This window comes from Lampris incognitus, chromosome 17 (assembly GCF_029633865.1).
Source record: "Lampris incognitus isolate fLamInc1 chromosome 17, fLamInc1.hap2, whole genome shotgun sequence".
Lineage (NCBI taxonomy): Eukaryota > Metazoa > Chordata > Actinopteri > Lampriformes > Lampridae > Lampris > Lampris incognitus.
In genome coordinates this window covers 29738759-29882937 of record NC_079227.1, presented here as the reverse complement: position 1 = coordinate 29882937, position 144179 = coordinate 29738759, and the positions used below count along the sequence as shown (strand labels likewise).

The 144179-nt window shown below is 45.4% G+C and overlaps 3 protein-coding genes and 1 long non-coding RNA gene across 5 annotated transcripts; 3 read left to right on the top strand and 1 right to left on the bottom strand.

Moving 5' to 3' along the window:
• Positions 1-22491: 22491 nt before the first annotated feature.
• On the top strand, positions 22492-61778 carry pkd1b (polycystic kidney disease 1b). The gene is made up of 40 exons (XM_056296749.1): positions 22492-22513; positions 22620-22824; positions 22964-23172; positions 23412-23530; positions 23865-24012; positions 24151-24422; positions 24567-25343; positions 25556-25687; positions 25901-26046; positions 27868-28004; positions 31505-35175; positions 39776-39916; positions 40453-40735; positions 41613-41715; positions 41876-42004; positions 42150-42300; positions 42470-42607; positions 42822-42966; positions 43107-43880; positions 45036-45189; positions 45498-45663; positions 45791-45986; positions 46140-46307; positions 49180-49320; positions 49427-49637; positions 49806-49929; positions 50199-50342; positions 50853-51291; positions 51392-51509; positions 52287-52501; positions 52964-53166; positions 53793-53990; positions 55625-55779; positions 56564-56764; positions 57012-57186; positions 57331-57513; positions 59611-59794; positions 59925-60111; positions 60684-60795; positions 60879-61778. The coding sequence occupies exons 1-40, from the start codon at positions 22492-22494 to the stop codon at positions 61776-61778; spliced, it is 12276 nt and encodes a 4091-aa protein (XP_056152724.1).
• A 2160-nt stretch (positions 61779-63938) lies between these two features.
• On the top strand, positions 63939-67942 carry LOC130127049 (pepsin A-like). Its single transcript, XM_056296595.1, has 9 exons — positions 63939-64013; positions 64839-64989; positions 65186-65303; positions 65390-65508; positions 65794-65990; positions 66888-67004; positions 67170-67311; positions 67461-67559; positions 67697-67942. The coding sequence occupies exons 1-9, from the start codon at positions 63958-63960 to the stop codon at positions 67832-67834; spliced, it is 1137 nt and encodes a 378-aa protein (XP_056152570.1). The 5' UTR covers positions 63939-63957; the 3' UTR covers positions 67835-67942.
• Positions 67943-70846: 2904 nt separating this feature from the next.
• Positions 70847-132368, top strand: spata20 (spermatogenesis associated 20). Of its 2 annotated transcripts, XR_008811805.1 has the most exons (17): positions 70847-71100; positions 71778-71915; positions 71995-72059; positions 72171-72325; positions 72894-73037; positions 73227-73428; positions 73643-73773; positions 74154-74258; positions 74797-74871; positions 76694-76906; positions 79613-79805; positions 83224-83392; positions 94410-94618; positions 105750-105949; positions 108376-108456; positions 125301-125461; positions 130937-131055. XR_008811805.1 is itself a non-coding variant. In XM_056296938.1 (16 exons), the coding sequence occupies exons 1-16, from the start codon at positions 70892-70894 to the stop codon at positions 131132-131134; spliced, it is 2487 nt and encodes an 828-aa protein (XP_056152913.1). In that variant the 5' UTR covers positions 70847-70891; the 3' UTR covers positions 131135-132368. The 2 variants fall into 2 exon arrangements, 1 of the variants encoding a protein (XP_056152913.1); XM_056296938.1 differs by lacking the exon at positions 125301-125461 and having other exon boundaries at positions 130937-132368.
• LOC130127332 (uncharacterized) lies at positions 115661-130070 on the bottom strand. Its single transcript, XR_008811806.1, has 3 exons — positions 129985-130070; positions 129299-129484; positions 115661-115695 (listed from the first exon to the last, which is right to left on the bottom strand). It is a non-coding gene; the product is annotated as an uncharacterized LOC130127332 (long non-coding RNA).
• Positions 132369-144179: the final 11811 nt, after the last annotated feature.

The window sequence follows — 144179 nt, the reverse complement described above, 5'->3', positions numbered from 1 at the left end:
ATTTTTCGGTTTAACTCGGCTACGCCCAGACGTTTTTTTTTTGTTGTTTTTTTTTTTAAGCTCTATATGCCTACTGGTTCAACACAGCACTACTTTTAGACAAACGTTAAAATTTGCGCTTTCTTCAGGCCACACACACACGCACTGACTTCACACACAGACTTCTCATTGTTCGCAGAATCCTTGTCACGGGATTTCTCTTGCCTCGCTTCTTTCTTGTTCACATGTGCATCGTATTCGGCCTTACTGATATTCCGGTGCTTGAATGAAACACAAACATCACACTGATCTTTCCACAGAATGAATACGGAATACTTTCCTTCATGGAACGCATCTGTGAAATGTCGTATCCCAACGGGCCTCACTCCAGCAGTTGCAGCTGCCTGTTTATATTCCCGATGTAGTTGGGAGATGGTTGTGCCTGGGTGAAGGAGCTTCTTGTCTTTGTAGGTCGCTGTGCTTCTGCGGTAGTACGAATCAACAGTGGGCAGGTCCTTCAACCAATCCTTAAGGAAAACCATGACGTCAGTTTCCAGCTTTGCATGCTTGCCACTCTTAGGTCCAGATTTAGTTGGCGGGGCTGCCGCTTGTTTCTCATGGTCGATGGTGTCTTCGTTCAGCCAGTGTGTAATGGTTCTTTCAGGGAGACCAAGTGTAGAAGGAAAAAAGTGCCTTGCACACTTTACGACTCATTCCATCCCGAAGTTTCAGTTGGTAGGAAAATGATGAATTGCGCCTGGATCCCTCAGCAACTTTCTTTTGCTTTATGGCAACCTTTGTGACCAAAGTGGTAACGTATAACCGACGTTCTTCCCAGGTGTCCATTGACCAAACTTTCTGAAATATACACTGCCTCTGCTCTTCTGTAATGGATTGGCAGTAGTGTTGTCATGATACCAAAATTATGACTTCGATACGATACCTGTCATAAATACATCGATACTCGATACTGAGCCGATACCACGGTGAAATTTTAAAATATCTGGAAAAGAGATGAATAATGGTCCAGCTCGGTCTCACTATGGTTTAACTTTCACCAGCTTGTTCCTGTTCTGCTTTTTGAGCAAATTACATTAATAAATTAATTCTCCAGAGCACGTATGAGCATAATCTCTTCTGTTCATTAACATATTTGCTTTTGCTTAACAAGCCACTTTTCTGTAAAATTTAAACTTTTGAACAGTGAACACATTAATGACTGACTGACACATACAATTAAAAGACTATTTTCTCCTCTTTATTTAAAAAAAACAAAACAAAACATGCCACTACATGGTACATGCCATTACACTATGGTGGACAAATGTCAGTCAGACAATTAGTCATTTGCAGTACCATTCTCAGTCCGTTTTTGCTGATTGTCAGGGCAGAATTGTGAAGTATTTAAACTTTAACACTCAGAATAAATAAATCAAAATATACTTGGCAAAATATATTTAGTTACTGAACATGTTTTAACAAAATAAAATTATTGCTTTCCACCTGCTGAGCTTTATAGCTATACTAAAAGAATATTCATGAACAATGAAATCCCAAATACACTCTCTCACCCTCTGAATTTCTGTAATATTCTCTCACTTATTTTCTTGACAATTATTTTGCTGCTTGAAGGTTCTTGGCAAGGAAAACAAGCATGTCAATGTGTTCCTCAGTCAGCCTAATGCGCCTAGGGCTGCAGATAATGCCTGATGTGCTAAACACTTGCTCTGAAGCACAGCTTGTGGCTGGAATGCACAGCTGCTGTCTGGAAAAATGTGCAAGAATTGGCAAGGTGGCTTTATGGTTCTTCCACCAGGTGAGAGGGTCTTCAGTAGCATTTGTCTCTTTCATTTGTTTGTACAAGAGATATTCACTTGAAAGTTTGTCCGAAGGCGATGTGGAAACACTAGCCCCTCCCTCAGCCCTACTTGCCTCTCCTGACTCCCTCTTTTCAAACTTAATGGTGGACAGTAGACTTTTCAAGTCAGTTTTTCTTTTTTTTTTGCCACTGTTGCTGTGCCGGTGTTGTTTGAACCTGACTCATTGATTGTACTGGAGCCTCACTAGATTTCTGCAAAAGATCTGCTTTCACCTCTTCCTCCATAGTAACAAAAGTGTCCTTAAACCTTGGATCTAGAAATGTCGCAGTGTTAAGGACAATGTCCAGCAGCCTGGTTTCATACCTTGAGGCAAAGTCTGATCTCATTTTCTCTTTCATGTCACATGCAAGAACATTATCGCCATCCTTCTCTTCCAGGCAAGAAAATAATTTCCATTTTAGAGGCAGCACAGAAGACAACATGGGCACCTTTTCTCCACTTAGTGCATCTGTGAGGCTACTTACTGGCTCAAGGACCTCTCTAATGATTTCTAAGATTGCCATATCAGAGTCTTTTGGCATCAGATGCCACTTCCTCCTATTTCTGCCAAAACAGCACAGACAGCCTGTTGCTGTTCACAGAATCTATCCACCATTTCAAAGGTGGAGTTCCAGCGAGTAGGCTCGTCATGGATGAGCTTTTGCTCAGGTAAGCTTAAGGTCTTCTGCTTGTTTTCCAGGCTCCTTAGCATTTTGCTTGATCTGGAAAAAGCAGACACGGTTGTTCGGAGCCTGGACAAGGGTTTTGATACACGGTCCGGGCTTAAAGCCTTGCCTACTGCCAGATGAAGGTTATGCCCAAAACATGGTATCCAATTGTAGTTTTGAAATGCCTTTTTATTGTTAGAGGCATTGTCAGTTGTTATCCCAACCATTTTTGAAAGGTCCAGTTCCCATTTCACCTCCACCATCTCCTCCAGGGCTTCATTGAGACAGTCTGCAGTGTGGTCTCAATACAAAGATGAACATCCTAAGCACCAGGAGTGCATTTCCCAGGTTTCAGATATGTACTGCACTGTTAACGCCATGTATGCATCAACTGCCCTGCTCGTCCATAGGTCAGTGGTACAACCAAAAAAAGGCTGACATTTAAGTTGAGTCTCAATAACCTGACTGGTCTCAGTGTATAGCTTTGGGATTTCATTGTTCATGAAATAATTTCTTCCAGGCATATCATATCTGCTGTCCAACTGCTGCACAAGATTCCGAAATCCAGGTTTATCAACTGTATATATCGGCACCTGATCAAGACAGATAAACTCGGCTACTGCCCTGTTCAATCTCTTTGCATCTTTTGAGTCTTTATCATACTTCCTGTAGCTTTCAAACACAGTTGGAAGGGAAATCTGTCTCAACTGTGTAGTTGCTGATTCTGTTGGCATCTCTTTGTGTGTCTGTAAAGGGGGTGGACAAATTAGCCTACTTCAATATTTCATGAGTTTGATTGTCATGAGTTTGATTGTCTGACTTTCAGAGACCATATTCTTTATAATTTTTCTTCATTAGGCTATTCATTAAATAATTATGCAATATAATTATTCCTTTGACTAAAAAACCCAGACAATATGCTCAGTAGGACGCAAACCTTCACCAGGTGTATAGAGTAGTTTGTGTTTAATTTAATACACTTTTGTAGTGTGCAGGTCAATTCTGGGCTCATCATAAAGTCCCCACGTTTGTTATTTTTATAGTCAGTAAAATAGTAGTTTGTGTGTTAAGTTTCTTATTGTTTGTTATAGTTAAATTACACGTGTTGTGTTATGACAATAAATTACCTTTAAATAGCCAAATTAGGCTAGATCAAGGTCAGTGTTAAAATTACTATGCTATTCAGTGGGCCATCTGATGGAGCCTACCCTAGGTCAAGCCTGCTGAGTTAATGGAATGTCGTTCATGGCTAGCAAACTAATTTGGACTCAATACATTCTGGTGGTAGGCTATGGGTTCTACTGAGTGCATTTCAGGTAGCCTATCTTATATCTAAGAAATAATTATTGAAAAAAAGGCAGACTACATGCCATGATAAATATTACCAGAACTGATTGAATATTAAATAGATCGTTTGCAAGTTATGCTAAAGTCAACTTTACTAGTGTGAACATTGCCCTTCCATAAGCTAACTACAGTATGATCACTGTCGCTATGCCTCGTCAAAATTCAGTGTTGAAAAAAAGGTCGCCTATCATAGAATACACCACACTCGTTTCACTTATATAGCCTATAGTTAGTGGATAAGATTGGGGCTGATCACGTAATGGTGTTTTCAATCACATTCGCTAACCTGTCGGTCTTTGAATTCTTTGTAAAGGCTGGAATGTCTGTCAGCGAGGTGCTTTGCCAAGTTGGACGTGTTGCCTCCCTTTGTCTGAACGCCTTTGTAACATGTCTTACAGACTGGTCTCAGTGTGTGTCTGTGGGCTTGCCCTCACTATCTGCGAAGTATCCGAAATAACTCCAACCTTTTTTGTCCACAAGCTGAGGACTGTCGGCAAGCGCTTCCGAACCTGTCGCCATCTCTCGTTCCCTCTCTCACTCACTCACTCACAGTGACCTCAGCCTGCCTGCTGCTGCTTCGCTGCGTGTGAGTGAAAAGGTTAGGCACGCCCACTAGCCTCTGCGTGCAAGGAGCATGACTGAGAGTTGGAGCAGCTCGCTGCACAGACACAGAACATTATTTTAATAAAAGTATCGATACTAAAAACAAAGCGTATCGTATCTTTTTTTGCGTGAGGGTATCTTGATACTTTTCTAGTATCAGTACACCGTGCAACACTAATTGGCAGTCTCAAGTTGTGACTCGTTGACAAAACTTCGAATTGCAGGGAGGACCCATAGCCTTCGCAGTTATTTCATTTGCACCTTTGGCCTTGTATGGCATTCCTTTGAGACGTTTCTCCTTGGATTCATTTTGCCTCCATGTTTCTGGGCTGAGGTGTTTATGTCGTTTCCTTTTGACCGTATTGTTTTCATCAACATCCTCCTCCTCTAGATTAGGACCATGCTGTTCTGGAGTTGCTGCCACCATGGCTAGGTTGCAGAGGTGGTACCAAGTCATTGTTTTGCAAGTCACAAGTAAGTCTCAAGTCTTTGCCCTCAAGTCCCGAGTCAAGACCAACAAGTCTCAAGTCAAGTCCCAAGTCCTACCGTTTGTTTCGAGTCCTTTCAAGTCCTTTTAACAACAGAGAAATAATATTTACACAGATCATGTATGCTTTTAAGATCTGTATTTATTTATCAAACCTTTTTTTGCAAGAACGTTGTTCTAACACATTTGAAAGAAACAAATGCAAATGTAATTTGCAAAAAAGTGCTTGTTAATTCACTCTCTCCAGCATACCAGATTCCATTGACAAAAACAGCAATTTTACCTCGCATCACACAGAAATTGCTGGTCTACTGCTACCTCAATCATTAAGTTTATTTGTGCTATTTTATGTCTTCGGTGATAGTTCAGCTTAGTTGTGATTTACCGAAATTACATAAATGACCTCAATGAGGCAGCAGTAAACAAGCAACTCCCGTGTGCTGCAAAGTAAAATTGCTATTCTTGTCAATGGAATCTGGTGTGCTGGAGAGAGTAAGATATACTTCGCTTTCCTGTGGGAAAAACTCGTCTGGCAGCAAGCTAAAATGGTAACGTACACATATTCTTAACATAGAGTACATTTAAACTGACCTTGATTTGATTAGGTTTGCTTATGTTTTACTGCTGACAGCAGTCTACTGTGTGTGTGATACGCTGACTAAGCACCTTAACTAAGCACCTTATAACAATCCCGCTTCAAACATCCCAAACTGTCCTGTTACAATATGATGAGTATGAGTAAGGGAATGAACCCGCAGTGGATGCAGATTACCGTGTTTGCAAGGTGACGTTAACAGTGAGTGTACACTCTCATTGATTTAACTATGCAGCTAGCAATTACGTTACTTAGCCGATAAGCTAGTGTTAGCTTTCATTCAAAACTTACCGTTCTTTGTGCAACTTCAAATGTCGAACGAAGTTCGAAGTTGTTGCGTCTCCGTCCGTAATCTTCGACCCGCATGTTTTACATACTGCAATTCGTTTTTTGTTGACCACCTCGTAATTTTTATACCAAAACGAAACTATCTTTGGTATCATTTTGCCAACTGGCGCCTTGTTATCTGTTATTCTTCATTGGTTGTCCTGTAATTTGATTGGTTGGATGCTGTCGGCTCAAAACAACGTGGATCTAATTTGATTGGATGTCGTGCCGACAGCGCGCTTGCTCTCTCACACACACACACACACGCAGATGCACACGTGTATGTACAAAGAGAGCGGTCCATGTCAATATACTTTTTAATCTTTGGGTTTGGGGAAAGTAGCAAGTCTTTTCAAGTCAAAAGGGTCAAGTCCAAGTGAAGTCACGAGTTACTGATGTTAAAGTCCAAGTCGAGTTGCAAGTCTCTTTACATTTTGTCAAGTCGAGTCTAAAGTCATCAAATTCATGACTCGAGTCTGACTCGAGTCCAAGTCATGTGACTCGAGTCCTCACCTCTGCTAGGTTGTCTTCATTTTCAGGGGCAGAGGACTCGTCAGAGGACAGGTTATAGTCTGGATCTCGGATATCATAATTATCATCTGTGTCTTCTTCATGGTGTGGACACGTCTGCTTGGCATCTTCAGCAACACTCTGTGCTTCAATGGGAGTGTTTAAGGCAGGGGTGTCAAACTCATTTTAGCTCAGGGGCCACATGGAGGAAAATCTATTCCCAAGCAGGCCGGACCGGTAAAATCATGGCATAATAACTTAAAAATAACGACAACTTCAGATTGTTTTCTTTCTTTTAGTTTGGTCCAAAATAGTACAAGCACATTCTGAAAATGTACACATCACAAATAATCCTCTCTTGACAAAACACTTCAAATTAGTTGAAAATTCTGAGGAAAAAAATGGTGCAATTTCAAGAACACAATGCCTCAGTGATTGGAACTTAGACTTCGTCTCAGTGTATCTGCAAAGCCATACAACTTTAAGTCACGGCCTATCTGGGATTGAACAAAATACAAACAACTCTTCTAGGTATCAAATACTTTATTTGTCATTTCCACATATTAATCCTGTGCTAACTCACCAAACCATACAAACCGAGGTAGAAACTATTCAAGAGGGTTGAGTTACTCCCTGCCTTGTAGGCTACACTATTTATTGATTAAAAAAAAAAAACACTTTTGCAGCAAGGGCTGTCAAGTTGGGGTAACCTGGAAAGAGATACTGATAAAATGTGTCCAAGCCAGCTGTGGCAAATTTGCCCTTCAAATCTGAGTCACACTGCAAATCTATTATTTCAAGTTGGATGTTGACGGGCAGATCAGAGGCATTCACGGTGAATGGCGAGCAAAAAACTTTGAAGTCTTTCTCCAGTTCACCAAAAATCTGAAAGCGTTGCTCAAACTCCCGCAGTAGTCCCATTGTTTTGTCTTTGAACCACTTCATGTCCGCGGCATGTTGGGTCGCGCACACGTCTTTCAGACAAGGAAAGTGCGCTGCATCACCATCTGCGAGTTGTCTCCCATAATGACGGCTTCAACTTGAACACACATATGCTGTCATAATACTGCCTGACAACTTTGTTGCGCCCTTGCAGCATTTTGTTCAAGTTATTCAAATGCTCTGTAACATCCACCATAAATACAAGGTCCTGCATCCATTCTGTGGACTGAAATTCTAACACTGGTTTGCCCTTTTTTTCCCATGAACTGTTCAATTTCCTCTCGTAAATCAAAGAAACGCCTCAGCACAGCACCTCGGCTTAACCAACTTACCTTGGTGTGGTACGGCAGGCCATAGTTGTGGTCTTTCTCTCTGAGAAGGCTGTCAAACTGACGGTGATTCAGGCCTCTGGATCGGATGAAATTAACAGTTTGGACGACCACCTTCATGACGTTATCCATCTTTAATGACTTGCAACACAATGCCTCCTGATGCAAAATACAGTGAAAAGTCCAAAAATAACGTCTTCCATTTGCACTCTGCACTTTCTCTCTGAATTTTGTCACAACACCTGCTTTTTCCCCAATCATTGATGGCGCACCATCTGTAGCCAGGCTGACAGCACGAGACCAGTCCACTCTGACCCTGTCCAGCGCTCCGACGAGTGCGGTGAAAATATCCGCTGCTGTTGTGGTATCCGTCATTGGCACCAACTCCACGAACTCCTCGGTGACAGTCAAAGTGTCATCAACTCCGCGGATGAATATGGCCAGTTGCGCAACATCTGTAATGTCCGTGCTTTCATCAACTGCTTACAATTGGTCATTGTAAGCAGTGAGAATTTGTAAATGGCAGTGTCCCTGAAGATTGCTATGTCATCTGCGTTTTGTGCCTCTCTGATGTATTTTGTGAGGACTTTGGACCTACTCTTCAGTGTTCTTAGGTCAAATAAGTCACCATCATAACAGAACCTGACTTTAATGCTGTGAGTGTGTTCGATCTTCTTGTATGCAAGCCAGAGTAGACCAGCTGCATATATGCCATAAAGTGTGGGTGCTAGTTTGCAACCTTGTTTAACGCCGCTGTTGTAACCAAAAGGTTCTGTAAGTTCACCGTCGATGATAAGTCTTGCATGTACATTCGTATATAATTTCTTAATAATTCTGATGAATTTCTTTGGACAACCAAGCCTGCCCAAGATGGTATAGAGGAGGTTCTGGTTCACAGTGTCGAAGGCTTTAGTGAAGTCCACAAAAGCTATGTACATGTTTCTTCGCTGCTCTCATTATTTCTCCATTAGTTGTCTAAGAGTGAAGATGCCATCAGTAGTGCTTATGCCACTACGACATCCAGATTGAGATTGTGGAAAGATATTTTCTGCCAGATTTTTAAGTCTCTGCAAAATAATACCAGCGAACACCTTTCCAACAGCAGTTAAAAGACCGATCCCTCTGTAATTACCACACTGTCTTCTATCGCCTTTTTCTGTGTGAAGAGTATTGTTATATTTAGATCAGTCAAGTCAGATGGAATGTTTGTTGTTGTCCAGAAGATGTTAAGGATTGTGAATAGAAAGGCTCTTAAATGGTCACCTCCATTCACAAGGACTTTAAGTAGTACTCCACCTGGACCAGGACTTTTCCCTAGTTTGGTATTTTCCAGCTCATCCTGGGTGATCAGGTCATCTAATGAATCATTTATTGGATGTTGTTCGATATCCTCCGCAATGTTAAAATCTACTTCTGTAGGTTGATTTAGAAGTTCACTAAAGTTTACTAAAGACACATAAATAATTCAATAAAAATGAACAACTTTCAGTAAAGTTTTAGGAGCAGCAAAAAGGTAACGGACTTTGAAGCCTGTTGTGAATTTAAACATTACAGCCAGCTGGCCTACCACGTCAAATTACAAATCATCCATATGGGGACAATGTTTTTGGAGGTGAATACTTTACCCTAACCACTTGCGAGTATGTAGCTTACCTTACACATTGAATACGGGTCAAAGATGTCTTCTGACTTGCAAACTTCACACACAATGAAAGTTAGTGTGCAGTGATGGAACTCGGCTAACTTAAGTAAACTCATCACATCCACAGCCCATTACGTGGACGGCGGATGCGTCCATTGGTCAGTTTCGTCCCATGGGTTTGCTCGATTTAATTTGTTACAGGAGTTAAAAAAAAAAACCTGACCATATCTCTGCCGTCTATTCTTCTCTATACTGGGTCAGTATTATCCCTGACATACCTGCATTCTCATATGGTAAGAACAGAGTATAACACTAGTTGATGGTAAAAGGGTCTCTAAAAATATTAAAGCTGGATCAGAGGATGACATTAAAAAAAAAACCTTACAGGAAATTCTTGCAACTTTGTTATCGAATAAAAAATAGATAAGAGGTACAGCAATTAACTAATTAAAAAACAACCCATCGTGTTTCATTACTGGTTCATTACTTCCTGTTTGCTCAAAATATGCACTTTGAGTGGCTGTTGCAGCTAGAAAAGCGCTAGAAAAATGCAACTTGATTGATTGATTGATTGATAGCTGGATTCAAAATTAATGAGACTAAAAAATGGTCAGTTAAGGGGGCCTGTGTGATGGAAGAATTAAATGTAGATCTCATCACTGCCTCTGTGCCCAGCCAAAAACCAATTCTTGACTTGCTTTTTACATTAGGTTTAATGCAAGAGAACTTAACATGCGGATTTAAATTTCTCCAAATATCAAGTAAATGGTTATCAATGTTAAATTGTAAAATATCTGGATTATAGTGAAAGTTAGCATATTTTGATGGCCACCTATCAGGCCACTCATCAGGTGTTAATTAAAGCCCCCCCTACTAACACATAGTCAGTAGGGAAGGAAGATTTCAATTCGACTAATCACCTCTGTGATTTTTGAAAGAAGCTTATTGTTTTCTTTGTAATTATTATACCCATATAAACTAAAATAAAAAATAAATTGTCTGTATCCAACACTACAGCCAACCAGTGTCCATTAGTATCAGCGCTATGTGTGACAACTTTACATGGAAAATTATTAAAACGGATTGCAACTCCTCCACAACGGTTGGATCCATGACTGAATAAGAGTCACCCCATTGATTTTTCCAGTAGGTGGCATCAGGACACGTGTGAGTCTCTTGAAGAAAGTAACAGTGAAACCTTAGCCCTTTGCAGAAAAGAAATAGGACTTTTCTTTTAACATTGTCTTTTAAACCCCCGGTATTTAAGGAACAAACTGAATTAAGTATTTAAAGATAACATTTAACGTCTACTGAATGAAAGTAGCTATAACAACAAACGGATTTTAGAGTATTGTGTGAAAAAAGTAGAAAGATGAAACGCCCAAAACAATTAGGTAGTGACATCCAGTGTAAATCTGATTATTTAATAACGTATAGTAGGTGCATTTCATGCTGTAAACCTGCGTTCTTCCATGAGAAGGGGCTTCTGGTGTGAGAAGATCTCTTTTCTTCTCTCATTACACATGATGAGCAGAATGATGAATTGGCGTCTTGGCGATGATTATCGTGATTTATTCTTCCAACTCTTCTTTTATGCTGTAATCCTGTGACCTTCAATGTAGGCAAAGGGGCCTCTGAAGTATGCAGCTTTATTGGCCTGTCTTGCTTTCTTGATCTGGAGCCAGAGAAGTTGTCTCTCCATCAAGAAAAACAAAAAAAACATTATTTGCAATAATATATAACACAGAGTCAATAAAAACAATCAATCAAAACACAATCAATAAAAACACACCACAGTCAAAAATCATTAAAAGTATAGATACCCCCAGTATTTTAAAAACAATCATACTGCATTGCTTCCGGTATCAGATTGAATGATATCTCCAAAAGGGGCTTTGTTGATGGCGGTCTTATCCCACGTTCACCTCTCACTGAAGTCATTGTGCTGCGAAGTATTGAGAACCGTATTCTGGTTCTGATATGGCTCATAACTTTTGCGTACTCCTCATTGCGTTTCTTCGATAGGAGTTCTGCCAGTTGGTTATGGTACTTAGTAGCTTGAGGACCCCGTCCGCCAAATGTGCTATATATAAGGGGCGTAAAAGATCCCTTTTCTACTCTCAGTACCTGATTGTTGTACTTTGTCATCTTATCCCTCTCTGCCTTTACATAGAGTTCTTTCTCCATCAAGTCCTCGCAGGTTAGATCCTCTGCAAAACGCACTCCTGCCTCCTTACACACGGGAGAGTCTTTAGTGCGTTTCCAAATCTCATCTCTCACATTGCGCATGGCAAGCAGGATGATGATTTGGCGATGTTTGCCATTTTCTTTCCTTCCAACGTGGCGCACCCCATCGACTGCAACCTCCATCTTCGAATCCAAGTCGGGAGCAATTCTTTTCAGTAGCTGGATTGTCTCTGCCCTGCTAGCGAATTCAGGGGGCAGCCCGAGAACCGCCGCAGCCAGGATGCGAACCCAGATCTTCCGCACCATGGGTGACTATGTTAGCCAGTCGACTAAAGGGTCCGACCCGTTAGCCAAGGGCCAGCGAGTCTATTTATCCGTGGTCGTTATACTATCCCCCCCCCCTCCTTTGGGAAGCGTGTCCCCGCTCTTCAGCATACATGCTCCCTCACGCCTCTGGGCGCCTCCTGACGCCTTCCCCTCACGACAGGAGACAGACACTGCTCCTCAGCAGAGTAACTCAAGGAGAGGACCTTCAGGGAGGTCCGGCCACCGTCACAATTCCTCTCACTCCACCAGTCCTACGTCTTGTTCCAAGGAAAGAAAGAGGGGCTGGTCTAGGAAGAGAGGATTGCACCATTCCCGCAGCCCAATATCCAGTGGCTTGGAGCCAGATTCCTGCTCTTCTCAGTCTAGATCCCTCTGTCCACCTATGAAAAGATAGGTGGACATCTTCACACAATCTTCCCGTTCTTCTGGATCACTATCTTGGTCCCCTCCCAGGAAGAGGAGGTACTCCTGCTCCTCCTCTTGCTCTGACTCTTGGAGTTGCTCTTCCTCCCAGTCACATTCTGGTTCTCCTCATAGAGGAGCCAAATGGAATAGAGGCAGACATTAATACAGGTCAAGCATAAGGCACAACGATAAGCAATATTCTGAAGAAGTGAAGATGCGTTAAGAGAGGGCCATTGAGGAACACAGGGTTGTTTACATTGGCCGAATCCAGGTCACGGCACCAGTTTGTAGTGGGTCTTAGTGGCGCCAGCATGATTCTAATTCATAGTATGCACAAGAATCGCCCGCCCGCTTGTAGGCTACCTTTAACATCTAGGTTCCGACACACGCACATACGCAGTCAGTGAGCGAGTTGAGCGTGCGAGCAAGAGAGAGATTGATTCGTGTTTTTGCACTAACGTTACCGATACAACACCACCATAAACCTCTGATTAGCCTTCCTCAAGCATTTCAAAGACCAGCCAACAGGCCTGAAAAGAAAACAGCCAGCTAAATAATAGGCTACAATATGGCCCAGATAAACGTGCAATAAAAGTCGGCATTAAATCAACAGATTTTCTCATTTAGCAGTATCATCATAAGAACAGGTAGACATATTAACAATATGCAACAACAGCAAGACCAAACCAAGCTGCTACAATAAACAATCTGAAAAGCAAGATGAGAAAATAAAATAGTAGTTCTACCTATTTGAAGTTCATTCTGCGTCTCCCCGTTGCATCAAACTCTTGCAGAACAGCCTCCGCATCAAGTCCCAACATCATGATGGATGTTCATCAATGCAAGTCCACTCAGTTGTTTGTCAGACATCATATTCCAGAGATATGTCTTCAAGCGATGTAAACAGCTGAAGGAGTGCTCAGCATTGGCAGTGGATACAGGCATCATTAGGAGAATCTTCATGACAGTGTGTATGTTTGGGTAGAAGTCTGCAGTTAATCCCAAAACCTGGCAGATGTCACTAATTAGTTCAAGCTCCACATCTGCAGTGTCAACATTGGGCATCGAAACACCATACTCCTTCTTTATCTCCTGCCATAAATTGTCTGTCAACAGTCGCAATTTGTCGGGTAGAAGGTACTGGGCTTTAAGACGTGGCAGTGCAAGGCATACTCTGTCCCTCACCTCTGGTCAGGTGGTCAATGAATGGCAAGAAAATGTCTCTTCTCCAGTATTCTTCTGGGCTCGCGGCAGGTGGGTTTGACCTTTGGGTTTGTGTTTTGGCGATACAAGGCAATGATGGAGTGACTTCAACACTTGCAGCCAGAGAGCATGCTTTCTCCCACATTTCACTGTATGTAGAATTATCTCGTTTGCTCTCAAGCACTGTCATGAGATCCCTAGCCATCTGAGCGGCTATCGGTAATTCACAGTTCGGGTTCTGTAAGCCATTGCTCAGTGGCGTTAGATGGTGAAGCAGCCCCTGAGTAATAATTAAACAGACAATGAATTCAAATGACTCTGTAGCTTGAGTGAGTGAGGATGCTGTGGAACTGCATTTGGCGTTTCCCGTCTGTATTCAGCTCAACCAAGGTCGTTAATATGTCATCGTAGTTTTCAATAACAGTAGACAGGCACATATCATGCTGAGACCAGTGGGTATCAGAGAACTTTTGGAGGCGTTTCTTGTTGCTGCTGTTGCTCAATAAGCACTGTAAGCACTTTGGGGCGGCTGTAATGAAGCTCGCTATTTCTTGAACAGTGTTCAGAGTGTTGCGAATGACAGGGATCTTAGTTGAATGCACAATTGCTAGGTTTAACGCGTGATTTCAACAGTGCACGTAAACTGCAGCAGGGTACTGTACCCTGATGCGCGCTTGAACGCCTCTTACCTTTCCACTGACATTCCCAGCACCGTCATACCCCTGTTCAACTCAATGAGCAGGATCTAAATCCAGTTCTGTCAATCTGTTCAACAAAATTGGGGTCAAGGTCTCGCCTGTTGTGTCAGCTGTAGGAAAAAAATCCTCTCGCACTGAGTAGCTGCCAGAACAGTCCACGTACCGAATTATAAGGGCCACTTGCTCAACGCTACTAATATCAGCCGTCTCATCAGCCAATAGGGAAAACCACTTGGCATCCCTGCATTTGCAGAGAATTTTGTCTTGGCTCTGTTTTCCACATATCTCAATCAGCTCGTTCTGAATTTGATGACTAGTATTTTGCGTTAGCTGGTGCATTTTCAACATACTGTTTCAGCAACTCCTCTCCCTCAGCACGATATTTCAGAAGCGCTTGAAAATTACTACGCTCATTCATGTGGCCCCCGAATGAGTATGTTTTGCTGTCCACAAACGGCGATTAGATCGATGACTGCTTTGAGTCCATATTTATTGCGCTCTACTGCTTGTTGGTGTGAGCGATCTAACATGGAATATACAGACTGGCTCTTGACCATGGCAACATTAAGAAATTCAGCAGTGCGCAGTTGTGCACTCGTGTGAGCTGGTGTTGCTAAGTGTCTCGAAACTATTTTCTTTGCATTACTCCAGTCACTAAGTGCCTTCGTTCTCAGAATCGTGTCTCCTGATGAGAAAATCATACAAGCTATACAAAAAACACCATCAGTGCTTTTGCTGTAACGCAGAGTGGGGTAAATGCTCTCATCAAAAAAATCCTCTGGAATTTTGCATCGCTTCCCACAGATTTCCTTAGATGGGGCTATCCACCTTCTAGGAGGCTTGAATCTCGACTGTAATGCTTTTAGTTTGACCGAGTCGGATGCCCTTTTGAGTTCATAAGCCTTAACGCTGCCAATGTCATCGTGAGAGGCTGAGTTAGCACATACCGTGGATATTTGCTGATGTGACAAAACATCCGAGTTTTGTGGGCTTGGATTACAGTCACCTGTGGGTAGCTGCAACAGCAAATTCCTCCTGGGGCTCATCACTTTGCAAAGCGGGTGGATCATGGACATGTAGCTGGCTGCTAGCTTCTGTCATAATGCTAGCACTGGCAGCACTAATGTGAGTAGACTCAATGCTCGTGCTGCTCTCGGCAGAATCTAAACTGCTTATGATAGTTCGCGTTCTATTTTCAAAAGCCCGAAAAATGTTCCAATTGTTTCTGTTTGCTCGTTTCTAGGCTACTTATTTGCTTGCTAACACCTATTTTGTACTGTTTATGGCTAACACACAAGATAACGTTACTGGTAAGCTAAATCCAAGCACCAGAAATGTTGATCATGCAATGACCTATAGCCAGTGACGTTAACACCAATCATCAGCCTTCAAATGTATTGCGTCAAACGGCATGAGTGGCTTTGGGTACCGTTAGTGAGTGGACGCAGCCAAAAATCTATCTCAAGCACAGCCAAGTATGTATTTATCACCTGCGAAAATCAGTACAAGTTTGTTAATTTTGTTGGTGCACTTAGTAATTTTTTTACAGCAATTATGGAAGACTGGGGCTGGTTGTCATATAGTTCAATTCAGTTGAAATGTTTGCAACCATCCCATCTCCCCATACAAAAAGGTAACATCAGCAAAGCATAACATAACATTTATGCAGTCAATATGACATCAATATACTTGGTTATAACAAGGATTTGGTGGTCTGAACTGCTACTGTGCTGTATACCTTGTCGTTCAACCACCTTGGATGCTGCAGATTTGCTAGATCACTGCTCTCAAGCACCTCCACATACATGATACCTAACATATCTGCCTCCCTCATGAATAACCTGCTGATACTTGTGCAGCTCTTCCGGTAGTTCACCTGCATATGTGAAAGTTTCCAAAATTCAATTGATCAGCACTCCTCAAATCAGAATCTCTCATTGTGATCAATTAGGTATCAGCATGCCCGTGACCCTGAGACCAAGATAAGTGGTTCGGATAATGGATGGATGGATGTCTAAAAACTTTGTTAAAATTCTATCCATATCTTGCAGAGAGAGCCTGTGTTTGGTGTATTCCTGTGCTGTGGGCAAGAAACTCAGCTCAGCCAAAAGTGCTAAAAACCTGAAGATACGAAATCCATCCTATATAAAAAAAAAAACAATCTGCAGAAATGCAGGTCAGGTGAATTGGCTAAAATTTTGGCTAAAACAAAATTTTCCCTAGGTGTGTGTGTGTGTGTGTGTGTGTGTGTGTGTGTGTGAAGGCGGGGGGGGGGGGGGGCTGTGATGGCCTGGCGGCCTGTTCATGTTCAGGGTATCTCCCTGCCTGCCGCCCAATGACTGCTGGGATAGGCTCCAGCATTCCCGCGGCCCTGAGAGCAGGATAAGCGGTTTGGATGATGGATGGATGGTTAATTATAATGTCAGTTGCCTATCTATTATGGTAGTCTGGTCAAAAGATTTAAAAATCTTGGCTTTGACCTTGAGTGGCCCAAGATATGGAATAATTATTCTCCTTTTCTAAGAATCTTGCTCATAAGTTAATCAATTTTAAATTCGCGCACAGTTTATTTTACTCCTGAGAGTAGATTGATGTTTAAATTCTGAGTTAGGGAACTTTTTACATATGTTTTGGACTTGGCCCACTGTTAAATATCTTCGAGAACACATCGCCAATACACTTATTAATATGTTTGATAAACATGTTCCACTATGCCCTGCTCTTTTTTTCTTCCTTTGGTTATAATCTGAATGTCATTCTATCATGTCTTAAGAAATGAGTACTCTTCGCTGCCTCAACAGCTGCTAAAAAAACATTCTCAAGAGTTGGTTTGAACCAAATATTGTTTTGAGCAAAACTTGGGCTGTGATGTTTCGCAATATTTGTACTCTTGAGAAATCAACATCTAAGGCCAATGGAGTGAAAATTGAAACGCTAGCTATATGGTCCCACACTATCGCTTTCAGTTCCAGTCTGTTTTAATACTGTTTCTTGCTTTATTACCCTTTCTTTCTTTGTATACCATTATGTTTGTTTTATACATGGCATTCAACTGAAGTTTAAAACACAGATAGGCAAGACAGAAAATAGTGAAGGAAGCTGTAGGCTTTGGCATGGCTCCCAACCTACAGACCCCCACCACCACCACCAAATCAAGGAAATCAAACAAAAAAATATACATATACCATCCCCAATACATCTTACCCTACACACTACATCATTTATTAGTGGCTCAAGTCTGAAGACGCAAGGCTTAATCAGGACTCGCGTCTTCAGACTTCATCTGTGATGTATCTAAATCAGAGTGTACATAATTCAGTAAATTCACATTACATCCTTTCACTTTGCCAGTTTTACGTTTTATCCGTGGTTGTTTTTCTTTTTTATATGTTGATCCGTGTAGGCTGGTATCCACACATTATTTTATTTATTTTGTATTTTATTCTTTTTCTTTTTATTATGATTTATTATTTTATCTACTATTGTTAATAATGTTTCTATTATTATTATTATTAGCACTGTTATTATTACTATGATTTTAACTCAAATGTTTGCTTTTTTTTGACTGATACTGTTGTATGTGTATCTTTGTCTACATATAAGAAACTATTGTTCACAGACATTTTTAAAATGATAAATTCATAATCAAATTTTTTGGTGGGGGAAGTAATGCTTTTGTTCTGCACCTTTCTGAAAACTCTGGATGTATTATTTTTTTACATGATTTTGTCTACATAAAAATGTTATCTATAGCACCTTTAAGTAGCTAATAATATTACACAATTTCCAAGACGGATGAGTTATATTACCGTTACTCATGCCTAGTTCCAGCCAAACTCCATAAGCAGGATTTTTTTGTTTTGTTTTTTTTTTTTTTGGGTAATGTAAACACCTGTCTGCTACGAACTGTTTGTTATTTAACTATGCTGATAATAATAGACCTAATTTTATGTATAATGGACGCGGTAAACTATTGATTGAATATATCTACTGTATGCTGTTTATTATTCATTTCACAGTTCTGTTAATTGATATTTTACAACTTATTAACCTGTTTTCAATTTTCGTTTCATATTATTGAGCTATTATTTAGCATACATGTTTACATGCATTAAGTCCACACTTGGGTGTTGAAAATAATTAATCTGCTGTCAAGCTGCGGGATTCGGCCACAAGTTTTGTTTTGTTTTTTTTTCATAAAAAAAAATTAGCTAATTTTTTAAGTCTCTGTTGGCTACCTCGCTTGCCTGTTTGTTTAGACACCAAAAAAGCTTGAAAACTATTTTAAGAGAGCTGTTTTAGCCTTTGTTGGGTGTTCTTTTGGTATGGGTTTGTGTGTGTGCTTTATAAACATAATGTTTAAAATTTAAAAAAAAGTGAAATGAAAGAAATGTGTTGTTGTTGTTTTTTTTTTTTTTGGGGTAGAAGTGGTAAAATGTACATTTGAAATACAGATCTGTGCCAGATTTGAGCCGGGTATAAAATAATTAATTCTTGAACTTGGCCAGTTACGGCCCAAAACTGGTACAAATCTGTAAGCCAGATCCGCGCCGGTATTGGCCCATTGTGCAAAAAGACACTGGGGCAGATTTGTTTTGCGGATCTGCGCCAGATGATGTGATACATTCGGCCCAGATCTGGCCCAGTTTCATTTAGCTGTCTGGGAAGGCGCTGCTTGTAGTGGGGGTGTGAGCCAATCAGCCATCAAGGTGCTACTCCTCATCCATTGATTTCGCCTTAAGCTACGCAATACTCATGCGCAAACTCCGAAATTCACAATGTTGAAAGCAATCCTAGAAAAAAAAAAGCAGGGCCTACACTCCCCATTGAAAAAGTAAGTGAGCTTTCTACAATGTCATTGATATTTGTGCTTGCAACAAAGCAAGCTAGCTCATTTGAATTTGAGCAGCTTAGCTACACTTCAGAGTGAAATCAGTAATGTTGACCATTGTCCATTTTCAGAGTTTTAATAAACTGGATTACCAGTAAAAATTACTTGCCATTGGGGCATCTGGTTAGTGTAGCGGTCTATTCTGTTGCCTACCAACTCATGGATCCCGGTTCAAATCTGTGTTGCCTCCGGCTTGGTTGGGCATCCCTACAGACATCAGCTTTGTGCATAACTGTAGTCCACTGACTTCTGGTTTTTACTGCAGCGGTCATACCAGTTTCCTTGTAGTTGGCGTGTGCTATTGCCAATGACATATTTTTCACGATGCCTGCAAGATTTCCCATGGATAATGTCAACGACATGCACAGAATTGTCGACAAACTTTCACCTGTACCTACCAGCAAACGGGTGAAAAGTTTCAAGTTGTACATATCAAGGTACGTCCAAAATTCCGTCCATCCGTCCTTCCGCTTGTCCTCATAATTATATGTACAACTTGAAACTTTTCACCCGTTTGCTGGTAGGTGAAGGTGAAAGTTTGTCGACAATTCTGTGCATGTCGTTGACATTTATCCATGGTAAATCTTGCAGGCATCGTGAAAATTATGCCATTGGCAATAGCACACGCCAACAAACAGGAAACTGGTATGACTGCTGCAATAGAAACCAGAAGTCAGCGGACTACACTTATGTAGAGTCTATTGGCCATGTCTGTGGTCGCTGCACTAGTGCATCCTCTGGTCGGTCTGGGCACCTGTTCATGGGGGACAGGAAACTGTGGGGAATAGCGTGATCCTCCCACGCCCTACGTCCCCTTGGTGAAACTCCTCACTGTCAGGTGAAAAGAAGCCACTGGTGACTCCACATGTATCGGAAGGGACATGTGGTAGTTTACAGCCTTCCCCGGATTGGCAGAGGTGGTGGAGCTGCGACCGGGACGGCTATTACACTATGCAATCAACATTTACTTCATAATGATAATTTAAAGCAAAAAGTTGTCCACTGTCGCTTTAGAAGATATCTATGGCAGACAAGTTTTACCCCCCCCCCTTTTTTTTTTCCCCCTTCTTTTCTTTTCTCTCTCGCCAATTGTATCCGGCCAATTACCCCACTCTTCCAAGCCATCCCGGTCTGCTCCACCCCCTCTGCCGAGCTGGGGAGGGCTGCAGACTACCACATGTTTCCTCTGATGCATGTGGAGTTGCCCGCCGCTTCTTTTCACCTGACAGTGAGGCGTTTCACCAGGGAGACGTATTGCATGGGAGGATCACGCTATTCCCCCTCAGTTAACCCTTCCCTCCTGAGCGGGTGCCCCGACCGACCAGAGGAGGAAATAGCGCAGCGACCAGGACACATGCCCACATCCGGCTTCCCGCCCGCAGACACGGCCAGTTGTGTCTGTAGGGATGCCCGACCAAGCTGGAGGTAACACAGGGATTCGAACTGATGATCCCGTGTTGGTAGGCAACGGAATAGACCCCTACGCCACCCAGATGCCCTCTGGCAGACAAGTTTTGCAGAAAGCGTGGTCAAATCTTGGACAGCTCTGACCACACCTTCTTGGAGGGATTCATTCTTCTCCTGTGTGGATGGAGATACAGGTACCCCAGGGTTAAAAAGAAAAAGAAAAAAAGGATCTAAATCTTCTTTGTTCCAAGTGTAATAAATGCACTTAATTTGCATGAAACTTTGACCACACTTTTCAGCAGTACTTTATTGTGGCTACCGTTCCAGTGATTTGATACTTTTAACCAACAGTTTTTGGTTGTTTGCTGTAACTTGTGATTAATGTCCCATGTCGTCTTATATGTTGTATTTGCGGTTTTGCTCTCTAATGCAAATCAAATTTCCCCTCGAGGGGTAATAAAGATCTGAACTGAACTGAATTGACCTGAACTGAATTGGCCATGTGTGGAGTAGGTTGTAGTAATTATTGTACCTTTTTCTATTTAAAGGTAGAACAAGTAGGATTTGTGGGTTGTGGTTTGTAAACACAACATTCAAAGTTATTCATTCAGATCTGCACCAGCCATTGGCAAGGTAAACCACTGCTATATCATTGTTAACCGGATCGAGTTGAGTTATAGTCAGCTGAGTACAGCTCACTTATTTCTGCAATATGTGAGGGTTTCCTCTACCTCTATCTGCTCATGCCTCTCTGGCTCTGGCTTGTTTGTTGTTCGTGTCTATGAAGATAACACTATGCACACCTTTAAGTCATCGTGGCCATCATAAGTTAAAGAAAAAAATGTCCAAGATACTGAGCGTCATTGTTAGCTGGGTATGAGACCAATCAGACAGCTGTTTTTGGAAAGTTCATGCTTGGTTGTAGTTGAGAATAGCTTTCTCAGCTGCAGCAACATTGGATTTACATAATGGCCCTCTCAGTGATTCGGTATGATAGTTATTACTTGCCCACCATCGATCACAGCTTTGTTTTGGGATGTTCCCATTCCATCAAAATCATCACTCATCTGCCAAGCCATCCCCGCTGTTAAAGGTAGAACGAGTAGGATTTGTCCGTTGCGGTTTGTAAACACATTAAAAGTTGACACCTCCTCTCCGGCTCAACGACACCGGAAGCACTGCCCTCTGACCGCAGTTGCCAGAATACATCCCAGTGAACAGACCAACGCCGCGTCGCTCTTCATTCCCATCCTCTCCTTCAGTGCTCGTTAGCTGGTGAGAACCAGCTTTGTCCAGTCAGTGTTTCACCTCACTATATTTGTCCCTTTTCTGTGCTGGGTCCATCATTGTCATAGGTTCCTCTTTAATGCATGCTTATGATCTTCATCTGTCATCTGGTGAACTATGTTTTTATAGAGTCTGGCTGCTCAAAGGTTTGACGCCAGGAAACGTCCCTTACACAGCAAAATAAGAAAATACAGGCAGAGGACTGGGGTCTCTGCAGATACAGACACTGCCACACAACACAAGTCTAATTGGTCATAAGTGATGATTGAGAGGGATTATTTAGGTATGAGTCTATACATTGATTTGTAGGAAAATCCTACTTGTTCTACCTTCAAGGGGGCTTTGAAGCTCCTACATCATCCATTTTGATATATTACATTAAAACACCATGCGGCACAGTGGTGCAGTGGGTCGCCTCACAGCAAGAAGGTTCTGGGTTCGAGCCCCAGGGTAGTCCAACCTTAGGGGTCATCCTGGGTTGTCCTCTGTGTGGACTTTGCATGTTCTCCCCGTGTCTGCGTGGGTTTCCTCCGGGTGCTCCGGTTTCCTCTGACAGTCCAAAGACAGGTAGGTCAGGTGAATCGGCCGTACTAAATTGCCCCTAGGTATGTGTGTGTGTGGGGGGGGGGCTCTGTGTGATGGCCTGGTGGCCTGTCCAGGGTGTCTCCCCACCTGCTGCCCAGTGACTGCTGGGATAGACTCCAGCATCCCCGCAACCCTGAGAGCAGGATAAGCAGTTCGGATGATGGATGGATGGACATTAAAAAAAAAAAAAAACAGACTGACACAGACATAGATATGGCTTATACCTTTCAAATTTGTGAGGAAGAATCACCATAAGTTATAATGTGATACGCATAATTGAAAATGATTCTTGACATTTTAACAGCTCGGGATAGTGAAATAAGTCTTGTTTGCTATTACAGTTATCACTGGTTACTGTCCCCTAGAAAAGATTCATTGTCCAGAAGGTGGACGGATACACCTGTCTAGCCTACGATGCTATTGGCTCTCTGAGAAAGCATTGCCGTGGCCAGAGGCACGAGACTCATGTCGAGGTATCCCAGGAGGGGATCTGACAGCTGCCGACAGCCCTGAGCTACAGAACTTCATCCACTTCTCCTTTCCAGTGTGAGTCACTCTATTTGATAAGTACAAATATAGGGCAGGGGCTTTAAAATGACCTCCCCTGTTACCCTCGGTCTCTCTGCATCGCTTGCTTTCGATAGCAAACAGGTCCCCCCCCTTTTTTTTTCTTTTTTTTTTTTAGGAAAGACAGTATGTGGATATGGCTCGGGGGAACAGGGGAAGGGGGGCCCCAGCAGGTTGGAACGCTGAGGCCGGTGCATCCTGGCTGGTGGGATGGAGGCGGTGAGAGTCAAGGGTTCTGTATTCAGATGACCCTGGGGACAATGGGACAGTGGAGGAGAGCGAGATGTGATGGAGAATACTTCTTCCTCTGTCAAAAAGAAATAGCTGGTAAGATCGTTATTCTTATTGTCTTTCGCTCGTGTAACAAGCCTAACGCACACCTTGACAGAGTACCATTCATTTGCATGGAAAGTGTTGAAGGTGTTCCTGTGTATTAGCTAAGTAGTTACCATCCATTACTAACACTAGCTGAATCAGATTGGTCGTGTAGAAAATGTATGGCATCAGTATGTATGCAAATTACATTTATGTTAATTGATAACAGTCAAATGTGCTTCTGTGCACAGTGTCTTTACCATCTGTGGACAGTTATCTAATAGGAGTATCTGTCATGAGTGGCGTCTATGCGAGGGCCCAGCTAAACACCCTGCCTGCCACCCCTGATACCAGACGACTCAAAGTGGAGGTCGGTGAAAGATATCCAACATCTAAGGTGTTGACCCACAACAATGACAGAATTATTCATTGTTGTTTGGAAATTTGACTTGCACAGTGTTCATTCAGACTACAGTTGAGTAAAAAAAAAAAAGACTATATATAATCACAGATAATTTGAAACAAATTGAATTTCCCCTCTGGAATAATTAAGTTCTTATCTATACGCCTTTACTGAAACTGAGTTCATCCATTTTATTGTTGGTTTACATTCTGTCAGCCTTTTGAGTTTATTTGTTTCTCACTTGCACATTTGCTTTTTTTGCCCTTGATACCATCCTGATTGATTGTTTTTGACGTGACAGATGCAACTGTTTCCAGGGTTGTGGTTTAGTCATGCGGGTCGGTTGGCATCAGTAGAAATGGTGGTCCAGCCCAGCCCGCTGTCTTCTCTGGCCCGAGTCCAGATCCTCCGGCCTTACTGCAACTCCAACCAACACCTCGTCCCTCCAGGTACCATAATTATTATCGATTTCTGAGGAGCACTAGGAAGAATGTAAAGATTCAACTATGTTACTGTGGAAAAACCTAGGATTTTAGCAAATATAAACACTAAACATTTTTACTTAATCTTTTGTTTCCGCTGCTCAGGTTGCAGCTCTCTCCTCAATCCTTTTAGCTGCTGCTCAGCAGTGCCACTGTGTAATACCACAGGAGGCTGTGCCATGGGACAGTACTGGTGCCATCTGATGGAGGCCTGCCTGTCCGTCACCAGTCCCTGCAGCCCCTATGACCGCTCACCTGCAGCGGGGGGGCACAGATTCACACTGCCCCCTAGATACCTTGCAACACCACCCTTCTACCACTTGGTGGCAGACTTGCCAGTCACAATGAGCCCCAGCACTGAGCTAAAAACTGTTCATGTGAGTTGCCCCTTTTTCTATATTCTGTGGTCTATGACCACAAAAAAAAACATTGTAAACCACAATGGATGATACTATCAAAAACAAAATATAAGTTGATAAGAGTATAATCGTCTACCCATTTTCTCATCCTTCCTGTCACAGGTGGCTTTGCCTGACAGGGAGATCATGGTTTATCCTGATGATGTCTTGGCCATACAACACACTCGCGATGCAGGAGCTTTCTTACACTGCCTGGGTAGCGACTCCTCCCCCGACTCCCCCTGGCGACAGAGCTACTTGTCTTCACAAGGGACTGGGTGGGGGGGATGGTGGGAGGGAGGCCTCGCTTCCCTGCTCCAGGGAGGCCAGTGGGTAGATGGGGTGGTGTGTGATCTACGGATACTGTATGTGGACACTCTACACAGTGGCCATGGCCGTGGTCTGAACATAGAGCATGGTGACCTCAGTGACTATATCTTCACAGAGACCACAACGATACCTGATATTAGAGCCCTAACTACCAGTCCGACTCCACTTCTGAGTGCAGCACTCAAAGTCATCCACCCCCAGCCTGATGAAAAGAACCAGATTCACGTCATAATCAATGTCCCAACTCTCCTTGTTGTCAAGATCATATCTGGACATAAAACCAGTAGCTCATGGTCAGCTCCAGTGCTTCAGATGGGGGTGCCCCTCTCTCCATCTTGTCCAGAGGAGGTGGCCAAGTCTTGGCCTGGCTGTAAGAGAGAGTCCTATGATACCTGGTTTTCCTGTGTCACCCTTGTAATGCCCTTAGTGGGGGCTCAGAGTATGAACATTAGTGTGATGAATGCTTTGAGCTCCCAGACTGCCAGCGTGACGATTTGCGGCCATGAGGAGATAACAGGACTTAGCGTAGAGCCATATGGACATCTTAGGATGCTCGTGGACATTTCACAGGTGAGAATGCCCCCCACGCGCACACACATTCACATATTTCATAATTTTGAGTTATTTTTTTTTCAAAAGATAAAAAAGAAATGTGGGGTTTTTTTTAAAAAAGAAAAGAGAAATGTAGATCTAAAAACTACAGTCTTCATTTGCCCATTTCAAAAAGTTTGCTGGACTTGATTGAGCATCCCTTTACCCTACTTTGTGCTTTAATGTCCCAGTCATTTACAGCCAAAGTGAGGACAGGTTCATCAGTGAAATTCACCTGGGTGATTGACAACATGGAGACCTTTGCTTATGAAGGGGAATCCTACAGTGTGTTGCTAAAGAAACCTGCCAACTACAGACTTTGGGTAAAACGGTTTATTTCCAAAAATAATCTTAGTAAGGGTGGTATTACGTGGTTTCAACATTAAATCATATGAAATTTGATGCCAATGAAATTTGACATGTTGCTGGATCTGTGCTTTGGAATCACTACTATATTCATCTAAAGACAACATAGAAGTCATCCTGTTATCTGTCAATTGTTTCAGGTGACAGCTTCCAACCCTGTGAGTTCCCAGTCCCAGGAAATCCTTCTGACTGCCGATGTCATGATGCCACTCACTGACATTAAGTTCTTGTCTGTCAGAGAAGTCATAGCTGTGGCCGCCTCACACATCTACACCATTACAGTCAGAGTAGACATCTCCCTAGCAGTTACTTTCAGGTGTTTACCATTGGTTTCTTTTTGTGATATACATACAGTGCATCCGGAAAATATTCACACCCCTTCACTTTCCCCACATTTTGTTATGTTGCAGCCTTATTCCAAAATGGATTAAATTCCTTTTTTTCTCATCAATCTACACACAATACCCCATAATGACAAAGTGAAAAAGGTTTTGTAGAAATGTTTGCAAATTTATTAAAAATAAAAAATTGAAATATTGCATGTACACAAGTATTCACACCCTTTGCTATGACACTCGAAATTGAGCTCAGGTTCATCCTGTTTCCACTGATCATCCTTGAGATGTTTCTACATCTTGATTTGAGTCCACCTGTAGTAAATTCATTGATTGGATATGATTTGGAAAGGCACATACCTGTCTATAAAAGGTCCCGCTGTTGACAGTGCATGTCAGAGCAGAAACCAAGCCATGAAGTCAAAGGAATTGTCTGTGGACCTCCGAGACAGGATTGTATCGAGGCACAGATCTGGGGAAGGGTAAAAAAAATGTCTACACCTTTGAAGGTCCTGAAGAGCACAGTGGTCTCCATCATTCGTAAATGGAAGAAGTTTGGATCCACCCGGACTCTTCCTAGAGCTGGCCGCCCAGCCAAACTGAGCAATCGGGGAAGAAGGGCCTTGGTCAGGGAGGTGACCAAGAACCCAATGGTCACTCTGACAGAGCTCCAGCGTTCCTCTGTGGTGATGGGAGAACCTTCCAGAAGGACAACCATCTCTGCAGCACTCCACCAATCAGGCCTTTATGGTAGAGTGGCTAGACGGAAGCCTCTGCTCAGTAAAAGGCACATGACAGCCTGCTTGGAGTTTGCCAGAAAGCACCTAAAGGACTCTCAGAACATGAGAAACAAGATTCTCTGGTCTGATGAAACCAAGATTGAACTCTTTAGCCTGAATGCCAAATGTCACATCTAGAGGAAACCAGGCACCTCTCATCAATCACCTTGCTAATACCATCCCTACAGTGAAGCATGGTGGTGGCAGCATCATGCTGTGGGGATGTTTTTCAGCGGCAGGAACTGGGAGACTAGTCAGGATCGAGGGAAAGATGATTGGAGCAAAGTACAGAGAGATCCTTGATGAAAACTTGCTCCAGAGCGCTCAGGACCTCAGACTGGGTCGAGGTTTACCTTTCAACACGACAACGACCCTAAGCACACAGCCAAGACAACGAAGGAGTGGCTTCGGAACAAGTCTGTGAATGTCCTTGAGTGGCCCAGGCAGAGCCCAGACTTGAACCCCATTGAACATCTCTGGAAAAACCTGATAATAGCTGTGCAGCGACGCTCCCCATCTAACCTTACAGAGCTTGAGAGGATCTGCAGAAAAGAATGGGAGAAATACCCCAAATATAGGTGTGCCAAGCTTGTAGCTTCATACCCAAGAAGACTTGAGGCTGTAATCGCTGCCAAGGGTGCCTCAACCAAGTACTGAGTAAAGGGTGTGAATACTTATGTACATGCAATATTTCAGTTTTTTATTTTTAATAAATTTGCAAAAATTTCTACAAAACCTTTTTCGCTTTTTCATCATGGGGTATTGTGTGTAGATTGATGAGAAAAAAAAAGGAATTTAATCCATTTTGGAATAAGGCTGTAACATAACAAAATGTGGGGAAAGTGAAGGGGTGTGAATACTTTTCGGATGCACTGTATATGGTCTCGTATCTTTTGGGCCTTTTAGATACTATAACTTCTGACTTTACTGAAGTGGCTTACAGCTTAAATTAATTATCACTTCTATGCACATGTTTTTGAAATGCTGGATCATTCTATTTTCCATTTGGCACATGTCTTGTAGGTGGGATTTTGGGGATGGAAGTGATCAGGTGAACCACACCCTGCCTGCTCCATGCCAAACTCTGGGGGGGCTTGTAGAAAGTGGGGAAAAAGGAGCATATGTCCAGGACTCACTTAGCCACACTTACCTAACCCCAGGTAAATACATGGGTGTATATACGTACGCACGCGCGCACACACACACACACGCCGTATAACCAATAATAGCGGACCAGAAGCATAAGTAGAGCGGGTTTATTGTATATATTTTTTTAAAACCTGTTTCCCAGGAAGATTTAAGTTTCAGAAATGTAATTTCCTACATTCTGGTGAATTTTTATTGCATTTGAATCACAACGTAACTGACGAACGGCAAATGAAATGAAAATATTCTGGAAAAAAAAGGCATCCTAACTATTTTCTAAAATAAAAAAATTACATAAAACAAGTAATAGAACATGGTCTGATTGGCTTTGATTCTATTCATCATTATCATTATTTTCATCATACACAAAGCTCAAGGCAAGTGTTCTGGTTTATTAGATTGCTAGCCAAATTGTAGACAAGCGTAGTGCATTATAACTGAATAGTTTGGAAATGCATGAAAATTCAGATGAGTGAAAGGGCACGTACTGAGCTGGGTAGCCCATACTGAGCTGAGATGTTGGAAAGGAAGACAAGTCCCCAAGTGAAGTTCAACATTTTATTTTGAAGATGTGAGAAAAAAATAGAAAAGATACTGGGGACAAAATAATACAAAATGTCATTCGGATGTGCTGCTGTCCTATAGGTATTGAACAGACCGGTTCAACAAATATGTGAGCATGGTAAATATGTAATGTTAATCTTAACCTAGGGTGATCATATTTTACTTTTCAAAAAAGAGGCTACTAGTTAGTAGCAGTAGCAAACTGTGACTTAAACCTTGGCCCTCTGACCCCCCCCCCCTTTCCCTTGTTAGAAAAAAAGCAAACTACCAGCCCAGCTAACTGTGTCCTCTCCTATAGTGCTGCAAGATGCTAGTCAAGCCTTAGCAACGCAATGAGCAAACTGCAAAGATAGTGTTAGGGTTATCACCAAAACAAAAAATAGCTGATTTCTAAAGTAAAATGCAAATCCTCCTTAAAAATAATCGCATCATCACACAAGCTGCATGTGCACTTAAGCGAAATATGGTGAAAACAGGCCGGGGTTCAAAACACATGACAGCCCCCCACCACGACACAAAACCAACAAATTATCATGTAAGCCCACACGAAGCAGCGCGCACACAACCAAGCAACCATTAGCCACAGACACTTCAGAACCATGGACAGTGAATATCGATGATGGCATTTTGGGAACCCACCACCACAAACTTGTTAATGAATAATATTAGAATTAAAGTTAGATTGGCACAGCGGCCTATTAAATATATATGTTACGATAAACCTGCATAGTGATTGCTGAGTTGGTAAATTTACAGATTGACCGGTAATTCTGCATAATGACTCTTTTCACAAAGAAACCTTAACATACACAAAACAGGGCGGCACAGTGGTGCAGGGGTTAGCGCGGTCGCCTCACAGCAAGAAGATCCTGGGTTCCAGCCCTGGGGTAGTCCGACCTTGGGGGTCGTCCTCTGTGTGGAGTTTGCATGTTCTTTCTGTGTCTGTGTGGGTTTCCTCCGGGTGCTCCAGTTTCCTCCCACAGTCCAAAGACATGTAGGTCAGGTGAATCGGCTGTACTAAATTGTCCGTAGGTGTGAATGTTTGTGTGTGCGTCGGCCCTGTGATGGTCTAGCGGCCTGTCCAGGGTGTCTCCCCGCCTGCTGCCCAATGACTGCTGGGATAGGCTCCAGCATCTCCATGACCCTGAGAAGGATAAGCCGTTTGGATAATGAATGAATGAATATACAAAACAGTGACAGCGGCGGCCAGAATAAAATCAGTTAGCACAGTGGCCCATTAGATTTTAAATAACTTACCATATTAAGCTCTGGTGTAGGTCTTCCTCTGCCAATTAACTGTTTCATTAAAAGTTAATTTTGAAAATGGAGTGGATAATACATTTGCAACGATGTCCTCCTCATGAGCAGTAACTTTACTCACAGCTTCCATAGTGAACCAACATGCTAGCTAGTGTATCAGCGTTTTTTGTTTTTTTTTTTTCCCGCAGCAGGCGGAACTTGTCATAAAGTTAGCAATAACAAAGCCCAGCCATTTAGAGGGAAGATATGATTGGTTAATTTTACTGTCATTTGAAATTACTCTTTCAGTGAATTACTTGGACCACTGTAAAATTATAGCTGGACCACCAATCACAGAGCTGAAAGCAAAGCATTTTCTTCCCAGCAACTGCAGGGGCAGCAAAATTGATAGGGAGACGAGACAAGGGGGCTTCTCATTTAACTTTTCACAATCCAACACAAACTGAATAGGCAGGTTTGAAGGGTTTATTTCCTTAGAAACATTTTGCTTAGATGTTGATCGTCAAATTATGAATTGATAAAATAATATTTGAACTGATGACTTTTTAAATATCTTTTAGAGTATCAGGGCCGAGAGGGTTCCCCTCTGGTTAGTAGACACAAAAATGTTACTCACTGCTGGTAGGCCCTAGTTGTTGTTATCCCTCCAAATATGAGACAGAAATACGGTCGCTTATCACTGAGGAATAAGCTAATTGGCTGAAATAACTCTTATTTTGCGGATCGATATGACCATAAAGCCTACAAAGAATTTGCTCAGATTTGTTTACTGATCTGCCAAGGCTACACTCTAACATTAGCCTAATAAATGCATCAGCAGGGGGCTTTATAATGATGTCAAAACAGTTTCATTCACAAAAATAATAATGTTCAATCACACGTAATGCAAAACATTAGCCTGAGAGGGAAGAAGTTACTGACGTCCAGACCTTAGCAGCCTCATAGTTGGCTGAGTGCACGCACGCGCACGCGTGCACACACACACAGTTCAAAACTGTCACCAGCTAAACAGGCATTTTTGGCATTGGCTTGTACATTTTTAAATTAATGCTACAAATTTGCTATGAAGCCAGCGTCATTTTGTGATCCTTTTTCTTTCCTTAATATGACATCTAATTCTTTCTTTCTGTCGCTGAGAAAATCACAGTGATAATGTAATACTAACAAATTGTTTTTTTTTTTATTATTATTTCTGATTTTTCTCCCAATTTAGTGGCCAATCGATCCCTATTTTAGTTCAAACACCCACCCTCGTACTGCATGCATTCGCCAACTGCATCTCTCCAGCCGGCAGTCTCGAAGGAGACGCCTCACCACTTGCGTGACGAGGTGAATCCAGGCCGAACCACTGCTTTTTCCGATACACACAGAGACGCATTCATGTGACGAACACAAGCCGACTCCGCCCCCCTCCGGAAGACAGCGTTGCCAATTATTGCTGCTTCATCGAGTCCGGCCATAGTCAGATCTGACGAGACCAGGGCGCGAACCCCGGTACCCAGTGGGCAACTGCATCGACACAAAGCCGATGCTTAGACCGCTACACCACCGCGGACCCCAATACTAACAATTTTTGATTATTTATAAAATCTCGTTATTTTCATTTCCCATGAGTAATAAAAATACTAGAAATTTGAATTTTTTCAAATAACCAGTGAAATCATTGTTCCTCTGTGTTTTTACCATGCAGATGACTACACACTTCGAGTCTATGTCTCCAACTCCTATGACAGCATTGGGACAGCTGTGACAGTAAAAGTTCGCCCATTATTCATTCACCTCCGTATCTCTTCCAATCCTCTGGTGCCCCTGGTCTCACAGCCTCTCCTTCTGGAAGCTTCTCCTCAGCCCTCGCCTTATGGCATTTTCTACACGTGGGACTTTGGTGATGGCTCCACAGCTGTCCAGGGGTTCAACAGTCAAGTCAGTCATGCGTTTGGATCTCCTGGGGTTTATAATGTCTCACTGCGTGCCAACAACACTTTGAATGCATTGACCACATGGCTCATGGTAGAGGTTATGGAGCAAGTCACCGAATTAACTGTGAGTTACAATGGACCCAATGAGCTGAAATCTGTCACGGAGATCAGCGGTAAAGTGACCAATGGTACAAGCCTCATCTGGATTTTTTACTTGGGGGATGGCTCAGTGCAGAGAAGCCCCCCAGGTGGTTCTGTCTCCCATGTCTATAAGTCTGCAGGAACCTACACAGTTGATGTAACTGTCTCCAACACCGTCAGCCAGACTCGTCAGTCCTTAAAGGTTGAGATCTATGGCTTGAATATTAGTAAAATACAGCCAACAGATTGTATCGAGACGGGAAGAGACATGCAGTTTAGCGCTGAGGTCAATGGAAACATATCCATGCAGACTTTCCACTGGGATTTTGGAGATGGCTCACCTTTGACTGTGTTGAGGGGAAAGCCCGCAGCCACGCATACATTTTCAAACCAAGGGATATATAACCTGAATCTGACTGTGTTTAGTTTGTTCAGTACTGTTTCTTATAATGTTACTGTCTGTATTGAAGCCCCAGTAAGTAGTGTCACTGTGCAGCCGTCAAAGACTGCTGCAGCAGTTGGTGAAGAGGTATGTTTCAATGTGTTAGTATTCCCTGAACAGCCAACAGGTTACCAGCTCATATTTAGAAGATCCTCAAGCCACTATCCTATCACAGCAAATGCCCAAAAGTGTTTTGCCTATAAAGAGGAAGGGGTTGAAGAAGTGTCAGTAGTTGCAAGTAACAAAGTCAGCAGCAAAACAGCCAAAGCCACTATTGTCATCCAAACACCTGTGAGTAAGCTGTCTGTGGCTCACAGTGGTCAAAATGACACTTTGACTGTCAATACCATGATTTTATTTTGGATTGACAGTTGCAGTGGGACCAATTTTTCTGTGTTTTGGGACTTTGGAGATGGCACTCTGGTGGAGCAGGACAAAAACGTGTCCCATGTCTTTACCACCCCAGGCCATTTCACAGTCACAGCAACAGCATTTAATGCCATAAGTCGAGACTCCGTGACCCTTGAGGTGAATGTTCTCCTTCCAGTTTCAAACCTTTCACTTCATACCAGCCAACTCTTTGCTGCAGTAAATGAAGAAATTGTTATAACGGCAATTAACAGTGCTACAAGTAACACTGATTACTACTGGTCAGTGGATGGTATGAATACAACCAAAGAAGGAGGCTATCAGTTTAGATATGTGTTCCCCGAACCGGGCGTGTATCAAGTCAGAGTTTTGGCTCGGAACTTGGTGAGTGAGAGGGAGGCAGCCATTTTGATTGAGGTCTTTGAAAGGATAAGAGGTCTTCATATTGAATGCAACAGTCTGGCGAACATGAAATTCATACCAACCAGAGAGAAAGTGTTATTTATGGCTTCACTTAGTCAGGGCTCCAATATTACTTATAATTGGTTTTCTATGCAAAGAGGAATAAACCACCAAAGAACTGGTGACAGAGAACGTTTTGAGCTGCTGGTTGATACTCCAGGCAACATTTCCGTCCAGCTAACAGCCTCTAACAAGTTGGGTGAGGCAGTTAGCCATATTTCTATTGTAGCAGTAGAGAGAGTGATGGGTGCAAGTATAACAACCCAGTCAAATATTGTTGCTCTGAGGAAATCTGTGAATATCTCTGTAACTGTTGTTACCGGGTCTGACCTCCAGTATCTTTGGTATGTGAACTCTGACCTCTCACCCATGCAGACGGATGTGCCCTTTCTTCTCCACACTTTTACAAGCTTGGGTCACTGCTTTGTCAAAGTCTCAATACAGAATTTTCTCAGCCACAGCAATGCCACCAGAGAGCTTCTAGTGCAAGAGGAGGTTGGGGAAGTAGACTTTCTAATAGATGGAAAGACACCTCCATTTTATATCCGCACGAGCGCTGCAGTTTCAGTACATGGTCTTATCCGAAAAGGTAGTGATCTGCACTGGGAGTGGAAAGTTGAGACAAGCGACAAACGCCATCTTTTTATAGACACCAATCAGTCTTTTATCTACACTTTTACACACACAGGAGTCTGCAACGTGTCTTTAAATGTCTCGAATGGGATAAGCTGGCAGACCGTTTCAAGCGGTGTCACCATCCAGGATGAAATCAGAGGGCTAACTCTGAACATAAGCAAGTTCACTATCTGCTCTGAAGACCCAGTTATTTTTACCCCACTAATTTCCAAAGGAAGCAATGTGAGCTTTTCGATATCCTTTAGTAAAGATGATTTAACTCATAAACAGGACTTTGTAGATGGACAGTTAATCACATCTAGCCTTGAAGCTGGGATACATTTGGTGTCACTGAAAGCATGGAACCAGGTCAGTAGTTCTCAGGTGACCTCTACTATTGTAGTCCGGGAGCGCATTCGAGGTTTGCAACTGGTCAGTTGTTGTTCCACTGCTCTCGAAGCTCTGAAAGAATTACATTTTAAAACTGAAGTTCAGAGTGAATTTCCAGTCAGCTACACGTGGACTTTTCACTTGGAGGGGTTTGAACCTTCACAGGCCACAGGTCAGGAAGTGTACTTTTCTTCACCAGGAAGTGGTTTATTGTACATCGGTGTGGTGGTCAGCGATGATGTCTGCTCACACACCTTGAATGAGACTGCTACCATTCAGTGGCCTGTTAAGCAGGTCAAGCTGATCTGTCAGTTAGCGAGAATATTCAGTGGATATCCTGTTGATGTTTTTGCAGAAGTGGATGGTGGGAGCAACCTCAGTTTTCATTGGACCTTTGGAGACTCAGCTGAAGTGTCAGTAATAGACTTCAACACGGCCAGTCACACATATCATACGGCTGGGAGGTTTGACATCACAGTCAAGGTTTTCAACAACATCAGCCACGTGTCCACGCAGCTTCCGGTGGAGGTGAATGAGCTTCAGTGCTCCAGTCCACAAGCTTCCTTAGTCCAAGTTAACTCCACTATCCATCGGGCGAGACCCAGCTACTTTGAAGCGACAGTGGTCAAAAACTGCTCTGCCTACAAGACCAGCTATCTGTGGAAAGTATTTAGAAGCTCTGACTGTGAAGATAATGATAAAGGTTTCACTGGAAACATGGTAACCTTAAGTAGTCAAGTGAATGTAAATTCACTGTTACTCTCCTTACCAAAGCACGCTCTGGAGGTTGGGCAGTATTGCGTGGTATTCACTGTTTCACTCCTGGAGACTCCTCTCATTGTCCACCAAAAGACAAAGGTCACAGTGGTCCACTCGCCTTTGGTAGCAATCATCAAGGGAGGCTCGCACAGAATGTGGCCCAGCCACAGTGACGTTGTCCTGGACGGATCTGAGTCTCATGACCCCAGCATGGAACCAGGAGAGGAGGACCAACTGCAGTATCACTGGGATTTGAAGACTGAGGTACAGGTCTCTTGTTATTACACCTGGTTTGTAGTGTCATGAGGATAGTATTTCACATCACACGAGCTTGTACGGGCAATAACATCAATTTGGTGTTGCCCAGCTGTGCAAAAATGTTTTATTTGTGTTTGGAGAACTCCACAGAGTCTCCGTCTCTGAGCCCATCTGTTGGCAGTAACAGCAGCAGAGTGACTGTGCTGAGTATTGAACTACACCCAGGCTGGGTCTACCACATCACCCTTACTGTACACAAGACAGGGAGGACACCCATCTCTACCATGCAGTCTGTGAGTATGTGATAAGGCACAATCTCACCGTCCACATTTTCATCAACTTTATATGTGTTTTCACCATTATCCTTTTTTGCATCTGCAGTGTTGCAGCATCATACAGACAAGAAGCTATGCTGAGAAGTTGTCTTTGACATTTTAAGTTAATGAACCCAGAAATGTTGGAGCTTTCACAGGAAATAAGCAGTGGTCAATTTGGAAAAAAAATTAAGGAGGGATGGTGGGGTCTGGTGGTGTGGGGACGTGATGCACAAAAAAAACAAACCCCAAAAACAACCGGACACTCACCTTTTAAACTGTAGCCATCATCCTACACGTTCTTGATCAAGATTTATATACAAATTCTATCTATATCGGATTCTACCTATACAAGAAACACCTATAACAGATTTATTGACAAATTCTTGATCAACATTTACCATATTTAAACTCCGATTGAGAGCTCAGATAAAAACAACTCCGTTCTTACGATTTAATTTTGTGATTAGACTCCAGTTTTATTGATATTATAATTCTATACCGAATGTACTTTCGTACATTTTATTACAATGTTCATTTACAACAATGGTGGCATGGTGGGCCAGTGGTTAGCGTGGTCGCATCACAGCAAGGTCCTGCATTTGCGCCCCGGGGTAGTCCAACCTGGGAGGTCATCCCAGGTCATCCTCTGTGTGGAGTTTGCATGTTCTCCCTGTGTCAGCGTGGGTTTCCTCCGGGTGCTCCGGTTTCCTCCCACAGTCCAAGGACACGTAGGTCAGGTGAATCAGCCGTACTAAATTGTCCCTAGGTGTGTGTGTGTGTGTGTGTGCGCGTGTGTGTGTGTGTGTGTGTCAGCCCTGTGATGGCTTGGCAGCCTGTCCAAGGTGTCTCCCTGCCTGCCACCCAATGACTGCTGGGATAGGCTCCAGCATCCCCGCGACCCTGAGTAAGGATAAGCAGCTTAGATAATGGATGGATTTACGACAATGTCCTCTGAAAATTATATACCACACTTCGTGAACTATAGGCCAAACATTTTTTAAATTGGAGTTATTTAGTTATGTATAATAGAAAGAATGAGGTGATTGACACACTTTTATCAATCTATCACAGTGATAACAGCATACTGGTGAGAGAGCAATTGGCATCCAACAAAGGTATATCACATAGCACCATTAACTCAAAGGGAATGGGAAGGGGGGGGCAGTTTTACAAAGGGTTGTTTTTTTCTCAGTTTTCTTAATGGGGGGGTGCATCCCGTTGCACCCTCTTCATATCAACCCCTGGAAATACGAATGAGTACAAAGTCTTTGCACATGTAGATAAATTACACAGACATTTTGAACATGACACACGTCTCCCCTAGAGCCCCTTCAGTGTGTTTTATTTTTTATTTTTAGGAATTTTCCCTCTTTTTCTCCCCTATTGTATCCGGCCAGTTACCCTACTCTTCTGACCCATCCCGGTCACTGCCCCACCCTCTCTGCCGATCCGGGGAGGGCTGCAGACTACCACATGCCTCCTTCGATACATGTGGGGTCACCAGCCGCTTCTTTTCACCTGACAATGAGGAGTTTCACCAGGGGGGCGTAGCGTGTGGGACAGGGGTCGGGAACCTTTTTGACTGGGAGAGCCATAAAAGCCAAATATTTCTAAATATATTTCATTGAGAGCCATATAGTATTTTTAACGTATAATAAATTAAATATGTCTTACTTTTAATGCGACTTCTGGTGCTGCATGGTTTTGCTGATGGCCTTGTAGTCTGGTTCATACGTGGTGAGGTTGAGCTTCATGCAGGCGTTGAGGCTTCCATCAGTTAAACGTGAGCGTAGGTTGGTCTTAATGTTCCTCATATGCGAGAAAGACTGTTCACATGCATATGTAGAGCCAAACATGGTCAATACGGCAATACTCACACGCTGCATTGTGTGGTATGTCACAGGAAGCTCGTTCCAAGTTTTAAGAATCAGCTGGTCTTCAGGTTGAAGATTTTTAATTTCTGTCCACTTGTGTTCCCTCGCCAGCTCTGCTCGCTGTCGCGCAAGACTTTCCAACTCTCCATTAAGTGACTTGAACTTACTCATCCACATGTCTGATGCCTTCAGGTCAGCAACTTCAAGCTCAAAGTCTCCGATAGAGACCCTGGGGATGCATGTCAGGTCGATTTTGTCCACTGCACACTCATGTGGATGAGTGATGAACTTGAAAAGACCAGTGCGCGCACGAAATTCTCCAAAACGTGCTTTGAATGACTGCAGGAGATTGAACGTAAAGCCAGCTAGCTGCTGGAGATCCAGATGTTGAGTGGAGTCACTTGCTAAGCATGCATCTCTAAATTGTTGCAGTCTTTCAAAGTGCAGAAGACGACCTGTTTCAATGTCCCTGAGAAAGACTTCCAGCTTGCTTTCAAATGCAAACACTGCTTGTTGAAGGGATGAGATTGTATTTCCAATACCTTGCATTTTCACATTGAGCTGGTTCAGATGGCCAGTTATGTCCACGAGATAGTGAAACTGCAGGAGCCAGTCAGTGTTGTCTAGCTCAGGATGCTTGACGCCTTTCATTTCAAGAAAAGTCCGGATTTCACTCAGGCAAGCTGCAAAACGGCTGAGCACCTTCCCCCTTGACAACCAACGCACGTTGCTGTGTAAAAGCAGACCGGGATAATGATTCCCAACTTCTTCTAACAGAGCTTTAAACTGGCGATCATTTAAAGCTCGGGCAACAATAAAGTTGACCACTCGAATGACCAGAGACATCACCTCGCCAAGCTCCTGGCCACACGTCTGAGCGCAAAGCGCCTCCTGGTGCAGGATGCAATGAAAACTTAGGATGGCTCTCTTTTCATGTTCACGGAGAAGCGCTACAAATCCTTTGTTCTTCCCCAACATACAGGGTGCACCATCAGTACAGACAGAAATAAGTTTATCCATCAGTAGTTTTTTTTCTTTAGCAAACTCCATGAAAGACATGAATAAATCCTCTCCTCTTGTTGTCCCTTTCATTGGCAAAACAGCCAAGCTTTCCTCACGCAGTGTGTCACCTGCAGCATACCTGGCAATGATACTGCACTGAGATAGATGGCTAACGTCTGTTGACTCATCTAACGCGAGAGAAAAGTATGTCCCGGCGTTTATGTCCTTAATTTGTGTTTCCTCGACTTGATTTGCCATCATGATGCTACGATCGTGCACAGTTCTTGCTGACAGGGGCATGTCTTTTATTCGTTTGATTATCTTGTCTTTATTTGGGAAGTCATCAAACAGTTCATTGGCCACATCAAGCATGAATGTTTTGGCATACTCGCCATCTGTGAATGACTTTCCATTCCTTACTATTGCCAAAGCCCCCGCAAAGCTAGCGGAATTCCCGTCACCTTGCTTGGTCCACACACGTAGTTGCTGCTGACTCGTCTGCACTCTCCGCTGTAGCTCCTCGCATGCCCTTTTCCTGCTGTCCCCCGCTGGATATTTCGATGCTAATGAAGCATGGTGCGTATCGAAGTGCCGTTTTATATTTGACCGTTTCATCGATGCAATTTTATCATTGCATATTAGACATACCGCAGATCCTGCTCTCTCCACAAATGCAAATTCCTCTGTCCACGCAGCCTGGAATGCACGGTAATCATCGTCTTTTTTTCTTTTCGCCATCTTTTCCGTTACAAGGGTTGAAGCGGATAAACTAGTTGGCTATCTGATAAAATTGATTTCTTCACCTTTACAATGACCCGGACATGCTTGCGAGCCATTGGTTCCCGACCCGACCCACGGGTGACCCGTGACCCGTGAAATTTATCTTCAAAACTAATTTCTGTTTACTTTAAAATGACACAGTATTATTAAGAAATATCACCAGTATTTTAAAATCAGTTCCAAACTGATTTTTTTGAAAAAAAAATAATTTTCAACTCAAAATTGTCTGGGAGCCATATGCCGTCACCGGAAGAGCCATATATGGCTCGCGAGCCATAGGTTCCCGACCGCTGGTGTGGGAGGATCACGCTATTCCCCCAGTTCCCCTTCCCCCCGAAACAGGCACACCAACCAACCAGAGGAGGCGCTAATGCAGCGACCAGGACAAATACCCACATCCGACTTCCCACCCGCAGACACAACCAACTGTGTCTGAAGGGACACCCGACCAAGCCGGAGGTAACTCAGGGATTCGAACCAGCGATCCACATGTTGTAGGCAGCGGAATAGACCGCTATGCTACCCGGACACCCCAGTGTTTTTTATTTACTTGAGGTACACATGCTGGGACAGGCATCACCTGTTGGCGTCTGCAGAACGTCGGCTTCACTTCTGGCTGTCTCTTCTGTTTAGATATCAGTGTGTGAGGCTGCGGTATTTCCTGTGACTGTGGATTGCGTATCCTGTTCTGTCTTCTCCTCCGCCCACCACGTCAGCTATGCAAACCCTGTAGTCCTCTCTGGACACTGTGGACAATGTAACGACCATGCACAGGTAATGCCTCTCTGACACAAGCTCTCCTCTTGTCTGGAAATGCTCCTCAGATATAGATTCGGCTGAAGAAAAATTATGAACTTGAAGAAAACAATGAAACATAAAGACAACTATAAAAAGTAAAGTTAAAAAGAGAACATAAAGAGCCACATATTTCTACAAGGAAGCCTGTTTTAAGGGTTTACTAGGTAATCCTAAATAGATAAATAACACTACCATGGTTGATCTTTCATTTTTGAGCACTGTGCCTCCCCTCCTGCTGTCTCCCCCTATCTGCAGTTGCAGTCATGCTGGGATCAGTTGTTATTTTGCTATCTGTTCGATGTTGGTGCTTATCAGCTCAGAGCACGAATTCAGTTCAGCTACATCAATCTCAGTGAAGCAGAAATAGATTAGAAAGATACCCTCAGTTCGCTGTTTGTCGCCATGCTGGAATGAAGGTTTGCACATACAGTGAGGACGCAGTTATTTTCAACCCCATAGATAGAGTAACATTCACTATTGCTTATGTAATTACAGTGTCTTTCCTTTACCAGTACAAATGGAGCGCTGAGGATCAGAGTGGCCTGACCTTAGACCTTGATGAGGTCACCACCTTGACGGGGGGTCGCTCTCCGGACCTGGTAGTCCGGTCGCAGCTCCTCCAGGATGGGCAGAGTTACACTTTCACCCTCAACGTGTCTCGGCCAGACATCGGGCGGTGGGGCAGCGCCAGCCTGACAGTATTGCCCAACCATCCTCCCCACGCAGGGTCCTGTGATCTGAGTCTGGAGACAGACGTACGCCTGCTGGAGACTGTGGTCACCTATAACTGCTGCGGTAGGGTAATGTGGTGGAAAAGTTAAAGTTAGAAAAGTGTCCGGGTAGCGTAGCGGTGTATTCCGTTGCCTACCAACATGGGGATCACTGGTTTAAATCCCCGTGTTACCTCTGGCTTGGTCGGGCATCCCTATAGACAAAATTGGCCGTGTCTGCGGGTGGAAAGCCGGATGTAGGTATGTGTTGTGATCGCTGCACTAGCGCCTCCTCTGGTCGGTCGGGGCGCCTGTTCAGGGGGGAGGGGGAACTGGGGGGAATAGCGTGATCCTCCCATACGCTACATCCTCCTGGCGAAACTCCTCACTGTCAGGTGAAAAGAAGTTGTTGGCGACTCCACGTGTATCGGAGGAGGCACGTGGTAGTCTGCAGCCCTCCCCAGATCAGCAGAGAGGGTGCCGCAGTGACCAGGACGGCTCAGAAGAGTAGGGTAATTGGCCGGATACAATTGGGGAGAAAAAGAGGAGGAAGGGGGGTTAGAAAGTACAGCTTGCATTAAGATGCTTGGGTGTCACATCAAACAGGGATGACATATAGTAGTAAGTTTTTCTGCCTGTCTGGTGATGCATACTTGATCTGCTAACTATAATACATGTGTGGCTTTCTTTATGGGGATTTGATGGTAGAGTGAGATCTGTTCACAACCATGCTGTGTGTTTATGTACTGTGTCATTTGTAAGATACCTTTTGGTCTTCATATGACAGATCAGTAGAACAAACACTTTTTACCTACTAAGATGTGTTAATAGTGGACCACTCAAGACAATATAACCATCTTCACCTTTAAGTGGTCAAATATAGTTCAATATCTTTTAGTGCACTTGACTATATTTTGCTACATTATCTTCTTTCTTAGCTGTCATGCAATGTCATGTACCAGGTTGGCGTGATGATGACATGGAAGCCTCTCAGCTAATCTACATCCTCCAAGTTGCACCATGCCATCCTAGTTTCATTGCATGCCCTCTGCTCACTCTCTATAGGTGAGTGTTGGCCCTAACTGGAAGCATTGCATGTAAAACCTGAACTGATAAGACCTAAATGTTTAACCGAGTAATGAGAAGTACAAGAAGTTTACTGCATGCCAATTTTTGGATGTTATAAGGTTTATTGTGTTGTGGTGTAAATATTTCTGCTCCACAGGGGCACACGTTCAACATTTGGCACGCTGGTTCCCGTAGGAAGTCATAGGCAAGAAGGAGACATGTCAGATATAACAGTTACCCTGCTGGTAGAGGACCATCTAGGTGCAAAAGTTGTTGCTCTTAACAGGTGCAACCAATACACATCACATTACCAATTTTATTTTTTTGGCTAGATGTGGGTGATCCATTGTGATCCATGGTTGGATCGGGACATGATAAAGGAAACTCGCTTTTGCATTTCAGTAAGGTCACTGCATTTCTGTCTTTTCCAGAACATTGACAGTTCAGCAGCCTGCAAGTGCTCAAGTTTCTAGTCAGTGGCTTAAGAACAAGAGCCAGACAGAGATGCTGGCTTTAGTCCAACATGGCAACCCACAAGAGATCATCTCTTTTTGCATTGCCCTCACCAGCCACCTCAACCAGGTAGAGTGTAACCAGCGTGTTCTCTAATGCAAATGTATTTGACCGCTCGTAACACAAAGCAAGCTGTAATCATTTAATCCTGGCACAGGATTGCTGCTGCAGAGTGGATATGGGGGTCAACACACTAATAACTTGTTTAGACCTTTCATTAATGTTCACCTCTTTACAGATGAAATCTGGAGGGAGTGTTCCTGAGGTAAGGGACCGGAGAGAGATTCGGGGTAATGTGACCCGAGCCCTCGCCTCTCTCCCAGTTTCATCCTTACAAGATGTAGATCAGCTCAGCTCAGCGCTGGCCCAGTCCACCGTGAGTTTACGCTGCTGTCTCTATCTCCCTATAATGCACATAATGATGGTGTAGTTGTTGAAATAAAAATAAGGGCATGCATGTTTTAAGAAAACCCTGTAAAAATAAAACACAGTTTTTTTATTAACAACAAAATAGTGAATACGTTTCCAAAAAACCTTGCAAAATTTCACCATTTCATCCTGTTTTCAACATATTTCTACATTCTCTCTAGGCTGTCCCTGATGAGGTGGTATGCGAGGGCTGTCAGGAGAGGGTTGTGGAGGCAGTGGGGAAGATGATCCATGTGATGGAGGAACAGACAAGTGCCGGCATTGTTCCAGCTGCTGACACAGGGAGAAATATCTTAAATGTCATAGGTGCTGGCAAACCACCATCTTCCATACTGAATGGTCCATTTCCCACGATAAATTATATGATCATTTATTGATTTACCGCCAAAGAAACTCTCAAATGATTTTACGATTAGGTGAATATTCTTTACTCTCCCTGTCCTCAGGTGGCACCTTGGCTGCTGTGTCTGAGACGGTCAGCACCTCCAGTTCTCATTCAGCCTTCTCAAGTACACTGCAAAAAACTTCTGAAACTACTCTATCGGCACTGGGCTATGCTGGGGCCCTCATGCACTCTCTGATGCGCTCGCGTGTGCGTGGCGAGGAGCCCCTGTCACTGTTCACCCCTCATATAAACACCACCGGTTTCCATGGAAAGCCTTCGAAGCTCCTCTGCACTCAGAACAACACCACAGATCCAAAGTTATTCGACCAAAGGCAGATGAGGCCTACTTCTCCGTCGACCAATGAAAGATCTGAGACTGGCATCCTGTGTCAGTTTCATATCCCACCCTCCTTGGCAGCTCAGCTGAACAGTCAGAACTCAGGCGTGGTGCAGATACTGCTAGGTATGGACACCGGATCCAAGTCCAGTCCGTTGCTGACCGCTGCCGATCCCCCAATCTCCACCACTCTGGCTGCCATGGAGTTCACCACCCCGCAAGGCCAGCCCATACCCATCCGTAATCTGGACCCTGAACTGGCCATACGCGTCACCCTGCCTAACAGACACCCTGTGGACATGGGGTACCGAGGATTCGGGCCTGGGTATCGGGCATGGAAAGGAAGTGCAGCTGAAGATGATAATGGAACGAGTTCATTTGGGTTAACTCAAACTACTCTCCCCACTGAGGGATGGCTGAACTTCACAGTCAAAGTTGTAGATGGGCTGGATGACAATGCAGGGCTGTACATCTGCTTCAGCTTTAGCCTGGCACCAGGTAACGTGTTTTGTTTTAGAGTCAGAGTGACTTTTATTAGCCTGGTAAGTTTGCACATTCAAAAGAATTTAAACGGTAAGCTCACAAGGTCACATAACTCAGCTAAGCTAAACTCAGCGTAGCTCAAGGTTTATTTGTCATCTGTACGGGTGCAAGCACACAGCACAATGAAACTCTTACTTATTATATTAATGGAGAGAAAAAGCATAATAAAAACACGATGGTAAAAATGACTGAGATGTTTAGTAGGGGTGTCCGGGTAGCGCAGCGGTCTATTCAGTTACCTACCAACACGGGGATCATCAGTTCAAATCCCCATGTTACCTCCGGCTTGGTCGGGCATCCCTACAGACACAATTGACTTGTGTCTGCGGGTGGGAAGCTGGATGTGGGTATGTGTCCTGGTTGCTGCAGTAGTGCCTCCTCTGGTCGATTGTGGCACCTGTTCGGGTGGGAGGGGGGAACTGGGGGGAATAGCATGATCCTCCCACACACTACGCCCCCCTGGTGAAACTCCTCACTGTCAGGTAAAAAGAAGTGGCTGGCGACTCCACATGTATTGGAGGAGGCATGTGGTAGTCTGCAGCCCTCCCCGGATCGGCAGAAGGGGTGGAGCAGCGACCGGGACGGCTCGGAAGAGTGGTGTAATTGGCCGGATACAACTAGGGAGAAAAAGGGGGGAAATTCCAAAAAGAAAAAAGATGTTTAGCAAAGACTGATGATAATGGTAATAGTGGAAAAAAATTGTAAAAATTATTTAAAATGGCGAAATTCTTTAAAAATGCAAGTGTATAGATGGCTAACAAAGTTGCTGAATCAATCGATAAAAGTCACGAATGACAAAGAAATACGCCCAAAGAACTCGAAAATAGAGAATTGTGTTAATAATATTTTGAATAATTATGAATATTACCAGTTCAAACAACATAACAAGACCATTCCTGTTGTCGTAGATTCTTTCACACAAACACTGCATTGAATTCTGCCTTAAGGCTCCGCCATTCTGCATCAGTAGCATTTTTCTGTCACTATGTCACTGATTAGGAACATATATATTTCGCTACCTAAATAAGTGTTAGACCCTAGGTGCAGAAACCATCTATTCTAAGCTAAAGGCATGAAAGATGTATTTCAAACTGCAGCTTGTGTTTTTAGGGGCTGTTCCAGTGGAATCGGGGCACATAAGAATAGAAGTGAACACAGCTCCATCAGGTGCTGGTGCAGCACAGGGCACCCTGGTGAGAGAGCTGAACCTCTCCATCTCAACTCAGACTGACTTCACTGAGGAAACCGTCTTTCTCTCTCCAATGTCAGTCAGCTTCCTGTTGAGTGTATACATAACATCACATGACATGTCATGGTATAGCATGATATATCTAACATGGCTGGCCCCGGTTTCACTACACAGGACCTTCGACAGGAACCTTGATAAAATGAGAAGCAAACTTCAAGACTGGACTTGTAATTAATTTGTCTCGATTTGCCTTGGTTTTGAACCTAAGCCTGCCTTACCTAATATCATTTCAGGTTGACTGGTACAGTAAAGCCTCTCTCCGTCAAGCTGAAGTCCTCTCTAGCTGATGGGGGTCCGGTCCAGGCCTCGGTGTTTGTGTTCAGCTCTTTGTGCCAGTACTACAGTGTGAAGGAGAGGCGTTGGAGCAGTGAGGGTCTCAGTCCGCTGGAGGGCAGCACCATACACACGGCACACTGTCTGACCCGGCATCTCACCCTGTTTGGTGCCAGCCTGTTTGTTCATCCTGGGGCTGTGGTGCTGCTCCCGCCGGTATGAAAGAATGAACTGTGTTGATGATCACATTTATCCTGCTTTACCAGTTGCCAAAATACGGTGTCATGATGTTCATCAGCAGGGCTCTTCCTTTCTCTCCTCCCTCCCATCTTATCCCCCTCAGTCGGCTGGTCCAGCACGTAACATGGTGGTGGGCATTGTGTGTGCTGTCCTGGTTCTGATCCACCTGCTGCTAGGGATTATTGCCCACAAACTGGACCACCTGGATGGCCTGAGGCTTAGCCAAGTCCCCCTTTGTGGCCGACCAGGGCTATACCACTACAGAGTTCTGGTCAAGACCGGCTGGTGGCGGGGAGCAGGTCAACTATGAAATCTTAAATAATGGCACAAGAGTGGAAAGAAAAAGGAGTTTTTTTTTTTAAAGCCACATGCACGTTCATCCTATTGGTTATGGAAAGTCATTGTTTTTAAAGCGTAGAGTTTATCATATTGCTGTGGTATCATCCATTCAGGCACCTCAGCACATGTTGGCATCAGTCTATATGGCGTGACCAAGAGTGGCTCTCGCCATCTGCAAAGGGACGGAGCTTTTCAGCGCGGCAGCCTGGACCAGTTTCACCTGGAGACAGATGACAACCTGGGAGAAGTTTGGAAGATTCGTATCTGGCATGATAATACGGGTAGGCAGTGATGATGTAGCGGTGTATGAGGTGCATAGGACGATTTCGTGTCTGCTTCTGTGTGTGTGTTTATTCATAGCATTACGTGTGTTTGTGTTGGTGTGAGGAGGTGGGGAGTCTAGAAATTGGATAAACCATTCCAAAATTGAATGATCACATGATCCTGTTTCAACAAATGAGGTCGATACACAATCGTGTTTGCCATGGATAATGGTTGAGTGTCAATAAACATGAAATCAATTTTCAGTTACACATAAAATAAACAAACATAAATATGAACACACAGCACAGATCTGAAACTTTTTCGCATAATCAGGATCAACAGACTTACTCTACTCAGACTTATGTGGGTTCTGTGTTACAACAGTGACAACCCTAAATACTGGCCGGGGAAATCCTCCAAGCATTTCTGCAGAAATGTCCGAGTATGTGTAACCAAATTATGGTTTCCAATTTTTTGAGAATTTGTCATTTTCTCCATGCAGTCTTCACATGGGCTGTTTCAGGGGTATCCATTCAGTGAGGATTTTGTGCCAGTTGGATATTGCAGGGCTCTTGTCGCTGATCCATGGAGCCGGCATGTTTTTTCCTGGCTGTGAAGGATAATCTGTCCAAAAGATTTCTCTTTCCAAGCATGGTGATAATCCAGCATGGAAGTCCAAACAACAATGATACTCCATAAATAGTGAGAGAGGGTGCCAGGCTTTTTACACATGGTGTGCTGTCACTTAGCACGTGAAATGTAATCAATGTTTCTGCCTTTCTGAAAAATATTTTCAGTTAAATTGCCCTGGTATGATGATATACAGAGATTGAGTTTGCTCTCATCGAGATATAAATCCTGCGGCTTGGTGGCACAGTGGTTAGCGAGGTCGCCTCATAGCAAGAAGGTCCTGGGTTCAAACCCTGGGGTTGTCCAACCTTGGGGGTCATCCCAGGTCGTCCTCTGTGTGGAGTTTACATGTTCTCCCCGTGTTTGCGTGGGTTTCCTCCGGGTGCTCCGGTTTCCTCCCACAGTCCAAAGACATGTAGGTCAGGTGAATCGGCCATATTAGATTGTCCCTAGGTGTGTGTGTGGGGTCTGGGGGTGGCCGTGATGGACTGGCGGCCTATCCAGGGTGTCTCCCCGCCTGCCGCCCAGTGACTGCTGGGATAGGCTCAAGCATCCTGCGACCCCAAGTAGGATAAGCAGCTTGGATAGTGGATGGATGGAGATATAAATCCACACATCTCCAATATAGAGTTATCTTTCCTGTATCCTCTTAACAATCAAAGTTTCCAAGATTGCCAACTTAAAGGGATATACCGGTGTTTTTGTATGTTTTAGCCCATTTACTACAAATGATGTCTACTTTACATTACTCTTTACAAGTTTTCGAAGTGTTTTAGATGTTTGGATGTATTTTCTCTGACTTTCTGACAGCCAATTGGTTTCCATTTAGTTCAGCACGGTATGAAAATCAACCTGCAGAAGAGTTGAAACTTGCTTTCGATAAGTAATCCATCATCACAGTGAATATTCCGTGTGCTGTGATTACAGGATGATGCAGCTGAAAGCAGACTGTTGTGAAAGGTTTTCTAGGTTGTGCATTTCAGTGAGATTAGAGAGTCGACTTTGGAAAAGCAATCTTTTTAAAGCCAGGACCTATCAAATTCACATTACCTTTTTCGAAACATGCTGCCTTGATTATTGATTATTTTTGACTACATAGTGACTGTCGGTGTACACTGAAACACACCGCCCGGAAGACTTTTCACGACAATCTGTGCTTACAGTTGCATTGTCCTGCTATGATAGCATAATTTTGACAAACAAAAACATCAACAGAATTTTTTCATTGTGACGGATTACTTATCTCAGGCGAGTTTCACGTCTGCAAGTTGATTTTCATTCTGTATTGAAATGAACAGAAACTTGATGGCTCGCAGGAAAGTGGAAAAATCACCCTCAAAAATCTAAAATATGATCATATGCTTAGGAAAATGGGTGGCAGTGATGTAGAGTACATGCCAGTTCTAGTTATTTGCCTAAATGTGCAAAATACCCTTTAAAGCTTAAACTGTGATGTGACATGTGCCCATGGGTGGATTACCAAACGGGCCTACCAGGCCCAGGGGCCCCTAAACCAGGGCCTCTGCGTGAAGTCGGATGTTATTAAGGCTGCTTTCCCCCCCCCCTTTTTTTTTTTTTTTTTTCTCCCCAATTGTACTTGGCCAATCATCCCGATCTTCTGAGCCGTGCCGGTCGCTGCTCCACCCCCTCTGCCGATCCGGGGAGGGCTGCAGACTACCACATGCCTCCTCCGATACATGTGGAATCGCCAACTGCTTCTTTTCACCTGACAATGAGGAGTTTGGCCAGAGGGCCATAGCGCATGGGAGGATCATGCAATTCCCCCCAGTTCCCCCTCACTCCTGAACAGACCAGATCAACCAGAGGAGGTGCTAGTGCAGCGACCAGGACACATACCCACATCCGGCTTCCCACCCGCAGACACGGCCAAATGTGTCTGCAGGGATGCCTAACCAAGCCGGAGATAACATGGGAATTCGAACTGGCGCTCCCCATGTTGGTAGGCAACGGAATAGACTGCTATGCCACCAGGACGCCCAACTTTGCATTTCTTGTTGCATAGTCAAATGGAGTAGTCATTCATGTCAGTAACAAAAGTCCTACTGAAAAACTGAAGGAAACTGCATATGTCTTAATATGTTGTTGGCGTTAATTGAGTATATGTACGCTGTAAATCCTGTTGCGGTAAAGTTGAATTTAGTTATTGTGCAGTTGGCTGCAAGTCCGTGTACCTGTCCTGCCGGGGGAGAGGGGTTTGGGGTGGCATTGTCTCATAATCCACCTATGCATGGGCCACAGGTCTGGACCCTTCTTGGTATCTGCAGCATGTGGTGGTGTGGGACTCTCAGACGGACCACATGTTCTTCTTCCTGGTGGAGGACTGGCTCTCAGTGGAGAATGAGAAGAACGGCACTGTGGAGAAGGAAGTTCTGGCCTCATGTAAGTTTTATATGTGAGAGGTTTTTTTGGGGGGGGGGTATGTGTTTTCTGGGCTTTCAAATTTCCAAATCAATAATTTCCCCCATCATCCATCCATCCCTGACAGGTCCCGGAGAACTGTCTCAATTCCGGCGTGTTCTGTCCTCCCAGCTGCAATTTGGGATGAGGGACAGTCACTTTTGGTTGTCACTTTGGGAGCGCCCCACACATAGCTGTTTAACCCGGGCTCGAAGAGTGATGTGCAGTGCCGTCCTGCTGCATTTCTACCTGGCAATGGGGGCATTGTGGTACGGGGCTGTTGGAGCTGTAGGGCAAAGGTGAGACAACCTGTAGGACTTGTCAGATACCCCAAGTCTGTTGTGCTATGTTGAAGATGTTTAGATAGAAACCAGTCTTATCAGGAACTGTACGGAATAAATAGTTTGAAACTGATTAATTGTTTTTGGCCTGGCTTTACCTAGTTTCAGTCCTCCATACTTTACTAGTGGGCCGGCTTCAGCCCAGGTGTTGGTCAACGCAGAGACGGTCGCTGTGGGTATGACTGTTGCGGCGCTCGTTTTTCCTCTACAGTGTCTTCTCTGTTTCCTGTTCCGAAAGGCGCAGAGCCAGGTAACTCAAGATGGTCTGTGTTGCTTTGTTTTCTTTTTTTCTGTCTTTCTGCTTCTCATTTATTCTACCTGGGCATCATTTGCTTTGTAATTTTTGCACATCAGAATCAGAATGCAAACTGTTATTGAATTAAACTGTTATGGAATTATGCTGGTGTTTGTCAACGTGTACACACCAGACACATGGAAGTACTTTCTATGAACCTTATTGTTGACTCAGAGATGCTGAGACTGTGTGTGTGTGTGTGTGTGTGTGTGTGTGTATTCCAGGTAGCAGCGGACAGGTCAGCTCCTCCCTCCCCTGTCTGCCCCTCTGTGGAGATTGACGTCTGTCTCGGCCAATCAGAGCTCTCCGGTCCCTCCTTCCTGTCTCTCCCAGACTCGTTTGGTCCAGAGCGAGACAGTCCTTCATCTGTAAAACCACACACTGTTCACACACACAACTCACGTTCCCATTCAAATACTAAAATGATTTTAAGTGGATTTTTAAATGGTAAAAAAGAAAAATTCAAATGTTAATCACGTGTGTTTCATCAACTGGATTGAACCAGTTACAACCTCCCTGCCCCTCCCAGGGCTGTTATCAAAAGATTCAGACCATAAAAAGGCAATAAAAGCCATTAGAGAAATTCTTCTCTTTTAATGGCTTTGTAATACATATTCTTTTAACCACACAGTAACTTATTCCACCTATAGGGAGTGTAAAACTTTTTTGTGGTATTTTTTAACCCTAACCCCTATGAGAGTCTTTCAATATTTTAGCATTTCAAAATGGCTCAGTGGAAATGCAGACATAGACAGACACACACACTTACAAACACATGTACTACAGACACACAAGCAAAAATTTTGCACCGACAAACATCGCCAATATTCCCCCCTTCCTGTATTTCCTGCCATGACATTCTCCTTCCTCTTCTGTAGTTGTTAGGAAGCGGGGCGTTTGATTCGGGAATCCTCAAGTTCTGGACTGCCTCCGGCCTGGCCCCTGACACGGACAGAGCAAGTAGGGACGGGGGGATGGTGGGATGGCCGTCCTGTGACAGTCTCCTGGAGTTTTTTGCTGGCCCCTCGTCTGCCCCCGAGGCCTCTGAGGCGTCATCAGCCCCGGGTCCTATGCGTCTGCTGCGGAGGAGGAAGGCCCTGATGCATCTTCGCCTGGCCTCACCCTGCTCCTTCAACTCACCCGCCACTCCTTTCGCGTTCCCTACGGGTCCCAACCAATCCACGTCCCCACCCACCTGCTGCTTCTCCACAGCCATTTCAAATGCTCTCCCTTTCACCGCTCCTCCTGGCCAAGCACGCCACAACTTGTCAACCGAGCTCAACCACAACCTGACAACAACCGTTTTGACCGTCTCTGGTGAGAGAGCGTCATTGAATTGTCATATCAGTTATGACATTGAAACTTTTTTTTTTTTTTTTTGTCCCATCTGATGTGTGTTTTTTGATGTGGATGTTAGAGGAAAACCTGCTGAGGTCCATAGCAGCAGCAGCAGACACAGCAGAGGTCACCAACAGTACATCGACTTCAGACAGCGGCCGCTACTCCCCGAGGACCGACTCCTCGCTCTCCAACACGTGAGACTTGGCCTCAGAGCATCATATTGCATGTGCTATAACAGCTTTTGGTGCATTTCTGTACTCTGCCGAGGTGGGATCTATTTTGTGTGTGCGAAATATGTTGGCCTCGAATATTAAAAAAAAAAAAAAATTCTACAATCCATTTCTTTGATTTCATGTGGATAGACAATATCTCTTCAGACTTTGTCTTCCTCTTCATCAACATCTGGAAGGTTTCATTCTGACATGCTAAAAAAATGTGGTATGAAATTCATCATTCGGTGGTTTGAGTTCATAAAAGGGGCACTGCTGCACTGCGGCTCAACCTCTGATAAAAAATATGGTAATCTAACTTTCCAGTTTTATTTTAAGAATCCTTCTAGAAATGGTTTGAAATGAAGAAATTCTGTTATTACAGACTCACCAGCTCAGTTTTGTTGTGCAAGATTTCCAAAAAGACCAGTTTCATTGCAATTCTCTTATGGGACAGATACTGATACAAGATTTCCTTTATTGCACAAGGTACAACAACATTGTGTTTGTCATTCCTGACTGATGCATTGAAAATAGATAATACATTGTAGCCTAAGCAATAGATAATCTAGACAAAGTGTAAAGTGCATTGTCAGTCAATAAATAGTGTGTGTGTTGGGGGGCATATGTGTCCATGCAGTCCTGTTCTTTTCAATACTGATCAAATGTTGTGATGGGTTAGTGTTTACGTCTCAGCATTTGCCTAGTTTGGGAGCAAGTGGTATTTTTATATGAATGGGGCTTTCCTGTGTGTGTGTTTAGCCAGAGCAGCTTCTGCAGTAGCTGGTCAGAGCAGAGTACTGATAAAGGCGGGTATGGGACGGAGATCCACAAGTCCTCCACCCCCTCTGTCAGCTCCCTGGATGGGATGGGGCTGTACAAGTGTCCCTCTACCCTCTCTATCGACTCGGTGGCCAGCACCTTCCTCCCAAGCCCCTGTCCTGAATCTGTGCGCTCCCTCTCTGCTACGCGCATAGGTGAGATACTCAATGTGCGGCCGTGCAGTGCTGAACACATGGGTTGTCCCTTTAACCCAGTTTTGCGAATCGTGTTGTGAAGTGTTTTTCCCCTGTGACACCAAAATCTGTGACTGTCAAAAATTGCGACCACCACTTCCTGTTGAGGCTTTCAAGTGTCTATTTCTCAAACAAGTGCACAATGTTGACCAAATGATGAGATATGTCATGTTTCTTGTCATTAGAGCGCTTGTGTTGTTGCAGTACTCTGCACAGCCATGGTGGTGCATGACATAACATATTGTACCTTTAAGTTTAGGGTTAGATCAGGGAGGATGATCGTCCTTTAGCAATGCCGTCTAGTGACGACTGGGAAGTGCCGCTTTCTGTGCGATCAGGACAAGCTACATGGTCCCAATTTTTGACGGTTGCAGATTTTGCCACAACACCCAGACTCATTCCTCCTCTTCTCCTCTTCCTCAGGTGTGGCTCGTAGACAGCCCAGCTGGCTGCTCCCTCCCTGGGCGCTGTGTGTAATTTACCTGTTGGCAGCCATGCTGCTTGGGGCCTGCCTGGCTGTGGTAGGCCTCTACGGCATCCATTTCTCTCAAAAAGTTGTTCTGATGTGGCTTATATCAGCTCTGTCAGCCATCCTCACCTCAGCTCTGCTGCTGGAGCCGCTGAAGGTCGGTTAATAGCAGATTACCTCTGCCATGACAGATGGCCATTTTTACTGTGGTTTATACCTCTCCTGATCAGGTTTTGATAGATTACTCCTCTGGCTTACTAAAGGTGTCCTTTTAACGGATAATGTTGCTCCATCCGGACCTATGTCACTCTGTAATTTAACAGCTGCAAGGTGGTGTAGTTATTTGGGAGACTACTGCTCCAGTGACAGGTTCTAACAGTCTGAGCAATTGGGCAATTACCCCATTGACAATCTTTGACCAAGACACTTAATCTAAGCTCCAGGGGCTCTTCTGATCTGATTTGGTGATTTGACTTCTCTGTGGAGCAATGCATGTAAGACGAAAATTCAGGCATTAATAGAGTTCACAATAACAGCAATAATGATTAAAAAAAACAGCCAAATGATAATACAGTGGTCATAGTTTGACTCAATAATGGAACTTTTCGTAGACTCCTGTTGGTGTTCAGTCAAATGTCGATGTACACATGATACTTAGCGTGCCTGCAAAACAATATGCGCAATTTGCTCAGTATCAAGTGATCGCCACACTATGTCATACTATGTCTCCCAAGGACCAGTAACATAAAACCATACATCCATTCATCCATCTCCTGTGGTCAGGTGTGTGCATGGGCCTTGGTGTACACAGTGTTGTGGTGGCCTGTGGATCCAGAGGTCGAGGACGTTTTGGCCCAGGAGGCGACAGTGATGAGGGCAGCAGGAGAACAGGGAGGGTCGGTGCGTCCACCCTGCGGCTATGGTTTGCTGCAGGCCAAAGAGGAGGCCCGCAAGGTCAGAGCACTGCGGTCTCTCATGAAGGTAGGCAGAAAACAAAGCAACCCAGCATTAAAGCCGCCAAATAGGAATATCAATGATTAGTCCAGTTCAGTTGAACAGACATCTAACATCTTCGCTGTCTTTCTACAATTTGTTAAAAAGTGTCTACCCTGACTACAAAAATTCATCATTCTTTGATCACAAAACTTTCAGCAGGAATCATTATTAATTGGGCAACACGGTGGCCCAGTGGTTAGCGCTGTCGCCTCACAGCAAGAAGGTCCTGGGTTCGAACCCCAGAGTTGTCCAACCTTGGGGGTCATCCCAGGTCGTCCTCTGTGTGGAGTTTGCATGTCTCCCTGTGTCAGCGATGGGTTTCCTCCAGGTGATCCAGTTTCCCCCACCATCAAAAGAAACATGCATGTTCGAGTTAATACTCCTGTCTGTGCCCCTGAGCAAGGCAATGGGAAAAGAACCGGAGTTGATCCCTGGGCACAGCATGAAGGCAGCAGCCCACTGCGCCTAGCTACACAGATCACAGCTAGGATGGGTTAATTTGCAGTACATGAATTTCCCTAAGGGAAAATTCATTTACTGCAAGTTCCCCAAAGGAAACTTAAAGACAATCGTATTTTTTGTTATCGTTGGACCGCTCTCCTATTCACTTATTCATGAAGAGTACATACAACTTTATTCAGTACAAACATACTTGTAAAATAGTGCTGTTTGCTTGCTTTTTGTTTAATTCTCCAATGTTGTTATCACTGGTCTGCCATTAGTCAACCCTTTCCTTTCCATTTGTATCACCATGTAACACACCTCTCAATGGGCACGGCTACTAGAATCGTTATATGGTCAATTAATGTATGGACCAGATATCAGAAGACAAAAGACTTGTCAGGAGAGAAGATGGCGAGCACCACAGAAGTGAATAACCCACACGGAGATTAGACTTATCAGCACAAAGTTCGTACACATCTGATCAATATGAGAGCTTGTGTGCAAAGAGACAGAACAAAAGGATTTTCCCATGATCCAACGAAGCATAGAGCGGATCTACACCGCTGATTGAACAATTCACAATGAGGCTAGGGTTCTCACTGGCTGATTGAATAGTCTCTCAATTCAAGACGGAAACTGAGACAACTGACAGAAATGACGAAATACTAACCCACGAATCACCTTTCCAAGTTCTTACATGAAATACCATTTTGGTTATACATGTCACATTTAAGTAACCTTCATGTCCTGGTTTCTTTTTGTTAATTAAAATTAATTATTTAACTCGTTGGCTTTTTTCTCTTTAGTATCTAATAGGTAGGCTGGTACTTATTCATTTCTTTTAAGGATTTACCATCTTATTTGTCAATTCATGCCTTATTAGTGAGTATTTATCATCTTATGCCTTATTATTGAGTATATTTACTGGGCTCTGAGTGCCTGGGATGTGCCTGGGTTACAACCAACTTTTTAAAGGGAAGCGGGGAGTTCATTCCTCTAAGCATTTGTTCATTACAGTGATAGGCTGAAAGAGCCCATATGGAAACCCATGATAGGAAATTCACTAGTCTAGAGACTTTTGTTCATAGATGGATAGGGCTCGAGGTATCTCCAGATGACCCTTTATGATTTTTCAATGTCTCTCTTGTCGTCTTGTCTCCGTCCCGCCTCCATAGCACTGCGTGTGTCAGCTGTTATTCCTGCTGCTGGTGCTGATGGTGAACTACCAGGACAGCGTGGAGGAAGAGCAGGGCAGGTTGCTGCTGTCTGCCGTCAGACGTCATCTTCATGCAGCTCCTGGCGGGACCCCCAACCTCACCTCGCTCAGAGGGCAGGCAAAGCACCGTCACAGCACCACCCCAAACCCTCACCGCCGTCACACACTGCACGTCAATTAAATCTTGATTAACCAATACAAAAATGGACTATAGTAAAACGATAGTAAACAGAAAATTATCATAGTATTTCCTGTTTTTTTTTCCTCCATCACATTACCATATAAACACCATGACCATGTACTGCAGCACTTACTGCATTATGGAAATAATTGTATAGTACTTGTATAGGGTATAGTATTTTTATTGTGATGTGATGTGATTAAAAAAACAGGAAGTACTATGTTTGATACAGTAATGTGATGAGACAAAACTGAATACTATAGTAAATTAATACGATAGTAGATCAATACTATAGTAAATTTTAATGGCTTTACCATCATGCACTTTCATATGAGTAGCTTTTAATGACATTTAGCAACCCCAAATCATGGTTTCACCCAGCAAACACATCTGAACAAGCTTCTGAAAATGTGTTTTCAGAATTCATGCAACCTTCAAGCTTTTGATGTTATGTTTATAAATGAGAATAGATCTGTCTGCGGTGATCATGCGCAGACATGCACATACTGTACACTGCACACGCGTGCACACACACACACTCCAATGTGAAGCACTTTTGGTATCTAGAAAAGCGCTATATAAATGTAATGATTATTATTATTATTAGACACACACACACTCAGGGTACTGTTCCCATGCACAGACACCCCCCCCTCCCCTGTCTTTCTTCCCCACAGAAACACACACACACACATTTATGACGGCTCTCTCATTCAGCTGGTCAGATGCATGGCAGTGGATGGACCACACCTTGGTTCCACACCTACACCAAAACCCCATGCTGCACCTGGTAGGACTTCCAAGTCTACGATACACACATGCTGCTGCTGGTAAGAAGAATGTCATCCTGGGGAACAGCAGCGCAATGACCCGACAGCTGCTAGCTGACCTGCACACAGCAGACTGGACACTGACACGGTGAGTGGTTTTTCATTATGGCCTATGCTATTGTTCCTCCAACCTGTGTCTGTATTCACTCTGAAATGTTCATCCATCAATTTTGCCTCTGCAGTCTTCTTAGAGTGTCAAATCATTTCACTACTCTTTTTGAAATGACAAAATCATAGGATGTTTTCCATTCAAAATGTCTTTTTTAACACACTGTCTCTTTTTCAAAATGATCTGGCCATCTAACGTTAAATTCTCTTTCCCTCATTCCTGTCAGGTTTAAATTTCTATCTATCGACTTCACACACTACCACAGGGAAACTGGCCTATTCGTGTGTGTGTTGCTACAGCTAGAGGAGGCTCAAAACCACAGAGTCACTCCCTCCCTCTCTATTCATCTGCTTGTCATCCCGCCGTCCTCCTCCGGACCAGACCTTCACGGGGTGCTTGCGGTAACTAAAACACAGTAGCTGTTTAAAAAGTAGGTCAAGAGCATGATGTCATGGGATTTGGACAAACAATTAGCAGAGTTATAAAACTCACTGGAGTGGGGTTTTTTTTCTTTTCTTTTCTTTTTTTTTTTCTTTCCCCTACAGGTCATCCTCCTTATCGCTGGTCTCCTAATGCTGACTGGGGAGTTCTGGGCCATGGCTACTGAGTGTGCCCAGTACATCCATCAGGGCTGGCGGTGGTACCAGCTCCTCCTGGTCTTGTTGTCTGTGGTAACAGCCACACAGCAGCTCTGCTCGCTGTCTCAGGCCACATCCTGTCTGCACCAGGTAAAACACCCCTGTGGAAGATACACCCGAGAGCCAATAACCTCACCTTTATATGAAATGTGTTTCCTTCCAAAAATGTTATGGAAGTGTCAACTACACTATATTGAGCTCACCTAGAAAATGCACTTACCATTTGCTGAATTTCAAGAAACATTCAGTTACATTTGAATGACGGTATGATGAATGATTAGCATCCTTGTTGCCATGTATATACTATCATGTACCATTTAGTTTCGGGCCCAGCCAGACAGCTTCATTGACTTCCAAAGCGCCGCTGTTCTGGCCAGCATGTCCCGTCAACTAGCTGCCCTACTCCTGACTTTGCTGGTCCTAAAGGTAAGGCATGTTATTAGCATTACCTCTGACATGGGCGTCCAGTTAGTGTAGCGGTCTATTCCGTTGCTTACCAACACGGAAATCTCCGGTTCGAATCCCCGGCTTAGTCGGGCGTCCCAACAAACACAATTTGGCTGTGTCTGCGGGTGGGAAGCCGGATGTGGGTATGTGTTGTGGTCGCTGCACTAGCGCTTCCTCTGGTTGGTTGGGGCGCCTGTTCGGGGGGGAGGGGGAACTGGGGGGAATAGCATGATCCTCCCACGCGCTACGTCCCCCTGGCAAAACTCCTCACTGTCAGGTGAAAAGAAATAGCTGGCGACTCCACATGTATCAGAGGAGGCATGTGGTAGTCTGCAGCCCTCCCCGGATCGGCAGAGGGGGTGGAGCAGCAACCGGGATGGCTCGGTAGAGTAGAGTAATTGGCCGAATACAATTTGGGAGAAAAAAAGGGGAAAAAAAAAAAAAAAAGAATGACCTCTGACGTGTTATTAGAATTCCATGTGCCGAGGACCAATCTACAATGCCGGAAGTCGGCACGCCCCGGTCCCTGCCTTTGCCTGCCGCCCGGCCTGCATCGCACCCTACCCCAATGCTCATCCCTGCGTGTAGTGGGTCCATGGGGTGGTGGCTCCATGTTGTTTTTTCGGGCTGGGCCCAACTGGGCCCCATGGGCCAAGACCCGGCCAGACGCTCACCAGCGTGCTCCCTTCCCAGGTCTGGCTCCAGGAGGAGGCCCTGGTTTCCCTCTTCGAGGCGAGGTGCTATAACTCTGCTGGTGTAATTTCATTGGGTTTTTTGGGAACCTCAGAATTGCATCTCTGCTCTTCGCAGATGATGTGGTTTTGTTGGCTTCATCAGAACGTGACCTTCAGCGCACACTGGGGCGGGTTGCAGCTGATTGTGAAATGGCCGGGATGAGAGTCAGCACCTCCAAGTCTGAGGTCATGGTTCTCTACCGGAAAATGGTGTATTGCTCCCTCTGGGTTGGGGATGAGTTGTTGCCTCAAGTGAAGGAGTTCAAGTATCTCGGGGTCTTGTTCACAAGTGAGAATAGGATGGAGCGGGGGATTGACAGGCGGATTGGTGCAGCATCAGCAGTAATGCGGACGTTGTACCGTACCATTGTGGTGAAGAAGGAGCTGAGCCAGAAGGCAAAGCTCTCAATTTACCAGTCAGTCTTTGTTCTAACCCTCATCTATGGTCATGATCTTTGGGTAGTGACCGAAAGGGTGAGATCGCAGATACAAGCAGCTGAAATGAGTTTCCTCCATAGGGTGTCTAGGCTCAGCCTTAGTGATAGGGTGAGGAGCTTGGATATCTGGAAGGAGCTCGGAGTAGAGCCGCTGCTCCTTCGTGTTGAAAGGAGCCAGCTGAGGTGATTTGGGCATCTGATTAGGATGCCTCCTGGGCACCTTCCTTTGGAGGTTTACCGGACATGTCCAACTGGGAGGGGACCCCGGGGTTTACCCAGAACTCGCTGGAGAGACTACATGTCCAACCTGGCCTGGGAATGCCTCGGGATCCCCCAGGAAGAGCTGGAGGGTGTTACTGGGGAGAGGGACACCTGGAAGTGCCCTACTTAGCTTGCTGCCACCGCGACCTAACTCCGGAGAAGCGGCTAAAGATTAATGAATGAATCTTATTAGAATTACATACACATATGTATATATGTAGGTAGGTAGGTTACATTGTGAGTTCTGACAGCCGAATACAAATTACGTGTATGTTGGCCAATAAAGCCGGATGCGGACATGAAAACAGCCACTGCTCCATTCAAAGCTTTTCCATTCAGTGTCTATTTATTCCACAGTTGCTTCGAACCCTGAGGTTTGTGCGGAGGTGGGTGATTATTGGCAGAGCCCTGCACAGAGCCTGGGGAGAGCTGTGGGCCCTGATAGTCCCTCTGCTGCTGCTGCTGCTGCTCTGCGCTCACACCGCAAACATGGTATGAAAAGTCAGGTTGAACTGAGTGAAATGCAGTGATCAACGAGAGTAAGTGGAGTATTTTCTGAAACGATGCATGGCCTGGCTGAATATGTACCTTTGATTTGTTATTCAGCTCCTCTCCAGCACAGTTAGTGGTTTCCAGTCCCTACATCAGGCAGGCATCTCGGTGCTGTCTATCCTCCGGGGCCGGCTGGTTCTTCAGAGACTGTGCAGGGCCCACCCAGTCTTGGGCCCTCTTTACGGGCTGCTGCTGATGGGGGGAGGTCTCTGGCTGCTAGCAAGACTATGTGGATCAGTCCTTATTCGTACTTATAGGTAAATGCAATTTTTAAGCGGTGTAATGGGATAACATCTAATGTGTGCTCATGTATGACAGCACACATGCACTCAAATCTACAATTTTCTTAAGTCTAGAATTGTGCGTCAAATCACCTCACTGCATCTGCTCTGGACATAGTCGGATTTTGACATGTCAACAGAACAACAAAACTGTTGTTTTGTGAGGGTTATGATATCCCTGCACCTATTTGTATAGTTGTCTTGCTAAAGTACTGACAGAAGTGGTACAATGAGTGCAATTTAAGTTAATATTTTAGCTGTTAGCACACAACTTTTCACTTGTAGACAAAATATCACCACTACATAGTCTGACTGATCTGCTGGCTGTGCTGCAAGGCTAACCACCAGACTGCCATTATACATCCTTTATATAACAAAAATTATGTACATCACTTATTCTACCACTTGCTGCTCGTGTGTAATATTTCGCTCCTGCAGTGTACCACAGAAGTACTATATTGTGTGCGCTGGTTGTCCATACTTTTAAAACAAACACAGCTTTACATTTTTAAGTGAGCTATTGAAACGGAAACCACTGTCTCTCTCAGGGCACTGCAGGCCGAGATGTACCGTCCAGCCATGGACCCTCAAGACTACGAGATGGTGGAGTTCTTTATCAAGAGGCTCAGGCTGTGGATGGGACTCACCAAGGCCAAAGAGGTATGTGAATAAGTGAGTTAAATCTTTTATTGTGAATCACTGTTACTGAGTCAGCCACATTCTCTCTCCGTCTCTCTCACTAGTTCAGACACAGGGTGAAGTTTGAAGGCATGGATGCCTCTCCTTCTAGGTCCTCCCAGGAGTCCCGTCTCTCCACCATTTCTCCCGTCCTGCCTGTCTCCCGCTCCCCGTCCCTCTCCTCCTGCCTCCCATCCCCCCTTCCGCATTCCTCGGCTCTCTCTGTACGGTCAGAGGACCTGTCCGTGTCCGAGCCTGAGTTCAACGTCCAGCCCTACTTGGACCGCCTGGAGCCCTGTGTCAATGACTTGTTGTCTCGTTTCGACCGCATCAACCAGATAGCTGAAGACCTTCACAGTCTGGAGGTGAAACTCGACGAGGCTCAGGAAAGGAGGAGGAAGAGGCGTAGCAGCAGCCAGCATGAAGTTGGAGGAAGACTGGCTGTGACAAAAGAGGCAAAGGGATTGAAAGGAGGGAGAGAAGGAGAAATTGGAAACAGGAAAACGGGTCAGCTTTCCCCCAGACCACGCATCTCCCTACCTTCCTCCTTTTCTTTCACCCCTTCTGCAGTTCTCTCCTTCCCCTCGGCTTTGGGGAGTATCTCCTCCCGTACGCAAAACTCCTACTCTGAATCAACATTACTCCAGACTCACCCCTCTGAGACTTCCGACCCTGTACCTGGAAGCCACAGCCTGGGTCTGGGCTCTTATAGACCACCCGGTTTTGGGAGGATCCACAGACGAAGAGCCTGGCACTCGGGGAGCTCTCAGTCAGCTGACGTGGCTCACAGAGCCTGTCAGGCCTTGGATGGAGTTGGGGGGTATGGCGCTGGAGGACGAGATAGTGGAGCCACAACTCAGGCCAGGCCCAGGAGTGAAGAGGGATTGAGGAGGTGCATCATTGATGGGGCCCCTGTTAAAAGAAAAGCCTGGATCTCTGAAGGGCCAGACAGCGAGCAAGATTGAGAGAGGGAGAGGGAGAGAGAGAGATAAAAGTAATCGCAGCATATCTCCACCATCTGTCTTAATGGTTCTAAGTACTCAGTAGCAGATAAGCTACTGTATGTAACGTGGACATTGTTTGGCATGGCTCATTGGAAAAGTGTGCGGAAAACTAAGAGCCACGTGCCCCCATATGGCACACAAAATGCTTGCACGTCGTATGTGTGTGTGAGTGAGAGAGAGAGAGAGAGAGAGAGAGATAAAATAATCCTTTTAAAGCAACATTGTGCAAAATGCCATGGCCAATAATCTCAAGAGTCAAGTTTTCTCACTGTTGTCTACCTCTTTACTAATACATGTGTAACACTGCAGTACTAGTATAGTTGTGTTATTATTGGAGAGCTACTTGTAGATGCATGTGTACTTTCGTTAAAGAGACCGTGGAGGTTGTTTCTCTGCAGACAAATAAAGACAAGTGACCTTATGGTCATAACGAGAAGAGATTGTGTTTCGTTGTTATCGACGATCTCTCGCTCTCTCTCTCTCACACACACGCACACAATAAGAAAACATTCCTCTTTTCTATCGGTACTAGAGGTCATACTAGGAATATGTTTGCCATACGTGATAACATGTCCTAAAAGCTTAAACCTAAAGGAATTCCAGTACTCATCTGATAGAGACCTTCCTAGTCTGACGTGAACTGAGTATGCAGCAATGCACGCGATTGGATGTACCCCACACTGTATTTGCCAATATACACCACTGACCATGATGTTGGGCACTTATAAATTAAATATGTTGACATTTTTTGAGTTTTGTTTAGTCCAACGTGACTGGAGGGTATATTTCAATGAGACGGCTCTGCACACCACCTCCTTGACATCATCTTCATGGTCATGGCAGCACGGTGTTGCAGTGGTTAGCGCTGCTGCGTCACAGCAAGAAGATCCTGGGTTCAAACCCTGGGGTTGTCCAACCCCTGGAGGTCATCCCAGGTTGTCCTCTGTGTTGAGCTTGCATGTTCTCCTCGTGTCTGTGGTGGGTTTTCTCTGGGTGCTCCAGTTTCCCCCACCATCAAAAAAGACATGCATGTTAGGGTTAATACTCCTGTCTGCTCCCCGGGTGCGGCACGGTGGCTGCCCACTGCTCCTAGCTACACAGCTAGGATGGGTTAAATCCATCCATCCATTATCCAAACCACTTATCCTGCTCTCAGGGTCGTGGGGATGCTGGAGCCTATCCCAGCAGTCATTGGGTGGCAGGCAGGGAGACACCCTGGACAGGCTGCCAGGCCATCACAGGGCTGACACACACACACACCTAGGGACAATTTAGTATGGCTGAGTCACCTGACCGACATGTCTTTGGACTGTGAGAGGAAACCCAAAGAGAATGACTCGGGATGACCCCCAAGGCTGGACTACCCCGGAGCTCGAACCCAGGACCTTCATGTCGTGAGGCGACCATGCTAGCCACTGCGCCACCGTGCTGCCCAGGATGAGTTAAATGCAGAGTGTACTTCCCCCACAGCGAAAATATAGTAAAACAAAACATCTCAAAATCAAAAATAATTAAAAAATGGTCATGAACATCATTTTGCAACTTGGCATTTCACCAGTCTCCAACATCTAATTTGGTAACTTTGAGAAGAGACCCTGAGCTGGGGCTTTAGTCAGATTAGCACCTTTAAAATGCACACAAATATCACTGCGTTGTAGTTGCACATGGAAACTTCACAAGTAGTTCGTGTTTATTTTTGCAATATGATTTTTGTGATTAGACTGACTTTGTCTTGAGGTCAGCCAATTTTTTCCCCATTACTTATCGCAGGCAGTGCAAATATGGTGTGTACACTGCCTTATTTTTGTGATAACATCAAGCAGCTCCCTGTATAAAAGAAGGCGCAGGGCATTCCCTGGCTACTCTTTCTTCAGTCCAGAGGTGAGTTTGGGCGATTCCACTGGGCGATGGGCACTCACTATACTTTCTGGGGTGTTTCCATCATCACTGCTTGGTCAGGATCATTTCATGTAGTGGATTTTCTTGGAGATTACAGCTATTGTACAGTTTCAGTCAGTTACTCTGCAGTGTCTGTTGGTTTAGTTGCTTGGCTTAATTGACATTGGGTTTTTTTTGTTGCTGTGACTGAAATGTGTCTGAAACATGTTCCTTTCTACAGTTTGACAACAGATCGTAGACAATGAAGTGGGCAATTGTTCTGTGTGCCGTGGTGGCACTGTCCGAGTGCCTTGTGCAGTAAGTGTCTTTGGCCAGTCCAACGGCTTCTTAAACTAAACAGCCCTGCTTTGAAAGAGTCCGCACTGCTTGGTTTGGTCAACAACAAGCAGTGTGAACTCTTATAAAATGATTGCAGCGGGCATATGGGTGGTGTGGCAATCTATTCTGTTGCCTACCAACACAAGGATCACCGGTTCGAATCCCCGTGTTACTTCCGGCTTGGTCGGGTGTCCCTACAGACGCAATTGGCCATGTCTGCAGGTGGGAAGCCGGATGTGGGTATGTGTCCTGGTTACTGCACTAGCGCCTCCTCTAGCTGGTCAGGGCGCCTGTTTGGGGGGAACTGGAGGGAATAGCATGATCCTCCCATGCGCTACATCCCCCTGGTGAAACTCCTCACTGTCAGGTGAAAAGAAGCGGCTGGCGATGCCACATGTATTGGAGGAGGCATGTGGTAGTCTGCAGCCCTCCCTGGATCGGCAGAGGGGGTGGAGCAGCGACCGGCACCACTCGGAAGAGTGGGGTAATTGGCGGGATACAATTGGGGAGAAAAAAAGGAGGAAAATAATAATTTTTAAAAAAAAGAGATAGCAGAAATTTAAAAAAAACGACTTACATCTGCGCTTTTCATTATCAAGTGTCACTTGTGTCCTTGCATGGCTACGGGGGAAATGTTTTGTAAATGAAGGGAGTGAGATCATAGTCACATTTATGGCGTTAGCGATATTTGATCAAATACCACTGGTGAAAAGTTTTAAGGTCAGTAAAATGGGCCCACAAATGTCAATGATTAAACAATACAAATCTGAGAGGGCCGATGTTAATCCCTGTCATTTATCCCAGGATTCCCTTGGAGAAGGGCAAGACTGCCAGGGAGCACCTGGAGGAGCAGGGTCTGTGGGAAGAGTACAGGCTGAAATTCCCCTACAACCCCATGGCCAAGTTTGACGAGAGATTCATGGTCGCCAGTGAGCACATGACCAATGATGCTGATGTAAGTTAACATCTGCTCCTTACTAGAATTCAGGGCGGAGCAAGTGGATGGATGAATAGATGGACAGAATGAATATTTACACACGTATGCTTGTGGGGAAACCAGATTTCATACACGGTCAATATGGTCAGGTGTAGTTGGTTTATTATATACTGCATGTGTAATGGGGTCACCTGCTTACTCTCCTCCTCTCCAGCTGGCCTACTATGGAATCATCTCCATTGGAACTCCTCCTCAGTCCTTCAAAGTCATCTTTGACACTGGCTCCTCCAACCTGTGGGTGCCCTCCGTCTACTGCAACAGCGCAGCCTGCAGTACGTAAAATGGCACACACACACACACATACACACACATCCGAACCTGTTAGAAACCATCCATTTTGCTTCTGGTTCCTTTACAGACAACCACGATAAGTTCAACCCAACCCTCAGCAGCACCTACAAAAGCGATGGCCAGGCTCTCAGCATTCGCTACGGCACTGGCAGCATGACTGGCTTCCTGGGCTATGACACCGTGACGGTGAGGAGTAAAAGCATTTTTAACACCTTGGAGTGGGAAATGGGATAAACTGTTTTCTACAGAACAAGCTGTTTGTCTGTGTACTGTGCTAAGACATTTGATATTCATTTTATCTCAATGCATTCAAGGTGAGGTCACTTCTGGATCAAATTGGAATATAATGTGCCCCATATGTTGGACTTTCAGAGTGCTAGTTCTTGCTTTTGGATCAGGTGTGTGTGCTTTTAAGGATACCACTACGAAGCCATGTTGAATCCCTGTATTGTCGCTGTGTGTGGTTGAAAGGTTGGTGGTGCGGCAGTGCTTAACCAGATCTTCGGACTGAGCCAGTCGGAAGCTCCCTTCATGCAGTATATGACTGCTGATGGCATTCTGGGCTTGGCCTACCCCAGCCTGGCTGCCTCCGGTGCCACTCCCGTCTTCGATAACATGATGAAGGAGGACCTGGTCAACCAGGACATCTTCTCTGTTTACCTGAGCTCGTAAGAACAAAGAGCGAGAGAGAGAGATGTGTGAAATATAATTCTAATGTGGGAATGATTCCTAGTTAAAATCGGTCAGGATTATTTACAGAGCACTCAACAGCCCAGTTCTAAGTTGATTTAAAGAAATCAAGCAGCGCAAAAAAACCCCCCCGATAAAATAGGGAGAGAATAGGGGGCATCTGGGTAGCGTCATGGTTTATTCGTTGACCAACATGGATGTGGGTATGTGTCCTGGTTGCTACACTAGCGCCTCCTCTGGCCGGTTGAGGCGCCTGTTCAGTGGGAGGGGGAACTGGGGGAAATAGCGTGATCCTCCCATGCGCTACGTCCCCCTGGTGAAACTCCTCACTGTCAGGTGTAAAGAAGCGGCTGGCAACTCCACATGCATGGGGGAGACGTGGTAGTCTGCAGCCCTCCCCGGATCGGCAGAGGGGGTGGAGCAGCGACCGGGACAGACGGTTTGGAAGAGTGGGGTAATTGGACGGGTAAAACTGGGGAGAAAAAGCGGGGGGGAAATCCAAAAAAAAAAGAAGGGAGAATAGAAACCCAACAGATAAGTGTTTCCCAAGTCAAGAAACAGGGGCAGAACTTGTGTCTGTGCATGTTTATATATGCTTGTGTCTGTACCTATGGGCATCCACATGCATGTGTGTGAGTAAATATGACAGTATTGGAGTGAATGGCATACTGCAGCTGAGATCTAAGGCACACACCCTTAATTTTTTATAGGCAGCAACTGATTCCCTGAGAAGGGCACTAAGCACTGTAGGTGAAGTTAGCTAAAAACAGTTTTCAGAGGTTCACTTACAACTGATGATGGATTGAAGATGAGGGTTGTTAATGACACCATTAATTGGATCTTTCTCTTTCTTGCTTGCTTGCTCTCTTCTGCAGCAATTCTCAGGGAGGCAGTGTTGTGAGCTTTGGTGGAATTGACCCCAACCACTACTACGGTCCCATCACCTGGATCCCCCTCTCCAGAGATCTCTACTGGCAGATCACTGTGGACAGGTAAAGTCAGAGATAGACCAGCACATGTTACATTTATCAGGATCAGAATCAAAATACTTTATTCATCCCTGAGGGGAAATTGGGTATTATTTATTCAGGGCTAATCAGTGTTGTGGAAAAAAAAGAAAATAAAACTCACTGTAATGCACTTCATGTTCCCTTCAGTGTCACTGTCAATGGCCAGGTTGTGGCCTGCAATGGCGGTTGCCAGGCTATTGTGGACACTGGCACTTCTCTGATCGTTGGGCCTCAGCGGGACATCAGCAGCATCAACAGCTGGGTGGGAGCTTCCAGCCAGAACGGAGATGTAAGCGGGGTGAAGGGAATACATTTCTTTAGGCCGCAGTCTGAATGGGATACTAGCTGGCAGAGGCACAAACTGATTAACATGAAAAATACTCTCTTTCTTTCCTTACCTATCTTCCCTTACCATTTCTCTGACATCTCTCCTCACAGTATGTTGTCAACTGTAACTACATTTCCCAAATGCCTGATGTGACATTCCACATCCATGGACAGGAATTCACCATCCCAGCATCTGCCTACACCCGCAAGGTAGGTGTGCACACACTGTGTGTGTGTGTGTGTATGTGTGCACGCGTGTATGTGTAGGGTGTGTGTGTGTGTGTGTGTGAGAGGCACACACATGCTCATAGTTTATCCCCCATCTAATCTTTTTTTCCATCCCACAGTCTCGGTACAATAACTGCCGCACTGGTTTTGGCAATGGAGGCGACAGCCTGTGGATCCTGGGTGACGTCTTCATCAGGCAATATTATTCCATCTTCAGCAGATCTCAGAACATGGTGGGCTTGGCCAAGGCTAGATAAACTTACTTTTGTTGATTGAAGACCCACGCAACAAGAAAATACATATCGTAAAGCAACACTGTTACCAACATGCTTACTGTGATTTTGAACTGTAACCTCTCAAACATGTACCTGTCCTTTCATAGATACAAATTTCTTGAAAAGCATTAAAAATGAGTAGAATAATACCACATGGACTCTAATGTTGTATTACCAGGGGAGTGTGTTGTATTTGTCTAATAGTGAACATGCGTATGTTGCATTGAAAAAGGTATTAAATGTTAAAAGGCAAGTTGTTTTACATAAATACCGCTTGTTTACTGCGGGGACACATTTACAGTTAAACCCATGGGAACGACTCTAAAAGACATCCCATACATGGGAAGACATTACATGTAAAATTATCCACGGACTACAGCAACTTTGCGTATCATTTTCATTTTTTCTCAAGGCATTTTTGAAAAAAGAAAAGAAAAAAGTACCTAAACAGCCTGATTATTCCTAACTGGAGTAATTTATTTACAAACCCCAATTCCAATGAAGTTGGGACGTGTAAAACGTAAATAAAAACAGAATACAGTGATTTGCAAATCCTTTTCGACCTATATTCAATTGAATACACTACAAAGACAAGATATTTAATGTTCAAATTGATAAACTTTATTGTTTTTTTTTTGTTTTTTTTGTTTTTTTTTTTTTTTGTTGCAAATATTCACTCATTTTGAATTTGATGCCTGCAACACGTCCCAAAAAGCTGGGACAGGGGCATGTTTACCACTGTGTTACACCACCTTTCCTTTTAACAACACTCAATAAGCGTTTGGGAACTGAGGAGACTAATTGTTGAAGCTTTGTAGGTGGAATTCTTTCCCATTCTTGCTTGATGTACAACTTCAGTGGCTCAACAGTCCGGGGTCTCCGTTGTCATATTTTGCGCTTCGTAGTGCGCCACACATTTTCAATAGGAGACAGGTCTGGACTGCAGGCAGGCCAGTCTAGTACCCGCACTCTTTTACTACGAAGCCACGCTGTTGTAACACGTGCAGAGTGTGGCTTGGCATTGTCTTGCTGAAATAAGCAGGGACGTCCCTGAAAAAGACATTGCTTGGATGGCAGCATATGTTGCTCCAAAACCTGTATGTACCTTTCAGCATTAATGGTGCCTTCACAGATGTGCAAGTTACCCATGAAGCCACGGGCACTAACACACCCCCACACCATCACAGATGCTGGCTTTTGAACTTTGCTCTGATAACAATCTGGACGGTCCTTTTCCTCTTTAGCCCGGAGGACACGACATCCATGATTACCAAAAACAATTTGAAATGTGGACTCGTCAGACCACAGCACACTTTTCCACTTTGCGTCAGTCCATCTCAGATGAGCTCAGGCCCAGAGAAGCCGGCGGCGTTTGTGGGTGTTGTTGATATATGGCTTTCTCTTTGCATGGTAGAGTTTTAACTTGCCCTTGTAGCGACGAACTGTGTTAACTGACAATGGTTTTCCGGAGTGTTCCTGAGCCCATTTAGTAATGTCCTTTACAGGATGATGTCAGTTTTTAATGCAGTGCTGCCTGAGGGGTCGAAGGTCATGGGCATTCAGTGTTGGTTTTCGGCCTTGGCACTTCCGTGCAGAGATTTCTCCGGATTCTCTGAATCTTTTGATGATATTATGGACTGTATATGATGAAATCCCTAAATTCCTTCAAATTGTACGTTGAGAAACGTTGTTCTTAAACTGTTGGACTATTTGCTCACGCAGTTGTTCACAAAGTGGTGACCCTCGCCCCATCCTTGCTTGTGAACGGCTGAGCCTTTCGGGATGCTCCTTTTATACCCAATCATGACACTCACCTGTTTCCAGTTGACATGTTCACCTGTGGAATGTTCCAAACAGGTGTTTTTTGAGCGTTCCTCAACTTTCCCAGTCTTTTGTTGCCCCTGTCCCAGCTTCTTTGGAACGTGCTGCAGGCGTCAAATTCAAAATGAGTGAATATTTGCAAAAAAACAAAGTTTATCAGTTTGAACATTAAATATCTTGTCTTTGTAGTGTATTCAATTGAATATAGGTCGCAAAGGATTTGCAAATCATTGTATTCTGTTTTTATTCACGTTTTATACAACGTCCTAACTTCATTGGAATTGGGGTTTGTAATTTTCTCTTTCTTAATTTTCTATTTGGACTTTTAATTGTGACCAAATAAATCCTCCATATTATTCATTTGGGCGGCACAGTGACGCAGGGGTTACTGTGCGTGGGTGTTAGTGTGGTGAGGGAGGACATGCAGGTGGCTGGTTTGACAGAGGAAGACGCAGAAGACAGGAAGAAATGGAAACGGATGATCCGCTGTGGCGACCCCTAACGGGAGCAGCCGAAAATAGTAGTAGTAGTGACGCAGGGGTTAGTGCGGTCGCCTCACAGCAAGAAGGTACTGGGTTCGAGCCCTGGGGTAGTCCAACCTTGGGGGTCGTCCCGGGTCGTCCTCTGTGTGGAGTTTGCATGTTATCCCAGTGTCTGCGTGGGTCTCCTCCCACAGTCCAAAGACACGTAGGTCAGGTGCATGGCCATACCAAATTGTCCCTAGGTATGAATGTGTATGTGTGTGTGTGTGTGATAGGCTCCAGCATCCCTGCGACCCTGAGAGCAGGATAAGCGGTTCGGATAATGGATGGCTATTGTTAATTGGTCTTTGTTCTGAGGTGTGTTAACAAGTATGCCAGAGTCCCAACTGTTCATTTAAGTCATTAAGTCAAGTCAGTTTTATTTGTACAGCCCAATATCCCTAGATGCAACATCATTAGATGTACGCCCTGATCTTTTTAATCAAGAGGGTGTACATGAAGTTACGGAGGCTAATGTATTGGCTATTGTTGCAAAAAAAAAAAAATAACCCACCAGCCAAAAATCCCTTTAGTCGACGAGTGCGTTGACGACGCCGCAAATCCTCTTAGTCGTGGTATTTTAATAGCGCCATCGTGTGGCTACGTTGTGCAACTGCGATAAAGTAGAGTCGCTCTCCATCTGCCGGGTTAGTCTATCGCGACACATTAGTCAGCTTACACCGGGTAATGGATTAAAATGTTAACACTCGCATGGCGACGGACGGCATCAACTAATAGCCGGGCGGAGCCCGCTCGCTTGCTAAGTGTGGCGTTTCTCGGGGCAGAAAGTCGGCAGCAAACCCCGGGGTGCAGCGTCAGTGGACTGAGGCACAGCGTTACTATCCACACGCCATCCAGTTACCGGCGCCGGCTCCTGAAGCCCCCGGCGGCCCGCTACTGCTTCAGGTGAAACCGCGGCTTAGCTTGGCATGTTTAGCTAGCGTGTTTAGCATTCAGACTAGCTTAGCGTGAGCGTTTCGCAGGTAGCCGGACGGCCTTGCCGGCTAGTTGAGTACATAAAAGACTAACGCGTAACCAACGTTAATGGACGGCTGGTAGCGAGCGCACTTATACTGGCAGTTTTAGCTAGCACACCGAGGTTGGGTAAAACGTAACCAGCCGCTATTGAGGTTTTTCAGCCAGCTAACAATAATAAGCTTGTGACGGTCGCTTTCTCATACACGTATACGGTTGTTGCTCTTTTCGCAACTGTCTTCGTAGTTACTAAAGATATAGCACCGTAGCTAGCTGGCTGTACTTGGCGGCTAGCCTGCCCTGCTAATGAACGTTGTGTTGTTGACAGCTGGCAAGGTGGGCGGCTATGATTAATTGGCCGGAAGTGTGAAATGTGTTTGAACCAATGGGTTGCCTTTAGTGCGCAGTATGAATGGGCGATTGTGCGTGTTTTGTCAACATGCTGTCACGTCTTTGCGATGTAGTCGCAAGAAGTTGCCTAATCATGACTTGACACTTTGACTCTGTTGGCACATCCGCCTGTGCTCCCTTTTTCCTTTATAAGCTCATGGTGACTGACAAAATAACCCGAGTTGGGCCTCGTAGCTAATCGTGTGTTTGGTATCTAGTCCATCTGCTTGTCTGAGCATGGCATCAGGGAGCGAGGGGCCTGTCGTGCCGCCGTCCACCTCTAACGGACACAACAACAGGTTGATCAAGGAGAGGTCCCCCTACCTACTGCAGCATGCACACAACCCTGTTGACTGGTGAGTAAGTTTTGCCTGGAGACCAGGACTCACACTTACAGGCTGAGATTACATGTGCCCAATGTTTTCTTTCTGTAAGGTATCCTTGGGGACAAGATGCCTTTGACAAAGCCAAGAATGAAGACAAACCCATCTTCCTATCGGGTATTGTGATTTGATGGCATTTGGGCTCCTGTGTTAAAAATGTACTGAGTATTTTTTTTTTCAAGTTTAGCATCTCATTTACCTATGCATCTCTCTGCTTATCCTGTTTAGTGGGCTACTCAACATGTCACTGGTGCCATGTGATGGAGAGGGAGTCTTTTGAGGATGAGGAAATTGGCAGAATTCTTAGTGAGAACTTTGTCTGCATCAAAGTAGACCGTGAGGAGAGACCTGATGTGGACAAGGTCTATATGACCTTTGTACAGGTGTGTGTGTGTGTGTGTGTGTGTGTGTGTGTGTGTGTGTGTGTGTGTGTGTGTGTATGTACAGTTTTGTTTTTCTTTTTTTTTTTAAACCTGGTGATGTTGGTCACGTGGCTTGGGTCCTGGACTGTTCCGCTGGTGTCTGGACACTGCTTGGCATCCTGTGCATCATATTCTTCATAAATTTTATAAGTCCATTATAGTTGTCTTATCCTCTTTCAATGTTGTATTGTGTAAATTGAGTAAACACAACATCCATTGCACGTTGCCCGTCTTGGGAGAGAGATCCCTCCTCTGTTGCTCTCCCTGAGGTTTCTTCCTATTTTTTCTCCCTGTTAGAGGGGGCTTTTTTTTAGGGAGTTGTTCCTTATCCAATGAAAGGGTCTAAGGACAGGATGTTGTGTTGCTTTTAAGCCCACTGAGGCAAATTCGTAATTTGTGATATTGGACTATACAAATAAAATTGATTTGATTTGATTTTTTGCATCGTGTGTGTACTTCTATGCAGAGTCTCTTGCGAGTGATTGTCTTGATTTTTCCTTTCTGTTTACTCCTCATGGAATTTTCCCAGGCAACAAGTGGGGGTGGTGGATGGCCAATGAGTGTATGGTTGACACCTGACCTACGACCCTTCATTGGGGGCACCTACTTTCCTCCCAGGGACAGCGGGAGAAGACCTGGGCTCAAAACAATCCTCACCAAGATCTTGGAAAAGGTAACCAGGCCTCTCTGAAATGCTGCCAGATGTTTATGTCTGCGATATACCTAGCTATAGAAATTTCTGGTGTTTCTTGTCTACCAACTACAATGTGCGCTGCACATGCCACTGGGTGTTTCTCAGTCTCGGTCATCATTAATGTAATAAAGTGATTTAATATGTGATTGACATATGAACAACCTTCAGTGGCAGAATAATCGTGCTGCTTTGGAGTCCAGCGGGGAGAGAGTCCTAGAAGCCCTAAAGAAAGGGACAGCTGTTGCTGCAAAGCCAGGGGAGACCCCTCCCCTCGCCCCTGATGTGGCCAGTCGCTGCTTCCAGCAGTTGGCTCATTTGTATGAGGATGAGTATGGTGGCTTCAGGGTGGCCCCAAAGTTCCCCACGCCAGGTACACCACATCCAGACACGCTAATTCCCTTATTGGGCATCTCTCTTTCACCCCTGCTTGGTTTGTTTGAAAACTCATCGGTTGTCTAACTTTCCACCGCCTTGTTTTCTATGCCCCCCACACATTCATCCTTTTTCCCACCCTTCTGGTTTTTCCCTTCCACCTTTCTCATCGATTTCCTGTACCTCAACCCGCCCACACCCACCCTCCATAGTGAATCTAATGTTTTTGATGTCATACTGGGCTGTGAACCGCTCCACCTCAGAAGGGGCTGAAGCCCTCCAGATGACCCTACACACACTCCGTATGATGGCCCTAGGAGGCATACATGACCACGTGGCGCAGGTTAATGACCACACACTCAGACTATTACATGTTGCATTTTCCCATTAAGCTAATGCTTTTATCCAAGGCAACTTACAAGAGAATCAGCAAATAGCAGATATTGTAGTGTGTTAATACAAGTCATGTCATGGCAATAGTAATTATTTTAAGTTCAAATATTGAAAGTGCACAATAAATAGATCACTAACAGTAATGCAATTAAAGTGAGATTGAAAGATATTTGTTTATATTTATACACATATTCTGTGTGTACACATACGCATGAACTCGTATGCTTGATTAATCCGATTATTCCAATCTGTGGGGTTTTCTATATATCTATCTGTCTGGCTGCTAATCCATCTCATGACATAACTTTATGCTGACTCTTTCTCTCTCAGGGTTTTCATCGATACTCTACAGATTCCTCCTGGCATGTGCCCCACTTTGAGAAGATGCTGTATGACCAGGCTCAGCTGGCTGCAGCATATATAACTGGCTACCAGGTATGAGTGCATGTGTGTGTCTTATCCCTTTATCTGTCTGTGTATCTAGTCAGCCAGAACCATTGAAGTAAAACTAGAACACATCCATTTCCCTGTTTTGAGACCATCTGCAGTGGCAAAATTAAACAAACTTGTGTACGTGTGCGAGCGCCTCAGTTCCCTGTCTTTATCTCACACACACACACACACACGAGAACATGCTAGGCTCTTTAATTTGGTTGCGATAGTTTTTGTGATTTCCTCAAATGTAAATGTTTGGCTGGTTTGCCTTTTTGAATGGACAGAGTCTAAACAATCAGACGCAAAGAGACCTCTGTTAATTAGGCAACAAACATGCAGACACACGTACACGCACACGTGTATATACACTCACACACAAACACGCTAGTATTTAATGAGGGTACGGTAGCTACCTCAGCATTTGCAAGGGTTGCTACACTTTATTCACAAAATATAAATTATTCAGCAGTATTGTTATGATTATATTAAGGCTGAAGTATGGCTCCAAGCGGGTGATTTTTTTTTTTTTTTTGCACAGGTATCGGGTGAGCAATTCTTTGCTGATGTAGCCAGGGATATTCTACTCTATGTCTCCAGAGACCTGAGTGACAAGGTGAGCCATCTCCTTACTTGTTTGTGTGTGTGTCTGTGTCTGTGTGCATGCGCACATGTGTCTTAAAGATGGAGACGGAGTAGAGAGAGGGACAAACAAAGATATTAAAAGAGTGAAAGGCGGGGCGTCCGGGTAGTGTAGCGGTCTATTCCATTACCTACCAACATGGGAATTGCCAGTTCGAATCCCTGTGTTACTTCCGGCTTGGTTGGGCGTCCCTGCAGACATAATTGACCGTGTTTGCGGGTGGGAAGCCGGATGTGGGTGTGTGTCCTGGTCGCTTCACTTGCGCCTCCTGTGGTCGGTCTGGGCCGGTCTGTTTGGGGGGGAGGGGGAACTGGGGGAATTAGCGTGATCCTCCCACATGCTACGTTCCCCCCTGGTGAAACTCCTCACTGTCAGGTGAAAAGAAGCGGCTGTTGACTTCAAATGTATCGGAGGAGGCATATGGTAGTCTGCTGAGGGTGGAGCAGCGACCAGGATGGTTCGGAAGAGTGGGGTAATTGGCCAAGCACAATTGGGGAGAAAAAGGGGGAACCCCCCCCCCAAAAAAAGATGAAAGGCAACAGCTGTAGAGATTCTTCCATCCTGATTAGCCTGTTGTCACAACATTAATATGCGTGTATTCATAATGAGCTGTGTACTTTGCTGACAAAGCACACGCATTAATTACAGATCCCATCAGGAGATGATCACTGTGTGTGTATGCATACACATGTGCATGTGTATTGTGATAGGGCAAGGGTGGCACCCTTTGACAAATGGCCCCTTAAACCCTTGCTCTCTTCTCGGGGTCAACCTGTGTTGTTTCCACTACACGGGCAAGGCGGCCATTTTCTTTTGATTAATGAGTCAACAGTGCCGACTGAGGCACACAATTAAAACGACGCTCATTGTAATCATTATATTGTACAAGATTTATTATGTAATTATACTCTAATGAATTACGCTGTGAAGGCAATTTACCACCAGATACTATGGTATGTTTCTTTTGTGCCACGTTTGCCGGTGGGGTTTTTGCACAGCAAGGTAGAAGCTTGTAGTTCCCACCCTCACTTTTAAAACCAGCAGTGCATCCAGGAATAAGTGCATTAATGAATTGGAGATAGGATGCCCCTCTAGGGTATTTTTTTCCCCTTTTTACCCCGATTCAATTTTTAAGTCATTAACCAGCTCATAAACGTGCAAAAGCCAACACGTTGATGTTGGAGTTTTGATATTTGTTAGAAAACCAAAAATCTCCGAGCCACTCTCATCCCCTTTCATTGAAATGCACTGCCAGTGGTCTGCTCGCCCTTACTTTACATTTACATTACTTTAATTGTTATTGTAATTATCAAAGTATATATTACTTTAATTATTATTATAATTATTAAAGTAATTTACATTGGCTAGTTTGAATAAGAAACTCTATCTAGTTACTTCTAATCTATCACTTAGCAGTAACTTGCCAAAGTTATTGGGGAGGAGTGAACACAGATCCTGTGTAATTGAAGCCACACACTACTTTAACTGCCTTGCTCGAGGTCACGTAATCAGTACAGTACCTGAAATGAGCAGGAGCATCATTTCATTAGTATATCCTCCATGACCGGTTTCTCACCAGACCCAAATTCCCTAACTTTGGGGATTAGAGCCAGTGACCTTGCAGTCCCCCTTTTTTTAATGGAAAGACTATCTATAAATGCCTCATCTGCCCCCCCCCCCCCCCATAGCTCATATACAGGGCTTCATTTCAAACCAGCCAAATTATATAATGGTACATAATTAAATGTCAATCCTTCCTCACTTGCTCCCTTATCCTTTTCTTTCCGCGGTGCAGTCAGGTGGCTTTTACAGTGCGGAGGATGCTGACTCTGTCCCCGCGTCGGGCGGGCCAGAGAAGCGGGAGGGAGCTTTCTGCGTGTGGACGTCCTCAGAGGTGCGAGAGCTGCTGCCTGACATGGTAGAGGGGGCTACCCCTGGGACCACACAAGCAGACATCTTCATGCATCACTATGGGATCAAGGAGCAAGGCAATGTGGACCTGGAACAGGTGGGCAGTGTTGCGTTGCATTTGTATGCGTAGTAGTGGGCGATACGAACACATTTTATACCGTAATATTAGTAGAGTGTTTGGCAGTATATTCTCTGGCATGCATCGGTGTTTGTACAGAATACTTTTGATGTGTGTGGTACCATTCTAAGCATTACCAGAATAGAGAACATGCCACTTGAGTACGATATCGCCATTAAAAAGATGCTGTTCATGTCTTTATGCATGCTCAATAGTCCAGGTAAGAAAATCAATGAAAGTTGAATCAGTTCATCTGGGACCCAATGTGTATTGCGAGAAATGTTTCTTCATCACTCATCTACGTGACCTCTTCAGTCTAAACTGGCTGCAGGTATCCCCACCCTTATAAACAATACATTTGCGCAACAACCGAACCCAACGATCAGTTTCATATGCAAGTAAGCATGACTAGAGTTTCAATGGCCATGTGTACTATTCACAGAGGATTTGGGAATGTTTACAATCAAAGGAAGAAAAAAAAACCTTGCAAAGGGGCTGAATTTTGCTGTCACGCCAAGGCAAATCCCGCTAGTGGAGCTGATCACAGCCACGGAGTCAGTGATCCATAAAAACGACATAGCAGACCCAGAAGTGGAGCAACTGCGGATGAAAGTTTCAGCCTGCCTCAACAATGCGAAGGCGCTGCTGTCCAGCATGAGTAGAGATGAGAGGAAAGCTCTCACGACTCTCAGTAAGGACAATAACGTCATTATCCTTCCGACAGACAAAGGCCGATGCACTGTTGTATTAAACCAAACAGACTATCATGAGAAAGTTATGACGTTACTTAGCGACATGAATACCTATGAGCCCCTGAAACCAGATCCAGGCAGTGATTACAAGAAAAAGGTGATAGAGTGTCTGAAGCTGTTAGAACAGTACAATGCTATTAACAGAATTTTGTACCATAGATTATACCCAGGGGAAGCCACACCTAGTCTGTATGGGTTACCTAAGATACATAAACAGGATGTGCCATTACGGCCTATTGTTAGTATGATTAACTCAGTTTCTGGCATCTCTTCTTGACCCATTGGAAGGCAGTAATGAACAACACATTCATAACACTATGGATTTTGTGGACAAGGTGAGGGACATCATTATGGAGGGGGATGAAACAATGGTCTCTTATGATGTTACGTCTCTCTTCACGTGCATTCCTGTTGATGAAGCAGTGGAGGTGGTCCGTATGAAATTATAAAACGACCCTACCCTTAACAATAGGACCTCCCTTAACACGGACCAAGTGTGTCTGCACCTGAAGCTGTGTCTCCAGTCCACGTACTTAACATACAGGGGGCAGTAGTATAGACAGAGGCATGGGTGTGCTATAGGTTCCCCAGTCTCACCTGTAGTGGCCAACTTGTACATGGAGGAAGTGGAAAAGAGGGCTCTGATGTCCTATCCAGGGACATCACCTAGCCATTGGTTCAGATTAGTGGACGACACCTGGGTTAAAATTAAATCTCAGGATGTACCACAGTTCACCAACCACATTAGCTCTGTGAACAACCACATCAAGTTCCCCAGCGAGGATGTGGAAAATGACAGGTTAGCCTTCTTAGACTGTGAAATTGCAATTGGTGATGGGGGACATTTAAGGTTTGACTCTCATCATCCACTGGAGTACAAATTAGGAGTCATAAGGACGCTGTACCACCGAGCTGACAACGTTTCCACCGACACAGCGGCCGGGGAAGGGGAGAAATCCCACATTAAACAGGCCCTGGTTAAGTGTGGTTATCCCAACTCTGCGTTTGACAAAGCCAGTAAGATGCCCAAACAGTGCACCAGCCGATCGAAGCGAGAAGGACAACGGCTGCCTAAACGTAAACCAGTGGTGATTCCATATGTGGCGGGAGTGTCCGAAAAGTTGAGACGCGTATTTTCCAAACACGATGAAATTTTTCTCAGTTGCTTTCAAACCCCAAAACACGCTGCGCCAGAAGTTGGTCCACCCTAAGGATCGGGTCCCCCGGCACAAACGGAGCAATATGGTGTACGCTGTTAAGTACCAGGAGGATTGCCGTGACTTGTACATCAGAGAAACTAAACAGACGCTGGCCAAGAGGATGGCACAACACAGGACAGCTAACGCATCAGGCCAGGACTGCGCAGTATACGCCATCTACAGGCCAGTGGCCACTCTTTCTAGATGAGGATATGCACATCCCTGATAGGGAGGAGCGCTGGTTTGAATGGGAGGCCATCTATGTGAAGAGGGAATGACCATCCCTGAACCGGGGGGGGGGGGGGGGCTAAGAGTACCTCTGTTGCCATCGTACAAACTGTGATTGCAAACATTCCCAAATCCTCTGTGAATAGTACACATGGCCACTGTTACACTCTAGTTAATGGCCACGTCTATTTGCATATGAAACTGGTCGTTGGTGTTCGGTCGTTATGCCACTGTATTGTTTATAAGGGTGGGGATACCTGCAGTCAGCTGAGACTGAAGAGGTCACTTAGATGAGTGATGACATTTTTCTCTCAATAAATGTTGTCGAGATGAACTGATTCAGCTTTCTTTGATGCTGTTATGGGTTTGTGCGTACAATAACTGAGTTTATTCTGATTATCAGACTTAGACATTTGAATTTTGCCGTAGACCTCCAACTTGCTCCAAGTTTGGGGAATCAGTTCGTTTCCGTGAACACGTCCTCCTTTCATTTTGCATGTCGCCAGGATCCCCATGGGGAGCTCCAGGGCCAGAACGTGCTCATCGTGCGTTACTCTGTAGAGCTGATCGCAGCACGCTTCGACATAAGCGTAGAGAAAGTTAATGACCTACTGGCCTCTGCCAGAACCAAGTTGGCGGAAGTGAGGAAGAGCCGGCCACGCCCACATCTGGACACCAAGATGCTGGCCTCCTGGAATGGTAAGTGTTTAATGGGATTAAGCTTTCACCATAATTACACTCTTGTTTTTTCTTTTTCTGATCTGGCCCTTCCTGGTGCATCCTCAAATCAAGTCTTGTAAATAGATCTTAAAGCTTAATCCATCAAACACAGGGCTCCAGACTGCGACCGATGACCTTTTTTTTTTCCAAGGAGAAAATGTGGCTTTTTTCAAAGGTAGCACCAGTACGACTGCACAATTAATGGACATTTAGAAGAAGAAAAAAAATTATTTTTTCGCTGTCTGGTTGAAATGGTTCAGGTCTGATTGTGACTTATGAACGTCCACTATAAATCTAGTCACTCATAGGCGGCAGGTGAGGTTGAGTATGGGAAAGGCTATAATTTGACCAACTATCATACTTGTTTTAACAACCACAAAGGAAAACGTTTTTTATGTTCATAACAGTATTTTTTTACACTGACCACAAACAGTAACTCACAGCTAATAATGCAACACAATAAAAGTAGGCCGACTACTCAAGTTACATGCATAGGCATATCGGAAAATGGGCTGGTATTTAATGGCTGTGGCAGGTGGTTAGAAATTCAGCTTTGACCATCCCACACATTTAAAAGCAAGCCTTATTTACATTAGCTAATGCCAGTACTGTTTTGGTTGTTTCTATAACAGTTGTAACCAAGCTAATATAGGTCATCATAATGTTTATTATTATTAAGGGCTTCAGAATGTGACCAAAATGGTCGCATACAGTGCATCCGGAAAGCATTCACACCCCTTCACTTTCCCCACATTTTGTTATGTTACAGCCTTACTTCAAAATGGATTAAATTCCTTTTTTTCTCATCAATCTACATACAATACCCCATAATGACAAAACGAAAAAGGTTTTGTAGAAATGTTTGCAAATTTATTAAAAATAAAAAACTGAAATATTGCATGTACATAAGTATTCACACCCTTTACTCAGTACTTGGTTGAGGCACCCTTGGCAGTGATTACAGCCTCAAGTCTTCTTGGGTATGAAGCTACAAGCTTGGCACACCTATATTTGGGGTATTTCTCCCATTCTTCTCTGCAGATCCTCTCGAGCTTTGTAAGGTTAGATGGGGAGCGTCGCTGCACAGTTATTTTCAGGTCTTTCCAGAGATGTTCAATGGGGTTCAAGTCTGGGCTCCGGCTGGGCCACTCAAGGACATTCACAGACTTGTCCCAAAGCCACTCCTTCGTTGTCTTGGCTGTGTGCTTAGGGTCGTTGTCGTGTTGAAAGGTAAACCTTCGCCCCAGTCTGAGGTCCTAAGCGCTCTGGAGCAGGTTTTCATCAAGGATCTCTCTGTACTTGGCTCCATTCATCTTTCCCTCAATCCTGACTAGTCTCCCAGTTCCTGCCACTGAAAAACATCCCCACAGCATGATGCTGCCATCACCATGCTTCACTGTAGGGATGGTATTAGCAAGGTGATGAGATGTGCCTGGTTTCCTCCAGACGTGACATTTGGCATTCAGGCCAAAGAATTCAATCTTGGTTTCATCAGACCAGAGAATCTTGTTTCTCATGGTCTGAGAGTCTTTTAGGTGCTTTCTGGCAAACTCCAAGCAGGCTGTCATGTGCCTTTTACTGAGCGGAGGTTTCTGTCTGGCCACTCTACCATAAAGGCCTGACTGGTGGAGTGCTGCAGAGATGGTTGTCCTTCTGGAAGGTTCTCCCATCTCCACAGAGGAACACTGGAACTCTGTCAGAGTGACCATCGGGTTCTTGGTCACCTCCCTGACCAAGGTCCTTCTCCCCCGATTGCTCAGTTTGGCTGGGCGGCCAGCTCTAGGAAGAGTCCTGGTGGATCCAAACTTCTTCCATTTACAAATGACGGAGACCGCTGTGCTCTTCGAGACCTTCAAAGCTGTAGAATTTTTTTTGTACCCTTCCCCAGATCTGTGCCTCGATACAATCCTGTCTCGGAGGTCCACAGACCATTCCTTTGACTTCATGGCTTGGTTTCTGCTCTGACATGCACTGTCAACAGTGGGAACTTATGTAGACAGGTGTGTGCCTTTCCAAATCATGTCCAATCAGTTGAATCTACTACAGGTGGACTCAAATCAAGATGTAGAAACATCTCAAGGGTGATCAGTGGAAACAGGATGAACCTGAGCTCAATTTTGAGTGTCATAGCAAAGGGTGTGAATACTTATGTTCATGCAATATTTCAGTTTTTTATTTTTAATAAATTCTAGAAAACCTTTTTCACTTTGTTAATATGGGGTACTGTGTGTAGATTGATGAGAAAAAAAAGGAATTTAATCCATTTTGGAATAAGGCTGTAACATGACAAAATGTGGGGAAAGTGAAGGGGTGTGAATACTTTCCGGGTGCACTGTATATTGAAAGCGTGCTAGTTAAAATTTCACACATTTGCGACTGACTGCACGAATGCCAGATTGGGCAGCACTTAGAGGGTGGCACAGCTCACAATGCCCCCACTGTTCCACCGGCAATTACACCAGGGGTACAGAGATCAACTGGCACTTTTGTTGAATTCATATCAAATAGAAGTCGAAGAACCGCCGGCTGACTGCATACAGGATAGCAATCCCCCCACTATGCAAATTAAGACAACTATTAATACCATGTTTTTACCAAAAAAAAAAGGGGGGGGGGTGCGACCAAATCATCTACTGGTGCAACCAATTGAGAAGGTTGGTCGCACCAGTACTACCAGTGGAAAAGTTAGTCTGGAGCCCTGAAACAGATCACACTGTAGGACAAAACTTGGAATAAAGCCAATTGTCTGTATCAGAAGAGCTCACTCAGCATCACTCTCCCCACTGATGTTGTGTGACGCACCCCCCTCCCCCTATCATTGCTTGTTTCACACATTCTATCAAATGTGATTAATTGCAACAACAAAAAGCACACCAGATGGACGCACACTAAAGCTCACATTTACACACAAATGCTCCTCCCCAGGCTGGTGCCTCAAGACGGAGTGTGTTAGCCAGGTAATGAAGTGCTGCGATCCTAGGAAGTTTCCAATTTGAAGCAAGAGCAGTCCCAATCACACACCCCCCCCCCCCCGTCCCCCGCCACTAATGAAGAAACCCCTCCATTAATCACCTGTATTCCACAGCGGCACTTTGAAGACCAGCTCATTTGCTCACCAGGCTTTGATACACTACATGAAAGCGGGATAGAGGAAAGAGGGAGGGACATATGGATAGAAGGAGGAGAGAGAGAGAGAGAGAGAGAGAGAGAAAAAGAGACTGGCTGGGAAGCTTCAAAGTGTGGAAGGGATAACCAGGCTGGGACTGCAGTGCCACCTCATATTGCTAGCCCAGAGGGAGAGGAAAGGAAAAGATAATGTTGAACCAAAGTAACCCTTCTTTTCTGCTTGTTATAAAGCCATTTCTATATACACCCCTCTCTCCACACCTTCCTTTAGGCCTGATGCTTTCCGGCTACGCTCGCGTTGGGGCTGTACTGGGGGATAAGGCGCTGCTGGAGAGGGCAGTGCAGGCCGCCAACTTCCTAAAGGAGCACCTGTGGGACGCTGAACGGCAGAGCATCCTCAGATCCTGTTACCGCAGCGACGACATGGAAGTGGAACAGATGTAAGCAGAGAGAGTGAGAAAATGTCACTCAAATTTTGAAAGGGTGTTTAAAATGTGCTTAACAAGAATTGAAGCAAATAGTTAACCAGTAAAGGGGCAATCAACCACCTGAAGCTGAGGTCACTGATAAACAGAAAAATCCCCGGGCTTTTCTCTCTACAGCGAATAGAAGGTTGACTTTGTTAGCACATTTGCAGAATCCAGAGTGAATTGTTGAGCAGTTAGTCACTCGTGGTCTACATGTTTATGCTCAGACAAATGAGTGTCTGTGCAGAAAGTCAGTCTCCTAATGTACTGGCAGTAAAGCTCTCCGTGAGCATGATTGTCAACAAATCTCCATGAAGTAGGCTAAGAATGTTCTGTTAGCAACACACACACACACACACTCTTGTGCATACGCCACAAACATGCAACAACACTCATCCTCTCCAGGTGTTGCTGTTCTGTTGCCATGGCCAGACCTGTGCCCTACTTAGTATGAGTGAGTGAAAAAGCCACAGAATCAGCAGGAAAGTATGCCAGGAGTCCCATAACACACATGGTAAAACAAACACACACACAAATTTCAGCACTCACACAGAATTTCGCTTGTTTAAACACACTGACCTTGTTCCACAGCTCCCCCTTTATTCATACTGGTCAGATTCACCATGGTGTCAGCAGTGAGAGTGCTTACCAAGGCCCTTTTTTCCAGTGCCTGTTTTGGTTCTGTGTGTGGGTAAATTACTCTATCATGCCAGGTCCATATGGGCTGTGATGAGCTAATTTGTTTGGAGAAATGGTTGGTGCTGTGACTAACTGGGTTAATAGGCAGCAGAGGTGTTGAGCAGTTAGTCCCATATATATATGTGTGTGTGTGTGTGTGTGTGTGTGTGTGTGTGTGTGTGTGTATATATTTATGTATATGTGTGTGTGTGTGTGTGTGTGTGTGTATATATATATATATATATATATATATACCCCCCATTGCCCACGGTTGTCACTGGCTGATTTAAAGTACTACCTCCACCTTCAGGGTATGGGGAAAGGGCTTGAAAATAATAATGTGGAGACCTTAGAAAGGCCACAGGGAAACTTTAATGTTGTTGATGTCCGTGTTATAGACACACACTGTGCGTATTTGCGCTATGTGTCGTGGACAACTAAACCCTATGGCAATGCCACCAGTCTCCCAAGATGCCCGTTATCCTTAGTTGGTATCTCATCTGATTGCTATGTAATAGCTCAGCTGTCATGACAGCCTAACAAAAAAATCTGTTGGTAGGGATGAGGATGTAGCCCCGTACGATCTGCCTTTCAGTAAATCCTGTTTTTTCTGCTGGACCGGCTGGCAGGCCAGTCCTATGCAAATGTTGCCGAGTGATCATGTTTAGAGTGACCGACTGACTGACTGATCATGTTTGTCACGATTGGGCCATTGGATCAGGTGATCGACGTCACTGAAGTTACACGATTGCTTGGCAGATAGATATCGCACACTAACGAACAAACTATATCGCTGGATACTACTGAAACGCTAAGAACGGAAATATTTGCTGCTCTTTCCATATCTGGTTACGCACTGTAACAGTCCAGCATCGAACAGAGTAGGCATGAAAACAGTCTCCGTGCGCCAAGAAGGATGAGGGAGAGCGCATAGTTAAAGCACCCCAAATAACAATCACTCTGACAAAACACTCAACACAGAGCGAGTCTTAGTAAAATGAGAGACATCCGCAGATAGAAACAGATGGGGGGGGGGTTAACAGATAATTGGAATTGTTATAATTATCTCCCCCAGTTGGTAGATACAGGATCTTGCGTTTGGTTGTGTGTGTGTCTGTCTGCAGCTAATCTCGCATACTACTGGACCTATCAGCCTATTATATTTTGTGCACAGTTGATCAAAAACCTCTCGTGGTTGTGGTGATTCAAAACCTTTGTTCTCACTACCACTGCTCTCTCTCCATTCACTCTCTAGCTTATTGACCAACTCTTATCTCCATCACTGCCTGATCTGAGTCAACCTGAGATGTGAGTCGCGCATGCACACGCATGCGCATGATTGACTCAGATCGGTGCTGTGGCAGTGTCAAGACATGTATTCAGGTATGAGTCTTGAAAATAAACGAGAAGTTGATCGTATTTTGCAAGTTAGCAAATCATTCACTGCTGATCTCAGCACAGGAGAGCTGGAGGAACACTGGATGAACCAAAATTAATAACCTCTGTCTTACACTCACGCTTGCACGACTCGCATCTATGGTTGACTCAGATCAGGCAGCGACATGATCAAAAGTTATTAAAAGAATTTTGATAATCCAAAAAATGCGAACGTTATAAAGGAACAACTTCCCCTAGGTTGCAGTCAAAACAGGAAGTGTTGCATATTCTTGTCTGCCCAATCTTAGTCAACCATAGATGTGAGTCGCACACGCACAAGCATAAGCAGTTTACCCAGCTTCATTATATTATGAAAATGCCGACAGGATTACGGTTAGACCAAAATGGTCACATAACAAACCTCTTCTTTTTGGAAAATGCAAGTTCATATTACTTGCATTTGACTTGATCACATTCATGAGAGGGTCTGCCTAGGAGGCTTTGCATCCACAGACTGACAGGCAAAACATTTTTATGAGGTTGATTTTTTTTTTTAGCTTGAGTGCTGCATATAACCCCCCCATGTATCCCCTTCAATCGGCTTGGGCACTGCGAAAAAGTCTTATAATGGCAGGAAAAACACTGTTTTTCTGTCTGTGTGTGTATGTGTGTGTGTGTGTGTGTGTCTGTCCGCTGCTAATCTCGCATACGACTGGGCTTGTCACCCTAATATTTTTTTTGTGCAGTTATGACTGTATGATCAAGGACGGTGAAAGCCTTTGGATTTGTGAGGAGAAGCTAATGCTATAGGGCATCTTAATACTTCTGGTTTCCAGCTGACAGTTTGTTTGTTTGTTGCTCTGCTTAATTTTAACTTTTAATAACTTTAAATGACTCATAACTTTGTTTTGGATTTTTTTTTTCCCTCTTTTTCCTCCCCAATTTTTTTTTCTCCCAATTATACTTGGCCAATTACCCCACTCTTCTGAGCCATCCCGGTCACTGCTCCACCCCATCTGCCGAGCCAGGTAGGGCTACAGACTACCACATACCTCCTCCGATACATGTGGAGTCGCCAGCTGCTTCTTTTCACCTGACAGTGAGGAGTTTCGCCAGGGGGACGTAGTGCATGGGAGGATCACGCTTTTCTCCCCAGTTCCCCTTCCCCCCTGAACAGGCACCCCGACCAACTACAGGAGGTGCTACTGCAATGACCAGGACACATACCCACATCCGGCTTCCCACCCGCAGACATGGCCAATTGTGTCTGTAGGAACACCCAACCAAGCCAGAGGTAACAACGGGATTCGAACCGGCAATCCCCGTGTTAGTAGGCAACGGAATAGACCGCTACGCTACCTAGGCACCCCATATGTCATAACCTTTGACAACTCCTTGGGACCATTGGATTATTTTGATTGATTTTATGGTGTGCCTCTATTATTATTTTATGGATTTTATTCAATCATCGACTCTTGCACAGACTCTATCGCACTGAAGCCTCTGATTCTGTTGTGCTGTGGCTGTATGTGCCTTGTTTCTAGCCTGTGGCTAAGCTAACCAAACAAATATGCCAACTTTGCCCTGTGAGAACTGTGTGCTACTCAAGAAAGCAAACTGAAAGATCACTGACCTTGAAGGGGATGTTTGACAACTTTCTGATGAACTCCATAAGAAAGACTCCCTTTTGACCAGCTTCATGGACATGGCTTCTGGCCAGTCCAAACGGATTGCAACCATCCAGGACACAGTTCTGTGGGACCCCTCCACTTTTCCACAAATTTCCTCCTGCTCGGCACCTAACCACCAGTCATCCTGGGCCAAAGTGGTAGTCCACAGTCACAAGAGAGACTAAGACGGAGTTGCCTCAGCCCCTCGCCTAAGCCTGTCCAACCGCTACGTGACCCTGTCTAATGACACTCTGGTTGACCCAGCTGATGTTTCTGTGGTCCCGACGCATCCCAATCTGGACCCCTCTGCGAAAATGGCACCTGCTGATACTGCAGCTTCCCCTAGCAGCATTCAGGTGGCTCACCATCCCACGGTGAAGCCAAAACAACAGCCCTCATCCTGGATAATGACCTCCCCTGCCCGTCATGAGATCCTGAAAGAGGCCATAATTAGACGCTCTCGAAGTCTTCCTTGCCCTGAGCTGGCAGAAAAATCCATTCTCAGAGTTCATGTCGCTGCCTCACCACAACACTTGCTTGATTGGCCACCCCATCCCCAGTCGGTGATTTCAAAACACACTGTGGATCGTGTACTCTCCTGCCATGAGAACCCACAGCCGACATCTCCTCATCCCCTTTTCACCGCAGCCATATTAATTGTTGGGGTTTCCATAATCAGGAACATCCTTTTTTTCAATGCAGCCATGCACTGTTTCCCTGGAGCCACGGCCCCTGATATCCTGGATAAGCTCACGGGGCTGCTGCTCTCACTCCCGTCCTCCACTAATTGAGCGATTGTTCATGTGGGGAAAAATGATGCAGCTCATCAGCAGTCTGAATTAACCAAAAAGGATTTTAATTTTTTTTTTTTAAGTACTTGTGGAAAATCTGTTTTTATTTCTGGTCCTATTTGACACTGGGCTGTGGAGCAGGGTGTTTCAGCAGAATCCTCAGCCTCCACCTGTGGCTCAACTTTGCCTGCAGAGCTCACAATATAGGTTTTATTGATCATTTTAATCTGTTTTGGGATCGTTTCTCCCCCTTCAGAACTGATGGAGTCCACCCCAACAGGCTGGGTAGCCAAATGCTAGCGGCCAACCTGCAGCATGCCTTAAAGTCCTGTCAACGTGATTGACTGTTTACATCCCACACTTCCCTCCTGGAGCCTCCATTTTTGCCTATGGTGGCACCCCACAGTACTGTTCTGTCCACTAGCTCCCCCCACTGACCTCATCTGTCATTAACCCTTTCACTGGGAGTTTTCCCCGTACAGACTAATATTAGGCACCGGGCCTCTCATCCACATGGCATATCTAATAGTAGAAACAATAACAACCTAATATCTGGAGCAAATATCTGCAACTTACATCCTATTTGCTGTATTCCCATTGTTTTTCACTCTGCTTTGATATCAAACAAATTTGGCCTCTTGAATGTGAGATTTCTTGGTAATAAGTCCTTTATCATTAATGATTTTATTGTTTCTAATAATCTGGACTTTTTTACGATTACTGAGACATGGGTGTCCCCAGGGGACACTGTTCTCACTTATTTGTAAATAAGGTGGAGAATATCAGGTCCCAGCCTGGCCTTTGCATTCTTTCCATTCCCCCTATTAATTCTCCCTCTTTTGCCCAGTTTCAACCCATTACAATTTCAGTGTTAGAGAGTATAGTCCCCAATATGAACTCCTCCTGTATCTTAGACATCATCCCCACTAAGCTGCTCAAGGAGGACTTTTCCACTGTTAGCCCAATTATTCTTCAAATTCTTAATAGTTCTCTGGCCTCTGGTTCTTTTCCAGACAGTTTTAAGCATGCTATTGTTCACCCATTGCTTAAGAAACCTAATTTGGATTCCCTGTCCTTATGTAACTACAGATCAATCTCCAAATTGTCTTTTTATCTAAGGTTCTGGAGGAAGTAATTTCATCTCAATTGATATCTTTTATTAACACTAATAGTGTTTTTAACAGTTTTCAGTCTGGTTTTAGAGCACTTCATAGTACCGAGACAGCTCCAGTTAAGGTTACTAAAATGACCTACTGCTAACTGTAAACAGAGGTGACTGCTCGATTTTAGTTCTTTTAGACTTAATTGCTGCCTTTGACTCAGTTGATCACAGTATCCTCTTACATCGCTTAGAGACTTGGATAGGCATCAAGGGCTCAGCTCTTGGTTTATTATGCTCTTACCTCTCCAACAGAACTTTTGCTGTTGTTCTGGGTAACTCTACTTCCTCGATGGCTCAGTTGAGTTGTGGTGTCCCTCAAGGTGCAGTTCTTGGCACCCTTCTGTTTTCTATATACATGCTGCCTCTTGGCCAGGTTATTCAAAGTCATGATGTGTATTACCATTTTTATGCTGACGACACTCAGTTATACATGCCACTAAAACCCACAGAGCCTAGCAGCCTAGCAAGTCTCAAAATTTGCCTCTCTGACATTAAATCCTGAATGTCCCAAAATGTTCTTAAATTTAATGATGTTATGTCTGAAGTCATTCTGCTCAGTCCCCCAAATTCCATCAACCGTTTTGGTACTAATCTTGGTGGTCTGTCAAATAGTCTTAAGCAGGCTGCTATGAATCTTGGGGAAATATTTGATGCTAACCTCGGTTTTGATGCTAAAATAAAACATGTTCAGTCGTGTTTTCTTCAGCTCAAAGTAATCAAGGTCATCTCTAAAATTAGGTCATTTTTATCAATTGCTGATCTACAAAAAGTTGTACATGCGTTTATCTATTCTCGGCTTGTTTATTGCAATGCACTTTACTCTGGTATCAGCAAGAGCTCCCTCCACCATCTACAGTTGGTACAAAATGCTGCTGTTCGGCTCATTACTGGTACAAAGAGGCATGACCTTATCACTCCTGTGCTTGCCTCCCTAGACTGGCTCCCTGGTAGATTTCGAATTGATTTAAATTTTTATTGCTCACTTTTAAGACCTTAAACAGTCTTGTTCCTACATACATTTCCGATTTATTGACCTGGTATATGCCCTCTTGACCATTAAGTTCCGCAGATGGAGCCCTTCTGGTTATTCCCAGGTCACGGTTTGTCACAAAGGGTAATGGGGCGTTTGCTGTTAGAGCCCCCACATCTCTTCCTGTTGAACTCAGACAAACTTAAGTCTCTAACGTTTTTTAAATCTCGTCTTAAGTTTTAAAACTTTTCTCTTTGTGAAAGCTTTTGTAAATGTTTGGTATTTGTTTTTATTTATTTATACTGTATTTATTTTTACTCCTACTTATTTGGTCTTATTCTTATTTTTACCTTGTCTTGTTTTATTTCTTTGTAAAACACTTTGGAACATTGTTTTAGAAAAGTGCTATATGAATAAAAGATATTATTATTATTACTATCGTTATTATCATTATTATTATAGGGACCTCTCGTGGTTGTGGATATTCAAAACCTTTGACAAACCTGTTTTATACTGCAATTAAGTGCTAACGCCTCAGAAGGTTTTTTGCCAAAGTCTGAGCACCAGAGAAGGGGAGATATGCCTGGCGGAGAGCTGCACTCCACTAATTACAATTACATTAAGTTCGCCTTCAAATCAAACATCTCAAGATATGCGTGGAACGTATTTTTCTTTCAACTGCATTTATACATATTTTTTTTTTAATTGTAACTAGAACATTGCTTTCTTCAGTACACTTTAACAACAAATAATACTGGGACCACTATGGGAATTGCAGATGAACATTTAATATTCAGGAATTCATATTATAGCTACTACTACTACTGACTATCCCTGTAACAAATTGGCCACAATTTTGAACATTGACCAAACACGGTCCAATTATATACTGGGTTTTAACCTAGTCTTGTTTTGTTTCTATGTACAGTATGCACCACTCAATCTCTGCAAGTCATTATTTTCGTTGTATACCAGGATTTTACTTGTTGAAAACAAAAATGATTCATGTTAAAATGCCACAATAATAATGGTTAAGTATTTAAAACCAACACTAAAACACCATGATCATTGTGAAATTCCAATTATATATCCAGCATGTCGTAAATCCCGTCCACTACTCGTCCACTTATGCACTTGCCAGTGATTAAATAGCAAAATAATGATGACGCTAACAATGATAATAATAATAAAAATAATAATGAAATAAGGCCTTTACCCAGAAAGATTTCTAAGATTTTGGTGTTTTTTTTGGTATTTGGATTGTCTCTTGGGTCAGCTGGGGAGTTAGTTGGCATTTTCATCCCAAAATATAAAATTGTCAGAGAACTTTTAAATTGGCGACATTTTGACTTTTTCCTCCAAAAATGTAGACCTGCAGAGTGCTGATCCTGGTTAATATGATTTTTGCCAACGGATCATGGCATATTCTGTTTTCTCTTCTTTCTCACTGTACACTGAGCTGGCAAGCCTCAGAATGCAGCATTTTTGCTCCCTATAAGAAGAGGCTGTGATGGACATCAGTCAATCAATCAAGTTGCATTTTATATAGTGCTTTTCTAGCTGCAACAGCCACTCAAAGCACTTTACAATTAATTCACCAATGATACCATAGCCTATCCCATTAAAAGATCAATAGACATCCATTTTATGAGGTATCTGAACATGAATACCAAGTATAGTGTAGCATTTCTTCACAGTGGACATAAGAAATGAGAGGCAGTGAAAGCCATAGAGAAAGTAGGATGTTAAATTTTAGCCTTCCAGAAGTTGGCCAGTACAATTAAATGAGAGATACAGGAATGTATGAGACAAAGTATTTTAGTCTCCACATTGCTCCAGGAAAACACCCACGGCACTGTCTCCAGATTAACGAGTCCAGCGGGGAAATCTCTCTGCTTGTTTTGCTGTCTTCTCTGTTTTCGTTCACACTTAATACATAAATACATACATACATACAAACACATTTTCTCTTTGTCTCTTTGTCTCTGTACTCCCCTCCTGTACACACATACATCATCATCAGCGGTCACTTGGGATCGAGTATGACTGTCCTCTCTCTGGGTCCCTCTGGGTCCTCAGGTGGGCCGATCCTGGAGCCGCATAATAGCCTGTGCATGACAGCTTTTTACGTAGAGTGGCTGATGCACCTGCCGCCACCACACGGTCCTTTGCAGGGGGTGGCCAGAGTCCAATGGCGTGCAGAATCAAGACGATTGGGGGCCACCCTCTGTTGCAGCCCTCATCCGCCTTCACTGCCATTGTGACCTGGAGACATCTTCCGCCGGTTCCGCCATTGAGGCCTTTGTTGGATCGCGCTTCATCTGGAACCTCCCCCTTGACCTATCCACCTTGGGTGACCCTACCAGGAGCCAGGCTCTGGACGGCATAGCACTTATCATTGGTACACACAGGCTCCTCCACCACGGCAAGGTGGCGATCCAGGAGAACACACAGACACACACATCTATTTTTCTTTGTGACATCATATTTCATACAGGCGGCATCACTTCCACAGCGCACATGAAATAACTCACTAACGTAAAGGTCACTCCTACTTAATGATGGTAGGAATGTACTCTACATGTGACCCAGATTGTCCCAAGAGGATTATACCTCTGCGACTCACATCAGAGGGAAGTGAAGTAGCTGCCTTATGATAGGATGATTATGAAGTTATTATTCTGAAGCTGTCTTCCAGTTACACCGTGATATGGTAGACTGACAGCCCCGTCTGTCTCGTGTCTTGGGGAAGTAAGTCATTTAACACGCCCAGTTACGAGTGTGAGCGAAAAGGCTCTCGCGTACTTCTGAAAGGCTTTTACCTGTGTGTATGCATGTGCATGAGTATGTGCGCACGTGTTAGTGAGACCCTCTTCAGACCCTCTGATAGGTTGTCATCCCGGTGACTGCAGTCACTTCAGCCGGATGACGGGCCACCGTGCCATTGAGCGTGTATTCTCTCAAGCAGTCGGGATGAGAGTTGGGCCACGGCCTGCGAGTTTGGGCTAGTGGGGAAAAAAAGGCACTCGTGATTCCCTGTTTCAAAGACCCAAGTTTAGTTGTCGTCTAAAATGTGGCCGCAACGCCATTATTGAGACAAGCGGCGGGTACGTAAAGATTCAGTTTCTTGTGCTGAAGATAAAACACTTCAGACAGATTCAGTTACACATATTCAAGCCATCAGCCCTTTTTTTTTTTTTAATGCTGACTGTTCCCCTGTCTGAGAGGAAGAAAAACAAGGTCCTGCCCTCTCACCTTCCTGTAACCCCCCTACCCCCCTCCTCTCATTCCCTTCTTACTACCTCCCCAGCCTTCGTTATCTCTATCGCTCCACACGGTGGGTGCTATCTACACTCCTGTCACTGGTCATCTAGCCACGCTCACCCGGATAGGGTGTGTGAGAGAGACCAAAAGAAAATTTGTGTTCATTGGAGGAGTTTGGAGTTGGCATGAGCGTAAGGGGGTAGAAGGTTAGAGTAACACAGTAGGGTGTGTGGACCTGGACGGGACACGATCAGGGGTCTGCATGCATCGACGGCGGTGCATAAACGAGTGAGAAAGTTCCAGGGGTACTAGAAGAACTGGTAGAGAGGCTGCAGATGGAAACGGGCCAGTGAATGTGACATGGCGAGAGGACATTACAGGATAGAAAGAGGTATAAATAGAGAAAAAAAGGCAGATTGAGAGAAGGTAGTTTGGGAAAGATGATGGGAACAGAGCGAACCCTGGAGGAGGGTTCAGAAAAATGTCAGCAGTAGGTGGAAAAACTCTTTTTTTTCCCAGATTTATCTCATTTTCTCTCATTATTCCTCAACTGCATGTAAAACTTCAAAGTCTCTTTGTGTTGTGTGTGTGTGTGTGTGTGTGCTTGTGTGTTTGTATGCTCTTACTGACTTCCATGACAGGCATTATAAAGAAAGAAGAAGGCAAAGGAACAATTTTATGATGATGAACCTAAATAGTGGGACTCATTATAGCCAAAGTCCACCATTTATAGTGAAATGCAGACAAGTGATATCGCAAACAGTTCTTCCAAGTCTTTTATTGTGTCACACATAGCCAATTCTCTTGGGTTTCTGTACTGTTCAGATGCAAACAGTAGTAGACTTAACTGCAGAGCTGATTTAAAAAAAAAACATTCAAGCCATTGTTAACATGAGGGAGAAGTGGCAACAGCTGAACTAGTTCATGAGCAGTTGCTCATCTAAACACGGCTGGCATTGATGTGTCCATGAATTCTTGATGAAAACTGCCCTGATTCTCTTTGTTCTCTCACTTTTTCCCTATCTGTCTGTCCCCTTTTATCTTTGGCTCGCTCCCCTTATCTCTCAATCTGTATCAGATCCTCGCCTATCTGCGGTTTCCTGGACGACTATGCCTTCGTGGTGTGTGGCCTGCTGGACCTGTATGAGGCCACGTTGCAGACGGAGTGGCTTGAGTGGGCAGAAGAGCTGCAGCTCAGACAGGACCTCCTCTTCTGGGACGCCCAGGATGGGGCGTACTTCTCTAGCAATGCCAATGATGCCACCGTGCTGTTGCAGCTCAAAGAGGGTGAGGGATGGATGGATGGATGAATGGAGGGAGGGAGGGATGGTTGGATAGATGGATAGAATTTAGCAAGTATGGATGATTAATGTATTGAGGCTATAGCTGCAGTGAACCTATACTACCATCAGGGTGGATAGGTTGTGTCTGGATGTCAACCCTAGATTTGCAAATTTGCGAAACTCTCATGCTACCTTAACCTCAACCTAACTCTATCCTTAATCCAACACTTACCTTAACCTAACCTTAACCGATAGCTAATCCACAACCTAATCTCGACCTCAGCCTACCAGGGGTTGGCAATCTTATCCACAAAGGGCCAGTGTGGGTGAAGGTTTTTGTCCCAACCAAGCAATTACACACCTGTGTCTCCTAATCAAGTTCCTCAGCAAAGACTCTACTGGTTGATTAGTGGGATCAGGTGTGTAACTGCTTGGTTGGAACAAAAACCTTCACCCACACTGGCCCTTCCTGGATAAGATTACCCACCCCTGGAACCCTAACCTGAACCGCAGGCATACTTCATTCTAGTCCTCCATTACCTGCCATTGCCAAGCAAAGTGTGCATGTGCGAGAGTTTTGCAAATCTAGGGTTACGATGTATACGTGAGCTAGTAGAAGGATGGATGGATGGATAGAATGCTGAAAACGTTAAAGATTGGGGCTACTGAAGTGATTATTAAGTCTTAAATAGGCTGAGGGAGGGATGGATGGACAGACAGATAAATGGATGGACAGACAAACGAACTGATGGATGGACAGGTAAGTAGGATAGATGGCAAGGTAAATTATTGAGGCTGCTGCTACATTAAGCTTATCAATACCATCCTACTGCATCAGCTTAAATAGTGTGGGATGGATCAAGTGAAGGAGCGATGATGGTGGGGTCTTCATCCGTCTGTCTGTCCATCCATTAATTAATTTACCTCATCCTCCCCACATCCTTCACCTAATCAACCTATTGAAATGTTAACAGACTGCTCTGGTTCTCTTCTTGACCCCCTTGAAAAACAATGGTACAGTTCAACTAAGTAGAGGGAGTTAGGGGTGCACAGATGGATGAATATGATGAATAAGTATGGAGTATGGACCTCCCCCTCCCCCACCCATCATCAAATCCAGACCTCGGTCACATCTCAGCCCGGTCCCCCACACTTCTGTCTCAAAGGTTTGCTGATGTCAGGCTTCTGTGACTTACTCCAGTGTCATCCTTGATATCCTTGGCAGATTAGGAAAAAAATATGCTGTGGAAATCTGTGAAATCTGCAGTAAAGAATTTGAAATAGTGTGGGAACTTGTGCACTACTTGCGTTTGAGTGATGCTAAAGCTGCAAGTTTGCATTGGATTGAGGGGAGAGAGGAATGGACAATTGAATGAATATAAGGCCAACTTGTCCCTCACTCCAAATCCACTCCACTGGTAGAACTCAGAGAAGCTGGCATGTTGGATACACACTGACACTCAGCTTTGATCTGCCAGACCAGACTCTCCAGTCTGATTCTGATCTGTTTTCTTTTTATTTTCACTCTCATGCCGCTTGTTCACTGATAGTGACCACTCCAGTAGCTTGCTACCCCTACTTCTTCTTCTTTTTATTCACGCATTCTCCATTACATCTCTACTCATCTATTTTCTTCCTCAGTCTTTACTGTTTCAATTTGTCCTCGCCTGCTCTAATGGACCACCTTCTTGGTCTCTCTCAGTCCTCTAGTCCTAGGGGCAGCACTGTGCTTTGTGAGTGGTCAAGTCACAGTGCTGGTATGTGGCCTCGCTGCATAACAGATGAAATTCATTTGAGGATAGCATCAGTAAACAAGCTAAGCCATAATGCTTAAAGCTTGAGGGTGGGACTTTTACATATAAATTAATATCTGTGACATTCAAGCCCTTGCCAAACGAGTTCACACAATGATGATTAAGCCTATCACCACCAGTTAAATATCTGTATTTCGCAGTATACTTGAGTTTTAAATCTGGTGTCTGTAGTGGCATTCCCGCACCGCATTCCCCGTGCTGGTGCAGCGGAGGTGATGCGAAGTAATGCGTTTTACGTTAACCGGCTTTGCCAGAGCGGGACTTCCGCGTGATGAAAGCGTCCGCGTGCCTCTAATTGGCTTGCCTTCAGGGCTTTCTGCCAGAAAGCTCCCGGCCTTGGACGCTATGGCAGAAAAACCTAAGAAGCGTCCAAGAAAAGTTTCTGCTCCAGAGGAAAAAGAAACTCAGCGTTCAGATGAAGGATTAAAGTTTAAAAAAGAAAAAGAAAGAAAGAAAGCGAAGCGATCGACGGCGAGGACAAACAACGGATAACTATCGGTTGTAGCTTTTCCTCATTGGAGAGCGCTGAAAGAAGAGAAGTAATTACTCTCACTGCCAGAAGGGGGAGACAACACTTCGGCACTGCAGGTTTAAAGCGGCACAGGCCGTAGTTTTTTTATCCTAAAATTTGATGGATACACTCACAGTCCCACTCACACACACAAGCCTGTGCACACGCATATGCAGGGCTAACGTCGCGCTCAGCAGCCTGTGACAGATAGCGTAGTGAAAATAACTCAGATGGGGCTGAGACACTACAGGTGGGGGGAAGGAGAGGGGAAAAGCTAATAGTTATTACTTTTTTGGGGGGGGGGGTTGTTGACATATCAGAGGTGACGCGGGCCTCCAAGTGTGCGTTTGTGTCGGCACACACCTGCATCTGCACGTTTTTATTGGACCTGACGTTTGAGAGCTTTCTCGTTTGGGAGGAGTGACTGTACCATTATGGCATCAGCGCTTTGCAGGTTTGAGGCCCATTAGTAACGCTACACCCGCTGCAGTGTGGACGCGTGTTACAGCACCATATTCTGTCAGTAGAAGACAGATTACCCCACTGCCACTCTCCATTTTATAGCGCCACCGCAGTCGTGTGTGTGTGTGTGTGTGTGTGTGTGTGCATGCGTTTGCCCATGCCATTGTCCCGCGGGTCACAATAAGTTGAACGATACATCCATGGATTCACTCTTGATGATATACACTATATAAGCGTACAGTGTATAGATTTTACCGCCTCGAGACTTCAGGGCACTTGGTAGATATATTTATAGAAGTACATGAAATTATTTATTAAGCTGTGTGGGATGGGCTCATATGCCACTATGGGATTGTGAAATCGTGCCTGCAACTGTGTAGAATATGTAAGTTAAAGTCGGAGACTTTCCTGGGTATGTATTTTGGTCAACGATACTGCCAGTTGGTGAGTTTGCGTTGAAATCTGTGATATTTTTCTTGTCAGACTCAAAACTGGATTTCTCATGTTGGTTGCTCTCGCGCTGACTTATGCTCTGTTTTCTCCTTCTGTCTCTCTTCCTGTCAGTTTCTTTCTCTTTATCTGTCTCTCTCTCTCACGCACACACATCCACATAGCATAGAAACAGAGGAACAGGCGATAGCTGAGAAGCTGACATGTAGCGTGAGGTCATAGGGAGCACCTCAGGGCTGCCATTGGATGCTGATAAAAGATAAGGACCAGGTCATCTGTTGAGTCACATCACACTGTCACACATCAGAAGTCGGGGGCACTGGCGTCAGTGTCAGTTTGTTCTTGGGGGTGGTGGTGATGGGAACACAAAGCAGTTTATTTCAAATTACCTTGTTGGCTACAATCTCTCGGTAGCTTGACAGTAATCTTAATGTTTTTAGCTTGACATTACATCTGATGTCCTTCCAACTCTTTCCCTCAACTCACTGAAATGGATTTTGTCTTGATATGAAAGCTGACATTTATCAATTCAATTTAAGGCAAAGGAGTATATTTGGGACTGTGGTTGATCATAGTGTAGTAATGCTTTTGTGCTGCTTTCTAAAAATTGTGATACATAAGGTGGTCTGTCTCCTTCAATTTACTGATTGAAAATGAAATGTAGCAAATGAGAAAATAACACAGATGGCAATAGAAGCTCTTTGTTCTCTGCTCTCTGTGCAGAGAACCTTTTCACAGATGCCGTGTTTTGAATGGATTTAAGTTGCCGAAGGGTACATTTAAGACCACTTGAAACTAGGGCTGCATGATTATAGCCAAAGTGATAATCACAATTATTTTGATCGATGTTGAGATCACGATTATTTATTATGATTATTCATTGATTTCAGGGACAAAATATTTTTATTGCACTTTCACATTTAAGTAACTAGAGCACTGTTTTCACTTCCATGTTGCGCTACATTCCTGCTAATGTACAAATAAATCTTTGCATCAAAATAAGACTGGTCCGGGGGTGTGGCTTGTCCGCAATGGAGTAAGGTGTTATACTGTTATTCCCCAGTGTCCTCACTGTGAGCCTATACTGAGTTTTCACACTTAGCTAAACTCCTCTTCATATCATCTCTCCAAGGAACAGGCAGTAGTCGTTTTAGGCAGATTTAATATGAAGAAATGTTTAGCTGGGACGTTCGGGTAGTGTAGCGTCTATTCCATTGCCTCCCAACAAGGGGATCGCCTGTTTGAATCTCCATGTTACCTCCGGCTTGGTCGGGGGTCCCTGCGACACAATTGTCCGTGTCTGCGGGTGGGAAGCTGGATGTAGGTGTGTGTCCTGGTCGCTGCACTAGCGCCTCCTCTGGTCGGTCGGGGTGCCTGTTCGGGGGGAAGGGGGAATAGAGTGAGCCTCCCTTATGCTACGTCTCCCTGGCGAAACTCCTCACTGTCAGGTGAAAAGAAGCGGCTGGCGACTCCACATGTATCGGAGGAGGCATGTGGTAGTCTGCAACCCTCCCCGGATCGGCAGAGGGGGGTGGAGCAACAACCGGGACAGCTCAGAAGAGTGGGGTAACTGGCCGGATACAATCGAGGAGAAAAGGGGGGGGGGGATCCACCCCTCCAAAAAAGAAGTGTTTAGCTAACTGTGAAAACCCAGTATAGGCTAGCTGTGAGGACACTGGGGAATAACAGTATAGTGAAATGATAATGCCACTCAAAAGTCTGGAAACAAAAGGATGGCCGAGGATAATCTCATCTATCAAAACACAGGATCGCTCTGCTTTTTTCTGCTGAGGAGGCGGGACTTCCTGTCTGAGACTCTTCTATGCTACGCAGAAGTGCAATTACATGCAATACCAGAAACAGCCACTAGGTGGCAAGAAATTAAACTCTCACTGGAAAACAGTTCCAACACAGTTGTATTTAGCGTGAGCTCCCGCTAAGCTTCTATTTAAATTGTGATTTGTATAGTGCATCCCATTTTATTCAACAGTAAACCATCTTCGAACATGGTCTAAAAGTGAAATAGGTCCGTTGAAGTGTGCAGATGGTAACGAATTTACAGAAATATAAATACTCTCTGGACCCTCTCTGTCAATAGCCCATGTCAAATGCCCCCAACCCCCACCGAACTCCATAGAGATGGATATTTCAGTTTTGAAGTCAGAAATCCTTCTCTCACAAAAAGCAGACATTTCAGTGGTGATACAGTCAGAACTGAGAAATGCTCTTACACAAGATTTTGATTTTCTCAAGAGTGAATTGCAAGTGGTGAAAACTGAGAAAATAAATAACAGAAGTGCTCAACTCAGATCAGTCAAGTAAAGGTTAGCATTAAAGAGGTGGAGGGGTGGCTATCAACATGGTCAGATGAAGTGGCTACTCTTCAAAACACAGTGAGTAGTTTGAAGGCAGGTTTGGCAGAACTAAAAGAGAAATGTGAGGATGAATGAGGAGATGTAACATAAGAATCTCCGGTGCTCAAACACCAGGTTTCCAGCTGAACAACCTTGTTTTCAAAGCTGCTACCTAAGATGGTACAGCTCAACACACAGTCGCTGGTTGACTGCTCACATTGGAGCCTGGGTCCAAAAAAGCTGGGTGGAAAACCTCCAAACTACACTTCTACCAAGACTATCGAGGTGTTACTCCACGCCCACACTCAGGGTCCACTTCGTTTTAATAAGGAACCATTCACCATCTTTCCGGACTTCAGTGCAAGTGTGTCCAAAGCCCGAGCTGCGTTCACGAATGTCAGGAAGCTTCTCTGTGACTGCTAGGGTGTTCAGTATGGCATATTGTTTCCAGCTCAACTCCGAGTCACATACAAAGGGGAGGACATGGAGTTTACTGATCTGGACAAGGCTATGGTCTATGTTAAGAAAAACATATCAGTTAACATATTGGTTCAGTCACAGGACAAGTCTATGGCTAGTGATATGGCTTCTGCTTTCTTCAAATTGGTGAATATATTGGAAAAACACCGACCCACTAAAAGTTCTACTCTTCTTGTTGCCATGTTAGCCGGGAATGGCACCTGATTTAATAGCGCCACAACCGTTTTCTTGTTTTTCTCATCATGACTTAAAACTTCACCAACCATGTCATTTACACATGTTTTAATCAACTCAACATCTGCGAATGGCTTCGTAGCTTTAGCAAGGTTCCATAAAACATGCAATGATGCAGCTGTTGTGCTCTCTTCTGCCGATGTATGTTGATTTACAGATAGTAGAAACAGTGCTTGTATGATGTTTGTTATTTTTTTGTTTGCTGTGATCTGATTTTGAAGGGTAGTTGGCATTAAATCTGGCAGCATGCATAGTGTTGAAGTGTCGCTTTAGATTATCTGCTTTGCTAACAACTACGGTCTGCATGCATATCAGACATGTCGTTTTGGCATTGGTGTGGTCCGGTAAAATAAAACAAAACTGATCAGTCCAGTCAGATTTGAACCGGCGGTTTTCCTGGTCGACTGCGCTTTTTTTTTTTTTTTTTTTTGCACAGACCATGTTCTAGGTTTAGGATGATTATTGTTTATTTGTCACATAGCTGGTGTGTGGCTCTGTCTAGTCAAGGACCGTAGAGCGTGTGGCGTATGTCTTGTGGGGACCAAACATTTGGCTCTCGTGGACCGCTTATTTGGGTTCAGGGCTTTATGGAGTGTCACTATTATTTATTCATCTATTGATCCATTTTTTTCTACTTTTAATGTAGATGATCCTCAGTTGTACATTTATGATATACCATTTTATTCTTAAAAAGGTAGTCTCTGAATTCCTTTCTTAGAACAATCTGTATGATCTGAATCAGTCTGGCTTTAAGCAGGGTCCCTCTACCGAGACTGCACTCCTGTCAGTAATAGAATCACTGCGTTTGACTAGAGCTGCTGGTCAGTCCTCAGCTTTATTGCTGCTAGATCTGTCAGCTGCCTTTGACATGGTTAACCACCAAATTCTCCTCTCCACATTCACTGAGCTTGGTATCTCAGGATCTGCCTTCCACTGGTTCGTGTCCTACTTCTCAGGGAGATCTTTTAGAGTATCTTGGAGGGAAGACGTGTCCAAACCGTACAGCTTATCCACAGGGGTATCTCAAGGGTCAGTGCTTGGTCCCCTTCTCTTCTCAATATACACCAACTCACTGGGTGCAATCATCTGCGCCCATGGTTTGTCATACCATTGCTATGCTGATGATACCCAACTCTTCCTATCATTCCTGCCAGATGACCTCACAGTCTTGGCACGGATATCATCATGCGTTGCTGATATCGCTGCATGGCTGAAAGAATGCCACCTTCAGCTTAACTTATCTAAGATGAAGCTCCTTGTCATCCCACCCAGTCCATCCTTACAACAACAGATCAATATCCAGCTCGGATCAACCCAACTCATGCCCACAAAGTCTTCCCAAAACGTGGGTGTCATGATTGATGACCAGCTAAGCTTTAAGATTCACTTGGCCTCGATTGCTTGGTCGTGTCGATTTGCCCTGTACAACATCAGAAAAATTAGACCCTGCTTATCTGAGTATGCAGGACAACTCCTGGTACAAGCTCTTGAAATATCACTTATTGACTACTGCAACTCCTTACTGGCAGGTCTTCTTGCATGCACTTTCAAACCTCAGCAAGTGATCCAGAACGTGGCAGCACGTCTGGTCTTCAACCAACCCAAAACAGCACATGTCACTCCGCTGTTCATATTCCTCCATTGACTCCCAGTTGCTGCCCGCATTGAATTCAAAGCCTTAATGCTCACTTACAAAACAGCAACTAAAACGGCTCCCGCCTACCTGAACTCCCTCATTCAGGTCTACACTCAGTCCCGCTCACTACGATCTGCCAAAGAAAGGTTCCTGGCATTTCCGCCACAACAGGGCCCTAAGTCATTAGCCAGACTCTTCTCTTCTGTAGTTCCCCGGTGGTGGAACGAGTTACCAAACTCCATTCGATCCACTGAGTCCCTCTCCATCTTTAAGAAGAAGCTAAAGACCCAGCTCTTTCTCGAACACCTCCACACCTGATGGTATTAATATATATATATGTATGTATATATATAACGTTTTTTTCCGAAACCGTCGATGGTGTTGTGAGTGCTCAACTAATGAAGAGCAGAATATCAACACGGATACAGGAAAAAAGATTTTAATACATTGCAGTATAGGCCTGTTTCGTGCATCTCGCACTCATCGGTTGCTAATGCATTAGCAGCTGATGAGTGCGAGATGCACGAAACAGGCCTATACTGCAATGTATTAAAATCTTTTTTCCTGTATCCGTGTTATATGAAATCACTTCTATGCGCTACTTTTGTGCACTGCCTGTTGACACCTATGTCCTGTTGGACTTGAACGTAGTTTTTTGGCACTTATTTGCATTGTCACCTCCTGACTAGATCCTTGCGTGTGTTGTATTAACTCTCAGATGTATGTCACTTTGGATAAAAGCGTATGCTAAATGAAATTGTAACATTGTAATGTTGTAATTGTAACATTGTAATATATGGCTACTAATAGATTAGGCCCGCTATTATTTACCTATAGGGTGACACTCCATTTCAAGGCATGCGCTAATGGAGCATTATCCATTGAAGTCATTAAGAGATAGAAACTACTAGCTATAAAGTTTATCTTCTCAACATAACTAAGAATTAGTTTCCTTCTCTAAAACACTACAATCTTATGTTATTATGCATTATAGTTAATTCATTACATTGCGCTATCATTTCTTTTTCTCTCCATATGGGACGCTTGGCAGGAGCCTAAGTGACTAGCTCTATAATTCCCCACAACAAACACTAAATGGGTGGATTTCGTTTTGAGTGATGTTATCACCTTGTTTGTGTTGGTGATGCGGGGTGGGAACTTACTAGACCTATCTACATACTAGACCTATTCTGCCAGACTTTTATGTTTATTTATATATTTTTCATTGTGTTTTAATGTTTATGGGGTTCATGTATGGTGCACAATCTTTACATACACGTTATGGCCAATATAAATAACACTAGAAGGTATGATGGTTGCCCAGTTAACTTTGTGTGTTGGAATCTTAAATCACTCAATCGCCAAATGGAATTAAAAAAAAATGTTTTGCACTTAAAACAGATGAATACAGACATTGCACTCCTACAGGAGACCCATATATGTTCATCTGATAACTTGTCTTAGGAGGGGATGGGCAGGTCAGGTATATCAATCTAACTCCCACTCAAAGGCTAGGGGGTTAGCTATTATGATTAGTAAAAATACACCATTTATGGTATCAAATGTACAATCTGATTCTGCTGGGCAATATGTCATTGTGGTCGGAAAACTTTAAATAGACACTCCCAGTTATTCTAGTCTGTATCTATGCCCCAAACTGGGATGATCCTACATTTCTCACCAGCCTTTTTTCTCACTTACCAAATATGACAACACGTTATCTTATACTTGGCAGTGACACAAACTGTGCATTCTCTTCTCTTTTGGATCGGAGTGTTTCTAATAACCCTTTCACACTGGCCAAAAAACCCGCAAAAAACCTGCTAATGTTTGCCTTTGGTCAATGTAAAAAGGCGGATGTAAGCGGGTTTTGTTGGCCAGTGTGAAAACACCATCAGAGGGCAACCCTTGCCCAGATCAGCCCACTCTATCCAACTCTTCCTTAAAACTTATGGTGTAAGTGATGTATGACAGTTTTGCAATCCCACCTCCAGAGCATACTTTTACTTTCCCCCAGTCCATAAGAAGTATTCACGTATAGGAACATCTACTACTACTACTACTACTTCTACTTTCGGCTGCTCCCATTAGGGGTCGCCACAGCAGATCATCTGTTTCCATTTCTTCCTGTCTTCTGCATCTTCCTCTGTCACACCAGCCACCTGCATGTCTTCCCTCACTATAGGAACATCACTGGCCCTAAATCCGAAATACTTCCAAACAACAGATGACGATCTGTTTCGAGGGACTAGCTTTTCACCTTCTGCCCCAGACATTTGATTTTCATTTTGCTCGTCTACTCTCTGTTGTATGTTACTCTTCTACTCTGGACTGCAGCTGCAACATCCAGGAATTTTTTGCACAGGCTGCACCTGCAGAGTGTGTGCTTAAAGGGAACAGCTGTGACTGGTCAGGCAGTTGGTTTAGGAAGCACTTGATTTGTTATCCAGCGGAGCATTCGATGATCGGAGCATGCACTTCAAACGTCAGTATTGCATTGGATCGTGTTCATTTAATTGTGAGAAGCCAAAATCGTGATCGAGATTAATATTCGATTAACTGTGCAGCCCTATGTGAAATGATAATCTAGTCCTCAGATGATGATTATTTCCTCCTTCCTGATGTATTAAATCTAAGCAAGATTAACTATGTCAGGGTGCATCATGTTGAGTGCAAGCCAAGTGCATAACATCTAAAGACTGCACAGTACAAAACATTGATAAAATATGATAGAAGCCAAATGCATTTTATCAGTTTGTACTGTTCTAACTCACAGGGTTCATGCTGCCTCTTTTAGTTTACTACCGTGCTCCGCTATGGCAAAAATGAAAAACAGAGCAAAACATAACATGGAACATTGTATTAGAACATTCCTCAGGAAATAAGTGCCAAACCCAACACCTCGAACAGCCAAAGACAGAGCAGGTTAAGTCACACACTGTTCACTAAATATTTACAGAGTGTGGAGAAAAATGAGTTTGTTCTATTTAAAGTTCAATGCACTTCATTTCCTTTGAGGAACATTGTAGGAGAGGACTCCAGGGTTCTCAGGGGAAAAAGTGATCAGTCACTCTTGTGCTTTTTGTGTTTCACCTTTATCCAGCAGCTGTGTGTGCTCGTGTAGACTTTGTATATTTGCTTAATACCTGAACTAGTAAAGCCCTCTAAAAATACTCGGTGTGTGTCATTCCCAGATCAAGATGGTGCAGAGCCCAGTGCTAACTCTGTATCGGCGTTCAACCTTCTGCGCCTGTCTCAGTACACGGGAAGAACGGAGTGGCTCCAGAGGTCCGAGCAGCTGCTGGCTGCTTTCTCTGACCGCCTCACCAAGATCCCTATTACACTTCCTGAAATGGTCCGGGGACTCATGGCCCAGCACTACACGCTTAAACAGGTTATACTTTCTCACACACACACACACACACACACACACACACACACGGTACTGACTGAGACTTCAGAGGGGATTTATGATAGGGCTCAAACGTCAGGCCTCTAGCTCCTTCTTACTCCTACACTTTTATGTACTGAACCAAATTTTGTGTGTATTTAAGGTGGTACATGGGTACCTGTGGATCCGGATGGACTGTTATACCCTCCGGATCTGCAAGAAAACTTGGGGTGATCAATAATCAGTGCTCATTTTCTCACCACATTGTGGCTGTTTTCCAGTACAGCATCTGAAAGAGCTGAGTGTACTTATCAGACCATGAATGCGGCTCCTGACTCACGGCCATAGACATCTCTCGGTTAAGACTACTGCAAGCACTTCTCACTGGTTTCCAAGCTGGCGTAATCCAATTTCTGCAAAGAATCCAGAAAGAGGCTGCTCACTCGGTTGTCAGCCTGCCAAGTTCTCTTCTCTCTTTGTCCCCTTACATTGGCTAGAGGTTGCTGCCCGCATTAAGGTCATAACCTTGCTGCTGGCTCTCTGAACAGTGCACCAGTTTACCTGCAAACCCAGATTAACGTATACAGTCGTGCTCACCTTCTTCGTTCCGCCTCTGGAAGGTTCCTGTCTATGCCTTTCAAAAGGGCTTAGCTCTAGGTCAAGACTTTTCTCTCACCTGGCCCCGAAATGGTGATGGTGGATGGAATGAGACTAAAAACTTTGCTTTCCATACTTTGATCCATAGATGGTCTGTAAACATGACTGTTATATTGATTTCTGGCACTATCAAGCTAATTTCTAATTGAAACGTCACTGTTGGTGATCTTATTACCCACTTACACTAATTGCACTTGACACAATATGCCCTCCTGGCTATGATGCGATTACTGTCCAGTGTTCTTAGATTGCTGTAGTTTGACACAAATATATCTGCTAACTGCTGACTTGTAAGTGGCTATGAATAAAAGTGTTTGCTGAATGGAAAAAAATGTAGATTATATTTGATAATAAGAATTACTTGTTAATTTATGTAAAAAGGAACATTAAGTTTGATGTTTGAGCGATAAAGTAAAGGGTATTAAAAGACTCCACGCCGTTTTTCTTCAGAATTGTTAGTGTCTTGGCGTGCTCATACCACTGGTTCTCAACCATACCATCAAAACACCGGCATAATGCAGCTTCTCTGTTTGACCAGCACCCCCACACTACTACGTTCACCCTTTCTGGTTGAAATGAAGTGGTGCAGAGTTAGGTGGGAATTAAAATCTAGACATTCCTGGGCCTCAATGGCACATTACGCAGGAAGCTCTTGACAAATGCAACAGCCTCCTTATTGTAAAGGTGCTATTGTAATCATATATAAGCCATGCACAAGGCTTAGCATTTTCGGTTTTTACTGATTTTCACCGAAAAATACCCAGATTTTTAAACTGATTTTCACCCGGATTTTATGTTTCCACTGATCCAAAAGTTGTTCCTGTTCGTGTGAGGTTATGTAACAGTGTCCTCTTGTGGCGAAATTCGGCATGCTGGATGGCTTTGAAAAATAAAAACCGAAAACGCTGAGCCTTGACCATGCAAACATAACTCAAGACAGCCTAGCGCAGTGGTGCCCAACCCCAGGCCTCGAGGGCCACAGTGTCTGCGGGTGTTTGTTCCAACCATGCACTACACCACCTGATTTAACTAATTAGCTCACCTCTTGGACCAAGGAAGGGAAGGAATTAGTTAAATCAGGTGGTGTAGTGCATGGTTGCAACAAATACCTGCAGACACTGCGGCCCTCGAGGCCTGGAGTTGGGCACCCCTGACCTAACGCATACTCTTGACTTAGCCCGTCTGAAAGTATTGTGTGCCGGTTGACAACTTGCACAGCCATATTTATAAAACAGATGTTTAGATAAAGGGTCCAAATGTCAAAACTCTCATAATGAGTTATGATATGATTAGTAACCTGTAACTCACTTCACTTTAACGCCAGGTAAAAGTGGGTGTCAATCAATAAAGATGATGGCTGTCTTATTTTATTATTTATGAGACTCCTGCAACAGGCCCGAAAGTTTCCTCCCAGTGCTGCGTAGACATAGGAACAGAAAAGACACGAAAAGAAGATAGAAATCAAATAAGATAGAAGATAGAAAGAGCATTGAAACAGGAGAGAGACAGAAAGTGTAACCTTCTGTCTGTCGTACCTGACCTGTGTAGGAGGAGCTGAAGGCAGAGGGCAAGAGTAACAAGCTTGGGGTCTAGATGAGGTGAAGGGAACCTGGGGAACACACCTGCCTCCCTTGTTACTGGCACAAATACAGAACTGAACTCCCTCTCTCTCTCTCTCATTATCACCCATACTTTCCCCTTCTCTATGACTCCTTGTCCTCTTTCTCCTTCTTTTTGTTCCTTTCAAACTTCTTTTGAAATTATTTCTGCAGATTGTTATCGCTGGTCAGAGGGATGCCCCAGACACCAACAGTCTGCTAGCAGTGGTCAACTCCCTCTTTCTTCCACATAAGGTAAGCATTCGTGTGTGTGTGTATTTGTATGTTCTTGGTTATGATGCATCAGCCCGATGAGCTATTAAGTCGACCCTCCCCCAACCTTGAAATAAAAACATTGAGTGGTCACATACTGTACACAGTGACATATACATACATATGTCTACTCTTAAATATGTGCATCAGAGTCTTAGTGGGACAGCAGCAGTTCGCATGTACACACACAGTAAACACATGCATCTGCACATTGTGTGAGCATGTACGAACTGCTGCATTTTACTAGTTGTCAACTGTTCCCAAAAAGTAGTCAATCAGTCACGGGAGATTTTTTTTTTCCACCCAATTACAACAATCAATTCCATCTAAAACGTTTCAGATACGGCCAGTAAAGGGTTAACTAACGTAGGTGGACCTGGGGGTAGATGAAACAGCAGAGTCCTCAGTTGGCCCTTAGACACTGTTTACAAATGAGCAGCCATCTGAGTAGACCTCCAGCATGCCGGAGACACTGTTGGGGTGCAGTAACAACGTGACTGCTTCCTTGCAGGTGTTTGGGTTTAACTAGTGACTGTGTTCTGGTGACTTCCAGCTGAGTGCGTCCGCGGCTGTTGTGGTGACGGCTGCTGTTGATAAGCGTAAAAGCCTTTAATTAGCTTAAATTGAATGTTAAATACAGTATATATTCATCTGGTCCTACATTATGTTAATTAAACGGTGTTGCCAACATGAAGCATTCACATTCCTTGAAGTTACTTTTAATGTGGGGGGAAAACGTAGATTAGCAGAGCAGCTAGTGTCTAATGAGGTATCCTGATGCACGCTAAATAATCCAAGTAAGCAAAGCCCAGAAAGGTGAATGAGTTCTTTTGGACACGTTTAGTGGGAGAAACATTTCGTCACTCGTCTAAGGGACTTCATCAGTCTCTGACTGCAGGTATTGCCGACCTTATAAACAGCACAGTTGTGTCACAACTTTCCCCACAGGGATTAATAAAGCATATCAAAATTAAAAAAAAAAAATGTAAGTGTGTGTGTGTGGGGGGGGGGGGGCAGCACGGTGGCCCAGTAGTTAGTGCTGTTGCCTCACAGCAAAACGGTCCTGAGTTCAAACCCCAGGGTAGTACAACCTTGGGGGTCATCCCAGGTCGTCCTCCGTGTGGAGATTGCATGTTTTCCCGGTGTCTGCAATGGGTTTTCTCCGGGTGCTTCGGTTTCCCCCACCATCAAAAAGACATGCATGTTATATACTTACTTATATACTTATATACTTGCTTATATACTTACTCCTGTCTGTGCACCTGAGCAAGGCAATGGAAAGATGAACTGGAGTTGGTCCCCGGGCGCTGCACGGTGGCTACCCACTGCTCCTAGCTACACAGCTAGGATGGGTTAAATGCAGAGCATGAATTTCCCCACGGGGATTAATAAAGTATATCAAAATCAAATCAACCGAAACCAGTGATTGGTTTCATATGCAAATTGCCATGACCATTAATCAGAGTTACAATGGCCATGTGTACTATTCACAGAGGATTGGGGAATAGATGCAATCACAACATTGTAAGATGGTGACAGATGTACTCTTAGCCCCCCCCCCCCAGTTCAGGAATGGTCATTCCCTCTTTACATAGATGGCCTCTTTGACTCCCTGTTCAAACCAGCGTTCCTCCCTATCAAGGATGTGCACATCCTCATCCTCTTGAAAGAGTGGCCATTGGCCTGTAGATGGGTGTAGACTGTGACAAACACCCAGTTAGGATGACCACACTTACCTAGGGCTTACTTAATATACTTAATATAATTTACATCCGAGGATACTCGACCTGATGATGATGATGACGACTTAATATGGGATTTCTCCCCTTCCCCGGCCGCTGTGCTGGCGGGGAGGTTGTCAGCTCGGTGGTGCAGCATCCTGATGACTCCTGGTTTGTGCTCCAGTGGAAGATGACATCCAAACCTTAAGTACTGATCAGTATGTGTTGGTACTTAACTGGGGGGGGCTGATGAAGTCACTTAGATGGGTGATGAAACGTTACTCCCACTAAACGTTGAGTCCAGATGAACTGATTCAGCTTTCTGGGTCTAATGAGGTATTTGACGTTATAACATTACAGGTTAAATGAGTGAATATGAGGCACTTTCCGATTGAGGATAACGTTATAAAACACAGCTGCACCACCAGCTGCGGTTTGTTCCTCACATAACCAGAAACGTTACGAGAGGTGAATGACACACAGTTTAACTTACGGGAATCGTTACCGTAGATATTAAAAATGGATTAGTGTGTATTTAAAATTGATTAAAGTAAAACTGAAGGCTTTTGGGCAGACACAACATGTTCCGTTAATGTTTGCAACAGCTGCCGCCGCTAAAGTCACCGGTTAACACGGTCGGTCACTCGATAAACTGCAACACAAAGGATGGTGGGAGTTATTCCCTCTCTTAACACCTAAAATTCTGTTTATTTAACATGCCGTTACGTAGGAAATAATTGTTTATGTAACACGGCATAACACAGAAAATGGTGGTTCCAACAGATCTGTTGGAACCACAGCGCCCCCAGCTGCGTATCTGCTGTAGATGCATTGCCACTGCTTTATTGCTGCACGGTGCTAAAACCACGGATGGATAATTAGCCTACAACTATGCACAGTGTCAAACTTGTAGCTTTGATATCCGACTATTCTGTGAAAGCCGTGATATACACAAGTGCACAAACACTGACACACAAACAAAACAGGAACAGCCCCGGACAATGCCCGGGGATTTGGCTGGTGGAAGTGTGGCTGTTTAAAGGTCAGCTAGAGCCCCTCCTCCTCTCCTCTCTTCTCCTTTCCTTTCCTCTTCTCCTCTGCCTGGAGGTTGCAGTGTAATAACTCCACAGCTATCTCTAGCAGGCATTAACAGCTTTTAAAACACTTTTCCCAGACAGGTGTAGGACTCAGACCGGATCTTAAGTCTGCGACCAGGGTTTTTTTACATGTGTCTCTATCAGCCATGACTTAGCGTGCCTGCTTTGAATTTGACAGCTGTCAGTCTGTGTCAGACTAATACACTTCCAGTCCAAGGGCAAAGGCATTTACATTTATGCCTTACGACAAAAAAACAAACAAACAAACAAAAAAGAAAACAAAAAAAGGATGTACCCAACTGCCCTGCAACTCTCCGTGCTTGTCAGCCTTGTTTTATTATTTACCTCGTTGAATCCTGGCATACAGTAAGTGTTGAAATCTGAAACATCCCATTCATTCTAAGTTTGAGTTGATGAAGTTAAATGTCTCTCTCTCTCTCTCTCTCTCTCTCTCTCTCTCTCTCTCTCTCTCTCTCTCTCTCTCGCTCGCACACACACACACACACACACACACACACACACACACACACACACACACACATCCCTGAACAATAAGTGTGAGCTGGAGTGATTGCTGAGTTCAGTGTTGGTTTGATCGACCAGACCACGGGACCAGATTCGACCAGTGAATTACAATATTGATTGCCCAGTGAGAGACACACACACGCACACACACACACACACACACACACACACACACACACACACACACACACACACCAACCACACACACAGAGGTGTGTGCTCAAACAGAGGCACATGGGAGCTGAGACATGCTCATTCATGCGCAAAGGTACACATTAAAGGGGCACTTCGCTGATTTTCAACCTTATCTCCGTCTATGAGTTTGGGATATAGTGTGGAAAACATCTGTAGTTGTTGCCAATGTTCTCCGTGTCTCTGGGACGTAGTTGCAAAATCCGTTCTTCTTCCGCCACCGGTGTCGTAATTTGACGCGTCAGTGACGTAGTTGGTGACTCGGATTTCTAGTCTCCGCCTCCAGGGGGCGTGCTCCACATGTCACTCAAAAAAGAAACTTTTCTCTTCACCTTGTGTTGAAAACTAGCTGCGTTTCCAACAATGAACATGGCATCCCAAAATGTGAGTGCACAGGATCTTACAGACGAGGATACATTTTACAGTGTTTTGGCTGACTCGGATATTCAACCGTATTTGTTCGAGCGTGAGTATATGATTGAAGAAATGCGGCAGTGAGAGGCCAAGGCTGCTGCTGCATTAGCCGAGCAAGAGGACATGGCCGGCGGGGACCATCCAGAATTCTGAGCTGCCGAGAGCAAACAGTGACTGGTGGTGCCTTTGCTCAAATTGCCCTGCGATGCCAGCAGAAACTGAATCATTCCGCTGCAGTTAATTTCAGTGTGGGCAGTTTTTGTTGGATGCTGTTGCCAACACCAACCCAGAGACAGCCTGTGTATGCATGAAAGTTTTACCCCTCACATGGACAGAGGTGTGTTGGATACTTTCTTGATCCTGAAGATAGACTGTAAAAGACAGCCAGGACCAGCAGGGCTGTGAGGGCAGATGACCAGAGTGAGTATTTGATCACCTAAGACTACGATGTGGCCAACAAAATAATAGCTATAGGCTAGTGCAGTGCCCCAGTGCAGTGACAGGGACACTGTGCTGTAGGAGGTGCCGTCCTTCAGATGAGACGTGAACACTGAGGTCCTGACTCACTGTGGTCATTAAAGATGGCCATGGCACTTATCGCAAAGAGTAGGGGCTCCCCCGGTGTCCTGGCAAAATTCCCAACCTGGCTGTCTCCATCTTGCCACCTAATCATCTCCCATGTAATTCGCTCAATGATTCCTCCCTCTCCCCCTCAAGCTGATGTGTGGTGGGCGTTCTGGTACAAAATGGCTGCCGTGCATCACCCAGGTGGGTGCTGCACATTGGTGGTGGTTGAGATGAGTTTCCCCCTCCAATGTGAAGTGCTTTGGGGGTCTAGGTAAAGCTTTATATAAATGTAATCCATTATTATATTGTTATTATTGTTATTATTATTAGTGTGATGATACCCGTACACAGCAATGCTGGACAAGCGGTTTTCTCAACATGTTTGTACTGATTGCATGACAACCGCTTGTAACCCTGATAAATTCTATTGTATGTTTTCCCGTGTCTCACTAAATTTCCTATTGGCAAGTACCATTCCCTTATCGTATTGGCCAAAAAGTTGCCCGGTGTATCATCAACCTTACCTTAGTGTTGGTTTTCCTTAGGTAACTTCCAGTTACGATGACCACTGTGTTAACGACCGAAACTGGCACAGTTGCATAACGACTGAAACTGGCGATCGGTTTAATATGCACAACAGTTTGCACATGAAAACTGTGTTAGGTCGCCGGTTTCAGTCGATATGCAGCTGTGCTGTTTATAAGGGTGGGGTACCTGCAGTCAGCTGAGGCTGACGAGGTCTCTTAGATGAGTGATGAAACGTTTCTCCCAGTAAAGCTTGTGTCCAGATGAACTGATTCAGATTTCTCAGAATAGCTGCTAACATTACAGGATATGGACAGTACTTGTAGCTTCCTGATGAATAACCACTTTCTTTCCTGTCTTTTGCTCTCTGCAGACAATATTGTCTGGCAACTTATCGGGGTTTTTTTTTTTTTTTTTTTTTTGAGTGGGTGCTACAAGGGGAGAAACCTGGCAAAGGCAACTGCATCATCTTGCCTGCTTCTGTCATACGTCAGCATAATAGCTAAATATCCTTTCCCCAGTGGTCGGTACAGGGGGCATGCTGAAGTGGATGAAGCAACGGACGAGCTTTGACCATGTGATATGCAAGCTTTTGTGGACACTTTTATACCTTGAAGCTTGCTGGGAAAGAGTTAGACTTTGTCTTGTCAAGTATTTGCAATATGTTTTAACATTTATTTGAATACACGTGACGTGTTGATTTGATTAAAGTTTATATATATATATATATATATATATATATATATATATATATATATATATCCATTATCCAAAACATTTATCCTGCTCTCAGGGTCGCAGGGATGTTGGAGCCTATCCCAGCAGTCATTGGGCGGCAGGTGGGGAGACACCCTGGACAGGCCGCCAGGGCTTATAGCGTTTTTTGGGGTTTTTCCCCCGGAAACCATCAATGGTGTTGATAAGTTATAAAAGTGCTCAACAAATAAGGAGTGGAATATCAATATAGATGTAGGAAAAACAAAACTTTTAATACATAGCAGTACAAACTTGTTTCGTGCGTCGTGCACTCCTCAGCTGCTAATGAGTAGCTAATAACCAGTAGTTGATGAGTGTGCGATGCACGAGACAAGCTTGTACTGCTATGTATTAAAAGTTAAATGTGCATGACGAGGCAGTAAATGATATGTTCTTTCCTGAGTAGCTTTATTGACAGCTGATGATTGCTTATGGCAGGAAACGGGCTTGTACTGTCTCATAAAGAACTTGAATTGTTTGTTTTCACACCAAAACTACTACTACTACTACTACTACTACTTCTTTTGGCTGTTCCCGTTAGCAGTCACCACAGCAGCTCATCCGTTTCCACCTCTTCCTGTCTTCTGCATCTTCCTCTGTCACACCAGCCACCTGCATGTCCTCCCTCACCACATCCATAAACCTCCTCTTTGGCCCTCCTCTTTTCCTCTTCCCTGGCAGCTCCATCTTCAGCATCCTTCTCCCAATATACCAAGCATCTCTCCTCCACACATGTCCAAACCATCTCAATCTTGCCTCTCTTGTTTATTTTCACACTAATGACTATCAAAATCAGCTGCAGGCACACACGAGGTGTGTCAGTTGCATGCAAACTCATACCTTCTGGCTTATGCAGAGGTCATTGACATTTTATTTAAGAGGCAAGATGCGTTGCATATTCTTTCAGCACACGGCAATTTTTTTTTTTTATAAGGAGAGGGTGATATATGGTTAAAAATAAATCATTTGTGGCAGATTGGGAAAGTTGTTGCCTTTGGGATGTGTTTTCTAAGTGAGATGGAATAAGAGCTTTAAAAAACCTATTTCACCCTGTTATGGAAACAGGACAATTAAACAGAAAATGTCATTCAATTTTTTTAAGTTTAAGCATTTAGTAAAAAATTTATAAAGACCACAAAAAAAAAAGGATGAAATTTTAATGCATGGTACAAAATGTTTATATTTTTGTAAGACAAAGTTTCAGTAAATGCCAGTGTTCTCTCTATGGCCAAGATGTGTTATTCAACATTAACTAGATCTGTCTGCGGCCTGGCATGACTGTCTGAAAAGACATTTTGAAGAAAACCCATTTCAAACTCAGTGACTATTCAAGGTTTTGCATGACTAAGAAAAACTATAACAGAATCAGAAATACTTTGTTGATCCCCATGGGGCGATTGGGTCATGGTACAGTCACTCACATTCTAGAAGAAAAATATATGTAAGCGTAAGTGAAATTATAAGAAAAATTGAAAAATAAGACATATGTAAAAATATGTGCATTATACATTATATAACAATATATGTAGAAAAATAAGAAATGTAAAAATACTGTAGAATATACAGCATGAATGCAGTTCTAACACAATATTAATATATGCCAGAGTATTGAACAGTTGAAATATTAGTTATAAAGTTAAATTATTGTACTGTTAAGTCAGTATTGCACAATTAAAAATGTGAATACTGGCAGTGGTGAAATAAGTCCAAAAGACCAGTAATTGAATTGCCCGATATTTGTATTTTTCCTCAGCCACTTTGCTAGACTTCTCATTAAATCAGTTTAGAAAACAGGCCTGGTGCTTTGCAGTTGCTTCTTGTTTGGATGGTTTAGGGACAGCTGCAATGTTTGGGGGAAGAGCAGGCTGAGGGAGTACGAGTGATGACGTCCGCATTTTGTAGGGCAAGGTAGGGTCCTGTCTTCATGCAATGACAAGTTCAACAAGGCACACTCGTGAGGTCGTGCATGTGAGGTACGTAAACCGTCTTCACAACCCATTGCTTTGTCCTCCGACAGTAAACAAGTTTCCTTTATACCTCACCCGAAATGACAAAAAAGATAATTAGGGAAACAGTCATCAAATGACATCAGCATAATTCAGGACATGTACAAGAACTAACTGTAAGACCAAAGCTCGATGTGCAGTGGGAACAACAAGCAAGTTTGAGGTAAAGATAGGACTGCACCAAGTATTGGCATTTGTGATACTGATGGACAGCCTCACAGAACATCTTAAGAAAGAGCCACCATGTAGCTGGATGTTTGCTGATGACATCATGCTAGCAAACGAGGACAAGGAAAGGTTGGAAAGATATCTTGAAGATTCGAGAGAAGCGCTAGAGATTAGAGGACTAAAGATCAGCAGAACAAAGACTGGGTACCTGTGTATAAATAAGCAAGTAGAATGTCTAGGATTCCATCAGCTTCTTCTCCAAACTCATAACCAGCAGTCTGGGCCTGGCCTCCAGCCATCCTTAGATACTTCACTGCTCAAAGGACTCCTACGTCAAGAGCTAGCTAAAACTCTTCACGGCCTTCCTCTTACTGCCGCCTTGCTGTCATACTGCATCCATGCCACCCGCTCTTGTTACGGCATTCCTGACGTTGCTTGAACTCTAGAAGCCATGTTCCTGCTTGTTTTTTTGTTTTTTTTCGGTTTCTTCAGATGCTCCAAATTCATAATCTCAACCATTTACTTCGACCCATGCTGCCATGCTTGCATTTCAGACTTACTTCTCAGATAACACCATGGTATTTTACTTAAAGTGAACAAAAACCAATCAACCCGGCCAGCCTACACCCACCTTTTACATCAAAGTCCACTCAAAGCTGAATCCTTTTGAGACCCTCGCAAACTAATTGGTTTTCCGGAAATCTCAGAACTTAACATCGACAGATCCTATTTTCATCACTGAATCCTGACAAGTGGCTACTCAATTCTGGTTCCACCATCACTTCCATCACATACTCTCCTTGTCTGGCATTTTTCCCATTCATCACTGTGGACACTCCTTCAGGGTCAGAGCTGCCGCTTCAGCCCCCCGCAATGACATCCCAGGACACCTCATTCAACTCATAGGCCATTGGTCCTCCCAAACGTATCATCGCTACATCTGTTCAGATCTCAAAGATCTCAGATCCACTCACTCTTAAGTAACTGAAGGTTTTGGAGGTCAGTCGTTGTCCGGATGCTACGGCAGATTCCCTACGAAGCGTCCCCACAATGCAGTCAGCAAGCGGAAGAACTTCCAGAGCTACGTACATTTTCATTTTTTCGTTGATAAATAATTTAAATGCGTCTTGCTGATGGTGTGGTCCTTGCTAGTGAATTGAAGCTTATCTCGCAAAGTTTCAGGACCAACCTCAACCACGCCACTTCCGACATTCTTATAAATACCCACCTAGCCCTCTCCCACTCTTGTAGTCTGTGCCCCTCCCCCCACCCTATTTCTCTCTGTTTCTTCCTCTCTTTTCTCCTCTTAATAGGGTCATGAGGGGGTCCGTCGTTGCCGGCGTGCTACGGCGGATTCTGTACGAAGCTTCCCCACAACGCAGTCAGCAAGCAGAACTGCAAGCACTACACACATCAATCTTTTTCTTAATAAATCATTTAAGCACATCTTGTAGATGGTGTGGTCCTTGCCAGTGAAACACAGCCATCACAGTGTCATTTACCATTAGGTTGATGTGACCATCTCACTCAGGCAGCAGTAATCACAGAAAAAGAAAGACAAATGGAAGAATTACTGTAGATGATGGCAGAGAAATCAAAGCTATCGTTTTAGCGAAAATAAAACTGAAGAATGTTTGGCAGCATCAGAGAGACGGAAGATGGCGAGAGAAGGGGAGAGACGAGCTAAAAGCGGGAGAATTAGAGGGAGGAAGATGACAGGGAGGGAGAGGGGGGCGAGGAGAGTGCCCTACACATCAGGTTATGCAATGCCGAGCGGAGAAGATGTTTAATTTAAATCCAATCACGGGCTCGTCTGTTTCCCCGCTTCAGGGCTGGCGCTCTCTAAATTGTGGTGAATGAGCTGTGCAGAGCCCAGTACACACACACACACACACACACACACACACACACACACACACACACACACACACACAGACTCAAAGTTTTAACCTTCACTTATTTTGTTCCATTTACTGTTTTAATTCATTGTGAGACACTAGGCTTCTGAATTTCCCTGATAAGTCTTGATAGCACTTTAATCTACTGATCTAATCTTTCGCCATTACAATCAATTACAGCCCTGACAATTATGTGTGAAAACTGCTTTTGATTTTAATTGCTGCAATCAGCTGGGCCTAGTTTTTCTGTTGCACAGAAATATAGCTTGATTTGAATCGGGTCGGGATTGTTGAGGGTGGACACACTGAGCAGGTAGGGAACAGGTGCAAGAACCTGGCTAAAATATTACGCTTAGAGAGAGTACCGTGCCCTCTTCATCCAGCTTCACGTCCCTCTTCTGAGAGAGGGAGGAAGAGGGAGAGTGTGTGTGTGTGTGTGTGTGTGTGTGTGTGTGTGTGTGTGTGTGTGTGTGTGTGTGTGTGTGTGTGTGCGCGCACACATGCTTCATCCAAAGCCTCTCCTCCCCTTTGCCCTCTCAACCTCTCTGTCCTTTAGTGCACTCTCTTGCTCTTATTTCATCCATTTCCCTAATTTCCTCTTGAACTCGTTACATCCCTCTCTCTCTTTCTCTCTCGCTCTCTCTCTCTGTCTCCCCCCCCCCCTTCTCCCGGCTCTCTCTCTGCCTTTTCCTTGTCTCTCATACCATACTTGGACTGTACGCCAGCCAGATGTGATGGTCATGCTTCGACTATGTAAGGGTGTGTTGGGGGTTAAGGGGGATGTGCTGCTGTGATTATGGAGATTAAGGTAGAAGGGGTATATGATACTACATAAGCTCCCATTTGTGAAGACCACATACATAGTCTACTGGTGTGATAGGTTTGATAGGTGTGGAGATAGAGTGGGAGAGGATATTGTCCTGTTTATTTAGAGGTATTTTGTTTTTCCTGAAAAGATATTTGGCCTAAATGTGAGAGAGTCGTCTCTAAATGTCTCCTTTGTCATTCTTACCCTGAGAAAAGTTTACACCTCTGGGCGTCCGGGTGGCGTGACGGTCTATTCTGTTGCCTACCAACACGGGGATCCCAGTTCGAATCCCTGTGTTATCTTCGGCTTGTGTCCCAACAGACACAATTGGCCGTGTCTGCAGGTGGGAAGCCGGATGTGGGTATGTGTCCTGGTCGCTGCACTAGCGCCTCCTCTAGTCGTTCGGGGCACCCATTCGGGGAGTAAGGGGAACTGGGGGGAATAGCGTGATCCTCCCGCATGCTACGTCCCCCTGGCAAAACTCCTCACTGTCAGGTGAAAAGAAGCGGCTGGCGACTCCATATGTATCGGAGGAGGCATTTGGTAGTCTGCAGCCCTCCCCGGATCGGCAGAGGGGGTGGAGCAGCAACCGGGGCGGCTCAGAGGAGTTGGGTAATTGGCTGGATGCAATTGGGGGGGGGGGAAATCCCCCCCCAAAAAAAGAAAAGTTTACAGCTCTTGCCCTAGGTGAACTTGGTTTTTGTTTTATGTTTCTCACTGATTAAGCCTTAAAGCCTCTTTAAGGTTACTGCTCTCATGAATACAAGCTGTCACTTCCATACTGAAAAGTCTCGGTGGGAGAGTCTACACTTCTTCCTCATGCGGAGTCAAATTCCTCATGCGCATACGCACACTTGGCCATCCATCCATCTATTATCCAAGCCACTTATCCAAATCAGGGTCGCGGGATGCTGGAGCCTATTCCAGCAGTAACTGGGCGGCAGGTGGGGAGACATCCTGGACAGGCTGCCAGGCCATCACAGGGCCGACACACACACATTCACACCTAGGGACCATTTAGTACGGCCGATTCACCTGACCCACATGTCTTTGGACTGTGGGAGGAAACCGGAGCACCCGGAGAAAACCCACACAGACACGGGGAGAACATGCAGACTCCACACACAGGATTACCTGGGACGACCCCCAAAGTTGGACAACCCCGGGGGTTCGAACCCAGGACCTTCTTGCTTTGAGACGGCTGCGCTAACCGCTGTGCCACCGTGCCGGCCACTTGGCCAGTAAAGTTGATTCTGATTCTGATACGGTTCCAGTGGTTATCAGAGAGCAGATTCAGTCGTTTGTTCGTTAGGTCACTTTGAAGGAAGAATTGCCCCTTTACACCCGTTCACCTAAACTGAAACAAACTTTGAAACGTCTTACAGCAGGTGGGGAAATCTTTTACTTCAAGTCTTCACTGCTCTTTTTTCAACAAAATCTAATGAAATGAAATATTGTTGTTGTGAAAATTAAATTGACTAAATCTCTTCACACCTTAGTTTGAGTTTCACACAACTCCCACCATCTTCTCATTCTCCAGTGGAGCTCCACCGTGGGGCTCCACTGTTGCTGGACTCACGGACCCACACTCATCTCGGACACAACTCCCTTCGGTTCTAATGGGGGGGTTCCTACTTCCTGCTCCTTTTTCCTCCTGCACATTCCCTGTGAGGAGGGAAGGAGCAGGGAAAGTGGGTGAAGAAGGATAAGGTAGGAGGAGGGAGGAGGGGTGAAACGGAAGGGACAGCCGTGGCCTTTGAAGAGTCTTCTAAGCATGCCCATGAGAACGCTGGAGACAAATGATTGCAATTCCCTAGCAAGACCCCGGAGACATGGGAAAGAGTTTGCGGGGGGGGGGGGGTGATGGGAAGGGCAGGAGGGGAAAAAAGAGGAGAGTGAAAGAGACAGTCTTATTACTGTAGAAATAGCTTGACTAACAGCATTCCAGATAGAGCAGAGAAGGATTAGAGCCACTGTAGACACCATGCAGCGAGGCAGCCTGTTTCACACACTCCTCCTCTGTGACCCTTGACCTCCCCGCCTCAGTCTGGTGCCCCACTGTTTCCTTCTCTATCGCAATACCCCTGCTCCCGCTGTTCTCTTATCCTTCCTCGTAAGTGTGTGTGTGTGTGTTTTAGCATCCATTCTGTTGTGTGTTAATGGCCCACTAAACCAAATGACCAGTCAGCCCAGAACCCAATTTGATTGACAGCTTTGGGTGGCGTGGATCCCAAATGGATCCTGTTAAAGTGAACACTTTCGAGCTGGACCATAATGCCTTCATCCTCTCTCTCTCTCCTCTCTCTCTCTTTTTCTCTCTCCCCATCTCTGTTTCTCTTGCTATATATTTTTCATTCTCTCATCATGCACAGCATAATCCCTCATCATTTGCCCTTCAATCTTACCCTTTATTTCTATATAGACCTTTGTTAATATGTCACCCCTGTACTTTCTGTACATCTTAACCAGTTACCCATCCTTCCATCCGTCCATCATCCATCTGTCCATCCATCCATCCATCCATCCATCCATCCATCCACCCATCCTTCCATCCATCTACCCATCATCCATCCACCCATCCCTCCATCCATCCATCCATCTATCCATCATCCATCTATCCATCCATCCCTCCACTAATTCCTCCATGTGCCACTCCATACAAGCACCATGATGTGGGGGAGGAGTGAGTGCTTACCGAAGCGTCAGTCTGGAAGACGGGGCTTTTGTGCTATTGTTAGCGATATTATCCTCTCACAGGAGTCTTATCTGTGCTTGTTTGTCCGGCTGTAGGTCTGCTATACTCTGGCTTGACACTCCACGCTTATCCACATCTCAGCCCAGTAAATAAAGCTCACACCGGACAGATAAGACCACCATGTGGGAGCACACACTAACCACCAACACAGCTCCTCCACTCCCTATCCCCCGCTTTATCTTCACAGCCTGCGATTGTGGCTGCAGATACGCTCAGAGGGGTAGTGGAGGGTTGTGCTGCGTAAACACATTTTACCCACAATTATGTTCGTCAGTGTTACCCAAGGCTATATGAATATGGCTGCAAATGACAGTTGTGTTACTTTGCTGTAAATTGTGATCGTGAATATTCATCCTAACTATTAGTATTAAAGGCTTGCGGAACAAAATGTTTAAACCGCATTCTGTAACTATGGAAACCACTGATGTCAACCAGAGTCGATGTTCACAATGAGATCAGATGTTTCAGTTTTTACAATTAATGACAAATACAATTGGTGCACTTGCTTCACCAAGAGTACTTACACACACATATGCTTACTTACAAGCCTTCAGCGCTCTTCTTTTTTTTGGGGGGGGGGCATGTAGCGTTAACTGTGTATGACTAGTAATTAATGAAATTCAGCTTTTAAAATAGTCAGCATTTTGAGCTTATTTTTGTCACCTGTTCAGGTTTTTTTTTTTTAAATTTTTTATACCACTTGTACTTTCTGACGTATTGAGATTCCCCCACAGGAGTGAATGGCAGCAGAGTGTGTGTTTGGAGCTGGAGTGTGTAGAGGATGGACGCTGGCACAGTTCAGTCTGCGCTCTGAATTTAAAATTACATACGTTTTCCTCCAAACAGCTTACCATTCTTCGTCAAACTCGCTAAATGTACTCCGCTTTTTGAAGACATCGTAAATGTAATGGATGGAAATGCACAAGTACACACACACACACACACACACACACACACACACACACACATACACATATATATCTCCCTCTCACCCGTGTTTGGGTGGTGTGTGTCTTCCCCAAGCTCGGGTCCTCTACCAGAGGCCTGGGAGTTTGAGGGTTCTGTGCAGTGTCTTAGCTGTTTCTAGGACCACACTCTTCTGGACAGAGACCTCAGATGTTCCTGGAATCTGCTGGAGACACTCCCCCAGTCTGGGAGTCACAGCCCCTAGTGCTCCTATTACCACTGGGACTACTGTGGATTTCACCTTCCACATCTGATCTAGTTCTTCCCTCAGCCCTTGGTACATCTCTAGCTTCTCATGCTCTTTTGCCCTGATGTTGTCATCGTTGGGGATTGCTACATCGATCACTACTGCTGTTTTCTGTTCCTTCTCGACCACCACAATGTCTGCTTGGTTAGCCAGCACCTGCTTTTCAGTCTGGAACTAGATGTCCCACAGGATCTTAGCTCCCCCGCCCCCCACACACAGCTGGATATATACAGCAGCTGGATAGCTCAGTTGGTAAGAACGTTGGCTTTCCATGCTGGAGATTGGGGGTTCAAACCCCGGTTGGGACAAGTATCCAGTAAGCGTCTCTGTGGCTTAGACTCCTAGTGCTATACAAGCCAGCTGCCTCGGATATGAGTGAGAGTAAAATGAACAGAGTCATACCAGCTCGGACATCGCCTGGGTCAACAAGGTCCGCATGAGGTGTTGGGGAACCAGGGCAACCCGATGAAAAATGGGCTACTAGAACAAGACATTCATGGACAAGGGCTGTCATGAAATGTTTGTTTTATTAATCCTTTCTTACCCGCAACACACACACACACACACACACATTCTGTCCAGCGCTCTACATGAACCATTCTTTACTCTCAGGATTGCTGTGGGCTGCTATTAAAAGATGGCATGTGCATGTTCACATACATTAAAAGATGGCATGTGCATGTTCACATACATTAAAAGATGGCATGTGCATGTTCACATACATTACAAGATGGCATGTGCATGTTCACATACATTACAAGATGGCATGTGCATGTTCACATACATTGGCGCAGCATCAAACGAGATGCCAGCTGCAAGTAAGACCTCCACCGCAGTGTGATGTAAGAGCTCCTTATGCTTCAGCCGCTAATATCTCGGCAGGTGACATGATAAAACCCCGTGTTCCTGTCACCTGCCCCGGCTGACAGTGTCCTGTGGTAACTTGAACGGAGAGCCAGATTTCTTCCTCGTTTCACTTCCTCAGATTTCACTCACATATTGACCTGCTGTGTGTGTGTGTGTGTGTGTGTGTGGTGTGTGTGTGTGTGTGATAACGACAAGCCTCTCCTGGAGTCAGGCAATCTTAAATCCCCACACGTTTGTACTTCTGCAGGGGACAGCAATGAAAGTAGCGGGGGTCTGATGCTGGGAATTGTTTAACTACAGGGCAGTATTCACATAACCACCGATAAATTCACTTATTTGACCCAGTGATTTTATGCGCTGCCTAAAACAAATACCCATCAGCGTTGAAGTTTGGTCAGGGCACTTAAGAGTGCCTATGTTAAGCTTTCTCTCTGCAGCAGAGCAGAAAGGGTTGAAGTGCTCGGTTCTTTTTCTGATTATTTCTCATCAGAGGTGGCGCTGCGCGTCCCTTTGAGTGCTTTCAGCAGTGTAGTTTTTCTGAAGTGCCGAGCAGCACATTTAAAATAGTTCAACTTTTTTGCACGAGAGGGCTTCACTTCCAAACAGGTTTTTCAGTAGTCAGTAGTCTCACACTAGGATTTGACAGCGTTGACTGTTGAAATAATAAGTCCTATAATCTAAAAGTTAACCGGTAGGTCCAATAGTAAAAATATTTATTTTCACTAAAGTCTGTATTTTATTCATATTTCCAAATATCCATATTTAGACCAAATAGATTGAATACACTCTCATCTACAGTAGAGTGGATTTTTTTTTTTACCCTCCCCCTTTCTTTTTTTTTCTCCCCAGTTGCATCAGGCCAATTACCCCACTCTTCCGAGCCATCCCGGTCACTGCCCCACCCCCTCTGCTTATCCGGGGAGGGCTGCAGACTACCACATGCCTCCTCCGATACATGTGGAGTCGCCAGCCGCTTCTTTTCACCTGACATGAGGAGTTTCGCCAGGGGAACGCAGTGCATGGGAGGATCACGCTATTCCCCCCAGTTCCCCCTCCCCCCTGAACAGGTGCCCCAACTGACCAGAGGAGGCGCTATTGCAGTGACCAGGATACACACCCACATCCGTCTTCCCACCCGCAGACACAGCCAATTGTGTCTGTACGGACGCCCGACCAAGGCAACACAGGGATTCGAACCGGCGATGCCTGTGTTGGTAAGCAACGGAATAGACCGCCACGCTACCCGGACATCCCATGCATGTGCTTTACTATAGCTGGTAGATCACAAATGAGATTCTTCTCTTTCCTGTTCAGTGTCGCCAGAATCATCAGCACGTCCGTTCATAGGCTGTCAGATGACTGTGACCAGACGACGTGATCAGCACTGCACACCCTGCTCAGTCCTGCAGGTTTCATCTTTGCCCCTAGAATACCCCCATGTGCAGGACCCCGGCTTAACTAAATCCAGACCTCAGGTAATGCTAACCCAGTCTACTGCGTTTTATCACCCTCGCTGACAGCCTGAATTACAGCGTCATGCTGCTGCATGCTCAGCTGTAACTCGTACCTGCAACACACCCCGTACCTGCAATACCAGAACACACATACAGGACATGCCTCACATGCACATCCTTATATTTCATCTGTAAGGCCACTTCAGACACAAGGACACGGTGTTCATTTACTTTCACTGCCGTCTCCGGAGGTGTGTTAAGTTGTGCGGCGTCATACTTCATCGTGGGTTGTGTCCTGTTTTACGAGCTGCCGGGACCAAGACCTACTTTCATATTAAATGCAACATAAGTTGATGAAGCGTAGTAGAGGTGTCAGAGCCTGATTGAGGACAGAGGCTGTTAATTCAGGCTCCAACTTACCCTCACACCCTCCCACCGGCCCAGCGGAGACTGACACCGGTCAAATGCTGGCACTCAGCATGACAGAGGACAGAGCATTGGGCCAGAACTTACTGCTGCTGCTACCTATAACTCACGGCTTTAACACACACACACACACTCTCTCTCTCTCTCTGGCTGCTTCACTGCTGTCTTCTGTCCATCTTGTCCTCTCTCCCTCACTGGTCAGATTGGCCAACATTGCTTTACTTATCGGCTTTTATGCGTTATTCATTATTTCCTGGATAAATGGGACTGGTGGTGTGGTGAACGGATGACTGATGATACATGCATCTGGCTGTGTTGCAGTACATCTATCACGCAGCACACGTGTGTGTGTGTGTGTGTGTGTGTGTGTCCTGGGGTGCTGGTCCAGATGCCAGATTGTTAGGACTGAGCAGGTCTGAATGCGAATGAATGTGCGTGTGACAAGGGGAGCAGAGTGGCGGAGACAGAGTCATCATGCACCACTGCACCGCGGCCCCTGTTCAGAGCCGCTGTCGTCCCTCATGGTCGGATGTGACGGAGCCTCTGAACCGCCCCCCCCCCCACCCCCACCCCGTTTTTTTTCAGAGGTTAGCATATGAGTCATCTGTGTGCTACCGCTGCTCAAAATTGAGGGAAGGGAAAACCTTAAAATGGCTGACTTTATGTAGTGTGTGTGTGTTGTGTGCGTGCATGCGTGTGCGTGTGTGCTCGTTAATGTGCATACAGGTACACCGTGTCCCCTCTAAGGAACTAGCTTGGCTGGGTTAGCGAAGTGAGAGAAAGGGTGGGAGGGCGCTATCGGGCCAGGGACACTTTAACAGGTGGGAGCTGTGTGTGTGCACGTGCATATGTTCACATGCGCGTGTCTGTGATTTAGGGTCGCCCAGAATACGGGGGGGATTGTCCCAGTGGGAGTTCGACTGAGTGATTGTATATGTGTGTGTGTGAGTGTGTGACTAGGTGGGGAGCTGTTGTAGACAGCACAGTTAGCATTACACAATGCATCAAACTATTTTGGCGTGTTGGTCAAAGAGTAATCAGCAGAACGACGGCACACTTCCTCCAGCTACATTTATGATACACTTTGGACTAACCGTGCAGATTCCAACTTGCACAAACACACACACACACACACACACACACACTCACTCTTGCCTTGCCAGATGTGTGTCTTCAGTGTGCTGCTATGATGTAGGGCCCATAAGATGACCTTGAGGTTCGCGTCTGGATAATGTCTGAGCTCTCGGGAGGCAGGGGAAGTGGGGCTGAAGGTGGTGAACCAAACGGCCAGTTAAGGAAACTGAAGAAAGCTTAATCTCGGCAGGGGAATCCTCCTGTCGTTTCCGCGGCAACAGCCATGCTATTGTGAGGGCATTCGGTCTCACGCCTTGCCTGTCTTCCGCCATGTGTGCGCTTGTGTGTGTGTCTGTGGCTGAAGAATTAGAGGTTGCAAACCGGGTTTTTTTGTGCTGTAAGCCGCCCTTCGTCCGTTTCCCAGGGCTCCACGGCGCTCCGTGTGCGTCCACACTTCTCTGCTGTCGCCCGCTGTCATCACCTGAACTGGCTATCGGGTGACCCTCCCCCACCATCCCAGCGGCGCCATGATGTGCCGCTTCACCGTAGCCCAACAGGTGCACCAGCCTGTGTGATGCTTTAGCACAGGCTAGCGGGGGAGTGGGTAAGACCGCACAACAGAACTTTGTAATACTTATTACTTTAAAAACCCCTGGAGGGGACATTTTAGCAGCGCATAAAGCAGTGGACACCATAATTCCTCCACAAACAGCCGATGTCGGATCACGAGCGACGCGCGGTACTACCCATCGCTGTGTTTTTCAGCACCACACGGGCCAGATGGCTACTGGCACAAATGAGCGAGTTAATGGCTGAGCGGAGCACTTGGGAGGGCAGTGAGACAGCCAGTGAATGGGAACATAAGGCTCATTGAGACAGGATGGAGAGGGTGCAGACGGCCCTGCGTGATGGCCTGTGTTATAGTGAGCTGGCAGCTCCTGGCAGGGCCGGAGCAGTGCCTCCTTTAACGGCCAGTGTGACCAGTGCAACATAAAGGCAGGGCGATGCTGAGTTACACTTGCCGGAGAATTCACAACTCCTTCCAGCCGCCTACCCACATGTGTGCATGTGGCCCGGCTGGGCCCGGTAGGGGTTAGCTTTAACGAGGCGGGGTCATGGTGGTCAGAAAAGAGCATCCCATGATTTGAAAGTCGTTGGGTTCGATCCCTGCAGCAGGCACTTTTTTTCAAACCAACAGCCACGTTTCCTGTTGTGGTCCTTAAAGACCCCAACCAGCGATAATTAGGTAATAGGTGTGGTGTTGCTGCGTTAAGTGTAATAGAATACAAACATGCATGCATGGAAAATTCACATTTCGAACAAAATGTGTTATTTTGGTAGGTAGACCAACATTTTTCAGATTCTGAGTGAAATGGGAGGTGACATCTGTGCCATCACCAGGCATTTGAGGCTTGAATGATGTTGGGTTCCTGTAAAGCCCCTTGAGGCACATTTGTAATTTGTGATATTGGGCTATACACATAAAATGTACTTGATTCGACTTGACGTGTTGGCTGAGAGGAAAGTCTCCATATACAAGCTCTCAGAAACCACACAACCAGACCGAGATAGAAAAACTGTTGTATGGCAGCCTCATAACCAAACCTTAACCCTAAACCTAAACTCAACCTTAAACACTACCTTATCTCAACACTAAACTTAAACACTACCTGACTTTACCACAAGCTTAACCACTGTAACTGTAGGTGCTATCCCTACTGTGCGAAAAATCAACTTTTGAGTATGCACTGAAGAACATTTTCAAGCTGTGTTATATTTGGACCCCCCCCCCCGGCCAATTACCCCACTCTTACGAGCCATCCTGGTCACTGCTCCACCCCCTCTGCCGATCCGGGGAGGGCTGCAGACTACCACATGCCTCCTCCCATACATGTGTGGTCGCCAGCTGTTTCTTTTCGCCTGACAGTGAGGAGTTTCACCAGGGGGACGTAGCGTGTGGGAGGATCACGCTATTCCCCCCCCCCCCCCCGAACAGGCGCCCCGACCAGCCAGAGGAGGCGCTAGTGCAGCGACCGGGACACATTCACATCCGGCTTCCCACCCAGAGACACGGCCAATTGTTTCTGTAGGGACGCCCGACCAAGCCAGAGGTAACACGGGGATTCGAACGGATGATCCCCGTGTTAATAGGCAACGGAGTAGAGCGCCACACCACCCGGATGCCCCGAAAATCGACTTCTGGGTATGCACTGAACAACATTTTCAAGCTGTGTTATTTGCACGCCAGTCACTGAGAATGTGAATGGGCAGACGAGGGGAGACCGGCCGTTGGAGGGGGTCTTGAAGTGCAGCAGATAACCTTTAACGTTAAGTAACCAGATTGATTTAGCGGTCTACCTTCACTAGACAAGCAGTCCCACGGCGTAATCGCTGCTCGAGGCCTGTCACAACCACAGGCGGACAGGAGGCTTGTTTAGCGGTGGCGGCGGATCCATAGACATGGGCCGGTTGGTTAGGAAGCAACAGGTGCTGCGGTCCCTCAGCACCACCACTGCTGATGGAACACCAGCGCCGCTGCGGCACCTGTGACGGAGGAGGCAGATGGTTGGAAAAGGCAGCGTTCAAGATGGTAAAAGAACCACAAAATCCCAGGGAAGACACTTAGTACGCCAGTGATATGCCTGCACTTTCATGCAAGTTGGGCAAAATTACACCTTTCGACAAAATGATTTTAATTAAATTGTGGTGAGGTTTTTAATCTTGTAATTTTGAAACTGGTAAAAGCAGCAGGTGCTTCCATGCTGAGGGACTCTAATTGTCTGGACTAATTCCAAGTGTGGGGATGGCATGGATTACTGAGCGCTGTCTTCACAACAGATGAGGCACCATTAGCGTTGTGCGCTGTAGTCAACTCACAAAATCTTCTGACTTGCAGTTCAGCCAGTAAAAACGGGAGTCACACCCCCGCTCCCAAAAGCAGAAATTACACACAAGCCAGTCTGTACAGGTAAAAATCCATCCCAAAATGCAATTTATTTATTATTTCTCCCTGCGATGTTACCTTAGCGTTTGAAATATCTCACCTGGGTTTACACTCGCCTGCAAGTAATCAGCCTAGAATATTCCCTTCGCCAGATTTATGCACAGATTTCATAAAAGTGGTCTTCTATCACCCCTGTCCAGACAGGTATGTCATTCCCGTCTGTCAGCGCTTCACCTGAGTCGTATCGCTAGACCTCACTCCTCCCTCTCGCCTCCTCCCATCGCCCCTTTCTGTCTGTCTGGTTGTCGTTCGGCTTGTCGTTTATTCCACTGTGGTGAGTCAGAGGTGGTGACGGGCCTGAGGAAATGACACGCGTTTGACAGGAAGCAGCCTCTGGGACGGATTGGCCAGCCGCTTTAACTGCACTCTGCTGCCTGTCCAAGACCACGAATAAACAAACACACACACACACACACATTTATTTATTCATTTATTCTTTCATTCATTCATACTCATTTGCTTAATTTCTGTTCTTCCGGGGTGGGTCGCCCATGTTGTTGGCAGGAAGGCGGGGGTCCGTTCGAGAGCGGCACATCCTGCTGCAGGCGGCACACGTGAACTGGAATACACCCACACACACGCTATTCTGTCTTTTCACTACAGTGGGCATGAGACTATGGCGGGCGCTGACCCATGACCGAGTCTGTTATTTTTTTGGAAGAGCTGTTTGTGTGTGTTTGTGTGTGTGTGTGTGTGTGTGTGTGTGTGTGTGTGTGTGTCTGAGAGATTCTGAGGGAGCAGCATAGTGTTTGATCGACATTAAAACTTCGGAACCTCCTAAAAATAGACACCTAATCAGTAGGAAGCATATTTGAGTCATGAGTACTCTGATAAGTTGAAGCCATGCCAACCTGCATGGAGATCAGTGTCTTTTGTTTCCTGGCCAATCACATTTGACCCGCATCACTCTTGGCGTCCCTTCTCCCATTGTTTTTCCACTGATTCTCCCTCCTTACCTACCCCCTGTGTGTTTGTCTACCTCGTCTCCGCAGGTCTTGATACTGGCAGAAGGGGACGAGCAGAGCTTCCTGTACCAGCGCCTGCCTTTCCTCTCTTCTTTGTCGACTCAGCAGGGCGGTGCTGCCACCGCCTATGTCTGCCAGGACTTCACCTGTGCCCTGCCCGTCACCGACCCCCAGGAGCTGCGCAGGCTGCTGCTGGACGGACACACGGAGGCGCAGGATGACTGACAAGACAGACAGACAGACAGAGACGAAGACGCATTCCGTAGTCCTTGTAGCCTATCCAGTCTGCAATCCAAAGCCTGCTTAGGTTTCAGCTAGCTGCGAACCCTCACCCACTCCTAGCTAACCTGAAGTTAGCTCACTTTTGCTTTTTTGTGGCTAGCTAGTCTATCTCTGCCACATTAGCAGCTCATGTTTTGTAACATACCTGCACCGCTTGCAACCCCTCACCCAGCCCCGTGCTTCCTCACAGGGCAGGCAACAGTGAATAGGGGCCGATTAAGGGTCCGGAGCTCTGAAGCTGATGTGATACCACTGCTAGCCTACTCTATTATAGCGATCCATTACCACTACTATAACATATTCCTTTATTAGCCCCCGGAGGCATTCACAGAGGAGCCGTGCTGAAGCTCAAATGTAGATGGCACGTCAAAGTCAGGGGATATCGCCGGCGCCCAACCTTGTAAAGACACGTGCACGCGGGCACCAGCTCGCTTAGCTGCAAAGATGTCCACCTTTCTAGCTCGAGACATATTTCCTGGCTAGCCAGACTGTCTGGTAGTGAGCCGTGGAGTCCCTTAAGGCTGTTGTGGTCTAGCAGCACTGCACTAGCAAGAATTGCACTGGTAGTCTTTGGTGGGTGAATGCACAGTGTTGTCGCGTCCTCCTCTCGTGTTCCATGTCCCACATTTCCCGTCGCATGGATCTGACAGTGTAAGCGTGCTTTTTGTGTGCACATGTGGGTATGAATGTGCGGGTGGGTAGTTCGGTGTGTTGACTTCCCCGGTATGAATGCATCCATGTATGTATTTGTGAAGGGCAGTGCGATTTGGTGTGTGTGTGGGCGCGCGCGGGCGTGTGTGCGTGTGTACATTGGAGCATTCATGTCAAGTCAGTTTTATTTTGTAGAGCCCGATATCACAAATTACAAATTTGCCTCAAAGGGCTTTACAGCAACACAACATCCTGTCCTTAGACCCTCACATCGGGTAAGGAACAACTCCCTAAAAAACCCTTTAACAGGGAGAAAAAATAGGAAGAGAGGAATGAGCTGCCTTCTAATGAGCTTCCCTATCTGCTCCTGCCCCTCCGTACTGGGGACTACCTGCGATACTCCGCAGCACGAGATGCTTTCACCATAGCATAGTCACAAGATTGATTCTCTGATTAATAAGGCAGAAATGATAATGCAGGCCATGTATACACACACGTGCTATCTTGAACAATAAAGACACCTAATTTTCCCTGTGGCGTCGTCTTCTTTTTTTTTTTAATGAGCTGGAGATACATTTCTTTTATGTATTGGTTGATTTATTTTAAGACTGGGCGTTTTAGCCTTCACGAGACAGGACAGGGAGAGGAGCTGGGGAAACCTCGGGGGGGAAGAACAGGAGCAACGGTCGTGGGCCGGATGATCCATCAGCGGGACGCTACACCCAGGCCTGAACACCACCCTAAAATTATATATACATATGTATATATATATATATATATATATGTATATATATATATATATATATATATATATATATATCCATGACCCCAGTGTGTTATTCAAGATGTGAAGATCTGTGATCTGCTTAAACTGCCCTAGATGTAAATGATGGTATGGTTGTGAAAGGCTGATTTTGATTGAAGGACACCAGACTGCCATTAAACATCATCAGTTGCGGGGGGGGGCTTTTCACCAGACCCCACCTTTAAAACCGGAAAAACGACCTGAAGGGTTTGCTTTTCATGCTTTTATGTATTACCTTTATTATTTTGAGAGAGTCGGGATTTCTTTTTCCAATAGATTCTCTAGAAATGTTGGAAGTATTTTAAAACAAGGGGCAGATCAAATTATTTCACCTTACAGGCTGATCATTTTCATTTGTTTCATCACGGCGAGATTAAAAGATCCATTAAAAAATGCATGTTGTGCCCTGTCTGTGTCTGTCTGTCTGTCTGTGTACCTCGGGTGTCTCTCCCGCTTTCTTTGGGGAAATCAGTGTAAAATGAGAAAACACCAGCTGCAATGGGGTATGTGTTTCCCAGTGGGCTGCCCGGCTCCTCCTGTGCTATACGTCTATACACACCCAACAAATAGAGGGACACCCGCTGCTGTGTGTTCTCTTCTTATGTCTTCCCCCTGTAGGCTGCAATGCAGACAAACCCAGTGTTGTGGGACTGCGTCAGAGGCCGGGAGACTGCATCAGAGAGTCTGCTGTGGCATGTGGCTGCGTTTATCCTCCGACTGTAATGTTAAACGGTTTCCTCCCACAGTCCAGAGACATGTAGGTCAGGGGACTCGGACTTACTTAGATTGTCCCAGGTGTGAACGTGTCTGTCCAGGGTGTCTCCACGCCCTCTGCCCAGCGACTGCTGGCAAAGGCTCCAGCATCCCGCGACCCTGATTAGGATAAAGCGGCTTGGGAAATGGGATGGATGGATGCATCAGAGACATGGGAAAGTGTTGGGAAGGTTGATGCATGCTCGATAATCCAGGTAAGAAAATCAAAGAAGGCTGAATCAGTTCACACACCGTTTACTGGCAGATACGTTTCATCCCTCAACTAAAGCCCCTTCCACACTGGCCAAACCCCCATAACATCCGCCTTTGGTGGGCAACGTAGAAGGGTACAATCGGCATTCACTCCCGGGTCAAATGACTGCAGTACATACGGGTATTTGCCGGCTCCACCTCCGATCGCCATTGACGTAAACGCGACGCCCGGGCGAACACCTAATTTGCGCGATGACGTAGCACATTTGTCCGTGCGTCATAAAATCGCGCCGGCAGCTGATGAAATGGGTCCGTCCTCGTTCAGTCTGCGTTGAGTTTGTATGATCTGAAAGAGAGACTGAAGTACAAGATGAAAAAAGTACCGTTAACCACCGTCCGTCTCTCTGGCGTCCATGCTGCTTTCTACTGTTTACGTCCCTGTTTTCCGGCGCGTTCGTGATGACGTCAGAGATGACGCTGCAGAAGAGAAAGAAAGAAAGGCAAACTCATCTGCTCCTCTTCGGTCTATAAACTGAGTGCAGGTATCCCCGCCCTTATAAACAATACAGCTGCATAACGACCAGTTTCATATGCAAACGTGTGTGACCATTAACTAGAGTTATAACGGCCATGTGTACTATTCACAGAGGATTGGGGAATAGTTGCAGTCACACCATTGTAAGATGGCGGCAGATGTACTCGGTGGGGGGGGGTCTAAGAGTACCCCTGTTGCTGATGTGCGAAGCAGAGGTGAAACCACGAGACCGCTTGTCTCGAATGGTGCCGTTCTGAGCTTTGGAAGAGAGGGACCAAAAAAAAGAAGGAGGGAATGAAGGAAAGACGCACAACGAGCATGCTCTCCACGTCGTGACAAGTGGCTGTCTCTGTCTCTCCTCCCTGAAACAAAAGCCCGAAAAGAGGGAGCTCGTCCTCCATTGCGATGACAGACCACCTAGTCGTCTGTACTCGTTCACCTCTGCTTTCCGTTCCTCTCCTCCGCTTTTCTTTCCCTCTATTTTTCTCTCTGCCAAGCCCCCTTCTCCTCAAATCTGGCGTGGGCCTTGTCGCCTGAAGAATGAGGGAAGTCATCTTGGCAGACGAGTGGGGGAGCGGAGGATTAAGGAGAGATTGAGGAAACAGCATGAGCGGGTGGAGAGAGAGAGAGAGAGAACGGGGCGGCACTCCCAACCTCAATTTTTAACCCATCACATTCGAGCCCTGTCATAGTTTTAGTCATGTTTGCTCCTTTTCATGTATTTCATCAAAACGCCTCCTCTCCCTCTATTTCTCTCTCTCCCTCCCTCGTCCCCCCCTCCCTCCCTTGCTGTGTCAGCCCATTAGGTTATGACCAGCTCAGAGGACCCCCCCCCCCCCTCTTTCTTTGGACAGAGAACAGCCTCGCGTGTCTCTGGGCCCTCTCCATTATCCTTTCCTTAGGTCTGTAAGGGTGCTGGATTTGCAGTCCTCCCTTTTCCGTCGCTCCTCGTAAATCAGTTCACCACCATCAGCACCACCTAAGCCCCTTGCGGCTCCTTGCCCGGACTCCTCAGCCTCTCTTGTTATTGTGCCGGGCTAATTGCTTTGATGAGCTGTACCAGCTAAATTTTAATTAGCGCTGAGATTCATGGCTGACCGAGACGAACCTGTTGCCCGGGTAATTATGGCGCTGCAGTCGACACGCCGCGAACCGGCGGAGATAACTCCTCTGTACTACACCGGCGTGCGTGTGCGTGCAAGCGCGTGCATGCATGCACGTGTGCAGAGGTGTAAAAACCAGGTCCAGAAAGTAAATATCCAAACCATGTATTTGCTCCAACCATGTTACCAAACCAGCTGATGTCATGAGGTAGTTTCCCCTACCTGCCTACCTGCCTGCCTGCCTACCTGCCTAGCTGAGGAGCGGTGGTGACTACAACCTGCTGGTGCGGTGCGTGAGTAGAGCAAATACTACACGGTTTGGACTTTTACTTTCTGGACCTGGTTTTACACCTCTGCACGTGTGTGTGTGTGTGTGTGTGTGTGTGAGAGAGAGAGGGAGATTGTTCCTGCTAACAAACGTGTGTGTGTGTGTGCGCGCGCGCGATATTGTTCCTTGCTAACAAAAATGGCTTCACCGTCTCAGTGTGCCTACGTGATAATGAGGCCACAGGGGGCTGAGAGAAGCGACACACCACTCTGAGGCGTATACAGTACAGGACGGGAACATCCAGCATCTCACAAAGAGGAGGTGGTGGTGGGCTAAAAACTCCAGCCCTTTGTTGACACTCGCAATCGGTGTGCTGAAAGAGCAGATGCCTGTCTTGGAGGTTTCCTTATCGTGTACTATTTGCTCTGACGCCACCTTTTCATTTCCGGCTCCGCGTCCCCGGCTTTCCCACGCGCTGTATTTAGAACATTCACGAGTGGCTTTCCTTTGCACACACCTTTACAATAAGGGAAGCTTCCCAAGTAGTGCTGCATGCATCGGCGTCTGGCGGAGTGTGTGTGTGTGTGTGTTTGTGTGTTTGTGTTTGAGGAAGTCAGGAAATCGATATGTCTGAGGTATGTAATCACCCCTCTGAGGGCTTTCTGTGCGTGCGTGCGTGCGTGCGTGCCAGTGCCCCAACAGGTAGCCCACTTGCCTGATAAGGCTGAGAACTCCTGCAGAGGAAAATCGATACTTCGACTCATCAACCCAGTCTGCCACCTCGTTGATTACACACACACACACACACACGCACACACACACACACACACACGCACACACACACACACACACACACACACCAAGTGACAAATGTTAGCTCGGTGTTTAGTGGGGTCATGACTCAACAAGGACAAGATGTGAGAAGTTGTACCGCACTACACGTGAATACTGGTGTTGTTGGGAAATGTGACTTTGACCAAACAACTTCCGACACGAGCAATAAACACACAAAACAACAACAACAACAACAACCAAACCAAGAAGCCAGGAGTGTTCTTCGGCGATCTGAAGGTTGTCCGCTGAGCTCCGTACCTCCTCAAGTGGATCACAGGTTACCAAACGCTGCTGAGAATCCAGTGCTTTCCCCCTCAAAATGCCACAAGTGATTAATGCCCTCCTCCCGCTCGCACACACAAATCCACGGGAGGCGCACTTTATCGGGACGCAGCGGGCGAGGCTGAGAATAATCGATCCGGGTTTAGTGTAGTGGGTGGAGGGGGGTGATGGTGGGGCGGAGGTGGGAGAGGTGAAGACGAATGTGTCCGTTCATATTCATCACTATCCTGGGGGGAAGTCGGCATGGGCACGGGAGGGACCGAGGCCAGGAAACAAACGCGGCGTCTCGGCACCCCCCCAGTAACCCCCCCTCCACCCCCCATCCCCCTCCCCCCCGCCTATACACATTAAAACTCGGACACTGTCTGTTGGTCTACGCACATGAGTGCACATCTGTGTGTGTGTGTACTTTTGTATCTGATCCTGTTTCTGTTTTCCTCCTCTTCACGTCCCCCTTCTCCTCACCCACCTCTCTCTCCCCCGCTCTCTCTCTCGCTCCCTCTCCTCTCTTGCTCTCCCCCTCTCTCACGCCCGCCTCTCTCACTCCCTTTTTATCTCGCTCTCTCCCCGTCCCTCTACCCCCTTTCTCGCTCTCTCCCCCTCCCCACTCTCTATCTCCCCTCTTACTCTCTCCTCTCTTTCTCTATTCCCTCTCTTTCTCCCCTCTCTCTCGCTCTCTCTCCCCCCTCTTGTTCTGTCTCCCCCCTCGCGCTCTCTCCCCCGCTTTCTCTCCCCCTCTCTCTCCCCTCCCTCTCTCGCTTCCCCCTCGCCCCTCTCTCTCCCTCCCCCTTTCGCCTCTCTCTCCTCTTGCTCGCTCCCCCTCCACCTCTCTCCACCTCTCTCTCCCCCTCTTGCTGTCTCTCCCCCTCTCTCTCTCCCCTTCTCTCTCCTGTCGCGCTCTCTCGCCCCCTCTCTCTTTCTCTCCTCTCCTCTCTCTCTTGCTCTCTCTCCCCCTCTGTCTCCCCCCTCGCGCTCGCCCCCCTCCCCTCTCTCCCCCGCTTTCTCTCCCCCTGTCTCTCTCGCTCTCTCCCCTCCCTCTCTCGCTCCCCCCTCGCCCCTCTCTCTCGCCTCTCTCTCCTCTTGCTCGCTCCCCCTCCACCTCTCTCCACCTCTCTCTCCCCCTCTTGCTGTCTCTCCCCCTCTCTCTCTCCCCTTCTCTCTCCTGTCGCGCTCTCTCGCCCCCCTCTCTCTTTCTCTCCTCTCCTCTCTCTCTTGCTCTCTCTCCCCCTCACTTCCCCCTCTCTCTCTGACATTTCAGTCAACACTGTGGGTACACGGGGGACCCTCGGGTGCAGCGGTGCTGGAGCACAGCTCAGACTACGCTGGGTGGAGCGGCACATCAGAAGCGGCGGTGACCAGCCAGGCGCGTCCAGCCAGATGCTGTCGGGCGCGCTGACAGTCGAGGTGGGGAGAGGCAGAGATATAATGGCGCCATTGTCAGGGCCTAGACACAAAACACCGGATATGTACCTGAAATTGCAGGAAGGATGGGGCACAGGTAGCCGACTAACAAGTCCAAATCTGATGCACAAGATTTTGCAAGGTGCCGTTGTAACCGTTGTGCGAGTGTCCTGTCTACCTTCCCACGTGTCTCTTCGCAGCAGCTGTAGCAGGCTACACTTGGGCCACGATCCGACTGACAAGAACCCTTTCAGAACTTTGACTCAGCCAAAAACAGAACCCAGATACTTTTTTTCTCAACAATTTGTAACGAGCACGGATGACTAGACTCGCTAGCCCTTGGCTAACGGGTTGGACCCTTTAGTTGACTGGTTAGCCCAGTCGCCCGTGGGGCGGGGAAACCCTGGTTCGATTCCCAGCTGCGGCGGATTCCCGGCTGCCCCCTGTAGTGGGTGGACGGCACTGCGGTATTTCTCTGTGTCGTCCCACCCAGGAAGAAATAAACCTCATTTCGGTATGCGTGCAGTGTTTCAGCTCCTTTGAGCCTGGCGATAATGAATAAACGGCATGTAAACACTGCACGTCACGCCTCTGCAGGCCCTGCTCCCTACCTGCTCCCACTCCGCACTGACTCACTCCCGCCAGCTAACGGCAGAAGAAACCCGATGTGTTAGAGTCTGGTAAATTTGCCCCGCGTATGTTTATCCCCCCTTTCTGCCCCTGATCTCACACACACACACACACACACACACACGCACACCTTTTTCTGTGGTGTGCGTGTGTGTGCGCGCGTGCGTGCGTGCGTGGGTCCGGTATTGAACCCGGCAGGTCCTGATAGCTGTTTAACGGCAGCTCACTTCACCGCCCCTCACGGAGCGCGCTCCGCTCGAGGGACTCTGGGAGAAAAGAGGTGCAGATGGAAACGTATAGGGCACGAGGGAGCGATACGAAGGTAAAACGATGAGCGTGGAGAGCGCGAGGGGAGGGGAGAAAGCGCCCGCGCAGCACCAACACGGGATGCAGAGGAGGAGAGAGGCAGGGCGGACTAGCGGGGCGGAGGTGATGTGGATCTATGTCACGGTACCTCTGGATCAGATTTAGTGGTGTGTCGAGGGCCGAGCCCCTCCCCGGGGCGGCCGCGTGCTTTAGAGCCCTAGTCTAGTTGCCTCACGTGACCACCGCCTTCTGCTGTTGCGCTTACACCGTCAAACCGCCCGGCACGTTCACGCTGCAGCTACAGCGGAAACACCGGGAAACGTGGCCCCTGGAGGAGTTCCGGTTTGCTCGTGGGTGGAGTAAACCCACCCCAGAGCTGCTGTGGCTGAGACTCGCTCCGTGCAGGGCTCGCTCCGTGCAGGGCTCGCTCCGTGCAGCGCGAGCCCGGCGTTCTTATGCGGGGGAACGTGCGTCTACCCGAACAAGCGTGCCAGAGAGCCGTCCACCCAGCGCCCCGGGCTGCAGACACGCGCCCCTTCCACGCACGAATCCCCAAGGACGAGCCGCTGGAGGCGCTACGGAGAGGACGTCTAACCGACACGCGTCAGTTGCGCAGCCATCGTAGTAAAGCCCGGTTCACCCGCCGCCAACCGAGGTGAACCGATGCCGAAATTGATTTGGTCGTTGGCCTTATTCGGAACCAAAGCGTCCTCTCTTTATAGATAAACGCATCACTGGGCGGCACGGTGGCGCAATGGTTAGCCCGGTCGCCTCACAGCAAGAAGGTCCTGGGTTCGAGCCCCGGGGTTGTCCAACCTTGGGAGTCGTCCCAGGTCATCCTCTGTGTGGAGGTTGCATGTTCTTCCCGTGTCTGCGTGGGCTTCCTCCGGGGGCTCCGGTTTCCTCCCACAGTCCAAAGACATGTAGGTCAGGTGAATCAGCCATGCTAAATTGTCCCTAGCTGTGTGTGTGTGTGTGTGTGTGTGTGTGTGTGTGTGTGTGTGTGTGTGTGTGTGTGTGTGTGTGGGCGGGCCCTGTGATGGCCTGTCCAGGGTGTCTCCCCTCCTGCCGCCCAGTGACTGCTGGGACAGGCTCCAGCATCCCTGAGAGCAGAATAAGCGGCTTGGATAATGAATGAATGGTCCAAGGGTGTCAGTTGTACGTCTGTGTAAATTTGGGAGAAACCTGGTTTAGTGTGCAGTTTAGGAGCAGCTGTCTTGACAGCATCTGTGTCTACCGACGCTGAACGCCTTCGAATGGACCGATTCAAATGGCAACCAGGTTTATCAGCCGTTCCTCTCAATCAGCGTAGTTCTGGTTCCCTGTTTGGAGAAATACAAAGAGAGAGAGAGAGAGAGAGAGAGAGAGAGAGAGAGAGAGAGAGAGAGAGAGAGAGAGAGAGAAAGGATAAGAGAAGGGGGCAGAAGAAAAATGGGAGAATTAATCAACACAAGACCAGTGCAACAGAGTGAGCGTTCTCTCCATCTCCTCCTCCTCCTCCCCCCCTCTCTCTTTCAGGCCCATAGATTTATCATTTATTGCCAGGCCTGGTTTGCGTGGTGGGTAGGGAGATAACTAGAGCGATGGAGGCTGAGGGGGAACAGGGCGACTAGTTCATCATGTTAGCCTAGTTAGATGAAAGTACAGAGGGAGGCGCTCATTAAATCCTCTCTCTTCCTCTGCCTGACTCTTTTTCCCACCTTTCCTCCGTGGCTCCTTTCTTCTCTCTCCCTCTGCTCAGATTTGCATCATACTCTGAAATCTCACGCATTCCCTCCCTGCTCTCATTTCACATTGAAACTAAACCGGGATGAACGTCATCACTGGTGTACGTCAAACCAGTTATTATATATATATATATATATATATATATCTCAAAGAAAGGGTTTTGGGGCATTTTCTGACTTTATTTGACAGTGACAGTAGAGACAGGAAGGGCAGAGGAGAGAGAGGGGATGACATGCAGCAAAGGGCCCGGGCCGGATTCGAACCCAGGCTGCTGCGGTAAGGACTCAGCGTTATGTGGTATGCGCTCTACCGGGTGAGCCAACGGGGCGCCCCCTGTTATCATGTAATCGATACCCTGTTTGATTTTCATTGGTTTCCCCATTCACCAAACCAAACTGCCGGGTCTCATCGGGTTAGGTTGTGCTAAAAGGTGGGAGGGGGCAGAGGGGTTAGGGGTCATAGCAGTGCAGGATCAACAATGCTAAAATAGCCCATGGGTCGCTCCTCCACCCAGGTGAACGAAAGGTCAGCATAAGGTAGCCATATACACACACACGCACACGCGTGCACCTTGCCCTGCCTGCTCCCAGCACGGTGGCCATGTGTGTCTTCATGCCTGAGCCCTTGACATTTCCACGACATTTGTTGACATTTGTGGACGCATGTAAACCAGATGCGTTGTGATCTCATCAAAAAATGGGAGGAGAATGCTGATGACCAAATGTCAGCGATCCTCGGCCATCTGGTGTTATGGCTCCATCAGCGGTGGGGCCGCAGGACGGTGATGGCTTCTGCTGCGTCATGACTTGGAGCCACAGTCAAACTTTTTTTTTGGGGGGGGGGCAGTTGACAGGTTGTTGGGTTTGGTAAACTGGAATGGAGAGGCCGCATTATGGAGATTCGTCATCGTTTGCCGTGGGACGGTTGGATGAGGACCTGACTCTGCAAATAGTCCACGTTGCAAGCGAGGAGAAGAATAAGCATGGGAGTTAAGGCACATTATCATCTAAGGAGGGGAAACATGGCACAAGGAATTGGTCTGGAGATGAATGAATGAATTTTGCAACGTTATGTAATGGCTCCAGCATCCACATGAACATGTGGCCCAGTATAATTTCAATCTTCTGATTGCAGGGGTTATTTCTGATTGTGCAGAGGTAGACGTATCACGGCCTCGCACGCGAGCGCCGTTCAGGGCTCCTTATCGGCAACAAATTAGCTCGCGGGACATTCTCTCTCTCGCAAAGTCCTTCCTACGTTCTGTCAGTGAAATTGCAACCAGCTAGCTCCTCTGATGGAAACGATATTTTGGGATTTTGAATGTCAGAAGCTGAAGCAGATGGTTATTGTTAGCATATTAATCCATGAGTCATTTCCGCTGAATCTAAGTGGAGGCCCGCTATGAATAGACGCGCAAAGTGCCCAAACGCCCCAAAACGCCTGCCCCAGCCTCCTGTCCTCCACATCAGAAGAGGGATTAGAGTGAAGATAGTGCGGAACGGAGAGCTGACGTTGCAACCAAAAGATGGGTCACAACAGCTCAACAGCCAAGTGATGAGGGACGGAAAGGTCTTTGGTGTGTATATATCCAAGCTGGATGGATGGAGGATGGACAGATGGATGGATGAACGGAGTGACAGGTGAATGGATACATTTGTAATAAAACGGGAGAAGATCCCATTCCATTATCCAAACCGCTTATCCTGCCCTCAGGGTCGCGGGGATGCTGGAGCCTACCCCAGCAGCCATTGGGCGGCAGGCGGGGAGACACCCTGGACAGGCCGCCAGGCCGTCACAGGGCCGACACACATTAAAACGAGGGAAGATGACGTATTCAAATTCTTTGCTTGGGCAGAAATACGATCCTTTGCCTACTCCAAACGATCTGCTTTGAATTTGTTGTATTTTTTTAATATCACAGGGATCTGAAGTAATACTGCAGTCAGTGTGAGACCAGAACGCGACTTAACGCGAGACGAATATCAAGTCCCTGCTGAAAATACTGGACCCCGTGACTGGAGGATGCATGGATGGATAGATGGACTGAATAATTGATGGGTAAACGTGGACAAATTAAGAGAGGGGAGAAAAGGGGTGGTGATGGTGATTTATTGGATTGGTGAATAATAGATAACCCTCGGGCAGTGCCTAACTGGAATCCAGCAGGCATTGTTGACTTATTAAATAGTCATCATCACGACGGCAGTAGCTTTTTATGACTCCAATTCCCCAGAAGCAGGTGATAAAACCGCCGTGTCATGATACCAAGTATCACAGTCTGTCACACCGAGTGGGAATTTTTTCATGTGCTCTGATTTGCAGTGTGGCGAGTGGCCTTTCCTCGCAATGCTTAAAGCCAAGCCCATGAATGCAAACAAGCTATTTCTCTTGTTTAAGGGCAATTTCCCCCCACATAATGTGCACATGCAGGACGTACTGATGGTCTATATTAGCAAGGTTATGCCTCTTTTGGGTCTAGGGTCCAACAATAGAGGGTGTCATATTTTATATATTGTTGTATATATTTCTTGCTTTCTTTTTTCTCCCCATTTGTATCCGGCCAATTGCCCCACTCTTCCGAGCCGTCCCGGTCGCAGCTCCACCCCCTCTGCCGATCCGGGGAGGGCTGCAGACTACCACATCAATCAATCAATCAGTCAATCAATCAAGTTGCAAGGCAACCACCGCATGCCTCCTCCGATACACGTGGAGTCGCCAGCCGCTTCTTTTCACCTGACGGTGAGGAGTTTTGCCAAGGGAACGTAGCGCGTGGGAGGATCACGCTATCCCCCCCAGCCCGCCCCCCCCAAAAAGCATCGCACGAGAGCGCTACGCGCTGCACACCGCTACAACCGTAATGCTCCGAATACGCCCGCACTCTCTCTCTCTCTCTCTCTGTCAAGGTAGCATGTAGCTCGAATAAGCGAACTATTTTTTTTTACCTGTGCCTCGCTCCCATTTGGTGTAATGGTTTATCTTTTTAATGATGAAACTCGTGGAAAAACAGGGATTTCGTTTCTGTCGGCAAACGCCACCGGCCACCGAAGGCTCTGGGCGGCTGGCTGCAGCCGCCTGTACGGCCACCGCGACGGCAGCCTTCGCCTCTCTGTGGGATTTCTTCGGCGCTGTATTCTGGTCCATACAAAGACGGCTAAACGCTCGATTCCTCCAAAACATCATTAGAGTCCCCCAAAAGGTTTTCGTCACAGACACGACGAGATCATTTTGCTGTCCAAACGATTTCAGGTACTGCATTGCCGTAAATATGGCTGCTGTTGCCTTACTAGGAGACGTTGGTCGAAAATCAAATCGACTCTGTGCATAGCTGTAGCCCACTGACTTCCGGTTTCTACTGTAGCGGGTCATACCAGTTTCCTGTTTGCTGGCGTGCGCTCTGGCCAATGGCATATTTTTCGAGATGCCTGCAAGATTTACAAGTTACGCCCACAATTATGACGAGGATACGCCACACGCCAACG

Bases quoted from the DNA above. Each gene is read 5' to 3' on its own strand.
- pkd1b (XM_056296749.1), top strand. From the start codon at position 22,492: ATGGCTTATACCTTTCAAATTT. The intron at 57,187-57,330 runs GTAACTAAAACA...TTTCCCCTACAG, and splicing joins ACCTTCACGGGGTGCTTGCG to GTCATCCTCCTTATCGCTGG. The intron at 57,514-59,610 runs GTAAAACACCCC...ACATGAAAACAG, and splicing joins CCACATCCTGTCTGCACCAG to CCACTGCTCCATTCAAAGCT.
- LOC130127049 (XM_056296595.1), top strand. From the start codon at position 63,958: ATGAAGTGGGCAATTGTTCTGTGTGCCGTGGTGGCACTGTCCGAGTGC. The intron at 65,509-65,793 runs GTGAGGAGTAAA...TGTGGTTGAAAG, and splicing joins TGGGCTATGACACCGTGACG to GTTGGTGGTGCGGCAGTGCT. The intron at 67,312-67,460 runs GTAAGCGGGGTG...CTCTCCTCACAG, and splicing joins CTTCCAGCCAGAACGGAGAT to TATGTTGTCAACTGTAACTA.
- spata20 (XM_056296938.1), top strand. From the start codon at position 70,892: ATGTTAACACTCGCATGGCGACGGACGGCATCAACTAATAGCCGGGCG. The intron at 73,429-73,642 runs GTACACCACATC...CACCCTCCATAG, and splicing joins CCCAAAGTTCCCCACGCCAG to TGAATCTAATGTTTTTGATG. The intron at 108,457-130,936 runs GTAAGCATTCGT...TCGTCTCCGCAG, and splicing joins CCCTCTTTCTTCCACATAAG to GTCTTGATACTGGCAGAAGG.